Here is a 144179-nt window from a genome sequence, read left to right as displayed (position 1 = left end):
TGCATTTACTTGATCGAAATACAGTAAAAACAGTAATGTTGTGAGAAATGACTGTTCCCTTTCAGTCGGTCACTATGACGTATGTTGTGACCGACCAATAGGAATCTTGCTAGAGAGGCCAATCTACTTCAAGTGAAACTAAACAAGCCAATGCACATTGGTGTGCAATCACTTGCATCAGCTCCGCAGCCATGCAGAGCAGGTATTTAAAGCTATGGTATACGATGTTAAAAATCGGTCGAGACGGAAGGGAAGTTTTAAAAAACTCATTCCGCCCCTCCACACACACCCCCCTCCCCTCTGTGCTACCTGATCCCTGACGTATGTCACGTTTGAGTTCACGTCAACGCAAGATTAGCAACACATGAAATGTTCTAAACTCCCCACCACCATTATAACACTAATAGTATTGCTAAGGTTTTCAGTAATTGTTATTGCAGCACGCAGCGCATCTTGTTCAAATTCCGATCGGCTCGAACAGAAACCTTGAACAAGAAATATAATTACTTTGACCCGTGACAGGCGATGCTAAACGGCTAACGTTCCAATGCCGACCAGCAGCATGAGCAAGTTGTCAAACTGATAAAAAGCCATGTAACACGTCACACCATAAAAGAATAAATAAATGTTTACCTGCTCAACAAAAAGTCATCCGTGTCAGCGTCGTTTTCAGTCCCAGATCTCCCTGAAGCTTTCTCCAACGGTCAATGAAGGACGCTATATTTATCCTACTTAGAGTCCGGCATTCTTCACATTTCTTTTTAATCTCTGATCTTTCCTCCACAGACTTTCTCTTTCGTCCAAACTTTACAGTAGGGGCAAGCAGGGGCCGCTTGCTGTTGTCGTTTATATTTGTATCCATTGCTTTATCCATTGCTGATCTGACGATACTAGCTAGCTACCATAGACAGTCTGTCAGCTGTTTGCTTGCGCACGGAGGGGGGCGGGGGCGGTTGCGGGTGCGGTTGGGTTGGAGACGCGAGCGCCAGGCGGAGTTTCAATTGGAACTGGTGATTGGATGAGAACAGTTGACCAATATAAGCTGTGCGGCCGCACAGCTTACATTGGTCAACTTTTCTGCGGCTGTACCAACACAGTCTCATGAAGATGCGTATCTATACCACGAGTGTCATTTCTCGTGGCATTTATACGCCAAAAGTGTTTTTTTCGTGTATATGGTACGCACTAAAAAACCCTGGGTTAGGTTTAGGGGGGAGGGGGGTGGGGAGTTCGTGCGTATTATACGCAAAAAGCTGCGTATCATATGTACGCGAAAATCACGTGCCAAATACACGCAAAAACTGTTTTTGGCGTATAAATGCCACGAGAAATGACATTCGTGCCATAGACACGAACTTTCATGAGATCGGGCTGGCTGTACAGCCAATAGAGTGAATGGATTTTTTTTCGTTCTTTTTTCTATTCATATTTGTAGGATTGTACTATACAGTATAACCATAACCAGCATCTAAACAAGGATATTAATAATGAACAATCTTTGAAATCGTATACTCTAGCTTTAACCCAGCTGGTGATGATTGCACTCTAGCTTTTTGCTTCGGAGCCAAGCACTTCGTATGCTGACTACACAGAGAGAATCTGCTAGCCTCTCCTGGACCTCCCCCCTTTGGTGCGGGTGTGACAACACAGCAGAGCGAGCGGTCTTCTCTTCTCTTTCTCTCCTTTGTTTTCTGTTTTTTATTTTTAAAATGAGCAAAACAAAAAAGCTGTTTTCACAGCTGGTAAGGTGCGCAGTGAGAGCGCTCAACAGCCGTTTTCACTGCTGGTAAGACCCGCGAGAGAGAACAGCGCACAGACAGGTGCATTCCTGACTGTTCCCCTGCATGCTTCAGCATCAAGGAGATCAGTCCCTAAAAGAGCTTACACGTAGTCTTCGTCTTTTTCAAGATGACGTTCTATCTGTGTGTTTCTGGATGTGGTCGTTGCCTAGGGTCACAGGATGGTCACAATCGCGTTTGTGGATGAGTCATGTGCCCAATCCTCCTCAGAGGGTTGCTTCGGGCAGTGGCATGGGAGAACTGAGGATTACGATGAGCGAGCTTCCTTCGGGGAACCAACCTCCTACACTGTAAAAACTAAAGGTGCCTCAAATATCCTGTCGGATACTCAAGGAACCTAAAAACACAATTTAAGTGCCTCAAAGCTCTTTCTCATAGAGTTGGGGTTACTGGAGGAGCATTGACAATCTTAGCGGTTCTTGCTGGAACTTATGGGATCCTTGAAGCACTTTGTATTAATTTCAGAGGTTCTGGAGGTACCTTTTCACTACCATGAGACCTCGAAGTGCTTTGGGGGAAATTAGAGGAACTTGCTATAAAAGGGTTATTGTAAGATCTTTTAACATTTAAATGGTTCCTGGAAGATCTCTTATGTTAAAGTCAGCATCTGGAGGAACCTAATGGTTCTGTGAGTCCAGAATACCTATTATAATACTATTATTAAAATAATTAAATAATACTATTATTATTATCCTATTGTTATACTTAAGTATTGTTATACCTAATATATATATATATATATATATATATATATATATATATATATATATATATATAATTATTATATATATATATAATTATTATAATTATAATATAATTTTCGATATATATATATATATATATATATATATATATATATATATATATTTCGAAAATTATATTTCTGATGCAGCTAGTATACTTACATTTAATTAGTATTGGCCTATTTTATTGATTCATTTAAAACTTAAACAACGACAAAAAATAGTAAGTAGGCTATGTCTAATAATAATTATAATGATAATATGATCATATGAATATGAGAAGAAGAAGAAGAAGAAGAAGAAGAAGAAGAAGAAGAAGAAGAAGAAGAAGAAGAAGAAGAAGAAGAAGAAGAAGGAAGAGAACAGTTTTATTCTGTAACGAAACTGCTGCTATTCATCTGCTGTTATCGCTTCAGTGAACCTCGCGCTGCTCGCGCGTCGCGCGCAACACAGATCAGCTGATCGTCGTCGGATTTGAAAGTAACGGCTCCTCTCATCAAAGCTTCAGCTGTTTGTTCGGCTCTCCGTTACAAGGTTTGTAAACTCGCCAAAGAAATATAAATACTGAGTCTATTCACTATATATTCAAACACATACAAACTAAAACACGCGTTCTTACAGAGTTTACCACTCGTTTATTGCACATAGGCTACATATGTGGTATGAAGGTTTGAGCCGTGACGCTAACTAATCTAACGTTAAAGAATTAATGAAAATCATTGACTTATTGTCTTAGATTGTTTTAGTCATTCACTTAAATGTATTCTGTACAACTGTGTCTTCAAATTGCTGATATAACGTATTAATAGCTAATTCCTGCTGTCGACTGTCGTCATTTGCGTGAATAACAAGTGGATAGGCGTTAGTTTGGTCAGGTCTGTTTTTGTTAATTTAGCTGCTAGCCTACTACAGGTGCCCTGATTCTTTCAAAAACCATTTTAAAGCCTTTTACTGGCCAATAATTATTATGTTGTGAATGGATATAATCAACTTTGTTCTTTTGTTTCCTCAGAAGAACCACTGCATTTCTAAAATCATCTGGACATTTCAGAGGCTACATTGAATTACAGGAGGAAGTTACCGGCACCACACTACAAGTACTTTATTACTATGAACTTTTCTGTGTGAATTTGTTTTGTTTGACTGTGTACTTGTGTTTTTTAATCAGTTATTCTATGAAAATATTCCTTCAGGCTCTTAAATCTCATTCATGTCACTCGGAAAAATTACATCACCGATTTGGCACCAATAATTCTATATACATTTTTTCTTATACAGTTCCTTAAAGGGGAAATGAAGCAGTGAATCAAGTTTACATGATATACAAGATGGATTTCCAATATAATCAACAATTATATAAGAAACATTACAAATGTAAACATTTAGAAGAAAAAAAGAAAAAACTTTGCATCTTTCGCCGCCAGGGCGCCGCCATTGTGCAGTTGACGTCACGGAGTTGGTTGGCTCAAGTTTAACAGGCTTTGGGCATTGAAAATCGCAACATCAAACTGTGTTTACACCAGTGTTTTGACCACGAACGACTAATGTTAGGTACAGTCATTAGACAAAAAGACGACGTCTAATGTTATATGTTGACAAACTGCACATAGAAACATTGTTCGCGATGTCTGCCGTCATATTCCCGTCTCGTCATCACCATGTAACGTTAAGTTACGTTGCTATGTAGAACAGCCGGTGGTGGTTTGGGGCGAAGAGCGGGTTTGCAACGCTAACTTACCAGGTGTCAGTGTGGCTGTTGTAGCGTTACTTCGATGCCCTCCGTGTCAGAGTCCATCTGTTGTCAAGAGGTTGATCTTGAGCATGTATTGCGTGGTCAATTCTGCATCACCGGCGCGCACGTTTACCATGCTGTGCCGGGAGGTAGACGTGTGGAAGCGGCGATGCTTTCCCTGAAGGATGTCAGAGCGGAGACACTTTTTCCTAGTATGTAGGCTGTAGCTACTAGCACTACCACTGCGAAAATATGGACGTTACATGCTAACTTACATGTTGACGAGACGGGAATATCTGACGGCAAACATCGCGAACAATGTTTCTATGTGCAGTTTGTCAACATACAACATGAGAAGTCGTCTTTTTGTCTAATGACTGTACCTAACATTAGTCGTTCGTGGTCAAAACACTGGTGTAAACACAGTTTGATGTCGCGATTTTCAGTGCCCAGAGCCTGTTAAACTTGAGCCAACCAACCCCGTGACGTCAACTGCACAATGGCGGCACCCTGGTGGCGAAAGATACAAAGTTTTTTCCTTTTTTTTCTAAATGTTTACATTTGTAATGTTTCTTATATAATTGTTGATTATATTGGAAATCCATCTTGTAAATCATGTAAACTTGATTCACTGCTTCATTTCCCCTTTAATCATTAGCATTTGAATATAAAAAAAATCGAACTGTAGTCTTTTTAGACAAAAAACAAAGGCTATTATATGGCTTCAGAAGACTTGCAACACAACTCATAACACATGAGTTGTGGACCAATTTTTCAATTTAATTTTTCATATTTTTATGATCTTTTCTGTGACATTTTTGGAGATTAACACAACATTTAACCATTTTTACATAAATTGTTGCATTGAATTGAACTAAACAAGTGTACATAAGAATGGTTTCATGAATGATTTACACAGTTTTGTTCTGCTTGTCTCCTGCAGTGTAACTGAATGATGACTGGGGTTGCATTACGCCTGAGATCTGCTTTTGGGTTCCACAGACAGAAAGTCAAACAGGTTCGGAATGTCACAAGGAAATTATTTTCAGTTCACAACTATCACTTTAATAACACTGCTGACAGTAATTTTGGTTCTTTGCAGGCACCTCGGTAAGCTGAAATACAAGTTTGAACAAGAAAAATGATCCTCCTGTAGACCTGAAAATCATTGAAGTGCCTGGACCATCCACCAGTAAAGAGGAAAAACAAACGGAAAATTCGTTAACCTCACATGTCCCTTGTTAAGATTTTATTAATGATTGCATTTTATGTTTCAGCAAGTAAAGGTGCGGTCAAATTTGTGAAATTACACAGGCAAAAAAAGTCCATTGACACAACTTAACTTAATTGTTTTTTTTTTATTATTAATGTGATGTGTTTCCATGCATTTTGTTGAGATGTATACCCTTTTCTTGTATACCCTATTGTATATACTGTACATTGTTGATTATTCATGTTGCTTACAGTATGTATTATACTATTTGTTTGTGTATTCTATTCATTGATATTAATCTATTACTAGCTTCTTTTTCCCGAGTGCATGGAAGTGTATGTATTAAAATGGATCTAAAATTTAATAAACAATTCTTACCTTGTATTTGGTTCAGTTTGTTTATAATAATAGAAGTTAATGCTAACCATAGTAACAACATGAAATAATAATAAATAAATAAATAAAAAATGGTTCCTGGAAGCACCCAAAGCGGTTCCATGCTGTGCCTAATATAAGAGTTCCTCAGGAAACCTGGGTGGTTCCTCAGAGAACTGGCCCTTTTTTAAAGGGTTCCTAGAGGATCTACAGACGGTTCCGCCGGCGTGGCAAAGTGAAGAACCCCAAAAGGTTCCTCCAGGCACCTTTTCTTTTTACAGTGTAGGAACCCTCACCCACTCACGCTCCGCAGCCAGTTGAGTCACCAAAGGAACGCGCTGGATGTCCCGGGGCACCAATAGGATCGGGCTCGAGTGGAACCCTCCACCGTGTCCCGAGCCCTTGAGGCTGGACGATTGGTATCTCAGGGTGGTGCGCGTTGGTTCTCAGCAACCCACCCCAGTACCTTTCTTCCCAGAGATGCATGAGGAGCTCACAGGAACATGGACATCACCTTTTACTGCCATAAACTGTCTCAGTGGCTCCTCCTCCCTCACCACCCTTGATGGCGGGGTAGCTAAGGGATATCTACTGACTCAGATTTGTCAACATTAGAATCTCATGCTAGCTATCCTATTATTATTGTATTCATTTTGCTTGATTGTTTTTAATTGATCAAAACTGGTTAAATAGCTTTTTATGGTATTGTGTAATTGTTAAAGTTTCTAATATGTATTCTTAATAATTTTTTTTTCTTTAGGTTGACTTGTAACATCTTGTCCAGGGACTACGGATGAAAAATAGCCTTTGGCTAATTCTGGTACATTTACAGGAATGTTTATTAATGTACAATGTCCCTGTCAAACTAAATAAAAAATAAATAAAATAAATAAATACACGTGGGTCCCGCCAGTGGAGCGGGCCGCTGCAATGCAGCTGTGCCCTAACTCCACTTGGCACGGAGAACCGTGTCTTTTTCCCGGGCCTGTAGGTACTCAGACCCATGCGACGAGGCTTTCGGGGAAACTGCCTCTACCATGCATGCCATTGCTGCAGGTTCATCAGGCCAAGGCACTGAAGGACCTGCATGAGGGTGGTCATGATCCACAAGTTCTCCAAGAACTTGGTGCCCCAACAAACCTCAATTCATGCGACGAAGTTCATCGCACAGTCAGTGGGTCGTGCCATGTCCATCTTGGTGGTCCAGGAACGCCATCTCTGGCTGTGTCTGACCGACATGAGGGAGACTGACAAGCTCCAGTTCCTTAACTCCCCTGTGTCCCAGATCAGTCTCTTCAGCGACGAGGTTGAGATCTTCGCCCAGCAGTTCTCGGCTGTACAAAAGCAGACAGATGCTATCAAATACATACTGTCGTGGCGGTCAGCTGCTGTCTCTACCTCACTGCCTGTGGCTCCTCAGTCTGCTCGTCGCCGGGGGCATCCTCCTGCATCTGCCTCTGCTCCCGCGCCACAGCAGCAGCCTCCACCTAAACGCGCCTTGGAGCCAGTCGCAGGCAGGCCACCCAGCCCATCCAGGCCCCCGCCAGAGGTAAGCGGCCCCAGGACAGGGACGGCCCCAGGACGCACCGCTCCTCTCCCCTGTGTTCCCTGTGTTCCACCTCGCTTCCCCACACTGAGTATGCCTACAGTCCCTTTGGTCCTGCTTGTACGGCCTCTGCGAGCCTGGTAAGAGCTCCTTAGTCCATCTCACTGGCTCATTTGGACCATCAGGCTCGGCTATGCGCTTCAGTTCGCCTGGCGTCCCCCCAAGTTTCGAGCCTTGTCTTGCGAGTGGAGATAGCAGTCCTACTGGCGAAAGACGCAATAGAGCTGGTCCCTCCAGCCGATATGAGGTCAGAGCACAACAGTCCCTACTTCATTGCATCCAAGAAAGGAGGTGGGTTACGACCAATCTTCGAGTTTTGAATCGGAGCCTCCACAATCTACCATTCAAAATGCTCACGCAGAGACGCATTTATCAAATGCATCTGTCCCTGAGATTGGTCTGCAGCGATTGACCCGAAGGCTGCATACTTTCATGCCTCAATTCTCCCTTGACACAGGCCGTTTCTGCGCTTTGCGTTCAAGGGTCCTGCCATGCACCCCAACCCGCCCCCCAAGCATGCTGCACAAGCCCTGAAAAGTGAAGCCAAAACGTCTCGATCGCCCCCAGGTGGCTGCTCCTAGTATAGGTCATAAACACCGCCTCCCCATGTTATTCAACGTGTGCGAGACCAACTAAACAATTAAATTACGCTTCAAATTAGGGCCGGCCCGAGGCATAAGTGAACTAAGCGGCCGCTTGGGGCCGAGGTTATTTTAATCGAGGTTAAATAACCTAATCGAGGTTATTTTTTAGGCATCTATTTTTTTTTATTTTTTAGAGTATTAATTTTATAGTAATAGCCTACATAACCTGAGTGTATTAATGTTTATAAAACGGTTAGTTCCAATCCTTGATTGTGATTGGTCAAGAGCTGTGCTTTATTCACGATAAAACATGGCTATGACCGCTTCACACAACGGTTCTATTTATCACTGCGCCCTTAGCAACACCCTTAGCAACCACACATATCAACATAGGCTAAACATAGAAAAAAAAACATTCAGAATTTAAAAGGCTAAAATGTTTAAAGTAAATTTCGATTTACTAGGTGGCATGACGATTGATAAGTGTTTGAGGAACGATTTGGAAAGACTTCTACAAATACGAAACGTCATGTTGAAGTGCTGAAATGTAACATTGACACATTCGAGAAGACTCGTAATGAAAAAAATATTGTGCAGCAAACCCAATGGGCAGTGAAATGTTTCGGTGACTGGTGTAGTGAACAGGGTTGCAGCATAGATTTTAAACAAATCACCAAGACGGAACTCAACGCACTTTAATATCCGTGACTTCTAACTGTCAGAAGCTCCACAGGAGAAAAATATGGGATCAGTAGCTATGTAGTGTTACGTGCGGGTCTGAACAGATTCCTGAATGATCCACCTTTGAGTTTGTCCTGGTTTCTGATGAGAGACAGCGAATTCACCTCATCCAATAATGTTTTCGTTGGAGTCGTAAAGACAATGAGAAGAGAGGGTCGTGATAAAACGGAGCATCACACACCGATTTAAAGATTTCAGCACCATAAAACGGTCCGATGCGCTTAATCCCAACACACCTGTCACTACACCAGTCACCGAAGCATTTCACTGCCCATTGGGTTTGCTGCACGGTATTTTTTTTTTCATTACGAGTCTTCTCGAATTTATTACATTTCAGCACTTCATCATGACGGTTCGTATTTGTAGAAGTCTCTCCAAATTGTTCATCAAACCACTTCGTCATGCCACCTAGTATAAATCGAAATTTACTTTAAACATTTTAGCCTTTTTAAATTATGTCTGTGACTGGACATAATAGTGTAAAAGTAAAGAGCACTGGAGTGACATTCTTGCTGCAACAGAAAACACCGCTGACAGCGCTGAGCCCCAACTAAAGAGGAGGTTATCACCACAGTGGAGCCGATTGAAATGAGTCAAATATTTAATGCGTGCACAATAAACGGAGATGTTCAAATAAATTTAAATAAACAACAATAAATAAAGTATCTCTTGTTAGGCAGCATTTTAGCAACTAAATTAATAACTAGATTAAAGACCTAACTGTTAGGCCTATCTATCAAAATATGTGCCCTTGTGTTTTTTTTAATTTTTTTATTTGTTAGTTTGCTGACAGATAAGCTATGCCTATTTGTGTGAGGAAATTTCACAAATTTTGTGTTGTAAAAAAATAAAAAGAATGAGACAAAGTTTGAGAATGGTTTGTTGTTTTTATTTGAGCTTTCCTGCATATTACACATTGGAAAGTTGTTGTTCACAGTCAGGGACTATAGCTTATTTTTCTAGCGGAAGGAATGTTTTTATTGATTAAAATACATGAAAGTTGCACTAATACATTGTTTTTTATTTTAATATTGTGTGGCAACCGTTTTATAAAAGCAATTGGTAATCGAGGCAAGTGCTGTATCGTGAATAAGTAACGGCTGAAGGGGTTCCAGGGACTCCGCTTCGCGTCATGCCTAACAACGCCCTTCAGCCGTTACTTATTCACGATACAGCACAGCCTCTCGTACCTTATTGCTTACATAATGTATCATAATTGCGTGACATTTGTGTCAATAATCGTCAAGCACAGGTGACTCCTGTCATGAGAGGGGCCCCCAAATCAAATTCTGCTTAGGGCCCCCAAAAGGCTTGGCTTTTGTCATTTACATGATGTAATTGTAAAAGTGTTTGTTTTTAGTTAGTTATTTGATGTGATGGTGTGACTATCTCGCGACCAATTCACGAATTCATACGAATTGGCCAATTCGTAAAATATGTACGATTTAGCAAAATTCGTACGAGTGAGGTCGTATGAATTCGGACGAATTAGCCCCTTTTTAATCATTCGTCTCGAATTCGTACGACTTGGTCGTGAGATCGGGTTGGGTGTGACGCAGTGGCGGATCTAGAAAATTTTACATGGTGGGGCAAAGGGGTGGCAAGAGGTTTTGGCAGGGTGGCAGGGGTAGACGGTATGGCAATCCCTGTATGTGAATTGCTTTAACAAAACAAACATAAAAACACTTTTAAAGTATATTAGATATATTGTTTAATCGTGTCCTTACACACTACAAAGGTTTTAAATTCACAACAGGAATAAGCCCAGTGCAGTGTTCAAACAAAATTGTGCATTTAAAAAAAAGTAAAAGTATAAAAAGCTAAATGAAAATTTATTTTAAAAAGTACAATATTTGAACTGCTTAGCTACCTTTTTTGACCAAAGAGACATTTTTTATTATTATTTAATGTATTTTTTCAAAAGTGCCTCAGTAAAAGATATACACTACTGGTCAAAAGTTTTAGATCAGTAAGATTTTTTTTATGTTTTTAAATGAAGTTTCTTCTGCTCACCAAGGCTGCTTTATTTGATGAAAAAAAAAAAGACAAACAGTAATATTGTGCAATATTATGACAATTTAAAATATCTGTTTTCTATTTTAATATATTTTAAAATGTAATTTGAAAGTTGAATTTTTAACATCATTACTGTTGCTGATTACACATCAGTTTTCAGTGTCACATGATCCTTCAGAAATTATTCTAATATGCTGATTTTATGCTCAAGAAAAAGTATTTTCTAATTTCTTTCCCCAAAAAATAAAAAATAAATTCTTACTGACCCCAAACTTTTGAATGGTAGTGATTACAAAAGCTTTCCATTCCAGATCAATTCTGTTCTTTTGAACTTTCTATTCATCAAAGAATCCTGAAATAAAATGTAAAAAACTGTTTTCAACATGGATAATAATCATAAATGTTTCTTGAGCATCATATTATAATAATTTCTGTATATCATGTGACACTGAAGACTGAGTAATGATGCTGTAAATTCAGCTTTGATCACAGGAATAAATTACACTTCACTATTCACACAGAAAACTGCTGTTTTAAATTGTAATAATATTTCACAATATTACTGTTTTTTTTGTAGGCTATTTTTTATCAAATAATTGCAGCCTTGGTGAGCCCAAGAGACTTCTTTTAAAAACATAAAAAATCTTAGTATAATAATATTATTAAAGACGTGCTTTTTTCAATGAAATTTCAACAGTATTAGGCTAATTATTAGGTCCATAGACAACTAAAAACAAACAAATATTTAGCAAACAAAGTTTCAATATTAATTGTGAAGGGCTTTCACAATGAGGTGAGTTATCAACTGAACATAGTTTCTCATACTTACAGTACTTACAGTAACACAGTAGCTAGGCCTACTTCTACTGTGTTCACATGAATACTCGACTTGGCATTTTGATATATTTATGTATTTATTTGGCCATTTAGGCGCGCAACCGAAAAGCGAATCAAATGACCGTTCTCCTAACTGGCGTTGTGTGTTCCCAGCAAGCAATTTTGCGTCTAAAAGACGTCTAATAGCCGTCAAAACATAGCCCAGACGTCTAGGCTAAATCAAGGCAAAATTTGGGCTGTCAGTGAAAATCTAATAGACGTCTAACCATAGCCCAAGAAGACGTCTAACCATAGCCCAAGAATGGACTATAGTCAACAATTAGACGGCTATTGAACGACTACATTTATACGTCTAATAGACAGTGCATATGGGTCTAGGCTAAAACAAGGCTACATTTGGGCTGTCAGTGAAAATCTAATAGACGTCTAAATGTAGACTAGTCATCACTTAGACAACTATTAAACGACTACATATACATACAATAGACAACAAAATGGCTAAAAGATTCTTTTCACTCAAATATAACAGGTTCTCATAAATGACAAGCCATCCAATATATATATATATATATATATATATATATATATATATATATATATATATATATATAAAAGGCTTTATTTAGCAAAAGAACAACATTATGTAACTTCAAAACATAAAAATTACCAAACCAAATATTAAAATTAAAAATATAAAATTATTTTAACATGAACAACTTAAGATAATAAAATAGAAAACTCTGTTGCTGCTGGGAAGTTGGTCATCACAGCATCTGCCAAATAAGAATAAAATAATTAGCACAAGAAAAGCATTGTTGAAAGTACCTGTACGTTGTGTGTGTGTGTGTGTGTGTGTGTGTGTGTGTGTGTGTGTGTGTGTGTGTGTGTGTGTGTGTGTGTGTGTGTGTGTGTGTGTGTGTGTGTGTGTGTTCTGTTTAGGTTTTAATGCACATCGGGGGTGTATTCCAGAAAGCAGGTTATGTGACTTACCCGGGTAAGTTTAGGAGTAAGTAAGCGGATAACCTCTGCTTTCGGTTCCAAAAGCGAGAGTAACTTTCGGGTTATGTAAGTAACCATAGCAACTGACTCTCTGAAGATAACCTGCTCCGGAGTAGGTTATGTTGCAGGGTTAGTTTGTTGTGATCCTCAACTCTTGAAAGGTAGTGTAGGCCTTTGTATGCATTATACTTTTGTATATATTGTCTTTTAAAATTGCACCAGAGCATTTAGACTCTTTAAAACAGGGTTCCCCAAACTCGGTCCGGGAGGGCCATTGTCCCTGCAGAGTTTAGCTCCAACCCTGATCAAACAACCTTGATTAGCTTGCTCAGGTGTGTTTGATCAGGGTTGAAGCTAAACTCTGCAAGGGACAATGGCCCTCCAGGACCGAGTTTGGAGAACCCTGCTTTAAAATTCTCTCTTTTTATTTATTTATGATTTTGTGTCTGTTTCTGTTGGGTAGCCTAGCTATTCATTTTGCAGTAGAGCTGTGTCTAAAAAAGTTTAATTTGACCGTGGCTCCATCTAGTGGAAAATTTTATATTGCCCTAATAATTTTGTGCATTAATTATTATGCGAGTCATTATTGATGAATGCACGCGAGCGTGCCGTTCATTATTATATGACTCACACCAAATATATTATTTCTGATGGCAGCGGAAAATTATAACTCTGCGCCCCTTTCTCTTACTTTTAATAATTTATTACTTTAGTAATGAGTCATGACTTTATTCTTTTTCTGCATCGAATGATCTGGTATTTCCTTCAGGAAATACAATCTAACCTAGTCAGGTGTAATTCAAGAGAAAGTCCACTGACTGTGGTTAAAGGAACACTCCGACTTTTTGGGACTTTAGCCTATTCACCTTACCCCCCAGAGTTAGATAAGTCCATACATACCTTTTTCATCTCCGTCCTATCATTGTGGTATCATTTTAAAGAAGACCCATGGCAGATTATTGCTGAAGTAAACTAAAGCTTAATTAAAATAATAAGTAGTAAATCAAAAAAAAGTTATATAGGTATAAGTTTATGAAAATTATTTATAAAAAAATATGATTTAAAAAATATATATATTTTATAAATCAGGTTGAACTCAAAAACTGCAAGAAAATCAAAGCCATGAATCTGAATAGGTTGTGTTCCAAATTTGAGTTGGATAGGCCTATCTAAAAAAAAAAGAGCTTTCGGTAAGAGTTTGTTTGGGTGCAGTAACTGATTTTCCCCATTGGGTGCCAGCAAAACTCCACTGGTGCACACAGTGATTGGATTTTAGATTTGCAAATGAGTTTTTCTCCCTCAAATATTACAAGCACACAAACACATACACACACACACACACACACACACACACACACACACACACAAATGTATTACACACATACAAACCACACTCTGACATCCACCCTCACAATTATCGTTAATAAGCAGAAAACAGGAACAAAGCAAATTTGTTTTCATAGGCCAAACCTGGACAACTGGCACCATCTGATAAAAAAAAAAAAAAAAAATAGTAAAAATAAAATTTTTGGAGCCTTGCCAACAGAATAAAAGCCTCTTAACAAAGATTGCATCATACTGTGGTCATAATATGCAGCACTAACGTTATACCAGAGTAACGTCAGAAGAAGAAAAATCAATGAATAAATAGAAACCTGGACCGGAATAAATATGTTAGCAACAGTAGTTTATTACAGCTATTTAATATCATGCCTATACAGCCATCACTAGTCACGTTTAATGAGCGCATTGTTTGGCTCAATACAGTTGGTAATATAGGTTAACCTAAGAACTTGTGCAGAGTTGTTACTGTAGCGCTACTACATTATATAATTAAATTTATATTTAAGCACCCGCTTCGAATGTTATCACTCGATTGAATGGGCGTTATCAGTGGTTAGAGGCTGTAACCAAAATAACATTCAGGGGAATAAATCCATGAGTGATTACACTTGATCTCCTCAGCCCATGCAGAGTATGTGGTTACATTCTTGTAAAATAAATGTTTTTCATTTACATTGCATGAAATTGTTACAATTTTTATTCCTTGCCTCTCTTTTTTTCTCCGTTCTAGTTTTTTGCATTCCGAGTTACGATGGTAGTGCTTTCTTCAGTTACAAATCCTGGCACAGAGGAGATGAATAAAATGTGATGGGTAGATTGTTTTAATCACATTTAAAAAACATGGCTCATCCTTATATTGTTCAGGAATTGACTAAAATTGAAAAATATTTTATATTGATGATTGTCTTTTTTTATTAAATTAAGACTTTAACCTTTTGCTCTGTATGTAGGCCTATTTGCAATCAAAATCCAAATACACAGATTTGTCTAATGCACAATAGATGTTTTGATATCTTTTTTTTTTTTATAATTTATAAGGATATTACTGTATATTTAATTAACTTTATTGAATAGAGTAAAATCATATGGCTTATGTTTGTGAATGAATAGACATTAGACTGGTTTCACAAACAGGGCTTTATTAAACCAGCATTATTAGGCTTTACGCCTTAGTTAAAAACATTTAAGTAGCTTTTATAAATGTGCCTTAGAAAAAAAAATTATTAGGCTACTGATGTGCAACTTTAGACAAAACAATGGCAGTGACACATTTTAAGATATGCCAGTGCAATTTGCTTTCAGTTAAAACAGCTCAAACATGCATTTTAGTCTGAGATTGGCTTAAGCAGTGTCTGTGAAACTGGGGGTTAATATTTTACCTGTCACTGGCCACTCAGCATTTAGCCTAACTGATTTCCCCAAATATTTTCCTTTTCCAGTTTTCCAAACTAAGCTGTTGTCATTTGTCATTTGAAACAGGATCTAAGTAATACTTAACTTTTGTATCTTCAAATGTCAAAAGGAAGAAAAGGAAGTTCACAAAAGTGAATACAGCCCACCACCACACAAACTATTCACAAGAAAAGGAATGTGATATACTTAGTTATTGAGCTTATAGTAGGCTACGTCATTACTGTGTTCCAATGAATTGTGTTTCATGCTCTCAGATATTACGACCATGAATGCCTTGTGAATCATGACGTGAAATTGAGCAACATGGTTTAACCGCGTCAGATGCTGTTTCCTGGCCAGACAACAGCGCTTTGTTCGTTTAAAGTGTATACATCAATCAACGAACGATGATGGAGATTTTATTTTTGGACTACTTACTATCAAAACAAGGAATTCTGAAGATAGCTCAGCTCGTAAGTATTCCAAAACGACACCCGGCCGTAACATGACATTAATCCAAACACACTGTGTCAAGTAAAGTTTCATTTTTGTGAATTATAGTCTGACAATTATAATGTCAATTTACTCGTGGCTCTGAATCTTTAGAGTGCGAGAAGAAACAGTATTTCATGTGTGTTCATGTTCAGGTGATTCTCCTGGTAGCGTTCGCTTGCGTTCGCTCGACGTGGTACAACAGCATTTACGCGTACGGTTTCTATGAAGGGGTCACGCTGGGTTACTCCGTCACAATTGTCCTTTACCTGTTACTGACTGTCTTTGGGCTTCAAAAAAAGGCATCATTTGTGAACTGGCTCATAGCCGTGAGTATTGCTCCACATAATATGTGCTGCGACTCTATTTCAACCTAAAGCGCATCTCACATCAATAGTGAATTCTCATACTTCACACATAACGTCTAGTTGAGCATGTGTATATAAAGGAAAAAGTAAAAAAAAAAAATGTTAACTCCTTTTTTGTCATAATAACCTGTTATATTATGTGTTGTCGACCAACCTATTGTCAGATAATAAAACTTTGAAGTGTAATAAGTATACTAGAATATAATCAATCATCAAAAGTGCTGTTTAAAATGATTAATATGGAGTATGGCATGTGAAACTGGTATACATACAGTGAGGAAAGTATTTGAACACCCTGCTATTTTGCAAGTTCTCCCACATGGAGGGGTCTGAAATTGTCATAGTAGGTGCATGTCCACTGTGAGAGACATAATCTAAAAAAATAAATCCAGAAATCTCATTTGATTTTTAATCTATTTCTTTGTATGATACAGCTGCAGATAAGTATTTGAACACCTGAGAAAATCAATGTTAATATTTGGTACAGCAGCCTTTGTTTGCAATTACAGAGGTCAAAAACGTTTCCTGTAGTTTTTCACCAGGTTTGCACACACTGCAGGAGGGATTTTGGCCCACTCCTCCACACAGATCTTCTCTAGGTCAGTCAGGTTTCTGAGCTGCTAAGAAACACAGAGTTTGAGCTCCCTCCAAAGGTTCTTTATTGGGTTTATCTCTGGAGACTGGCTGGGCCACACTTTCACCAAGCTGCTTGGCAATTTCCCTGTAGCCCTTTCCAGCCTTGTGGAGGTGTACAATTTTGTCTCTAGTGTCTTTGGACAGCTATTTGGTCTTGGCCATGTTAGTAGTTGGATTCTTACTGATTGTATGGAGTGGACAGGTGTCTTTATGCAGGTAACAACCTCAAACCATGGCGACGGCGTTTTTGAGACAAAGAACTTTAGACAAACAATGGCAGTGACACATTTTAAGATATGCCAGTGCAATTTGCTTTCAGTTAAAACAGCTCAAACATGCATTTTAGTCTGAGACTAATATCCTTTAGCGTGAATATGACACGCACACCCTACCCCACACCTAAACTTAGCCCTCACAGCACGTGTTATATTAACGATAACGGGTGCCATGTGCGTAGTATAGCGCCATTTTGTCATATAGCGTTCTATATGACGTTAAAGGATGAGAATGCGTTGAGCCACCTGAAGTGCATACTACATTGAATTTCACACACTTTTGGGTCACCATTTGCACGCAGATTTCCCACACAAAACGCTCGTCTAAAAGCAAAATAAAAAGTGATGACGCAACGCCACTTTTGCGTTTTCTCTTCAGAATCATTTCTGTGTAAACATAGCCTAAGAGATCTTTGAGGGTGAGAATTCTAGTTGATAGATAGGTGTTCAAATACTTATTTGCAGATGTATTATACAAATAAATAGTTGAAAATCATATATTGTGATTTCTGGATTTTTTTTTTCTTAGATTATGTCTCTCACAGTGGACATGCACCTACGATGACAATTTCATGATTTCTAAGTGGGAGAACTTGCAAAATAGCAGGGTGTTCAAATACTTAATTGTCCTCACTGTATCAGTTTTCCATAGTCCTTCCCACATTTTCATGTCAAGTGCTACCAACATTATAATCATATTAGTAAGTATACAACTGTATAAGATTATGGTTGTTCTGATGAAGAATGTTTTTCCATTTTGTTCTTCAAGGAGTTTGTGCTCGATACACTGGGATTCATCTTCATCTCCACTGGATCCATTATAGCTGCTTTGAAGTCTTTTGAAGTCCCCGTTCTGATTGCCGCCTCAGTAAGGGTTTCATCACAATGCATGTTCATCAGTTTTATTACATCCCATCAATCAAACTTCTGATAAAGTAAACCCAGACAGCAACATGGTGCCGGCCCATATTCGGCCCACGTCTGTTATGCATTTATTACGCGGCCGACACTTTGTTACTCTCTGGGAAAGTCCTTCTTTTATGAAATAAAAATGTATGTAAAAGACAGTTGTCGCCCGGATCTGGGCCGACACTTTGTTGCTCTCTGGGAAAGTCCTTCTTTTATGAAATAAAAATGTATGTAAAAGACAGTTGTCTGCAGGTTTGGTGGTGTTCTCATTTTCATTTCCATAACTGCTCACCTCCCTATAAAATATTTGTAGTTCTGTCCGACTGATAATATTGTAAGCTTTTCTGATGTTTGTTTTTCAGGTATGTGGTCTTCTGGCCTCATATCTTTTAGTTGGTAGTGTGATACTGTCATTTGTTGCCACTCAACGCCCACAACCTGCGGGTAAGTTGTGCGCATTTTCAGCTCTTTCTGTATTTCAGCATAATAAGATAAACTGAACATAGCTGGATCTGTAAATTGTTCATGCGCTTCTGGATCCTGACCTCATTATCTAAAATAATGCATTTCCATTCCAGATCCATCAGTATAAAAACCGTGTTTGATATTTGTAGTGCTCCTTGTGAAATATCAATACTCGTCTCAACACTTGACAGCATGGATGGGGAATTGATATGAATGGGATATGATATGGGTATGGTTGTTTCAGTAAATTTACATGGAATATAAAAGACTATCACAATATCACTTTTTGCACTCATTTTTTGTTTGTTTGTGTGTGGCCAGGACAACACTATCTCACGACCAATTCGTACAAATTTGACGCATGATTAAAAAGTGTCTAATTCGTACTAATTCGTACGACCTCACTCGTACTAATTCGTACGATTTGTCTAAACCCACGTGATGGTTAGGTTTAGGGGCGGGGTAAGGGGTAGGTCATTCGTACGAATTCATACGAATTGGCCAATTCGTAAAATATGTACGATTTAGCAAAATCGTATTAATTCGTACGAGTGAGGTCGTATGAATTGTTACGAATTAGCCACTTTTTAATCATTCGTCGAATTCGTACGACTTGGTCGTGAGATCGGGTTGGGCCAGATGATTAAGGGCCAAGCACTGAAGGTAATCGTTGCCGTTACTTCTTCCACTCTGATAGTGAATAGCAGCCCATAGAACCGCTTGCAAGAAAGTTATGAAATTTGGCATATAGATAGAGCACAGTCGGATCTATCACCATAGCAAATTTGGAGTCTCTAACTCAATCCCTCTAGCCACCAACTATCCAAAATTTCACTTACATTTATGCTAATAACTTTATAACTGTAAGGGCTAGAAACAAAATTCGCAAGATGATATGATTTTCTGTCATGGACATTTTTCCACCATTTCAAATTTTCAGAAAAAAATACTTTTCTCTTAGGCCGTTGGTCTGATTTTCACAAAAAATTAACTTCAGATCCTGTCGACAAAAAGTTAAGGAATCGATTAGTTCTCGAATAATGCACAAACAAATTTGACGAAGAGCAAGCCAAAATGAACGTAAGGCTATATCTCCGCAACGCTTCACGTATTCTGACCAAACATGGTGTATATAGAGTGCCGAAGTGATGACGTCACTTTGTAGGACAACTCGGAAGCTAGCGGCGCATGGGTTCCCTTGGTCGAAAAGCAATGCATTTTCCCCATAGACTTTTGGAAAATCGCAAAAAATAAGATCTGTGTTCAACAAAGAGTTGTGACCCTTACACGTTTTGTCTAGCAAGATAATCTTTACAAGTTAATCCAAAATGTATACATTTTGAAGCCTATATAAAGATTTTTAAAAATACAGACACAATAAAGTTTAAAAAACCACAAGCAGGTTATAACTGTGTGTTCTATGTCATAGATCAAAACGTGAAAATATTTAGAGGCTTTGTTCACCACAGACCTTTTTTCAGGCAATTTAGCAAAAACCCATTCAAAAATCCCATAGGGCTTTAGAGCGAGGGAACTGTAGTGCTAAAATGCTAACTCACTTCCGCGTTTTGGCCTACAGAGTGAAGTATTAACTTCAGCACTCTATTATGACAACCATTTGTGACATCCACCTTCCTCTGGTCACACCACATCCGTTTTGTAGCAGGATTAGTTGACTAGCTGAGTTAACTAATAGCACCTATTAGTTGAAAGTGATAAATCGTTAAATCACATTACACATACTTTCAGGCATTTTGCCTGAAAACATCTTAATATGCTTTTAATCGCTCATTGTTGCAGTTGGTCTAATACTCATGATGCATTTAATAGTTAAATAATTTAATATTATAAAAAACTGGTATAATGCCCTGCTAATAATTTACAATAATTTAATAAAGCGTTATAATTTTAATCTTAAAAAGGGCCCTTTATTTTGATCAAATTAAGTCTCAACATTGTTTTGTTAATCACTTCTTTACTAATTTATTAGTCATTTTTTTTTCCTGAGCACTTGTTTATTTTTGTTGGTTTGGGGACAAATCTAGGGTTGTCAAATGTTTTTCTTTTTTTGTTTTTTTTGTTTTTTTTTTGAAAAAAACAACAACAACAACAAACTTGTAAATACGTTGATCTCATTTTATCATTGAGTAAATTGAGTTTTTTTTTTTTTTTGCTGAGATCACAGACTTCCTGTTTTGCAATGTAGTTTCCTAACTCTCTCCACCCACACAAAAGAACAAAGACAGCAACCCAATAAATACAACTTTAATTGAATGATTACAGACCTGATCCAGAAAAACATCACTACATCTTGTGAAATTACAGGACCATAATAGCATATGTTTATCCACCCCACCCCACCCCCTCCCCTCCCCCTTGTAAGAAGTTTGGTTGATGACTGTACATGCAGGTGAGCGTATTCTGAGATCTCACCTGCCCTGCCACCTCTGCCTCACCCCCTCCTTTGCCTTCCCACAACTAATTTCTAGCTGTTAAAGTCTCTAAACAGACAAATCTGGCTGAATTTTGTTCAACTCCCGCACACACACTCAGACACATACCAATGTAAAGACAGTAATACTGATATTGTTTGCATGATCTCTAATGCATCCATTAATAAACAGTGTCATAACTGGCTGTAGTTGAGAGATGAACACAGACATACAAAGAAATATACTATTTTTAAGCTCTTAAGAACATAGAAAACAAACAATTTTTTTTACACTGGACATAGTTGTCAGTCCCATCAACAGTCTTGCTCAGCAGTTACACAGACGACTTCATAAACCATGTCTAAGCTAAAAACTCTCTCGCTCTCCAGTTAAGTGTACTATTTTGCTACAATCAGCATTGTAAATGATTATTTTCAGTGTCATAGCCTAATATTGTGTAATAGTGCAATATTTAGAAACGTATTGTATGCAACAGTTTACAGGTGACGAATCAGACTTGGTGACTCTGTTGACAGTTTCTCAACAGCAAAAAAAAAAGTTATGAATATTCTAAAGCATTAAAATCATGTCAGTATGTTTGTTCTGGTCCTGTGATCGATACACTTAAGAATAGGGCAGGTATTAAGAGTGCTAAAGATGACCATTTAATGAAAACACCAACACAAGGTGACCATATCTAATGAATCATTTAATTGTATTGTCACTTACTGAAATGTGCTGCTTCCCTTTATCTTTATTAAAAAAAATTGTTCGGATTAGACAAGTAAAAACGTGTGTTTTTTTGTTTTTTTTTTAACAGAAGCTTATTTTTACTCTAGATGAACAGGATCCTTCATATAAGTTAATTCACTACCAAAAGTCAAAGAAAAGTCTAACTTGCATACAGATACACCTAAGTTCACAAAGCCCCTTCATTTTCTAATGCAGACTTGGCTCTACATCTCCATTACCTCTCTAAACCTCTCCTTTAGTGTCCAACCCTGATCTAGTGTCCTTTTTATGACAACCCTGCTTCTGTGGTTATTTACGGACCTGTCCGCTGTATATATGTGCGTGTGTGTGGAGACAGACATAGCAATCGCAATTTGTCCGACATGCAGTCACTGGCCTTACAAGTAATAAACAGGAACAAATCCCCCTTCTGAACAAGATCAAGAGAAAGAGTGAGGGAGAGGAAGGGAGGAGAGGTGGCAGAAGAGAGGCAGGTTCAGGGGGGGCACAGATAGCAGTGTAGAGGGGGAGGGGCTTGTCAGTGAGTAATCCCCGCCTCTCGTTCAGGATTCATCATTTTCGGCAGGGGGTGTGGTGGCATTAGGGGCTGAGGAGTCCAGGTCAGATTTATTGGAGATTCGGTCCAACTCAGCCTGGACATCTGTCAACCCCAACTTGGAGCCTGTGAAAAAACAAGATAAAATCGGATGGAATTAATAAGAGTACGCCGAACACATTTCATTTCATTTCATTATTTGGAAACAGTATTAACCAAAGCTTTAAAAGAAGATTCTGGGTTCATTACAAGTTAAGCTCAATCTGCAGCATCTGTGGCATAATGTTAATTACAACAAAAAATAAACGCACAAATATATATTTTGCAATTTAATACCTTAAAAATATATGATTAAGGATCTTATAATGGAAGTAAACGGGGCTAATTCTTGCAGAATTTGATGATTATAAAAACACATTTATTCTTCTGTTTAACCTTTTGTTTACAGAGCTGTTTAAATAAATTGTATGGTTTTAGACATTACATTGTTTTGAAAAAAAGATCCCCCCCCCCCATGCTTTAATGTAAATATACATATTGTTTAAGTCTTTTGATTATTCTACACATTTACCCCATTAACTTCCATTGCAAGTGCCTCAGTGGATCCCAGATTTTGGCTTGAAGAGGGGGAATTTTTTGTGTGTAAATAAACACCATGCCACAGGTGCTGTCAATTGAGATTAACTTGTATTGTACCCAGAATATTCCCAAATCAGTGACAAGGGATGGCAATACACTTAAAACCATAGCGTGTCAGTGTTTATGAGTCTGTGAGCCATTGCTTTCCAATTGATCAATGTTAAGCAGAAAGATCAGAAATAACGTTTTTGGAGCTTGAAAAAGAAAAGTAAATGCATAAAGATTGAATGAATGGAGATGAAAGACTGCCAATGAACCTTCACACACAGACTCACAACGCATTCAGCCTGAAAGCTGAAAAGAAAAAAAAAGAAAAAAATGAAGGAACATTCAGCCAACACAATAACTTTTAAGCATGCAATGAAAACTTTTACAAACAAACTTATTTTGAATAGAAATTGAGCTGTGAATGAGAACCATCAGTGTATCTAGGGCTTTAAAAGGTACAATTCACAATGCTGAGATTATGTTGATTTAGAAAGTATCCCTGAAGCCAAATACAAAAAGATATGATCTTCATTCATTATCACAGTTTGACGGCCTATTGTATCTTAAGCCCAAAGTATACACTCACCGGCCACTTTATTAGGTACACCTGTCCAACTGCTCGTGAACACTTAATTTCTAAGCAGCCAATCACATGGCGGCAACTCAGTGCATTTAGGCATGTAGACATGGTCAAGACAATCTCCTGCAGTTCAAACCGAGCATCAGTATGGGGAAGAAAGGTGATTTGAGTGACTTTGAACGTGGCATGATTGTTGGTGCCAGAAGGGCTGGTCTGAGTATTTCAGAAACTGCTAATCTACTGGGATTTTCACGCACAACCATCTCTAGGGTTTACAGAGAATGGTCCGAAAAAGAAGAAACATCCAGTGAGCGGCAGTTCTGTGGGCGGAAATGCCTTGTTGATGCCAGAGGTCAGAGGAGAATGGCCAGACTGGTTCGAGCTGATAGAAGGGCAACAGTGACTCAAATAACCACCCGTTACAACCAAGGTGGGCAGAAGAGCATCTCTGAACGCACAGTACGTCGAACTTTGAGGCAGATGGGCTACAGCAGCAGAAGACCACACCGGGTGCCACTCCTTTCAGCTAAGAACAGGAAACTGAGGCTACAATTTGCACAAGCTCATCGAAATTGGACAATAGAAGATTGGAAAAACGTTGCCTGGTCTGATGAGTCTCGATTTCTGCTGCGACATTCGGATGGTAGGGTCAGAATTTGGCGTCTACAACATGAAAGCATGGATCCATCCTGCCTTGTATCAACGGTTCAGGCTGGTGGTGGTGGTGTCATGGTGTGGGGAATATTTTCTTGGCACTCTTTGGGCCCCTTGGTACCAATTGAGCATCGTTGCAACGCCACAGCCTACCTGAGTATTGTTGCTGACCATGTCCATCCCTTTATGACCACAATGTACCCAACTTCTGATGGCTACTTTCAGCAGGATAATGCGCCATGTCATAAAGCTGGAATCATCTCAGACTGGTTTCTTGAACATGACAATGAGTTCGCTGTACTCAAATGGCCTCCACAGTCACCAGATCTCAATCCAATAGAGCATCTTTGGGATGTGGTGGAACGGGAAATTCGCATCATGGATGTGCAGCCAACAAATCTGCGGCAACTGTGTGATGCCATCATGTCAATATGGACCAAACTCCCTGAGGAAAGCTTCCAGCACCTTGTTGAATCTATGCCACGAAGAATTGAGGCAGTTCTGAAGGCAAAAGGGGGTCCAACCCGTTACTAGCATGGGGTACCTAATAAAGTGGCCGGTGACTGTACATCGGCCTTTATACATACACAAGGGTCTGCATACAGAGTGCGTGATGCATATTTCGTCACCAGAATAATATGCACGAAACCCAATTTTAATAACTGTGCGTACTTCCGCACATTCCGAATTCGTTTTGCACTAATTAGTTGTTCCACATGGTGGTAAAACTGATCCGGGCCACAGTGTTGCCCAATAGGACAGGTTCCTGCCCGATTGGGTTGGACCCGAGAAATAGACATTGGGCGGGTGGACAAAATTTGGGCTGTTTTTTTTAAATAAAAACCAACCTGAGCAGCTGCGTTTTTTAATTTATTTATTTTTTAAATTGCATTTTATGTTTAGTCATTTTATTTAATACGTCTGAACACGTGTGAAAAATAATCCATAGTGCAGTCATCATCAACACACACAACCAATAAGGTTCAGTTGAACCAATCAGGGCCAGGTAAGGGAGACCAGTCAATCAATTTAGTCTTATGTTGGTGAGATGTGATGATGCGTTTTTGGCGCAACAAGGGACCAGATTTTGAAGGTGTAGCTGTATATTCAAGCAATCGCAATGAAATTTAAAACCGTCCAGGCTATACTCGTATAGGGCAAAGTTCTCCATTAAATATCTCTACATTATTTACTTCACGTACATTGACGTACTGTAGTTCTGTCTGAACACAAAGATAAGCGCATTCTTGTCGTTGTTCATTTTTTGTTGTCGGAATTTCTTGGAGCGGGTGGATTTTGGTAATCTTTTTGGCTGGAAATCATTGACTCAATCTGGCCAGGCCATTGTTTCAAGTACAAATCGAAACTAAAAGAGACAGAACAACAACAGATGCCCACACTGACAGGCGCTTGTGTGAGGGAGTTATGAGATAGCCACAACTTTATATTTTTAGCAGTCATAACTTCAGTATGAACAGTAGTGTTATTGCATACAATTTACGTGGTAACACTTTACAATGGGTTCTTTAGTTAACATCAGTTATTGTATTAATTAATTAACTAACCATAAGCAATTTGTTACTGTATTTGTTAATCTTTGTTAATGTTAGTACAATAGTTCATTGTTTGTTCATTTTAGTTCACAGTGCATTAACTAATGTAAATAATTGTTGAATTTGAAATTATGTTGAAATTAACATTAACTAAAATTAATAAATGCTGTAGAAGTGCAGTTCATTATTAGTTCATGTTAACTAATGTAGTTAACTAATAAAACCTTATTGTAAAGTGTTACCATTTACTTGTCATTTAGATACACAGAGTGTAGTAGTAGCAGAAAATGCGAGGACCTTGTAATCAGTACCTAGAAAAACATGCGAAATTTAAAGATAAACTATGGAATTAATGAAGCTTCATGCAGTGATTATTATTAGGAGGCCTTACATTGTGTAATTTGAAACTAAGTGTTAATAACAAAGCAATAAGACGGGGGGCCCGAAACGAGAAGGACAGTGATGTATAACACATGCCAAGTTAAACATGCACAAGTGTGTGTAAAAGTGCTAAAAGAAATTCATAGCGGTTATAAAAAGGGAGATTGCAGCACTGGTTAAAGCAAAAGGAAGTGAGGGAAAGTAGCCTAACACACCTTAGCGTGGCCAACATCCCCTGGCTAACACACATGATGAAAGACAGTTTGAAGGGGTTAAATATCATGACTGGTGATTGACAGTGCACACGAATGTTGTTGCTCACTCATTCATACATAAGAACGAAAAGGAAAAAAGGGTAAAAAAAACTATAGACTTACACATAGTAACAAAAAGAAAATCAGGGCAGAGGATGATGATTGGGAGAGGCACTGTCACTAAAGACGTACTTTACCTTTACTACACTGCCATAAAACCAAGCGGCATTATGGGTTCAAAAACAAACCAAGATGCAGAAGCAAAATATGAAAGAACACAATAGTCTATGCCGTAAAATGACTGTGTTAGCTGTGTTAGTTTTAAAGCTTGAAAGTTGAAAGCTAAATTTGTACAAACCCTTAGTGAGCATGTTAAACATATGCATTTACTGTCAATAATTCAGCCCAAGCTATTGTTGTTTAATTTTTTACTCCTATTACTTATTAAAGGGTTAGTTCACCCAAAAATGAAAATTCTGTCAGTAATTACCCTCATGTTGTTCCAACCCCACAAGACTTTCATTCATCATTCGGAACAAAAATATATTAGATATTTTTTTATTAAATCTGAGAGCTGGATCACTCCTCCATAGGCTTCTATTGTATTTGAAACTTGTCGGCCCAGAAAGTAAATAAAAACATTGTTAAAATAGTCCAAATGACTACAGTGTGAGCAACCTTAAGTTTATCAAGCAACAAGAATACCTTTTGTGCACAAAAACAAAACAAAAATAACGACTTTATTAGACTATTCTGGGGGTTTTTTTTCCACCAAGAAAAAGAACTGGTTCGGAAATGGTGCTGGTTCAAAGTTGGTTCGGAGTTGGTTCAACTTGCGAACCGCTTCAGAACCTATTTGTTTTTCCACTGACTACTAGAGCGCCCAGGGAACGACGTCGTTACGTCACTGTGTACGTCTCCATACGTCTTAGGTAGAAACGCTTGCAAGTACAAATTACTTTGGGATTATCTCTAACTCGTGTACCAAGAAGGCTTTAAAAACAATTGAAATATGTAAGTCATTTAATATTTTCATTTGATATGTAATCTTGTCTGATAAGTTATGTACCCCTGTCTTGTGTCTTTTTTTCTTTACATTTATTTGTTCTATATTGTGACTGTTTTCTTCTTTGCTTATAATGTCTTAAATAAAATAAATACAAAAATAGAAACGCTTGCGTTAACTTCAAGCATAACAATTACAAAGGCGGACTCCATCGTGTTTGTGCAAATGTTTCTCTTGGCTTTGCGATCCTTTATTATGGCCAGAAAAGATGTTTAGAACACATCTAAACCCGCCCCAGAACGGTTCTAGTCCAGCAAAGAGTTGGTGCCGCTTTGGAACCAGTTCTCCTGGCCGAGAACCGGTTCTTTGGCTGTTGAAACACAAAGAACTGGTTCACGCGCAGGCACCGGCTCCAAACCGGCTCTCAAAATGCTTTGGTGGAAAAGGGGCTAGAGTGAGTTCCCATAGTGAAACAGATGTTTCAACAATGTTTTTATTTACTTTCTGGGCCAGCAAGTTTCAATTACATAGAAGCCTATGGAGGAGTGAGCCAGCTCTCAGATTTCATCAAAAATATCTTAATTTGTGTTCTGAAGATGAATGAAAGTCTTACGGGGGTTGGAACAACATGAGGGTGAGTAATTACTGAAACTTTTGGGTGAAATAACCCTTTAAGCTCTTGTTCCATTTTAATGTTCAAAGCGATAATTCATATAAAAATGTTGTTCTTCCTTGGGACACAAAATAAGATGTTTTTGAAGAGTGTTTTAGCTGCTTTTGTTCATATGAAAGCCCTTAACAACTATGAACCCCCTTAACTTTAATTGTATGGACAAAAAAAAAATGTTCCACAACAGAAAGTATATCATAGAGGTTTGGAACAACATGAGGGTGAGTAGGAGATGACAATTCCATCCATTTAAGGAGGTTGCATGTGCTAATTTGCTCTGTTGCGTTTTGGGATAGATTACTGGGTTATTAGTTATCTGATGACATTTTAGCTTGAATGATAAGCTGGGATTTTAGCTGCACATGCAGAGAAGATTTTATCAAATATATTTATTTTACCGTTGCTGATGTCAGAGATCTGGGATGGGAGGATAAATGTACAGGAGAGGAGGGTTATGAGGACAAAATAATGACAAACAAACAAAAAGGGAGAATGGGACAAACTTAAGTGGAATCACACATGTACAACATGAACAAGACAAGATTTGAAGTGTTTTGTAACTTCAAGATTCTATCATCTACTGTGTCAACATAAGTCTTTCTGAGGACTGTATGTCATATGAGGAGGGTCTTTAGAGAGATATTTCTCATTTTGAAACCATGACTTGCAATTTTAAAAGACTAAGATAAAAAAATAAATAAATAAATAAAAAAAAACTCCCAAGGCTCTTAGTCCATAGAAACCGTAAATCTGTAAGTTGACATGGTCACAATACTGCTTTTATAAAATTAATGTTGAAAAAGAGAAGGAAACAGGCCAAAGTACAATTTGTAATTTTGTATCATCTATTGGAGTGAAATTGGTATGAAAAATGTATGTGATTGGATTGTCTCCACTGAGGGATTGTTGAATGTCTCAACACCTGCACAACGATAACCACTATTGCTTCAGCTGAATCCTTGAATTATGGGGATTTCTGTATTCACCGTATTCTATGTTGCATGCAAGTTAAAGTTAACAAGAAAAACAGGACTAACGAAAAAAACTAAATTGTATTCTCCCATATAATATATTATTTATGTTCCCCTCCATGTTCCAATGTTCATGACCATATTCAGTCTAATTGTACATGTTTACACACATTTACTGTTGTTTTGTGATTTTTTTGTTAACAAAATCCAGACATTTCCATAAAAAAACAAAAAATCTGGAATTGCGAGAGCACGAAAAACTTCCCCATGCAGATTTACTATCAGTTTCATAGTAAATCTGCATGGTATATAGCATTAAAAAACGCCGGATGGAAATAATAATTGAATCAGTTGTTGTTCTTTTTTTATCTGATAAATTAAACTACGATGGAAACACATTTACCAAATAAATCCCTCAATACGAAACCAAAAAAAAACAAAAAACTCTGGTGACTTTTCCTCAGAGGATGTGAATAAATAACTGGACTAACCAGTGGATTAGTTTCATTGCACAGAATCTCAAATGTTGTAATAAATAATTTGAAATGCCTGAGCCAAAATCTGCCATCAAAATGATTTGGTTTCATCTGCACATTCTGAGGTGCAAGTCATTTATGATGTAGGACATCAAGAGACAACTTTGGATGGAAACATACCATTGTTGGTCCCACTTTATATTAAGTGGCTTTAAGAACTATGCAATTACGTTGAAATGTACTTATATTTTAGAAATACCAGCATGTAATTACGGCTGTAGTTAATTTATGTAATTACATTTGTAATTATACTGTTAACCTTCCCCTTACACCTTAACCCACCCCTTAAACCTACCCATACCACCACACCTGTCCCTAAAGCCTGTTTTATGCTTCTGCGTCGAATCGACGGCGTACCCCTGCAGACCCCTCTGCGTCGACGCGAACCCTTCTCCGACCCCTCCGCCGTAGCTCGACATGCACCTCAAAAATTTGTAACTACGCATCAAGGCGACGCAGACAGCGAGGGCTGTGATTGGTCAGATTATACATCATTTCAGGAGTGTAGCTTTTCCAGTTTCCCCCTCCTGCTATAGCGCCATTTTTAACATTTGCACCCTCGTACTGATAATTATAATACACGTATAAAGAAAGTAAATAAAGAATTAAACTAAAAATAAACTGTTGTTTTTTATTTCATTGTTAATATATATGTCTATATTCCTTTCAATAATAAGCAATCAGTTTGTTGTTTATTTACAATACAACGTTCACGGTTACATCATTGATAATACAGTAACTAACTAAGTCTGCCACAGGACACTACATTATCCTGCAATAGCACAGTTCAGTTCCATGTGGAGACTGAAAAAAAGCCGTCAAGTCATTCCGAACTGCTATGGCAGCCCGGGTGTAACGGGCCCTGGACATCCGTGTTGGTTCTATGGGGACAAAGTTTGTGTCGTCTATTAGCTCCAGCTGCAACAACATTCACTCTCTTTCGCTTGCCATTGTCGGAAGTGAAAGAGCGGAACCAAAACAAACTAGCAAAGAGATTCGCGAACCACACACCTCCTTAGCATTCTGGCAGTGAAATGCAACGCAACCTGACGCAGAAGCATAAAACGGCCAAGATGCCGTAGGAGTGACGACGTAGCTACGCCGAGTTGACGCAGAAGCATAATGAGGCCTTAAACTCACCCATATCACATCTCAATAGCAGCAAAAGTGTTTTACAATACAACATGAACACAATAAGTACATTGTACTTATTTTTCGATGTAAGCCACTTAATATAAAGTGGGACCCAATTGACCCTTCGCTAAGCCACGCCCGAAAACCGCCACTGGCCAATCATGTCTTAGCAACCGTAACTATGCGCGGGAGGTCTGTCAAGCTTTCGAACGAGTGAAACATGCTGAGGCATTGTGCGTATGGGTTGTGCAAATCTGATACCGGTATACTAAAAGTTTGGACGGGGGAGAGGAATTGTTTTCCTTCCAGAAAATCTAAAAGCCAAGGGGAAAAATGATTGGCGTGATCTAGCATCTATGTGCGAGACCCATTCACAACTAACTACTGGTAAATGTCGCCATGCTTAACATTGCTTGGAAATATTGACGGTTCTTTGGTCATAATGATAACGTAAAATAAGACGATTAAAGAGACAAGACAAAGGCTCACTGACACTTTAAAATATATTTCAGCATTTTGTTAATCGACGTCCTACTAACGTTACCCCTTAACTTGACCCAATCCGATCGCGGCTCTCCTGGTATTAGTGTTATTCCACAAGATTTATTGATAAGCTGTTTGATTTATAATTATTACGATTATTTTCACATACCCTGCTGCTGTGTATAAACAGCTGTTACTCAATTTGTGTTTCCCATTTGAACGGTCAACGTATGAGGCGCTGCTGCTTGCGCTGGGACTATAACGTTAGACTTTAACTTCAATTTTTAAGAAATTATTCTCTTTTTTTTTTTTTTTTTATTGCAGGTTAACAAAACAGTAACACATACCAGGTAAGATTCAGTGAGACACATCTACAATACAGAAGTAGGAAAGGGGAAACAAAAAAACAAAAAACAAAAAAAACAAAACAACAGAGAACAGAAAAACTCACAACAGCCCCACACAGTTATCGACAAAGTGGTATATGTAGGCACACGAGATCCTTTCTGTGATGCAATTCGGTAGTATCTGAATAGTTGTAGAGGATATGATAGAGACTTTGACAAACACAAAGAAATATAAGAAATTATTCTCTAATCGGTTGCATATAATGTCGTGAATATATCCCTCGAATGCATACTGTAGTCCCTTTTGTCTTGCTCTCTCAGATATTTCACTTGTTCGCCGAAAATTACTAATTATCTCATTGAAATGTCTGATACCGGGTGCATCCACACTATAATAGATGGGCGAGCCGCGAAAACTTGACAGGCGTAGCAACAGTAACTAGGGAGGGCGGGGCTTAGCGAAGGGTCAATTGGTTAATCAAGCATGGTGGTAACGCTAGGAGTCATGCACAACAACACTTCCATTGCGTAACGTGTAAAACGGGTTTTTTACAGAATTTTCTGTTGTTGATATACAAAAAGTCAAAACACTTCACATATAATAGCATGATAGTGGACATTTATATGAATGTGTGAGTGATATAGTGTCAAGGAGGATCCCTCACCTGACTTGCGGACTGTTCCTGGCGTGTTGCTCCCTCCTCCTGTAGGTTGGCCGCCTGGGCCGGGGGAGCCTGCTTTCTTAGTCAATAGACTGTTGAAGAAGTTAGCCAGCACGCCCTCACTTGTCTGACCTCCTGCCATGAGAAATGACAATAATTAGCACAATCATACAAGCTGAAACTAGCTTAAACTAATTTCAGATCAGTGCAAAACAGTACCAGACCCTAAGCTGGAATTAAAAATGTGTTTAAAGGATGTGAGGTCAAAATGAAAGTCTTAGAGAAATTCAGCAAGGAAACAAGCTTTAATCCCAACAAGCTTTTCTAATCCTCTCCAAACATGGCAGCAATGTTCCTATGATCTAAAACCAAGAGAGTAGAGTCCTCCTTATCTGCATTCAGGAAGAGATCCTGAAACACAAACTCTGGAGACATTGAAAGTGTATTCATGATCACTGTAGCCCAAAACAAACTGAAGTTTTCCCACAAAGCTAAATAAATAAGCTTTGCCACAAAAAAGAGGATAAGATCTCTTGTTGAAGGTCAAATGTTAGTTTTTTTTTTTTTTCCCAAAATGAGAGGATGGTGAAAACCAGGAAACCAGATCCAAGGACTTGAAAAAATAAATGCCCAGGAAGTAGAAAGGTGTGACTCCAAAAGCTCTTGCTCCCAAAGTTGGAAAGATGTAGCCGAGGAGAGTAAATAGAGAGCAGGATACAGAGAGAAACTTGGTGGAGAGAAGATGGAGGCATGCATCCTGAATACAGCGTTCTTATACACACCTTTCATGTTGGGATCAATCTTCTTGGTACCTGATTGCATGGGCATGACGTTTGCCACATTAGCCGCCGCAGAACGGTTGGTCGTCCTTGGTGAGCCGGTGGGAGCTCTGTTTGTTGGGTCCTATTACACACACATACAGAAATGTTTTAGGATTATGAAAACTTTATAATAGGAAAGATTAACTAAAGGAGTAAATCTGTAGTCACATGTAAGTCACATGTAAACATTGTGCAATATTTAGTATTGATCTTTACTTAAATTGCTTTGGATTAAAGTGTCTGCAAATTTCTAAAGGTCTCCACCCAAAGCATGATTCAACGTTGAGTAACACTGTGGGCTGAAATGTAAATGGAGCACATGTAAAACACTCACCACGGGTCTTCCTGCACTGACTGGAGGCTGTTTAGATAACAGAGACTGAGAACAGAAGAAAGACAGTAAAATCATTCAGAGATTATTTCATATTTCGGTCCTGTTTGGTAATGATTTGTTTGACAAAAAAGTTTTGTGTATCACTAACAAAACTTCTCAGGTTCACTAGACTTATAAATAGTGAGTTACAGTCTCACTGAATCTCACTTTATGCCACAGACAGGAAAATTAAATATTTGGATAATGTTTCTGTCTGTGTGTGTACCTACTTAACTATATTTTGTGGACAAATGTGTATCCAGAAGTGACCAAAACCTGACAAAATCTCCAAAAAATCTCCCTTTAGTTACGTCCTCATTTGTAAATCTGGTATAAAAATAATAATTAAAAATATAAAAAGTTATTAAAGTTTTTTGTTTTGTTTTTTAAATGTAAAAATGCAGAAAGTTTTGTGTGATGGGAACAATTAAGTCTAGGGAATGTCCCCATTTTGATACCCAAGTAAACGTGTGTGTGTGTGTGTGTGAGAGAGAGGGAGTATATATATATTTTACTTTATATTCATCTTTGTATACATTCAGCTTTGCCATCACATTAGTAAACTATATTATATATACTATATATATATTTTTTTAAATACATTAAAAGTTATTTTAAAATGAAAACATACTTCACAATATTATTATTAAAAAAATCCCAAAACTTGAACGGTAATCTATGTATACAATTACAAGTTTAAGAATAAAACATCACACCACCCAGGCACTTTGGAGAATAAATTAAGATTTTTTTTTAATGATGATGATATTATAAAATATTTAGAAATTACCTGCAACTTTAGTAGAAAAACCTGGTCATCTTCAGCTTGAACTTCCTTCTCATGTACAAACTAGAAAGACATGTCAGAAATGAGCAGTCGCTAAGAAAGAGAGACTCTAAAGATCTAATGAGGGCTGAGCCTTTACCTTTCTTATGGGAGGTTTCACTATTATATCTTCAAAGTTGTCGTCTGCTTTTACTGACTGGAAATTTTCATGCAGAATTGCGATCTTTTTTTCATTGTCCCATCCTGACGGACTGAAAGTGAGACACAGATGATATGAATACATTTACCATTTAAAGAAACATTTGAATGACATACACTTTTACACAAATATGATAAATTCTAGGTGAATTAAAATATATATTAATAAAATTAAAATAATAAAAAAATGTATTATTTTTTACAAAAAATTATAAACATTGATTTTGATTCCATGTGCCGACTTTAGTAGTAAACTAAAAATCAACATTTTTCTTGACATCAAACTACTTACATAAACACAGAGTCTTTCTCTACCACCTGAGCTGGGATGTTGAAGGGAAAGCCGTATAACCTGTGAACGAGGTATTTATATAACAAATCTAGATTTTTGTTCTCCTTCATAGATGTGTAGAGTAGTGCTGCCCCATCTGAAAGGTCACTTGTGAAGGAGAAAAACAAGACGAGGTTACATTTAAGCAGACACATTTTCCCAGATTTTTGGGAAAGCAGCCATTATGGTAGGTCAGCTGATCATGTTACCATCCTCTACTGTAAAAAAGACATTAAAGTCAACGGAAGTTGCATACTCTGTTCTTCCCTATTGTGACGTATATCCAGATCTGAATGTCAGTTTTCAGTCAGTTGTGGAGAATATATAGACGTTTTTTCATTAAAGATTACAAAGGCATATGTGCATGGATAAATCATTTATAATAATTACAAAAAAAATGCAAATATTGATTTTACGGCGAATTTAAGATGCAGCACATCTAAAGAACATTGTTGTATTCAGATGCACACAAATGTACACTTCTGACGAGCCATGCTTAATTGTGGGAAAAAATCATAACATTAAGTAGTTTTGGTCAATATTAAAATCAATTTTTTCATTAAATATAAAAATTATTTAACACAATCATTGGCGGGCAATATGATTCAAGTCTTATTATACAATATCAGTCATTTCATATATCAGTGAAATTTCAAAATGATCGGCAAAAATAATCCTAGCCCTCAAAATAATTACATAAGACAAGTAAACAGTCAGTAATTCAATAAGAACAAAAACCAATTCCAAGCAAAACAGACTAATAATCATAACATTAAGTAGTTTTGGTCAATATTAAAATCAATTTTTTCCGTAAATATAAAAATTATTTAACACAATCATTGGCGGGCAATATGATTCAAGTCTTATTGTACAATATCAGTCATTTCATGTATCAGTGAAATTTCAAAATGATCGGCAAAAAATAATCCTAGCCCTCAAAATAATTACATAAGACAACTAAACAGTCAGTAATACAATAAGAAAAAAAACTAATTCCAAGCAAAACAGACTAATAAATACAATAGAACAAAAATACAAATTAAATAAACAGTGTTTTTTTAAGTTTTTCAGGAAAATCTAACAGTACTCAGATAATAGCGTAACAAAAAATGTAATAACCAAATGTAAAGTTACACTGTTTAGTCTTACTGTACACATTAAATGCAGATTAATCCTTATACTTAAGTTATTCGGTCAAGATTAGCGAGTGATTTTCCTTTGTCATTTGTTGTTTGCTTATTAATGACATACTGCGGTAGGTATTTCAGGGCTGCTGTCACTTTAAGAGCTAATACATGGATCCAAAATACTCTTACACGTGCGTTTTCTTTCTCAACTGTGTACGTTTACTAGTCAAGACATTATCCACTGTTATGTGTTTACGTGAATACTTTCCAAAAAGCCCTTTTGCTTATCTGTGTTCGGCAGAAAGCTGTCTGTGCACCAGTCTCTCTTTTTGCTTTTAATAACACGGTTTAATATCAAACAGTAGACTGCATTTTACAATGCTAACTTATTTGGCTGCTTTGGCATGAAGAGCGCACTACTGTGAAGGAAAGGAAGGTGCGTTGGATGGAATGTGCAACAAAATAGTTTTACGATTAATCACACTGCCCTACTCTTGACAAAACTGAACATGGAAATAGCCTGGCCATCAGCTGATTATGATGTGCAGAGTGAAATATAATTTTCATTACATCTTTGGTTTAGATGTGCTGATGTGTAAGGATACACTGCAAGCAGAAACGTCGAATGTGAGACTGGATGAAGTCTAAGTGCTCGTCTTTATAATCGTGCTCCTTCTCCAAAGTGCTGATCGCATCACACTACAGACAAAGAAAGAGAGAGAGAGAGAGAATTATGAAAGGGATTCTCCATTAATATTTTAGTCCATCCTTGTTTTGTAACTTGATATATTTGGGGCTTATAGTAAAAGCAAAATCATCTTGGTAAACAACAGACAGAAATGGCAAGATGATCATATTCTTTGAAATACGTGTGGTCCAATAGTCTGAGAGCACATTGGCGAAATCCAATGCAATAAACTAAAGGCTTTAAGATTCCGAAATTTTTTTTTAAATAATGAAAAAGTAAAAGAATTAGAAATAAATTCTGCACCCTTTCTAGTTTACCAATGACATTTGTGACATTGAAGATGTAAACTACTATGTACAAAAGGTAAAATGTAAACTTTTCACTCAAAGTGTCATTCAAACTGCTAATAACATAAATACAATAATGTTCAAACATTTGGGGTCAGTTTTTTTATTTTAAAGAAATTCATATTTTTATTCAGCAAAGATGCATTAAATTCACAAGGTTGTTATAAATTCTGTTCTTTTAACATGTATATTAATTAAACTGTTTCTTGAGCACCGAATCAAATCAGCATATTAGAATGATTTCCGATGACAATGAAGACTAGAGTAAAGCTTTCTGAAAATTCAGCTTTGCCATCACAGTTTAAAATATATATTCAAATATAACATTTTAAATGCAAATAATAGTTCACAATATTACATTTTTCTTTTCTGTATTTTAATCAAATAATCATAAGAGGCTTCTTTCAAAAACATTAAATTTTGAATGATAGTGTATAAATGCATCTGATGTTATAGTTGCTCTTTTAAATACAATTTATTTCATGTCAGGAGTAGTTTGAGGCAGCAGGTGTACCTTAGTGCAGACCACCACTATAGGCAGGCCCAGGTTGTGTGTGAGTGTGTTATCTCCCAGCGGTAGCAGGACACTGTCTTCCTCTGACTCAGGATTCCTTCTCTGGGGCACAGCCTCCAGGTCACTTCCTGGTTCCATATACTCCTGGAACTGCTTTGTCACTGCATGCACACACAGTCACATTCTAACTGCATTTACTATTGGTTATTTACAAACTCATTCATGCAAGTATAAGAAATGCCTGCAGCGATCTATAAGGACCATCACAGATCAAAATGCATCACCACACTAGATCATTCTCACAGGGTACTTGGCATGCGAACGCGCTCACAATCTCAACGCACACACAAAGGAGCTACTCACATCTGAGCTCCAGCTCTCTCATGGTTTCAGGGGGAACTCTGAGCTTGTCCACAAAATCCCTCACCACGCTGCCCCATTTCTGCAGCGAATCGATGGCCAGCCAGGGCCGGGACAGATCCACCACAAACATAACCAGCGAGTCCTCCAGATTCTCCGTCGATACGGCGAACTTCTGCAGGCCTTTGTGGTACAGGTCCCCATCCAGCACCCATGCATTACACCGTGCATGATCTGCAAAAAAGAGTTCTGTTAGCTTTAGCATGCCTGTTTTGAATTTCCTAAAGTTGGCGATTAGGGTGCCTCTATACTCACAGATAACAGATAATGTCTTGCTTAATTAAGTTGGCAAAACAGTAACGGTATTTATACTTTAGATTAGAGCCAGACCGATATATCGGCAGACCGATATTATCGGCCGATATTAGGCATTTTCCAAACTATCGGTATGGGCAATTATAATGGCCGATAAATGAATATTTCAAAAATAAAATAAAAATGGACGAAACACGCTTGAACCATGTCATGAGTGTTGCAGTTGTATAGTTTAGTGGTAGAGGGCACTCTACACCGTTCCTGTTGGCAACACTCACTGAGTTGGTCACGAGACATACATTGCTTGAATAACAATTAAAAGAACATCCCCATCAGTTCTCTTAACTCAGATAAGCATGACAAAATTTGTGACTATCATGTCCAGTTTAAAAAATAATAAATAAATAAATAAAATATAGGCTGATATATCGGAATATCGAATTTTAAAACCCCAATATTTGTATCGGTATCGGCCTTCAAAATCCTTTATCGGTCGGGCTCTAACCATGCATAGTGGTGCATCAAAATTAATTAATTTGAGATCTCAGAGGTCAATTAGGGCATTTATTATTGTTTACAACCAACACTGTCCCAAATGTCCCATTTCAACAGAGGGCATGACTAACTACTGGTTACTAACCACTAAAACATTTGGTTCAAAACACTGCAGTGTTAAAAGCTATTGATTGTTTGAAGTGGATCACAATCAGCCTATTTTGATTCAGTGTCATTTAAGGTTAGACATCAAAAACTGTCTATATTTGGTCAAACTGTAGACTGTCTAATCCTTACCATCAATATCATCATCGTGAACATTGAAATACAGGTACTCTAAGCCACGTCCCTTCATATACTCTTCTACACCTTGTAGTTTGGCAACCAGGGTGGTCTTACCGGACCCCACCTCACCTGTAAAACAAGTCAGATTAACACACAGGCAATTATATTAAATATTTAGGTGCTTGGATACTTTTGGATTCTGAAAAACATATATAAGCATGCTGCATTAGTCTTACCTGATGTTATAACAACACGCAGAGAAAGTGAATTCAAAGTTGTATAAATGGCTGTAGTGCTTTTATAATGGCTGATTTAATTTTATAGCTTTTGCAACAAAGTCAAAACAGAGACATGTAACTCTTGATAGCTAATCATTTTTTTAACAGACATTTACTCCTTAAGTGAATAATAAAAAAAACATACAACAAGGGTCTGGAATTAACCAGGGATTGGGGCAAAAATGCAACTGAAAGTGAAAAATGTGTAATGCATAATGATTTACATTTTTTTAGTATTTGTAACAGGTGGTACTATATTTCTTAAATAAATGTATTTTTTCATTATATTTAGATGGATAATTTATGGAATAATGCTACAATTTTCTATATGTCAATCATTTGTTAGCAAATATGTATTCATTACTTTAATGAGCATTTTTTTTTACCTTAAATTAATTAATTGCTTAAATTAATACATTTTTAGCTAACTGTGTGATTTGTATATGTACATTTCTGAAATACATAACTTATAAAGGTTACCACTGATAACAGATCACTCTAAATTGTAATGTGGACAGCATTTTCTGTAAAGCTGCTTTGAAACGATGTGTATTGTGAAAAGCGCAATACAAATAAATGTGAATTTAATTGAATGTGAATTTGGGTATTTGTCAAAGACAACAAAATGTGATTATATATGGTGAGAAAAACAAAAAAGGTTTGCTCTCCGCACACTAAAATTACAACTCCAGAAAGTTCACAAATAAAGCATTATTACCTTAAGATGGTAAGAAAGAAAAACATGCACAGAGCATAGTTAAAAGTAACAGTCCTTAAAATAATAATTAATTATACTAGTAAAAATATATTTTTTAAAGATATTCATCAGAGATGACAGCATCATGTCTGTCGCCCTATGAGTAAGAGCACCCACTGAGGCAGCATTTATGAGCCATTCACTGGCTGCGTCTCAAAAACTAGTGAGCTAGCTGCCTACCTAGACATCATTTTCAGTCACCATAGACGCCTAGATAGCACTTTCTATGCATCATATGCACACATACAGCCTTTTTAGTATCCCATACGGTTCGAGTGCAGCATTTTGTTCATCGGAACACACCTACGATTCTGTCTAGGTAGGCTGCACGGTAGGGTTTGAGACACAGCCCGTGACTGAGAGTGCGGATTATCTCTATTCAACAAAACCGACAGTCATATAGTAAATAGTTGAGACGAAATAGATGTCTGTTTATTTATATAAAATTCACGCGAGAGACACTATTGTCTTTTGTGTGCGCCGTGTCTGACAGCGATGACTGGAGTGGAGACAATGACGTGCACTCATTAACAATAACAGCACACTTGCAATAACAGTGCGTTTAGAGCGATCGGCAGCGTCAAGTCAGTCAGCATTGTATGCGTTTTAATAATAATGAATGAGCCATTGGATGCAGGTCAATGGGATGCACAGCAGACATGAAACAGCATTTATTTGTGACAGAAGAAGAAAAATACACCCACCCATAACCACCACATTCTTTCCTGACGGCAATTTTGATCGAGAGCGCGTCGACACCTCACTCAATATCGATGACCTGAACGCAAAGGAACACAGAGTGGCGTTAGCTTTTAAATCACGTTGCTTTATTCATTGTGCATCCCTGCGATCATTGATTCAGACTGGCCTGTGTGTACCTGCCCGGCTGGGGTAATTTGCAAGTTAGCGGCTAACAACTGTCACATGCGGCTCTGGGCCACCTAAAGCCGCGTTCTGCACATAACATCCGAGATTGAATGGGGGATAAAAGAACTGGCTGGGCCTACCATAAATTCTGTCCGTCATCCTCCTCGGGGTTTTGGCTTTCGGATATGCTGTTATTTACATTTGAGCTAACCGATAGGAGTGTATTTCTGCCTGTCGTCGCCATCTTCGCAGGCTTGAGTGACACCCCTGAATGAGCCCCGGATGTGTCGCGCAGAGCCGAGCTTGCTTTTCTGCTGGGCGTGGACCACTGTGTGAGCCGCAATCACAGACCCAAACTCAGATACATAGAGTACAATCAAATCTTTTCTAAAAAAGATACTTTATTAGCAGCTATGGCTACATAGAGAACATTTACCATCCATGGATCATTTTAGTTGCACAAAATCCTATTAATAGTGGGGGAAAAAAGGTTCTTTAGATAATAAAAAATATTCTTCATAAGGCTCTTAAGGTTCTTAGGGGTACCCAAAAGGATTCTTCTATGGCATGCTTTAGAATCTTTATTTTGAAGAGTGTTGAATAGAATAGAATAGAATAATTATATTGTTATTATAGGCTATATAGTATTTAGAATACAATTCATTGGATGTGGTTATTAAATAGAACAAAAAAGAAAATAATGAGATACAATAAAGTTTTTGATAAATTATTATAAGCCTCACAGTTCATTTCATTTCAAACAATGCATGGGGTAAATAGAACCAACAAACTCAGAATATTTTTATTTATTTATTTTTTTTGTGCAAGGAAATGAGAGGACATTAAATAGCCTAAAGGAAAGAAAGCGGTAACATTTTACAATAAGGTCTCATTTAATCAACTAACAATTAACAATATATTCTTACAGCATTTAGCCTTTGTTAATGCATTTTGCTATTTAAATGTTCATGTTAGTTCACAGTGAATTAACTAATATTAACAAATGCAACTTTTTATCTTAATCGTGTATTATTAAACGTTAAAATTAACATTTACTAAGATTAATAAATGCTTGCGTGGATTTAGTTAATGTTAACTAGTAGTTAACTATTATTGACAAATTAAACCTTAAAGCAAAACAGAAAGGAGTGTGGACCACTGAGCATCAATCGCCTGAATCAAAGCTCAAATTCAATCACCTGAATCAAAGACTAGAACATATATATATATATATATATATATATATATATATATATATATATATATATATATATAAAGCCAGTGAAGAGAATATGAATCTCGATTAAAAAGTTTAAATAACTCAGAATAAAGAAATAAACTCAGAATAGAATTGCATTGAATGGATGAACAGAGGACACATAAAAATCTCAAAACATCACAACGAGCCTCGATTCAAGACAGGATATAGAATAGAATAGAATAGAATAGAATAGAATAGAATAGAATAGAATAGAATAGAATAGAATAGTCAGGCATTGTGCAGGATGGAACTCAAAGGAACTCAATGTAGATGCTTTATTTACATGTAACTTACAGTGATGAAGGGAAACATTCCAGGACTTCAGTTCACACAACTATACATCATGACGAGAAAACAGGTGGCTAATGAGGAAGTGCATGTTCAGGTGAGAAGACAAGCAGGATCCATGGAAGTGTAGCGATGACAAAGACAGACTGGCACAGACGATGACTGTGACAAGAATAGAGTAGAATAGAATAGAATAGAATAGAATAGAATAGAATAGAATAGAATAGAATAGAATAGAATAGAATAGATGCCTATTTTTATGTTAATCTCATCGTGGACTGTATCTAAGCCCCTTCACTCTGGATCCCTTATCTTTTATTTTAATATATTTTACACAGGAAAACAGACTGATATTTCTCTGAAAAAAGTTGAAAAGGAAATGAATCGTGTAGTGGGCAGACATGTTAAGACATCAGACATGGGACTTAGGCCCCAAATCATTCCAACATTTTACTGCATTGATTAGCTTAGGCCCTGCTTGTATTCATCAAGATACTGTAGCTACTTTTCACAAGATCTCACACCAATTGTAATTGACTGAAGTAGCCGCCAGAGTGCAGGATTTCACTGTTCGCTCCCTGCACTTCCTCTCCAGCTCTCATGCTGGAGGATTAAACAGTGAAGTTAACTGGAGTGCGCGCGCCTGCCCTGCTCTTATGTTGAGAGAGGAGACTGCGGGTCGGACTATCCATCACCTTTTTTTTAACGCTCAAGCCGATGGAGCTGCTTTTATCACCGTAGACAATCTGGACATGGAATCGAATGGAAAATGATTCCAGTGCGCTAATTGCACTCAGACCGATCTTAATACTGAGGAACTTTTTCTGGCATCGCTTGGAATTTGTTCTTATACTTAAACAGTGGGTAAGTTTTATCAATTTTCTATCAAGAATTTGATGATGTTTTACGCATTGATGGAATAACACAGTTTAATGCATATGGCCAAATATATTCATGTATGTAGCTTCATAGCCTACATAAGAAATATTAGTCTGTCAGCAGTGATTTGAAAAAAAAAAAAATGCAGTTCAGAATCCACTTGCGCATAGTTCGTAGTAGATAAATGTTACTATTCTTTTCAGGAGATCGATTACAAGATCGTTGGTGATCAATTTAACATTTGATATATTTGATTTGAGTAAATGGGTCATTAAAATAAGAAAATATCTAACAACCCTATTTCTGAATTAAAAATAGTAATTCTGATATTTTTTGTAAAGCTAAAAGTCAAACATTTCTACAAGGCGCACTTAAATCCTGAAATTCTTGAAAAAATGAAATGTTTCTAACACCTTATTATTATTATTATTAGCTATTATTTTTTTAAAAGATAATGGGGAAATCTGTTTTTAAAATTGCACTAATGGGAAACCTTTGCCTGCCAAATCAAAAATTTGGTGTAAAATATATAGGCTATATACTGTATTTATATATTTATGTACTGTATAGATACATAACACAAACACACACACACACACACACACACACACACAATTTATTCCTAATCCACATAGAAACAGAGCACTTGGAGGCTTTGTCTGTTTATTTTGATCTCTACATTTTAGTAGTTGCACAAGTTTTCCTCTGTCACCGCAGACAGAGATTAATCGATTCTAACAAATCTACAGCTGTTGTTCATGCACCGTCACAAATTTACACCTTGAAAGCCAGACCACTGGTGCACAAGGCTGTCCAGCAGTACAGCTGAGTGCTTGATTATTCATCATATTTCAGGAAACCCCATGCTTTCCTGGATTATTTCAATACATGCAATGCAAACAGGGTACACAGGATCATAACAGCGCCCGAACACCTGCACGGGGGCTATTCACACGCGGTCACCTCAATTCATCTGGCCAGATGCATTCAAATACTGCATCAAAGTGGGACACGCTTAGGATTGCTTACTGTAAGAACTGCTAGAGGTTGCAATGGTTTTGTCCATTTTGCAGGGCTAGAAGTCTCAGGAGGATTTCAGCAGCCCGTAAAGGCATGTCGGCCTCTTTTATCTAAAAATAACAATAATGATAACAAAAATGTTTCTCTCAAAGGAAGCAGAGGGGATGAATAATTAAGTAACACACAGAGATACACGTTCTCTGTGGTATGGTCTCAGAGTATTGGGGTCAGCTCCTCACTCTGTGTTCCAGGGATTCTCTCCACACGATGCCTGACTGAAGAACAATTTCCTTAAAGCAGAATTATCGGAGTCTCTGACTTAGCAAGTCACCCGTTTCCTGTTTTAATCAAAACAGTTATCGTGCTCGAACTTGTCCATTCAAAAGTGTAACATGATTAATTCAAATTATTTCAAAGAATGCCTTCCTCTAGAGACTACAGAGTAGCTAAAAATGTTTTGTCAGCTAACCTAAAAAACGTGCTTCATATTTTATCTGAGTTCAAAACGTCTCGGTTATGGATGTAACCCTCGTTCCCTGAGTAGGGATCGGAGACGTTACTTCGGAATGACGGAGAATTGGGGTTTCGCATATAGAAAGCCAATCCTCTTAGAGTATTTAAAAACGAGCCAATGGCATGAAAATGCCTTGGGTCTGCGGAATTTTCATAGCGTATCTCTGCCCTACCCCGTGGGTATAAAAAGAGGAAGTGAACGCAACCGCAGTATGTCTTCGCTGAGGAGCCGAGACTGAACTCAGGCGTCTACCCAGCGGTACAGCGGAAGTGGCAGGGAGACGTAACGTCTCCGTTCCCTACTCAGGGAACGAGGTTTACATCCGTAACCGAGACGTTCCCTTTTGTAGTCACTCCGAGTTACGTCGGAATGACGGAGAATGGGGGTCCGTGCCATCACGCCACCTTCACAGCTGTCTTCCAGTGCCCTGTGAAAGTCTGGACTCCTAACAACTTAGCTTATAACCAGGAGTCCTACTTTAACACAGGAACACCAAGGTACACTGGGAAGCATCTTGCGAATGTGTTCGATGTCGCCCAGCCTGCAGCTCTGCATATGTCTGTTAGCGAGGCGCCATGCGCTAAAGCCCAAGAGGAAGCCACACTCCGAGTGGAGTTGGCCGTCACACCAAGGGGGCACGGACGACCTTGCTGCTGGTAAGCCAAAGCGATGGCGTCCACTATCCAGTGAGATAGCCGTTGCTTTGAGAGAGCCCTTCCCTTCTGGCTCCCCCCATAACAGACAAAGAGCTGGTCTGAGGTCCTGAAACACCGCGTTCTGTCAACGTAGGCGCAGAGCTCACGTACCGGACAGAGCAGTGCCAAGGCTGGGTCTGCCTCCTCCAGGGGCAGCGCTTGCAGGTTCACCACCTGGTCCCGGAAGGGAGTGGTAGGAACCTTGGGCACATATCCAGGTCGGGGTCTCAAGATCACGTGAGAGTAAGCCGGCCCGAATTCCAGGCACGCTTCGTCAACGGAGAATGCGTGCAGGTCCCCTACCCTCTTGATGGAGGCCAATGCAACCAGGAGTGCTGTCTTCATGGACAGAAACTTAATCTCTACCGATTGCAAGGGCTCAAAGGGAGGCCTCTGCAGAGCACTTAAAACTACTGAGAGGTCCCAAGAGGGCACGAGGGGAGGGCAAGGAGGATTCAGTCTCCTCGCTCCCCTCAGGAACCTGATGACCAGGTTGTGCTTTCCCAAAGACTTACCTTCAACTGCTCCATGAGACGCGGCAATGGCCGCGACGTAAACTTTAAGGGTGGAGGGCGACAGCCTACACTCCAGCATTTCCTGCAGGAAGGAAAGCATGACACCGATCGGACACCGACCCAACACGTCTTGGTGGGTCAATAGGGGGCTACCAACAAGACCTGCTCCTCGTCCTCCTTGATCTTGCACAAAATCCGTGCAAGAAGGCTCACTGCGGGAAATGCATACTTGCGTGGGCCTCGCGGCCAGCTGTGCGCCAGGGCGTCTGTGCCGAGCCTCGGACAGGGAGTAAAACAGGGCGCAGTGGGATTAGTCCCGGGAGGTGAACAGGTCTATCTGTGCCTCCCCGAACTGGTCAAATCAGCTGGACCGTCTGGGGATGGAGTTGCCATTCGCCGGAGATTGGTTGGATTGACAGCTCGTCGGCTGTCAGGTTCCGGTCTCCTGGAATGTAAACGGCACGAAGGGACCTCAGGTGCTTCTGACTCCATAATAGGAGGTGGCGTGCGAGCTGCGACATCCGACGTGAGCGTAGACCACCCTGGTGGTTGATATACGCTACCGTAGCGGTATTGTCCGAACGGACAAGTACGTGTTGACCCCTGAGCAGTGCTCGAAAGCGGTGCAGGGCCAGGCGTACTGCCAGCAGCTCGAGGCAATTGATGTGCATGAGACGCTGGGGTCCTGTCCAGGAACCTGCGGCTGCATCCCCATTGCACATGGCTCCCCAACCCGTGGTAGAGGCATCCATGGAGACAACGACATGCCTGGAACCTCGCAAAGAGGGACCCCGGCCCGTAAAAAGCTGAGGTTCGACCACGGGAAGGTCTGACGGCAGTTCGGAGTCACTGGGACTCTGAGCGAGTCGCGATGCCATGCCCACCTCGGGACTCGATCGCGAAGCCACAGCTGAAGCGGTCTCATATGAAGCAATCCTAGCGGCGTCGCCGCAGCTGTGGATGCCATATGAAAGCCTCTGAAAGAGTTTCAGATGGACCGCGCTCTTGCCCTTAAACTGTTGAAGACAAGTCAGCAGTGAGTGCGCGCGCTCGCTCGTGAGCTGCGCGGATATGGTGACCGAATCTATCTCCATTCCGAGAAAAGAGATCCTCTGCATGGGGCAAAATTAGCTCTTCTCCCGATTGACCCGAAGGCCCAGACGGCCTAGGTGCTGTAGCACAAGTTCTCTGTGTTCGCAAACCTGCTCTCGAGATTGTGCTAGGATAAGCCAATCGTCGAGGTAGTTCAGGATGCGAACCCCGTGTTCGCGAAGGGAAAACAAGGGCTGCCTCGACAGTCTTCGTAAAGACGCGAGGAGACAGAGCTAAGCCGAATGGGAGAACTGTGTACTGATATGCCTCTCCCTCAAACGCAACCGAAGAAACGGTCTGTGTCGAGGTAAGATGGAGAGTCTCCATTGGAGACATCCTTCAGGTCCATCGCTGCAAACCAATCCTAAGGCCAAACGCACTCGAAAATGCGTTTGGCCGTGAGCATTTTGACCGGCACAGCATGGTTCAAAACGCAAAGATCTAGGATCGGTCGTAACCCACCGGTCTTCTTGGGGACAATGAAGTAAACCCAGACCTCATCTCGGCTGGAGGGACAGTCTCGATTGCACCCTTCGCCAGCAGGGCGGCAATCTCCGCTCATGATCGGGGCATAGCCACCGACCATCATAAGTGAACTCCCCGGAATGGGGAGGAGATCGTGCGAACTGAGTCGCATAGCCGAGTCTGATCATTCGGGCGACCCAGTGGGACAGGCCGGGGAGCTCTAACCAAGCTCCCAGAACCGATCCAGTGGGATACCCGAGCTACAGACGTCCCCCCGGATGGGCAGCGGGGCGGAGAGACCAGCAAACGTGGAGGTGCTACCCCCTCGCGGGTGCACGGTGGAGCTCCGTGCCCCGACAGAGGAGACCAGGGAAGGACCAGCTTTCCACGGGCATCTGCTCTGCCAGGTGCTTGGCGATAGAGGGGGATGGGAGCAGCGTGGTCCAGGGACGACACACACTCCCATCCGCACCCTCAGAGACAGAGGAGAATGAGAGTGGTGAGGCACGGGGCCGTTACACACTTTCACATTGCTCTGTGTGCTCGGAGATGGAATGCAGCTCTTTGAAGAAAAGATTCTTCCCCAGCCCTCCACCGGGGGAAGGAGTGGGCCTGCGACCACTCCCTGAAGAACTGCATACCATACCCGAGCTGCCCGCAATGGGAGCGACGCAGCGGGGCTGCGGGGCTGGTACGGGCAGGGGCGCCTCCCTACGACCACCTCCACGGCACGGCCCGGTGCTGCTGGGACCGGACGGGAGGGGGCGGAAGTCGCAGGAGGGCGCATTCGGCGGCAAGGGGATTGAAGCATCTGAGCCGGCGGCTAGTAGCAGCAGAAACCGCAGAGTCAGATAAGCCACAGTCCGCTTCTGGGCGGCCGAGAACTGTTGGGCAGCGTTCTCGACCGCGCCGCCGAAGAGGCCAGCCTGGGAAATGGGAAATTTGAGGAACTGGTTCACTCAGCCTCACGCACATTGACCAAATTAAGCCAAAAATGTCTGACCACACGCGTGGACATCACCTGACTCAGGGAGCATGCGGTCACCTTCGTCGCTCGTCGAGCAAGATCGGTGACGGCAGGCAGCTCAAGGATGAGCCCTGAATCAGCCCTACCCTCGTGCATGTCATTGAACACCCATGAGAATGAAAATAACATACAGTGAGGTGGCAGCCTGCCCCGCAGCTCTATAGGTCCCCGCCACCGGAGTAGACAAGAACCTACAGGCATTGGAGGGGTGCCTAGGGCTGCCACACCGGGTGGAGGTGCTGTGGGGACACAAAAGTGTTGCCACAGAACACTCCACAGGGGGGAAACTCCAGTGCACCCTAGACTGCGGCCTCCACGAGGGCAGAGAAGGCGGAAGAGGCCGCTGAGTGATCGTGATTAGTCAAAGGAGACTTCCACGATCTCACGGCCTCTTCATGCACATCCGGGAAGAAAGGATCTGGGTTCGCCACCCCCAAAAACCAATCATTAGCCTTAAGTGCTCGGGATATGGCAGAATTTTTCACACAAACCCGATACTTGTGGCAGCCCGGGAAGCATAGCTGTGAGCCCTGAATCAAACTCGCTATGCAAGCACATCCGAGGACAGCAGCACAGACGAGCGATCTTCAGAGGACTCCAGCTCACCTTGTGGGTACTGGGTACCGCCGTCACACCAACACCAGAGAGTTCGCTCGTCTCGAAGAGGTGAGTCACCGTAGTAAACTCAGATTGTGTGGCTTGTGGAGTGAAGAAGTTCTCTTGGCTCCGAAGCGAAAACATACTGCGGTTGCGTTCACTTCCTCCTTTTATACCCACGGGGTGGGGCGGAGATACGCTATGCAAATTCCGCAGACCCAAGGCATTTTCATGCCATTGGCTCGTTTTTAAATACTCGAAGAGGATTGCCTTTCTATGCGAAACCCCCATTCTCCGTCATAATTCCGTAATTCAGAGTGACTACAAAAGGGAACTTTTATTTCATGTGACTGAATCAACCTGACTACATGAGGTTACACCAATGAAAGTATTTTTGGGTCAGGTAGATATAGCTTCTTAAGGTAAGTGTAAGGTGAATGAATGAAAAGTGGGGCAGTTTTGGTAGATTCAAAATAGTGCACTGATAAACAAGTTAAAAAAAAGCAGTCTTGCCCTCAGTTTTTTACAGATTCAACCATCTTAATAAATGTAAATATATCAAAAGTGTTATAATAATATTAAAATAATATTTCATGTAATTCCTATTTGGTAATAGACTTTTGAACACTGCATTTTTTTCAAGTTTCCCTTTTTTTTAAAATGAAGTTTGCTGCAATTTAAGAGAAAATATTCTGCTCTAAAAGCATGTCACCTTCTCTTAATGTGGTCAATGTTGCTTTTTGAAATTTGTTGCTGTTTGTTTTGATCAAAGTGCAAGGTCAGTTTCATCACTATGATGATATTATTTTGTTCTAGCTAGAAACTGTATAAAACAACTATAAAGTTTGGGATCGGTAAGATTTATTTTATTTTTTTAAATTGAAAGATGTCTCATGCTCATCAAAACTGCATTTATTTGATCAAAAATACAGTAAAAACAATAATATTTTGAACAATTATCCTGATTTGAAACAATAGTTTCTATTTTATATAAGTCATAATTCATTCCTGTGATGGAAAAGCTGAATTACTCTTTTGTCATAACACTGAACACTTCATTTTAATATGCTGATTTGCTGCTCAGATTTCTTAATATTATTAATGTTAAAAACAGTTGTGCTGCTTAACCCTTGTGCTGCATTAGATTTTTAACACCGTTGAGTGCATTAAGGACCAAAAATGGCCACATATTAAACATTGCCTAAAATCTTATATATTATTATTATTTTCCACTTTTACCAAGTTAAATCTTTTAACCAGCATCAGTCCTCATCATAACTACCAAAAATGTATTCAATTTCAGGATTTTAACCCTTTAATTACCAGTTTTGTTTGCGAAACCATCGATTTGTGTAAGAGGAAAAAACACAAAAATTCAATTATTTTCAATAAACTATGCAAAGAGAAAACTCTAGATTTGGATTATCACAGTCCCACTTTGCAAAAAATCCCACTTAGCGCATTAGAGACCAAAAATGGCCACCTATTAAACATTGCCTATTGCCTAAAATAAGGTGCATTTGCACCCATAGGGAATAAATATGTAGTGACGTCATCTGGTAGAATACACCATATAATGCAAATATAATGCTTTTGCTTCAAAATGAAAGGATGTTTGTGCAAAAATCATGTTTCATGTATTACTGACAGCCTCAGATTTAAACAACGTTTTAATGGGTTTCAATGGGCCATTTTTGGTCTTTATGGTGCTGAGTGTTACTATTTGATCTACACAGTGTGTGTTATACATATTTTGCAAAATGGGATCACATTTTTTACATGTATCCAAAAAGTCACAATTTTGCCAAATTTCATACCATTTGCATTAAAACAGCCAAAATGGTCAAAGAAATTAAACTGCAAAAGACCAAAAATGTCCCTAATGCAGCATAAGGGTTAATATTTGTATAAAACCATGAGTCAAATGTTTTGGATTATTTGATGAATAGAAAGCAAAAAAAAACAGTATTCATTTAAAATTGATCAGTTTAATCAATTTGATTTTTGATCAATTTAATGCATCCTTGCTGAATAAAAGTATGAATTTGTATTAAAGAAAATGCTAATGGAGTCAGATTTTTTAAGGTGGTGTATCTGTGCTATCTCTCATGAGGAAATATCCAGGCTCCAGCTGTTTTATGGCATGCTGGCTCATAATTGAAGGATGATTAATGATCATAATCCTATAAAGTGTCCCACTTTATCAGATGTTTTAACCTCTTAAAGGAGAACTCTGGCGCAAAATGTACCTTTGGTCTAATTACACATTGTTACCTAGTCAACCGTTAAATGAGATTTGTTTTTATGATTCGTCCCCTTGGAATTATAAGGTTCTATCTGCGTTCTGAACAGTTTTGAGATATTGAGCTTCAAAGTTTTTGCATTCCATATAGGAAAATGTGTATGGGAACAAGTTTCTTTCAAACATAAAAATAACAGGGACCCTAAATGTACAAAACACATCACATAATGTAAAAAAATTGTCACAGAATAAGAATATGTGAATAACTCAATTTTGACAAAAATGTCAGATAGAACCTTATAATTCCAAGGGGACGGACTGCCGAATGTAAATAGTTTTATCTCTAAAAACAGTTTAGCCTATAACGCTAGTATAACGCTAGTATATAGGGCATAGAGTAATGACAAATAAAAATCGCTTGTTATCACCACTAACAAGGCTCAAAATAGCCCCACACTTACACAGTAGAATAATAAGGGTCTATACATTCAAACCAAAGCATTGATAACTTTGTCAGTGTCCATACAGTTTAATAAGAAGTTCTTTTATACACACAGTCAACTTCGCGAATACAGGAAGAAGCCATCTCTGAAAAATAGTCTCTACCAGTCGATCTACGAACACCGATCTAAGTGCGCTAAACTGTGCAGAATCTCATATGATCCGTTGTTTCCGGAAAAAACACAAACACGAACCGTTTTCTTCACCTTATCACCTTATTCACATCTCACCAGCGCACTTGGATCGGCGTTCATAGATCGACTGGTAGAGACTATTTTTCAAAGATGGCTTCTTCCTGTATTCGCGAAGTTGACTGTGTGTATAAAATATCTTCTTATTAAACTGTATGGACACTGACAAAGTTATCAATGCTTCGGTTTGGATGTAGGGACCCTTATTATGCTACCGCGTAAGTGTGGGGCTATTTTGAGCCTGGTTAGTGGTAATAACAAGCGATTTTTATTTTTCATTACTCTATGCCCCATATACAAGCGTTATACTAGCGTTATAGGCTAAACTGTTTTTAGAGATAAAACTATTTACATTCGGCAATCATGAAAACAAATCTCAGATAACGGTTGACTAGGTAACAATGTTTAATTAGACCAAAGGTATATTTTGCGCCGGAGTTCTCCTTTAAGTGTCGCAACCCCCCCTTTTTTTTAATAAACATGAAAATTCACAATCCGAACTTAAATGTTTGTAATTCAAGAATGCTTTGGAATATAGATGTATGAATATACTTATATTCTAATAATATAGAATATAATTTGGTTTAAAGAAGACATTTGGCAGATTTTTGTAGAAGTTAAATAAATTAAGAACATGAAACAGAAAAAAAAACAATGAAAATTTAAAAATGTAATTATTCATATTTTATTTTTTATTTTTTCAAAACCTGGTGGACTCTAAAACTCTGAGCTTTACCAAACTTTTTCACTAGGTAACAACCAGACTCCATTACTGCCCATATAAAAGCGCCTCCATTTCCATAGGCGATGTATTCAGACTCCGAGTGATTATCTGAACCTTTATTTCCACAATTTTCATACAATTTATGAAGTAGTCATCATATTCAGAAGTAGTAAGGGACATTTGGCAGATTTTGATATGAATTCCTCCTCAATAATTACATAAAAAGAACACACATGTGCGTTATAGCTAGCATGTTCATGCCACGATACGAATACAAAAAGTGGAGAGGAGGACTCAAGTGCAGGGAATGGAAATTTATTAATAAATGAAAACAAAACACAAAGCAAAAACCCACAAGGGGGGAAACATAATAAATTAAAGCTGCAAGCAGCGATGGGCGGGCCCTCGCACCTGTAGCGCGTTGGGGTGTGAGGCGGCCGCGTTGCATATTCTGCGGCTCAGCCGGTGCGCCTGTGAATTTGGTTCGCTGCTTCGTTAAAGGTCACTTTCTGTTCCCAGCAGGTGGCGCTATGACTTAGGGTGAATGCGGGCATGTAGATTTGTTCAGGGCGGAACTCTTGTCAAATGTGTCAAATTTCATTCAGATCTGGGTATTTACAGCCAAGTTACTACAACTTCCTGTTTCATGGCGAATCATCGACGCCACTGACATGCCCATCGATGAAAACGCGCAGAGAGCACAACTTTACATCGTCAATGCCTTTAGAGGGCACAGCATAAATTTGAAGTCGATCCGACTAAATCCCTAGGAGGAGTTCGTTAAAGTACGGAGTGTGTAAATCGTCCCAAAATGGGCGCCAAATTCAAAATGGCGGACTTCCTGTTGAGTTTAGGGTATGGGTTCTAGAGGCTTTTTTGTACGTCTGGTCATGGTAGATGTACCACAGAAATTTCGTACATGTCGGTCAAACATGCAACGGGGGCTGCTTCGTTAAAAGTCACTTCCTCTTGCCACTAGGTGGCGCTATGAATGTGGGTGAATGTCGGCATATAGATTTGTTCAGGGCGGGACTCTTGTCAAATGTGTAAAATTTGGTGCAAATCTGGGCATTTACAGCCAAGTTACTACAACTTCCTGTTTCATGGCGAATCATCGACGCCACGGACACGCCCATCGACGAAAACGCGCAGATAGCACAACTTTACATCGTCAATGCCTTTAGAAGGTACAGCAGAAATTTGAAGTTGATCCGACTAAATCCCTAGGAGGAGTTCGTTAAAGTACGGAGTGTGTAAATCGTCCCAAATCGGTCGCCAAATTCAAAATGGCGGACTTCCTGTCGAGTTTAGGGTATGGGTTCTTCAGGCTTTTTTGTGCGTCTGGTCATGGTAGATGTAGCACAGAAATTTCGTACATGTCGGTCAAACAAGCGGCGGGGGCTGCTTCGTTAAAGGTCACTTCCTGTTGCCAGCAGGTGGCGCTATGACTGTGGGTGAATGTCGGCATGTAGATTTGTTCAGGGCGTGACTCTTGTCAAATGTGTAAAATTTCGTGCAGATCTGGGCATTTACAGCCAAGTTAGTACAACTTCCTGTTTCATGGCGAATCTTCGACGCCACGGACACGCCCATCGACGAAAACGCGCAGATAGCACAACTTTACATCGTCAATGCCTTTAGAAGGCACAGCAGAAATTTTAAGTCGATCCGACTAAATCCCTAGGAGGAGTTCGTTAAAGTACGGAGTCTGTAAATCGTCCAAAAATGGCCGCCAAATTCAAAATGGCGGACCTCCTGTCGAGTTTAGGGTATGGGTTCTTGAGGCTTTTTTGTGCGTCTTGATATGATACACGTCCCCACCAAATTTCGTGCATGTAGGTTGAACGTGGACGAGGGGCTAATTTTTTCCAATTTTCTAGGTGGCGCTAGCGTGCCATTTTGCCCCGCCCATCTGCGAAACCCACAAAATACGAAATTTTTCACCAGTCCTGACATGCGTGCCAAATTTGGTGAGTTTTTGAGCATGTTGCGGCCCCGAAAATGGCACTTACTTTGCAGAAAAAAGAAAGAAAAAAAAAAAAAAAAAATTAAAGCTGCAAGCAGCGATGGGCGGGCCCTCGCACCTGTAGCATGTCGGGGTGTGAGGCGGCCGCGTTTCATTTTCTGCAGCTCAGCCAGTGCGGCTGTGCATTTGCCACACTGCTTCGTTAAAGGCCACTTCCTGTTGCCAGCAGGTGGCGCTATGACTGTGGGTGAATGTCGGCATGTAGATTTGATCAGGGCGGGACTCTTGTCAAATGTGTTAAATTTCGTGCAGATCTGGGCATTTACAGCCAAGTTACTACAACTTCCTGTTTCATGGCGAATCATCGACGCCACGGACACGCCCATCGACGAAAACGCGCAGATAGCACAACTTTTCATCGTCAATGCCTTTAGAAGGCACAGCAGAAATTTGAAGGCGATCCGACTAAAGCCCTAGGAGGAGTTAGTTAAAGTACGTAATGAGTAAATCATCCAAAAATGGCGGTAAAATTAGAAATGGCCGACTTCCTGTTGAGTTTAGGGCATCGCTCCAAGAGACTTTTCTGTGCGTCTGGACATGGTAGATGTACCACAGAAATTTCGTACATGTCGGTCAAACATGCGACGGGGGCTGCTTCGTTAAATGTCACTTCCTCTTGCCACTAGGTGGCGCTATGAATGTGGGTGAATGTCGGCATGTAGATTTGTTCAGGACGGGACTCTTGTCAAATGTGTAAAATTTCGTGTAGATCTGGGCATTTACAGCCAAGTTACTACAACTTCCTGTTTCATGGCGAATCATCGACGCCACGGACACGCCCATCGACGAAAACGCGCAGATAGCACAACTTTACATCGTCAATGCCTTTAGAAGGTACAGCATAAATTTGAAGTTGATCTGACTAATTCCCTAGGAGGAGTTCGTTAAAGTACGGAGTGTGTAAATCGTCCCAAATCGGTCGCCGAATTCAAAATGGCGGACTTCCTGTCGAGTTTAGGGTATGGGTTCTTGAGGCTTTTTTGTGCGTCTGGTCATGGTAGATGTACCACAGAAATTTCGTACATGTTGGTCAAACAAGCAGCGGGGGCTGCTTCGTTAAAGGTCACTTCCTGTTGCCAGCAGGTGGCGCTATGACTGTGGGTGAATGTCGGCATGTAGATTTGTTCAGGGCGTGACTCTTGTCAAATGTGTAAAATTTCGTGCAGATCTGGGCATTTACAGCCAAGTTAGTACAACTTCCTGTTTCATGGCGAATCTTCGACGCCACGGACACGCCCATCGACGAAAACGCGCAGATAGCACAACTTTACATCGTCAATGCCTTTAGAAGGCACAGCAGAAATTTTAAGTCGATCCGACTAAATCCCTAGGAGGAGTTCGTTAAAGTACGGAGTCTGTAAATCGTCCAAAAATGGCCGCCAAATTCAAAATGGCGGACCTCCTGTCGAGTTTATGGTATGGGTTCTTGAGGCTTTTTTGTGCGTCTTGATATGATACACGTCCCCACCAAATTTCGTGCATGTAGGTTGAACGTGGACGAGGGGCTAATTTTTTCCAATTTTCTAGGTGGCGCTAGCGTGCCATTTTGCCCTGCCCATCTGCGAAACCCACAAAATACGAAATTTTTCACCAGTCCTGACATGCGTGCCAAATTTGGTGAGTTTTTGAGCATGTTGCGGCCCCGAAAATGGCGCTTACTTTGCAGAAAAAAGAAAAAAAAAAAAAAAAAAAAAAAAAAAATAACCCTAACAGTTTCAATAGGGTCCTCGCACTGTTAGTGCTCGGGCCCTAATGAAACATAAAACAGAACTGAACTAGCATACCAAACACTGACTAAGAACATGAAGAAAACCACAAGGAACAGGGGCAACATAAGACAAAGCTCCGACAAAGACAGCAAACAAGAGGAGACTTAAATTGGGAACAAATCAAGAGGGAACAGGTGGAAGAACTCAAACACTAATCAGGTAACGAGGGGGAGGGATCAAACAATGACAAGAGCACATGGCCCAACATAACAAAGACACCCATGTGCTATACAAGACAGGACAGACACGTGACAGTTCATCAGTATTTCAAAATAAAAGTCTTAACACGCCTTATAGGAGTATGAAAATATTCTTGTTGCAAATTGATAGATTACAGCTCTTCTCTAATTTATTTAGAACATCAATCACAAAATATGAAAACTACAGATTGTAAGCTTTCAAATGATATATAGTTTGTCAATATTAGTTTAGGTTTAGTATATTAGGCTACTGTTTTAAATATGTAATGCTATGGTGCAACTTAAGTGGTTAAGGAAGTCAAAAAATCAGACCCTCACAAAAAACAAAACAAAAAAAAAACACTAAAACATACAGGTGATTATTATTATTATTATTATTATATTATATTTTTTTTTCACAGCTTGAAAAGAAGGAACGGAAAATGAGTAACATCTATGAGTCCGCTGCCACCACGCTAGGCCTCTTCAACAGCCCATGTCTGACAAAAGTGGAGCTCCGTGTGGCTTGTAAAGGAATATCTGACCGGGATGCTCTATCCAAGCCTGACCCCTGCGTCGTCCTCAAGATGCAGTCCCACGGACAGTGGTTTGAGGTGTGTCCTTTTTTTAAGTTTTGTATGCTCTAGCACAAATCACATCAGCAGAGGTCAAAATCTTAACATCAAATTGACGTCAAACTTTCATTTTTGACCTATTTCGTGACGTAATTTTGACATCAATGTTTGATGTCATATTGATGTTAAATTGACATCAAATGCCCACTGGGAACAGTATGCTGTTTTTCATGAAGGAACATCTCATTTTCACCTACACAAAAACACAATCTAGAGTGTGATTGTCATATGTGTGTTTGAATACCTTTTTTAACAGTTTACAACGACTTTTTTCATACATCATTTCAAAGAAACAACTGTTTGTGTGTCAGGCAATCACACACTCCCTTTCTTCACATTGAAACTGTGTGGTGAATATTTCAGAACACTTCTGGTGTTATCGTGAAAGTTGCATAGCCTACTTCAGTTACAGTCCTTTCACAAACACTAATCTGGACTGAACAGAAACTATTTACACAGTGCATGAGAACCAGCTCTTTATGGAACCGTATGCACTTATGCATGTGTGTATGACTGTTAAATGCTGATTAGTGTTCTGAGGCTGTGGTCTATGCTGTGATGTGAAAGTAATTTTAAACAGCGCCGTTAGATCACAGAAAGCGTTCTAACTGTCACGCTGTCTTTGGCCTCGCTAACAAAAACCAAAGGCGAGGTTGTACACTTCTGCAGTAACTCAAGTGAATCGGCATGTTATTTTTTGCTAGGTATCTGCGAAAGGTTTCAGTTGCAGCACAAAACAGGTGTTTCTGACACACGGTGGTTTTGCTTGGCACAGTTAAGGTGGGTATGATCCATAATTAATAAGGGAAAGCCATTTGAACTCCTGCTGTGAGCAGTGAAGTTAAAAACAAAGTGATGTGATTGAAAATATTTTTTAAGGCACAGTCTGGAGAATCTCATGCAACCTGTCAACAAAATATTCGACTCATTCATAATCTAGTTTTTAGGACCATTACGGTTGTTTTCATTGTGATGTTACTTTCCGGGACAATAGAGCCCTGCATTCTGCCCTGCATTCAATCCTGTGAAGCTGTCAGAGTTATATTCTATTTTGGACATGTTTCTTTGCGTTTTTGGTTCTGTCATGTTTGCCTGCGTGCCCGTTCATTTGATACGGTTTCCTAGTGTGTCTAATTGTATTCAATTCATTTGTTGTCTAATCTTCATTATCTCATATCATTAGTTCCTATACTCCTTGCATTCCTGCAGTCTTTGTCCTGTCTTTTTTGTCCTGTCTCCTTTTCTCTGAGTGATTGTCTTTAAGGACTGTTCGTTGATGCCTTCATCTTTGTGCGCTACTTGTGTACAATAAACCATGACAGAAGCAACAATTAATCTTGTTTTTTTTATATTTTCATAGCCATAATGTAACTAAAAATATATATTATTTAAAGAGAAAAATGAAAATTTTGTCATTTACTCACCCTCATGTCAATCCAAACATGCATATGGCTCTTTCTTCTGTAGAACAAAAGGAGATATTTTGAGGAATGTATTTGAGTAATTTTTTTGCCCATAAAATGAACGTCAGTATATAGTAGCCCAAACTGTTCTGCTAAAAACATTGTTGAAAATATCTTCTTTTGTGTTCCAAAGAAGAAAGAAAGTCTTACGGGTATAGAACAACATGAAGGGTTTTTTTTTTTTTTTTTTTGGGTGGGTGTGAAGTGTTCTTTGAAATTATACTTCCCTTAAAATTGAAATATGCATATATCATGGTAGTGGGACACATATCCAAAGATTCCACTTCTATTTCTTAAAACATTCTTTATTAGTTTATAGGTGGAAATAAATACAAACTTTTATAAAATCACAACTGTTTAAGTCCCACAGACCTTGTTAATATTGCATCAGTGTTAATATTGCATCATTTAGTCTAATACTAGTAATATTTCTAGGCTTTACTAAAAACCAACACGTGTAATCAATTGGTCTAATAACAAACAAGTTAATCAGTTCATTTGGAAAGCAGTCTAAAACAGTTCTGTATAATCCATTTTATATATTTTTTTGCTTTTAACCAAAGCAAAGACCAGTTACAGGAAACAATAAGTTGGAAAGTGGTAATAATAAGTTAAAGGGGACATATTATGCCCCTTTTAACAAGATGTAAAAGAAGTCTCTGATGTCCCCAGAGTCAGAGTGTGTAGGTGAGGTTTTAGCTCAAAATACCCCACATATAATTTTTTATTGCATGTTAGAATTGCCACTTTTGTGGGTGAGCAAAAACGCGCAGATTTAGTGTATGTACCTTAAATGCAAATGAGCTTGTGCTCCCAGGCCCTTTTCAAGAAGCTTCAAAAGCTCATGCAACAACATAAAGGATCATTTCACACACTCAAAAAATGTCAGAAACTGTCAGTAGTGGTGTTCAGCCTTATATGTTTGAACTGGAGTCGGAAAATGGTGCCTACAGAGCCAGAAAAAAAATGCTAAAAATGGCAGAAAAAAGATTGAACAGGAATAATTTAGTTTTATTATGGTTATCATCTTACTGTAAAAAAATGTGTTCAATTTACGGTAAAATACCGGCAGCTGTGGTTGCCAGAAATTTACCGTATAAAATACGGTAGCAAGAATTTACGGTATAAGGTTTTACATGCTTAACTTAAAATTTACGGAAATAAACCGTATTTAATTATCTGATATACTGTTAAATTATCGATCATTTGAAGTGTTAATATCCGTTTTATACCATTGTAATATACTGACATCTATCAATCACAGCAGTAATGGAAACTCATCACATGTAGCTCTTTCACAAAAAACTGAATATCAACATAGAAGCGGCACAGTGTCATTCACTCAAACATTAAACACCATCATGGTAACACTTAAGTTCTTTAAAAAGGCAATAAATATTAATTTAACAACATTAAATGTCACATAAAACCCTAATGTACCTAAAAGACTAAGCAAACTATGAAGAAACAAGTTATTTCAACAAAAATACATCAAGTGTGGAGTGTCACACAGGGAATTGTGGGAATGTCAATTTACGTTTTTTCACTGTAAATTATACGATGAGTTGTTCATTTTCACTTTAAAATTTGTAAATTTAACAGTATTTTACAGTAAAATTACATGAAATTTACCATAAGATCTATCACAGTTATTTACAGTATATAGTAGCCTAAGGAAAGGTTCTGTTAACCAATTAACAGTTTTCACTGTAGCATTTTTACAGTCTTTTACTGTTAAAATCACAATCATTTAGCAGACCCCATTCAAAATGATGGCCAAAACTTTGCTGATTAGTTTTATGAAGTTTATTGCACATCACACAAAATATAAAAAGTCTGTTTTCACTCCAGAATAGGACTGTAAGAGCTGAGTAAAACACAGTACAAGAGGTCCACATTAAAGTCTTATCATAAACTCTCTTTCTCCCTTGTATTATCATCAACATACAAAGGGAATTCAACCCGATCTCACGACCAAGTCGTACGAATTCGACGAATGATTAAAAAGTGGCTAATTCGTAACAATTCATACGACCTCACTCGTACGAATTAATACGATTTTGCTAAATCGTACATATTTTACGAATTGGCCAATTCGTATGAATTCGTACGAATGACCTACCCCTTACCCCGCCCCTAAACTTAACCATCACGTGGGTTTAGACAAATCGTATGAATTAGTACGAGTGAGGTCGTACGAACTAGTACGAATTAGACACTTTTTAATCATGCGTCGAATTCGTACTAATGCCGAGTTCAGTCACGCAGTGTGAATGAACAAAGTGTGAATGAACAAAGACGCGAACTGAGAGAATCACCGACGAGTCGCCGACGCCCGTGAGATATTTGGCATGCTAAATATCTGGACCTGTCGGCGATTCAAAATCCTGCTGTGTGAAAAGTGTTTTGACTGAAAACTACATCGGCGATCACCGGCAGCCAGTGAGAGAGCAAGATACAGAGCAGCAGGGAGTTCGGGGAGGAGTTATAGATCACATATCAACATGATATGGCATTGTTTCAACAAAAAAAGCTTCTTCTCGGTCTATTTGGACACAATAAATGGAAGAAAAATTAGTAGAAATTTGGCAGGAGCACTCGTGTCTGTTTCACCAGCTGTACCACAACCGGGTCGAAAAAAAAAAGTCTCACGTGAGAACTCCGGTCTTGCACGTGTTGTGTCGCGCGTTGTTTCCTTTTCATATCTCACGCGTGTTTGTTGTGAAATGTAGTTTGCGTGCAGCGTGCTAGACAGAGTCTGTCGGCGATTTTTCTAAAGTCATGCAGTGTGAAACCTTCTGTCGCCGATCCATCATCCAGTGTGAACACAGCAGCGACTGAAAGCGGGCCAAGATAGTCATGCAGTGTGAAAAGAGCAGCGACCTGACTACTTTGAAAATCGTGCAGTCTGAAAGAGCCATAATTGGTCGTGAGATAGTGTTGAGGGAATTACAGAAAAACAACTTGTAACAACTAACAGGAAACAAATATTCACCAAAAAAGTATGCCTTTTCGTGGGGTGCTTAATAAACTGGTAAACTGCAAAGTCTGTAAGCTGGATCACGAACAGTTGCCACTGATCCATCCTTGAGTAACCACTTTTAGCAAAACCAGTCTTTTGTATTGTCCCTTTGTATGACCGTGGTTCACAAAGCAGTCTGGTATCAAATAATTTGTGCAGACGTAAACGGATTTAGGTTTATGGGGCCGCATTCCCTTCAAAAATGTTTTATATTAATATAAAATTCCCTTCAAAGTGACGTCGTTTTGCCCAGAATTGAAATCGCCCAGAATCCAGAATCGTTTTGTAAAATCGAAATGGACAGATGCATTACAGTACTGAGAACTGATAGATTGAAAGATGTGCTTATTTGTGCTGTAAATAATATCACAATGCAACAACAACCAAAACTTAATGTATTTTTTTTGTCTTTTTCTGAGTTTGTTTTATTCATGTTTGTATTCTGTTTGATTTAGTTATTCTGTTCAGTTCTTGTTTTGTTGTCATTGCTAATTAATTCTGTTCCCTTCTGATCTGTTCCTTTGGTTACACATTGATTGCAGTACTCTGTTCAGGTATTTATATCCTCTGTAGTTTACCCCTTGTATAGTGTTAGTCAGATTTAAACTTTAAGATTTAAAACCAAACTTTTGATGTCACGGGTGCTGTGTATATTATCCACAACTCTAAATTAAGTCACCAAGTCTAAATGACCATGGTGGAGCCAGAGGGACAAGGGAGCCCGGCGGAGCCTGAGAGATGACAGACTATTGTGTAGCCGAGGGAGAGTTGATCCAAGTTTGAGCCAATGGGTCAAAAGCCCCTTGCAGATCCTTAGCAGCTGGGCGGAATCTCTGGAGGTGCCGAGGGGCTAAAGTGGGACGGTGGAGATGAGGCTGAGGAACTGGATGCTTTTGGCAGAGGAGAAGGGAGACACAGGCTGGGATCTGGGCTAAACCAGCAGAGATGAAGACATCTTGGAACTGGACTAAACCAGTGGCAAGAAAAACACTTTGGAACTGGGTTGAACCAGCAGAGATGAAGGTGACTTGGGACTAGACAGAACCAGCAGAGACAAAGATGACTAGGGACTGGACTGAACCACTAGATATTAAGACGACTTGGAATTGGCCTGAACCAGAGAAAACAAAGACGTCTTGCCTTGGAACTGGATGGAAACAGTGGAGAAGGTAGACCAGGATACACTATATCATCCATCTCCTTAAATAATTTTTCCTCAGCGACCTAGCTTATAGCATGCAGCAACAGGAGTGTGTACGGGGCTTCAATTCAGTCCAACAATATATGCCCTCGACGACAGATGCTGCTTCTGGCTCATACACCTGGACAGACTCCGCAGTGGGCTCTGGCTCTGGGATAAAAGTAGTCTCTGGCGTTCGCTCTGGCTCTTGCTTTGTGGTGGGCTCGGGCTCTGAGTCTGCAGTGGGCTCTCATTTATGCTCCGTCCTGGGCATGGCTGAAGGCTGGCTGGGCTCTGAGTCCATGGAACCACAATTTACCAGTACCCACTCCACAAATTACTAAACTTCCTTGAGGACCTTCCATGGGCAGACGTGACTTTAAATGTTCGTGGAGACCGGTGTTATAGAATAACACCTATACAGCGAGCGGTCAGGATAGTAGATGAGTTGTGCCAGATCTAGAAAGTTCCTTGTGTGATCCTTGAGGGAGCGATCCCCCTGTCCAACAGCAGGAGGTGAACAGCAGTTATATCCAGTTTGAAATCCTTTTGCAGTTATAATCTAAAATGTGATCTTGGATTCTGTCTGTGGTGCTGTAAATAATCCACAAAGAGAATGTATGATGCAGAATGAATGACAAACTTTTAAACAACACCAACAACTGGAATACAACACAACAAACCATTAACGTTAACGCAAGACAATGAACAAAAAACAAACAAACAAAAAAAAACCGAGGGCTTAAATACACAGAGGAAGATCATTAACGAAACAGGTGAGAACTAATTAGAAACCGTGACAACAAATGAAACAAAAACAATGACAAGGAAAATACTAAAGGACTAAAAAGTAAACTAAACAGGACAATGAAAATATAAAGGAAAAAAAAAACTTTATTGATGGCACATGGGATTAAGTATAATTTTTTCTGTTATCTATTTTAAGCAGTTTGTTATAGTCTTAATGCCACCTGTCATATTAACTTGTAACAAATTCAATTTGGACTTTAAGTACAACAACCTATTTTGCACTTTAAAGGACAACTCCGGCGCAAAATGAACCTTTGGTCTAATTACACATTGCTACCTAGTCAACCGTTATCTGAGATTTGTTTTCATGATTGCCGAATGTAAATAGTTTTATCTCTAAAAACAGTTTAGCCTATAATGCTAGTATATAGGGCATAGAGTAATGACAAATAAAAATCGCTTGTTATTACCACTAACAAGGCTCAAAATAGCCCCACACCAAAACGACACCATAACAAGGGTCCCTACATTCAAACCGAAGCGTTGAGAACTTTGTCAGTGTCCACACAGTTTAATAAGAAGATATTTTATACACACAGTAAATTTCGCGAATACAGGAAGAAGCCATCTTTGAAAAATAGTCTCTACCAGTCGATCTACGAACGCCGATCCAAGTGCGCTGAACTGTGCAGAATCTCATATGATCCGTTGTTTCCAGAAGAAACACAAACACACACCGCTTGGATCGGCGTTCGTAGATCGACTGGTAGAGACTATTTTTCCAAGATGGCTTCTTCCTGAATTCGCGAAATTTACTGTGTAAAACATCTGCTTATTAAACTGTATGGACACTGACAAAGTTCTCAATGCTTCGGTTTGAATGTAGGGACTCTTTTTATGCTGTCGTGTTACTGTGGGGCTATTTTGAGCCTTTTTAGTGATAATAACAAGCGATTTTTATTTGTCATTACTCTATGCCCTATACTAGCATTATACTAGCGTTATAGGCTAAACTGTTTTTAGAGATAAAACTATTTACATTCGGCAATCATGAAAACAAATCTCAGATAACGGTTGACTAGGTAACAATGTGTAATTAGACTAAAGGTTCATTTTGCGCCGGAGTTGTCCTTTAAGTAGTAAGAATCGATTAAGGATATGAACGATGAAGGATATTGGATCCTTTTCATCATCCAAACATCCAAACAATCAGCCTGTATGATTTTTGTGTAAAAAGCTCTAAACTAAATGCCTGAAATTTGTATTAAATCAAAAGACCAAAGCTGGAGTGTGACATTTGCCATCTTCTGATTGGTTCCAGGTGGACCGGACAGAGATTATTCGCAGCAGCATCAGTCCGGTTTTCTCCAAAGTCTTCACAGTGGACTACTATTTTGAGGAAGTGCAGCGCCTCCGTTTTGAGCTCCATGACATCAGTAGCAACCATAATGGACTTAAAGAGGCTGACTTCCTGGGTGCCATGGAGTGTACGCTTGGACAGGTGAATGCATAAAGGAGCGGCAGAGTGCACACTTAACTGAAGCACAGTATAGGGAAGATGAAAGCTTGTGAATGGAACGAGTGCGTGAGAGAGAATGAGTACATGAGAGGGATTGTGTGGATTCAAAAGTGTAGCAGAGAGCTGACGAGCGCATGAAGGTGCCTGGTGGGCAGATGGATTATTACTCCAAAGTCTTTTTATCTAGTCTATAATAAAACAAGACAACAACCAGTGGTATATAAAGGAACATAAGAGGGTTAAGAGGACTTGAATAAAAAAAAGTTCACATGAGGACAAGAAACTACACGATTTTGTATGGTATTAGCAGACACTTCTTTTGTTTCTCGCTGTTAAAGTGATATTGTAAGTGATATCTCGCTATATATTGTAAAACAATTTTCTCATTTAGTTCTAACCACTTACATTGACAAGTATATATTAGATGGTTTAAAAATACTTTTTTGTGAGTTGAACATGCAAACAAGGTAAATTTTAGAAGAGTTTTTTCATTAAAGTAATACTTTAAAGTAAAGTGACGTAGTTCCAGTTACTACATGTACTTACTATAGTAACAAAATTATGCATAATTGCACGTAACTAACCTAAACCTAACCCTAACTGTAAATCTATGCTAAGTACATGTAATTTATTATTATTAATTGGTACTTTTCCTGAGTAAGTACAATTTAACTAAATCAACTTAAAATAAAGTGTAACCGAATTTTGTTTACAATACTTTTATTGGTTAAGTGGTTAAGTGCACATTCTTAATAAATTAGAGTTGTCCTGCCCACTAGGTTACTATACTTACATTACTATGTAATCTAAAGTATGTGGATAAGTAGCCTTCTTGTTGGTGATTGTGGTGTAAATGTGTAATTAAAAATACAGTTAAAGCTCCTATGAAAAATAAAAATGGAAAAATTTTGGCCCTTACTTTTACAGACATTTCTTTGAGTGAGTTCATAATTTGTTCGAGTTTACGGTCTGGTTTTCTGTATAACAGGCTTGTGCACAATTCAGAATTGAATTGAGAATGACTGCTAAATTCCAATTCAATTCTTGAATTTGAATTTAATTTGAATTGATGTCAAAAACAGGATCTAGAATTACAATTCAAATTTGAATTAAAGGAAGCAGAATTGCAATTCAATACAAATTCTAAGAAATTCATATAGATATTTTAAGTGAAGTGTTTAAAATGTAGCTTTACAGTATATATCATATGATTGCATTACATATTACATATTCGTTTTAACTACCAGCAATGTTTCCCCCAGCAATGAATGTTTAAAGCTCTAGTCACAGAACAAATAATTAAGTTTGATTTATTGTAATTGTAACGCCATTTCCCAGAATTACTTCAGTAAATTTTTAGGGGAAAAAAAATCTAATTAAAAGGAAATTGCATTACATTGATAAAGTAATCGAAATAAATTAATCTAAATCACATTTATAATGGGTAACTTTTAACAGAGAGCAATTACATTTCCAAAATAACCTTCCTGCTAAAAACGCTTTGGTGGACACACGGCCTAACACTGAATGAGCGCGGGGCTTGTGGTAACGCACTTGTTTTAAATACTTCCACACATGCCAGCATGACGACAATTGGTGTATTTACTAGCTGCCATTTAAACACCATAGAAAAAAATTGCGCCAAAATTCAGAAATCTTTGTAAGATATCATTGAACATTTATTTAACCATAGCAAAAGTACATTTCTTACTTAAGTTAATTTTTCGTCTCTATTTTTTGTGTTTAATTAAAATTAGACTAATCTGATATTTTTTAATCTCCAATCTGTTGTCTAACAGTTGAAATAGTTATTTAATGCTTTGCTAGCTAGCAGAAGACGCTAGCAGGGTTTAAACCCCAGTTGTTCAGATGGGGCATCACACTGTGTTACATTGTGCCCCTATTAGAAATATGCTATTATATTCTATACTTTTATGAATTATATTGAGAAAACATGAGAAATATGTAAAAAAAGACTGAGAGTCAATGTTCAGAAATGGTTAATTATTATTTTGTTTTGAACTATGCTGTATAGCTGTGTTTTCCAGTGTGTTTGTTGCCAAACTCCAAAATTAGTTTATTTGTAATTATTAAAAAATGCCATTATTTTATATGAAAAAGTTAATAATTGTATTTTGTATTTTATTAAGAAAAATATTTTGGTTTGACTTGTATATTTTTTGATTAGATAAGATAGCATTTTAAGCTGTCATATGGTGACAGTTTAAAATGTTACAATGTTCCCCTCACATGTTACAATGTACCCCATGGGGCATGTTGTTACATTTCAACATTTCTTTCAGGGTAAATCAAGAAAAAAGTATACACTGTATTAATAAAACAAAACCACATAATTTTAGGAGACATGTGGGAAATTAATGTGGGAATACATAAATACTCTAAATAGATTTGCCACAAACCACAAACAAGTCAAAAAGCGTTACGTTGTGCCCCGCTCTCCCCTATGTGAGATTCAACACATTCTTTCTGTTGTGTGACTGTGTGGAATTTCTTTGAATTGCCATGAATTTAATTCCACTTCCTGTCATTCCAATTCAACTTTCTGTGGGGCGGAGTCAATTCAATTCAAATTCCAATTCATGAATTGAATGGAGGCGAATTCTGAATTTTGCACAAGCCTGCTGTATAAGTGTATCTTCTTGCCTCATATCCTCTCATTTTCTTTCATAGATTGTATCACAGAGAAAGCTGTCCAAAGCTTTACTAAAGCAAGGAAACACATCTGGCAAATCATCTATTACAGTAAGAATAGACATTTCCCCTCAATTATTATACAATGAAAATTTGTGCTCTTTTTTCATAATCTGAACTATGACTTCTTTGAAATCACAGGTCACAGCTGAAGAGCTGTCTGGGAATGATGACTACGTGGAGCTCGCCTTCAGTGCCAAGAAACTGGATGACAAGGTGTGATCAACTGGCACAATGTTGAGAAACAATCAGATAATTTTAGTCTTCATATTGTCCCTTACGGTTTTACCCCAATTGAGCAATTCATCATCTGCTAATTTATTCAAATAAACTGTTCTTTTTAATGTGCCATTACAAAATAACGACAAGTATAAATAGATAGTGGACCATTCAAAAACAAGTATGTGCAATCTAATATAGACACTAAAAAGGAGAAAGTCAGGCTGAATAAATGTGCCTGGGATTGATGTAGGAATCAATCAAAAATTCATTAAGGCTCAAATGTAATTTCTGTGCTACTAGTGGCACCAAATAAAATTGAAAAAAAAAAAAAAAACCCGCAATTTTCAGAAAGGCTTCTAGAATGCTTATTTAATATTTGCATAGGCTATATGTTACATTAACCTTAAAGAGCCCCTATCGTAGCATTTGAAATGTTCCTATTTTTGTTTTAGGAGTTCCCAAAAACAGTTTAGCATGCATGCAAGGATAAAAAAAAACACTTTATTTGTCTTATAATATGCATTTATTTTTAACTGATTGGCTCACCGACTCCCAAATGATTCGTACAACTCATTTTTCCAAACCACTCCTTTGCGTGACGCTAATTGGCGGTGATTGGTCTGATGACAGAACCAGCCAGTTATTGTTTGTTAGCATAACCGTAACGCATAAACATATTGATAAAGCACTGCAGTACTACAAGACGCTCTATTCTTTATGACAACTCCAATAACGGCGACAAAAATTTCACATATTTAAAAAAAAATGACATTGGAGACCTAGAAGCTGCGCTGAGCGTAACTCACACACGCACACACACACATATATGCGCACACACATACTGCCTCGCGCCCCGACGCAACAAAACCGTTCAAAACCCATAAAAGCAACAATAGCCGCGTTTCCACTGCCGGGCTAGGGCTGGGCCAGAGCTAACAGCGAGCCGAGCTGAGCTAGTGGCCTCGGGCCTCAAGCACCGGGCTTGCGTTTCCACTGCCGGGCCAGTAGCCCCACAGCGCTGCCCCAAACCCCACCCCTAACACGCCTTTCTGGATCAGACGTCATAAAACCCAACCCATTTCAGCGGGTATTATGAATTAATTTATTTTTTAAATTAGGAAGATAGCATGTATATTAACTCACCTGCCGTAGTGGCTGCAATAGTGTCCCGAGACCAGTACAGGCGATTCTCCATTTCAAGCAGCGATTTTTTGCGCGATATAACAAGTAGGGCTGCGGGCACGTTTTCAAGTTATTCATTAATCGTTAACCAAGGCCCATCGGTTAATACTCGGTGCATAGTGTGCGCGCCGCAACCTCGAGATACAGAGTACATTTTTAACACCTTTAATAACTGATTGGACCCCATTTGAAACGAAATTAATTTATAGAAATAAAACGCAGCAAGTACGGACCAGTTAAAGCCCCATTTCCATCACCCTTCAAACTGAAATTGCCAATTGAAAATAAGCAAAACGTCCATTTCACAAAAACTCCGTGTCTGCAAATAATAATAATAATATAATAACCATCATCATTATTGTAACATTTTATTAGGCTGCATATGTAGAAGACGCCTTTATCCAAAAAAGATAGAGCACAAATAAACACAATATTTTTGACGCATAGTGTGTGTGGAGCACGCACTGATGGCTGCGAGACGCCCATGTGAATACTTGCAGTTTCATTGCATTTCTTTCAGTGGAAACAACTTAAAATACTCTTTCATTTCTGGTCATACAGAAAATAATAATACATTATTCGCAAATACATTTATTTGCGTAAACTCACAATAACAAGAAAACGTTGTGTTCCCTTTCGAAGGGAACTCAACAATACGTCGAATGACGCAATGGGGAACGCCTCAGGCGTGACAGGTGTCTGAAATCAAATATCAACTCACAGTAATCAGGTTGACCGGCGACAGCCCGTGCATCATCAGCTTGAATGATGAGCGCGTCAATCTGGATGTATAAGAAGGGCGCCTTGAAACCGTGACAACATCTTTTCGTCTTCAGGGACTGTTTGTCTGTTTGATAGTATCAACGATTAAGCGCGCAGAGACGTGGAGAAACACTTTGCGCGAGTGTGCCGACTTGTGTCCAGATATTTGACACTGGAGGATTCACACGATCTGTGCGTGTTCTGCCTGAGAGAAGAGCATTCGCGGGAAGCTCTCGAGGGAGTTTTTTGCGCGAACTGAGAGTTTTCCTTTCAGAACTCTCTGCTCTCGTCTGACCCACTTCTCGAGGGAAGTGGGCGCAGCATCTGAACCCCGCGGTTCCGGTTCCCGCTCGGGCTGAGGCTCAGTGGTGGTTGAGCTCGTGGAGCTTTCAGACGGAGCTGGCAGATTATCGGGAGAGGGGCGTTAACCTCGCGGATGATCTACCAGCTGACGAGGGTAAGTTACAGATTAATGTTGAACACCTAAGAAGAGAGAAAATGAGCGCTCTCTCTCTTTGGTGAATCTGTAACTGTTCTCTTCGGGCAGGGCAGGAGTTGGCTGTAATATATATATATATATATATATATATATATATATATATAGAAAAGGATGTCAGTTTGGTTGAGACCGAACCATTTCAGCCCTCCTGTCCAGTGTACGCTGAGCTGGTTGACATTATGGGGCGCGCCACAGACAGATTGCAGTTGCAGTGGAGGCGTGTCTGGGAGGAACCCGCTCATGGTATTTTGGATGGCTGGTTCCTCCCCACCCATAAGCCACCAGCCCGGATGAGCCTTCCATTCCTTTCTGATCTCCACGCTGGGATTGAGAGGGTATGGAAGAATCCGTTCTCCTCACGTCTCTATCTGCATCAGCGGGCTAGTTTCGCTGCTGTGGAGGGAGCCGTGGAGCACGGATATGTGTCGATGCCGCCAGTGGACGAGACGTTGGCTAACTATCTCGTCTCTGGTTGGTCCTCTTCACTAAGAGCTCTGACCCTGTCATCCAAGCTGCTCAAGACATCTTCATGCTTGAATGACAGAGCGTACACGGCAGCAGGTCAGGCAGGTGCGGTTCTGCACGCCCTTGTGGTCCTCAGGCCTACCAGACTGATCTGCTGCGGGACTCCGGGCCACCAAGCAATCTGCTGTTCCGACAGTGCTATGGTGGCCACGGAGAGACATCTGTGGGAGCTCCCACATACTGTGGTTGCCGGGTTACAGGCCTCACTAGGCCTTCCTGGTTATGAGCTCCCACTGATTGTGGTCGCCAGGTTACAGGCCTCACCAGGCCTTCCTGGTTATGAGCTCCCACATGCTGTGGTCGCTGGGTTACAGGCTTCACCAGGCCTTCCTGGTTATGAGCTCCCACATACTGTGGTCGCCAGGTTAAAGGCCTCACCAGGCCTTCCTGGTTATGAGCTCCCACACATTGTGGTCGCCAGGTTACAGGCCTCACCAGGCCTTCCTGGTTATGAGCTCCCACGTACTGTGGTCGCCAGGTTACAGGCCTCACCAGGCCTTCCTGGTTATGAGCTCCCACATGCTGTGGTCGCTGGGTTACAGGCTTCACCAGGCCTTCCTGGTTATGAGCTCCCATATACTGTGGTCGCCAGGTTACAAGCCTCACCAGGCCTTCCTAGTTATGAGCTCCCACATACTGTGGTCGCCAGGTTACAGGCCTCAATAGGCCTTCCTGGTTATGAGCTCCCACACATTGTGGTCGCTACGTTACAGGCCTCAAAGGGGCCTTCCTGGTTATAGTTCCCACATACTGTGGTTGCCGGGTTACAGGCCTCACCAGGCCTTCCTGGTTATGAGCTCCCACTTATTGTGGTCGCCAGGTTACAGGCCTCACCAGGCCTTCCTGGTTATGAGCTCCCACTTATTGTGGTCGCCAGGTTACAGGCCTCACCAGGCCTTCCTGGTTGTGAGCTCCCACATGCTGTGGTCGCTGGGTTACAGGCTTCACCAGGCCTTCCTGGTTATGAGCTCCCACATACTGTGGTCACCAGGATACGAGCTCTCACATACTGTGGTCGCCAGGTTAAAGGCCTCACCAGGCCTTCCTGATTATGAGCTCCCACACATTGTGGTCGCCAGGTTACAGGCCTCACCAGGCCTTCCTGGTTATGAGCTCCCACATACTGTGGTCGCCAGGTTACAGGCCTCACCAGGCCTTCCTGGTTATGAGCTCCCACACATTGTGGTCGCCAGGTTACAGGCTTCACCAGGCCTTCCTGGTTATGAGTTCCCACATACTGTGGTAGTCAGTTTACAGGCCTCACCCAGCCTTCCTGAATGTGGGCTCCCACATGCTGCGGTAGCCAGAATACAGCCTCACCACCTTTCCTGAGCACTTTTCTCCCACTCTGTGGTCACCAGGCTTCAGGCTTCATTGGCCTTCCTGGTTATGAGTTGTCACATATCAGGTTGCAGGCTTCACCAGGCCTTCCTGAACGTGAAACCCCCACTTTTCGTGGTCGCTAAGTTGTAGTGGTGAGTCTTCACATGTCAGGCTGCAGGCCTCAGCGGCCTTCCTGAATGTGAGCTCCCCATGCATTGGGACTATCGGGTGTTAGGCCTTGTCAGGCCTTCCTGATTATGGGTTTCCACTTGTTGTGGCTGCCAGGTTACAGGCCTCAAGTTCGGCCTTCCTGAATTCAGAGTGAAGTACACAAACCCATACTTCACCTATTATTGTGGTAAGTCACCCGACGAGATGTCTTGTGCACTTTTTAAAATCCATTCCTTATGGTGAGGGTCACGCGCGGTATGCTTCGGTCCCTTCTTATGTGGCTCAGACCCCGGTCTTTCCTCGGGTCCCACTTTAAGAGTTCTTAAGAGCTAACTTCTCGAAGTAGCTCCCACTTGGTGTGGTTTTTCAGGTACACCAGGCTGGGTCTCCCTGACCTTCCTGAGTACGAGCTGCCACCGGATGTGGTCGCCAGGTTACAGGCCTTACCAGGCCTTCCTGGTCACGAGCTCCCACACACTGTGGTCGTCAGGTTACAGGCCTCACTAGGCCTTCCTGGTTATGAGCTCCCACATACTGTGGTCGCCAGGTTACGAGCTCCCGCATACTGTGGTCGCCAGGTTACAGGCCTTACCAGGCCTTCCTGGCCATGAGCTCCCACACACTGTGGTCGCCAGGTTACAGGCCTCAACGGGCCTTCCTGAATTCAGAGTGAAGTACACAAACCCATACTTCACCTATTATTGTGCTAAGTCACCCGACGAGATGTCTTGTGCACTTTTTAAAATCCATTTCTTATGGTGAGGGTCACGCGCAGTATGCTTCGGTCCCTTCTTATGTGGTTCAGACTCCGGTTCTTCACTTTGGGTCCCACTCTAGATGTGTCTTTGTTGCAATACATTACGACAGGCACTTCCCTTGTTCAAGCTATCTCCCACAACTGGTGGTTTTAGGTCTCATTAGACCTGTTTCGAGGTAGCCCCATATTGTGGGTCTGTCAGGTTTCTAGCCTCTGGCTTTCCTGAAGGATGAGCTTCCACATGCTGTGGTCGTTGGGTTTCAGGCCGCACAGTGTACGGCCTTCCTGACATGAGCCCTCATGTTTCAGAGCTCCCCACACAGGGGGTCATCAGGTCTTAGGTCTCATTGACCTTCCTGATTTTGATCCCTCTCTTACTTCCTCAGTGCTCAAAGCGAGCACTGGGTGGAAACTCGTGGATTGAGTGTACGATTCCCGTTGTTTTGAGGTTGAGTCACACTCTCCGGAGGATCCCGTCTCTGTGATCCGAAACTTGATGGTTTCTGCCAGCTTCGCGGGCCTTCAGTTTTTGGATGCCTTTCCTAGGCAATTTCCAGAGGCTCTGTCTTGGACGGACAGGCTATGGCCAGACTGTGTGTCTTAGTACAGATCACCAGGCCAGCCTGGGGGCATTTCAGGAGGAGTGTTCTCCTGAATAGTGACTGGCTGGGGTCCCTTTGGCCCCCTAGCCACACTCCCTAGAAGGGACCCCTTCTATTTTGAAGTTGTGGTCCTAAAGCCTTTGAGCTGGCCCCGATTTACCCACGTTATTACGTTCTGGTTTTTCTTGGTTCATTAGCTTGGGCTATGACCGGTAGGGAGTGCTGTCACTGACAGCCCGATGTAACATAGGGTGAGTGGTTTCAGTGTTCCTTGGAATTACTGGTTCTGACAGTTGTCACTGCCTTTTCGGCATGCACTCCCCTCAGCATGGCGGAGTGGGTATTTCGTTCCCCATTGCGTCATTCGACGTATTGTTGAGTTCCCTTCGAAAGGGAACGTCTCAGGTTACGACTGTAACCTATGTTCCCTGAGAACAGGGAACGAGACAATACGTCTCGTTGCCATGCCTCGGGGCCTGCCTGCAACAGTCCCTTCAGACGATAGGATGTTGTCACGGTTTCAAGGCGCCCTTCTTATACATCCAGATTGACGCGCTCATCATTCAAGCTGATGATGCACGGGCTGTCGCCGGTCAACCTGATTACTGTGAGTTGATATTTGATTTCAGACACCTGTCACGCCTGAGGCGTTCCCCATTGCGTCATTCGACGTATTGTCTCGTTCCCTGTTCTCAGGGAACATAGGTTACAGTCGTAACCTGAGACGCTTTAACAATTAATCAAGGCGCGCTTCATGATCTCCGTGAACTGAAGCGCGAGACCTGAAACAGCCACCGCATTCGAATTTGTTCGTTTTAAATTGGACATTTAAATCTTTAGTCTACAGGGGTTATATCCTTTGTAGATTAAAGCTTTAAATGTCCAATTTAAAACGAACAAATTCGAATCGAAAGCCAATATCTTCTGACTATGTAATTATGTAGCTAATTAATTTCTCTCTAAATGTGCATCCGGAGATGGAGATTTTTAGCCGAAAATGATTTAGAAAACAATAGTTTATTAATAAACAATTAATGCCTCGTTATTTTATATTATTTTATTATCAGACACATTTATTATAGCCTATAAATCACCTTTCTGTAGGCTGTACGGCTCTTCTCATTCAGCACTGCGGGGAAAATATCATTTCCAGGTTCTAATTTGGCCTCAGAAAACCAGAAATATATATATATATATTTTCATATTAATTTGTCAAATATTTTAAATGTTTAGGGGGCAAAAATAATCAAACAAATATCTGAAAATTCGTCGATATGTAGCCTATATATAGCCTATATATTTTTGCACAGCATTTGGCATAGGCCTACAGTTCAAATTAAAATGTTATGCAATTTTAAACGGTTAATAGGTTAAACATGGACACCCCTATGTGCATCTTGCTTCAGATCATAACATTCCATAACACCGATAAACTCCGCCTTTTACCTTGAGCACGCCTCTAGCCCGAGCTGGCCCCCTCTGGCCCAAGGTATTCGACGGGCCAGAAATCCTGGCCGTTGGCCCTGAGGAAGCCCCGATCAAGCCCCGGAAGTGACAGTGGAAACGCGACTGGCCCTGGCACGCACTAGCACGGCCCGGCCCTGGCCCGGCAGTGGAAACGCGGCTAATTATTAATAATACTTACAGGTTGTGTTTCATAGGAGGAAGCTGATCCATATACACTGGGTAAGTAAGTTACTGAGGCCTCCTTCAGGAACAACCGCTTGTGAATCCACATTTGAATTAATTTATGTTTTTGAATGTTATTCGTCAATAAAATGATGAGAACAAAATTGGGCTTTAGTGTTGTGGTATCACTCCAACCACCGATTCTTCACATGCTCGTCCCTGGTTAATGAAAACAAAGTGGCTGAACTATCTTTGTATTGTAGAACACAGCGTCTTCTCGACATGTGTAGACTTCAAGTTTACACTTCCGTCTGCGCACGCAGTAACTGGGCGCGGCCAGTATGTATCTACGTCACTACAAACCAGCCAATGACTCGTTTCAAAAACAATTCATTTCATAGACTCAGAGTTGAGTCTCACTTTTGAAAGACAATAACTTTATATACGGTGCACTTTCAGATATAAATCTTTGCAGGATGTTTTCATTCCCTGGCTTAGAGCTATATTCCACACCATATGAACAGTCATTTTCAAAAATCCATGATAGGGGCTCTTTAGAAATAAGAATGAGTTGATTCTTTGTTTGTTTAGGACTTTTTTAGCAAGTCGGATCCATTTCTGGAAATCTTCAGAGTGAATGATGATGGAACAGCATCACTGGTGCACAGAACAGAAGTGAGATTGATAGAAAGACACATGCATCTTCAAACATGCATATTAAATACTTATTTAAGATAAATAGTGTACATGTATTAACTGATCTCTGTATTTTTCTATTCGCAGACCATTATGAACAATCTAAGTCCTGTCTGGAAATCATTCAAAGTTTCTTTAAACACACTCTGCAGTGGAGACCAAGAGCGGGAGTTAAAGGTAGGACAGCTATTTCAACTAGATCCACTAATAATTTATTTCATCATTATGCATAAACCTTAAGGTATGATAACCAGGCATGATATTTGAGATATATCTGACATAAATCAGTGAATCATCTCATCGAAAGAGAAACACACTCTATACAAGGCTTTTATGTCAGTGTAGTTTTAAAATTGTTACTTTTTTTTACTCTTTATTCTGGTCTCAGTGTGACCATTTGGTCACATTAGATTAGAATCATGTTGGCAGATTTATGTAATGGCAGTCCTATCCATTCTTCCTCACCATTGCAGCTGACATCTTTCATAGTGAGCAAATTACTGAGCGGGTAAATGGAGCCCGGCTGTTCAGAGGGTCCTGACAGTTGGCTGAGAGGAGCAGACATAGTGGAACCAGTGACAGAAATTGATGTTAATGCCCTTTAGTCCATTCAAGCCCATACTGTCCTTCTGGGTTTGAGAACTTTCTGTCCGTGGGACCAATTGGGAAAAAAAGAACACTTTAGGGCTCTATGGAGAGCAAGAAGCTGTGTTATTCACCAGACATGATTGATTTAGGATCAGAAAGTGAGATTAGACTCAAAGTCAGCCATGGCTCGTGAGGGCAGGTGCTGTGCCCTGCCAAAATATTAATCCAAAACATAGACCTCTAAATGTACTGAATCAATAATAAATTCTATACTGAGGGTTGCAGAGGGTGCCTGTGTCCACCCCAGCTCTACAGCGCCCCACAATTTTCCAATGTAAATCTGTGGTGAAAAATGAGAGCCATTTATTTTCACTTTACCTTACGTAAACCTTGCTCCAGATCAAGATGATATTAATCCGCTTCAGAAGTGTATATTAGTCTGCATCAAGTCAGTAACTAGTTGGTATGTCCGTTCTTCTTATCAAATTAATGAAAATTTAAACATGCTAATGTGAAAAACCTTTATATGGTTCGGTTGTGTTGGTTTTATCTTTGTTCTGAGCATATCTAAATTACTGGTAATATTTCTGTAAATTACAGGTACATGTTTTTATTGTTCAAAAGTTTGGAGTCATTTTTTTTTTTTTTTACTGAACGATCATGTGACCCAAAGGCTGGATTAATAGTTACTGAAAATCCAGCTTTGCCATCACAGGGATAAATTACATTTTAAAATATATTAAAAGAGAAAACATTTTTTTTAAATTATATCAATAGTTCACAATATTCATTTAATGTATTTTTTAGATGGTAGCTATCACCCTGTAGCCTAAGACAGGTTGCCTACAGAAGCTAAGCAGGGTTTAGCCTGGGGTGCGTTTCCCATACAACAATGTTACTCGCTTCACAACCATAGTACGATGCATCGTTATAGAAATCAACTAGCTAGTCACGACTGTACCGGTTGTACTGAATGTCAGCTTGCTTATTTTGCTCAAGATAAGAATTTATTACATCCAAATGTCACGCAATATAGAAACTATGCCTCTAACAACAGGTTGGGAGCTGTCGTTCAAACTACACAACTTTGCGATGCTGTTTGCGAATGTTCGTTGGAACAATTGTTTTGGGAAACACAGACTCGTTGAACTTGTCACGATACAATTTACAAAAGTGGAGAGGAGGACTGCAGTGAAGTGCAGTGAAGGGATGACTTATTAACAAAATAAAACAAAACACAAAGCAAAAACCCACAAGGGGGAAAACATAATGACTAACATGGCTACCATCACAGGGAAACTGGGGTAACAAAAGACAAAGATCCGACAAAGACAGCAAACAAGAGAAGACTTAAATAGGGAACAAATCAAGAGGGAACAGGTGGAAGAACTCAAACCCTAATCAGGTAACAAGTGGGAGGGATCAAACAATGACTGGGGCACATGGCCCAACATAACAAAACACCCATGTGCAACACAAGACAGGACAGACACGTGACATTACCGCTCCATCAGGCGGGATGGGAGGGACAGACCAGGGCGGGATGGGAGGGACAGACCAGGGTGGGACGGGAGGGACAGACCGCTTAGTCCTGGGTGGTCCGGGCAAAACAGATAGTCCATAGGGTGGCCAGAGCAAAGCACATAGTCCATCGGGTGGCCAGGGCGGCGAAGAGCCCTCGGGCGGCCAGGGCGGAGCAGACCTTTCCGGCGGCCAGGGTGGAGAAGACCCCTCGGGCGGCCAGGGCGGTGAAGACCCCTCGGGTGGCCAGGGCAAACACAGACACAAACACTGGGTCCGGAACCGACATGAGCTCCAGCTCTAGAATAGGCACTGGTTCTGCCTCCGGCTCAGGAACAGGCACTGGCTCTGCCTCCGGCTCAGCAACAGGCACTGGCTCTGCCTCCGGCTCAGCAACAGGCACTGGCTCTGCCTCTGGTTCAGGAACAGGCACTGGCTCTGCCTCCGGCTCTGGAACAGGCACTGGCTCAGGAACAGACACCTGCTCAGGAACAGACATTAAAACAGAAACAGTCACAAGGACAGACACAAACACAGACACAAACAGTGGGTCCGGAACCGACATGAGCTCCAGCTCTGGAACAGGCACTGGCTCTGCCTCCGGCTCTGGAACGGGCATAGGCTCTGCCTCCGGCTCTGGAACCGGCACTGGGTTCAGCTCCGAAACACCGGACACCGGCCTCTCCAATATCCAAGCCAGCCGCTCCGGATAGTCCCAGCTCAGGAAGGCAGACAGAATGTGAACAGTCTCTCGCTGGGCAGACGGGACGCGAGCAGCCTCTCGCTGGGCAGACGGGACGCGAGCAGTCTCTCGCTGGAGAGACGGGACGCGAGCAGTCTCTCGCTGGGCAGAAGGGGCGTGAGCAGTCTCTCGCTGGGCAGACGGGACGTGAGCAGTCTCTCGCTGGGCAGACGGGACGTGAACAGTCTCTTGCTGGGCAGACGGGCATTTCCTCCTCCTTCTCCGTCCATGACGGTGAGAAGTGGGTCCTGAGCTGTCCCTCAATGGCCCAGGATCAAAGGGGGGCCAGGATGGAGCATGGTGTTGAACCACTTCTCGACCCTCTTGTCCTCCCTTACAACCTCTCCGGGTCCCACGAAAAATGAGCAGGCGAGTCCCCCGAAAGTCTCTCCTCTCCTGCTCCGTGGCTGGGGAAGAGAACCTACTTGCTGACTAAGTAATGTGCATGGGTGTCGTTGCTTCAGAGCGTCACATGTTCTCCGTGGTTCTTCCGGTAGTACGGAGGCGCGGTGAATTTAAAGGGACACTATGCAGTTATTTTAGCTTAATTTAACAGCTTCGGAGTTATTGAAATGGTTGTATGACTTCTTTCGGGTTAAATGGTGGGCGTCTCGACCCCCCCTGGTGCCTGTGAGCGGAAAAATCACACTTGCAACTTCGGTGCGGCGAGCCGCCGGCCTCAGCGTCAGGAAGTATCGCGTGATATCAGCTCTCGCGATGTAACATATTCCTTCACAGGAAAGACTGAAATGTATTGTTTTTGAAATCAAGTGACCAAAGCGCTCGTTGCCGATCAGTTTCAGTGGATTCAGTGGTCTGTTGTGACGCGCACTGTCTTCAAATGGACTCTTTACGGTGAAATCACAAAACCCAATGCACAAAAAAACATGTCCCTGCTTGAAATACAGCCACTAATAAACAATCGCTTTTGATAAGGAAAATAATCTATACTATTAGTAGGGATTAGAAGAACCCAGAACCTGTGACACACATGGCAAAAGTTCTTCCTCTGGACCATTATAGTTCATAGGGATATGTATTTAATCACATGAAAATTCTCACCACTAACAACATTTATTAGATCTCATTAAACGACAAATTAAACACAATGTATTGTATACTATGTAACACGTCACGCTCTCCGTGAGTGGTATTTACGACAGTAACGTTAAAAACAAGTACTCCACAGTTACTCTAGGGGTCGCTGTTTGACAGAAACAACATTCCTGCCTGGTGTCTCTTTAAATGTCCCTTGAAGGGTCAAGAACTGGTTGTTAAGCAGTTCTCGAATCACCAGTACAGAACCGAGAACTGTTCCTTTCGGACACGTTCGATACAGAGAACCGATGAGCTGGAGATACTGAGCATGCGTGATAGCACCGTCTCTGAACCAAACTTTTTTTTGGCCATCTGCATGCTGTCCTGATACATGAGCATGGATGAAACGAGGGCTTAAATGAGGGGCCGAATTCGGTGAAATGGAAGTTTATTTAATAACAAATAAAATAAAATTGATGAAAACCAGTTTATTCACTTTAGATCTTTAAGACATGTGTAACGGAGACCAGCTAGTATTTGCTGTGAATTACACTTCAAATATAGTTTTTTTCCAAATATGGTTTCTGTCATTTACTGTAGTTTTTATCACGCTGATGTAAATTCAAGTGTTAGTTTTTAAAGGAGAACTCTGGCGGAAAATGAACCTTTGGTCTAATAATACATTGGTGCCTAGTTGACATTTCTCTGAGATTTGTTTTCATGATAATCAACTGTAAAGAGTTTTATCTCTAAAAACATTTTAGCGTATAACGCTAGTATATGGGGGCATTTAATAAGTAAAAAGAAATCGCTAGTTAGTACCACTTACAAGGCTCAAAATAGCCCCACACTAACACAGTAACATAATGAGGGTCCCTACATGCAAAACGAAGCATTAAGAACATTGTTAGTGTACAGACAGTTTAATAAGAAGATATTTTATAAAGACTGTACACTTTGTGTATCCTGGCAGGAGCCATCTTTGGAAAACAGTATTGACAAGTCGAACAAACACATGTCCGAATCCTGACACAAAACCAAAAGATAGATGTGACACCACATACCACCACATGTAACAAGGCACCTGACATCGACAGAGGAAATGTGTGAATTAGGTTAAACTGTGAAATGTATGATTAAAATTGCAAATACCTAGAAATATGTTACACCAGTTCATCTTTCGAGTACACTTGTAAAATCCGCAATGAAACTGAGGCTGAGCTCGAAATCTCAAATATCTTCCACAGCAAGCGACTATTTATTGTGCGAAATCGCTGTCAATCAAAAGAAGATGCAGTCCTCCGATCATCACACAGATGCATGCCCGGACTCCAGGTCAGCCCACTTCCCTATTCACCCCAGAGATGGCGAACGTCCGTGGGTGGGACATAATCGCAGCATTTATCCAATGACTGTCTAGTTTCGAAGCACTAAAAAACCTGTTCAAAGCAGCCCCATTGAAGTCAATGAATGCTGAGCTTCAACGGGGAAATGCCATAGGGAAATGCAATGTGACGCGTTACGGAAATGTATGAGAAGGAGATCGAGTCAGCCGACCTGGTATATGGAGCTGATTCTAATGTGGAACTCGTCTCCGAGATGACCGTGTTCTAACGCATTTTACGTCATTTAACATTTTAATAAAATGTTAACAGAAAAGTATACATTATTTAAACAATCATTTTTTGACATTATAGGGGAAGCTGAGCTTTCCTTGCAGTCTTAAAGAAATCGCCACTGTGGCATTACATGTATTTAGGGTTTCATTGTGGGGAACGCTCTGCGTGATTGCTTCTGAAGCATGGGTGTCAACAAGTCCAACGCAGAGACAGAATGTCACAGGTGGGTGACATCATGAGCAGGAAAGGATGAAAGCACATCTGGAATGACCTGCGCTAGCATCTGTGCCTCAGCAAGCGCTCTGTGTCGAACTGTGTGTTTTATTTATTGTTGTCTGTCTCGATTTAGTGAAGTACACACTTGTCTGCACAGACAACACATTGGTGGTCTCTTACATAAATCACTAGGGGGGTCTGCGTTCGTGTTCACTATGCAAACTGGCATACCATATCATCCTGTGGTCCCCAGGGAAGATGCTCCCCTTGAAGCAGTGTACATCATGGGTACCAAATACAGGAGCAGAAATCCTGTGAAGGCAGGGGCTGAGGCCAGGGGATGGAGACTTCACTCCGAGGTGGTAAAGCATATAGGAGTATTACAGCCAGGCAGAAGTGGATCTGTTTGTGTCTCAGGATAAGACGCACTGTCCATTTTGTTGTAGAGACTCAACTGAGGTTGTGGATATTTCCCTCCAGAACTCCGTCCATGGGGAAACTTTACACCCTGAAGTGGAAAGTTTTCACTTCTTGGTGTAGAATGCGAGAGTGGGATCCAGATTCAGATCTAGAGTTTCTACAAGATTGCTTTTTGGCAAGGCTATCCCCTTCCAATTTAAAGGTTTACTTGGTGGCCATAGCGGTTTACCATGTCCCTTTGGGTGGTGCATCTTTGGGGAGAAACCCTCCAATAACATGTTTCCTTTGTGCCACTCTAGGGCTGAGGCCTGCAATTTGTACCAGAGATCCTTCTTGGGACCTGGCTATTGTTTTAGAAGGTATATCTGCAGCTCCCTTCGAGCCCTTTGATACGGTTTCAGAAAGATGTCTGACTTTCAAAACAGTTTTTCTTCTAGCCATTTCTTCTCTTAAAAGAGTAGGAGATCTTCAGGCCTTATTGGTATCAACCACATTGATGCGTTGAGTTCGCACCACAGATGGTCAATGCATTCCTTTACCCTAAACCGGGCTGTGTCCCTAAGGTGCCGACCAACCTACCATGGCCTATTGTTTTGCAAGACTTCTACCCTCCTCCTTTCAGAGATCTGGACCAGGAAAACTGAAGCTTCTCTGTCCAGTAAGAGCACTGGATACATGTTGTGGCGAGGGGTGCGTGGTTCAGCGAAGTCTGTGGCGGGAGAACGGGGGCGGAGCCAGGCAGTGAGTAAGTGGGTCAAGTTCAAATGACGAACACCTGTCTGTGATTTCAGTAATTGGCGCGAGGAGACCGCATATAAGCGGCCCATGCTGACAACGAGTTGAGAGAGAGACTGGGAGCTCGTGCACGGACCGGCAAGACGTTGCATCATTGAGTGTACCTGATGCGAGAAGCTGTAGCCAGCGGGAAGAGTGTGCAGAGACCAAGCACGTGAAGCTGTAGCCAGCTTCACTCATTCTGAGTGAATCTATTTTGAGCGCAGAGAGCGCTGTGGGGAGAGTCTAAAGTTCAAATAACAGTGGACAAGCCCCAGTTATCGCCGACCCCATGTCTCCTTCCATCACCCACACATCTCAGAGAACCTTCTTTTCATCACACTGGTGCCGAAACCCGGGATGGAAGGAGAGGCCGCCGCCAGAACGTCCCTGTCATCACCATTTGCGGACATAATCGATGGGCTCGCGGGCCTCCACCGACAACATCAGGAGGTTTTGCTCAAGATGGAGGAGCAGCAACAGCGACGGTTCGAGGCGCTCCTCCAGGGCCAGCATGAGGACCGCGAGCAGTTCCGGAGCTGGATGGACCAGGAAGTTCGAGCTTCGACATCGCCGGCCGCAGCCATGCCTCTCCACAAGATGGCTCCTCGGGATGACCAGGAGGTATTCCTGGACGTCTTCGAGAGATCGGCTGCGGCCTGCAAATGGCCGGCAGCGGACTGGCCTATGTTGTTGATCCCTCTGCTATCCGGAGAAGCCCAGATAGTCGCTCAACAACTGCAAGTCCAGAACCTCCTGGTCTACAAAGATCTGAAGCTCGCCATCCTCCAGCGGGTCGGTCGGACTGGGCCCAGTGGGTCCAGTGCCACCGCCCGACGTCGCTGGACCAGGCCATCCAGTTGGCAGAGGACCAGATAGTGGCGTGCCCGGGGGTCGGCGAACCCTCCTCCTCATCATCTCTCTCTCTCTCCCTCTCCCCCTCTCTCGTCCTGTCCCTGCTCCCAGGTCCCGAGGCGGAGTCCCACGGAGACCTGCTCCGAGATGGAGAACTGGAACGGGCCAGGACCAGAGCTTGACCACCCGTGCGCCACCTTGGGAAACCCCACCTTGGGAAACCCAGCACCTCCAGCACCCGTTGATTTTGGGCACTAATTGGCTGGGGTTTAAACCATTATTGGCCTATTTATGTAAGGGTGCTTCTGGGGCGTGTAAAAAGCAAGACAGGGGAGCGTCGGTGCAGGCTGGGGAGGCAGTCCCGGGGACCTCGGGTCCTGCTCCGGAGGAACGGAGCGCAGCTGAAAGCCATTTTTTTTCAGAGCGCAAAGATTTTCCTCTGGAGCAGTCTCAAGACGATACGCTACAAAATGTGTTTAACCAGGTCCAAATGATCGACGGACAGCCTGTCCATCCAAACCAGCTGCTTTCCTATCCATATTTTGCTGTGATAAAGGATAAGTTGTATCGGGTGACCCAGGACCCACATTCAAAACAAGATACAACTCAATTATTAGTTTCAAAGAGCCGCCGGGAAATGCTTTTTCAGGCGGCTCATTGTAATCTGATGGCTGGACATTTGGGGCAAGCAGCTACACTAAATCGCCTAATGACCCGATTTTTCTGGCCGGGCATACACGAGAATGTGCGCAGGTGGTGTGCGTCTTGTTGTGAATGTCAGTTGGTGAGTCCACCGGCCATCCGAAAAGCACTGTTGTGCCCCCTTCCGTTAGTAGAGGCCCCCTTCGAAAGAATTGGTATGGACCTCATCGGGCCATTAGAGCGATCAGCACGGGGGCATCGCTTTGCATTAATTCTGGTGGATTATGCAACGCGATACCCCAAAGCAGAGCGGGGGCGGAGCCAGGCGGTGAGTGAGTGGGTCAAGTTCAAATGACGAACACTTGTCTGTGATTTCAGTAATTGGCCTGAAGAGACCACATATAAGCGCCCCGTGCTGACAATGAGTTGAGAGAGAGACTGGGAGCTCGTGCACGGACCGGCAAGACGTTGCATCGTTGAGTGTACCTGACGCGAGAAGCTGTAGCCAGCGGGAAGAGTGTGCAGAGACCAAGCACGTGAAGCTGTAGCCAGCGGGAAGAGATTTATTGTGAATGTTTGTTTTCTTTTGTTCTATTCTGAGTGAATCTATTTTGAGTGCATAGAGTCTGAAGTTCAAATAAAAGTGCACGAGCCCCAGTTATCGCCGACCCTGTGTCTCCTTCCATCAGCCACACATCTCAGAGAACCTTCTTATCATCACACATATGTCCACAGAGCTTCCCTGTGGAAGAAATCTGATCAGCTGTTTGTCTGTTTTGGATTGCCTAAAAAAGATCTTTAGGCAGACATTCAGCAAACTGATAGTCAAGGCTATCTCTGAGTTGTCACGGTTCATGAAATCACTGACTCTTTCTCACACTGTGTGTTTGGGTGTGTGTGGGCGGAGCCGCTGATGAGCCGCAGATTTATCAGTGCTAGCTGTTACTGATCAACAGCTTCTATTTAAGCTCATAGTCTTTCGTCTTGTGTTTGTCAGATCGTTGTTAGATGTTCACTTGTGCAGTGTCTGATCCTTCCTCGTGTTCCTGTGGTTTCGTCTGTTCCGGTTCTGGATAATCACTGTTCCTGTTTGCCGTCATCTCCCAAGAGTTCCAGCCGCATCGATCACTTCACTACGTTTCCTAAATATTATTATTTTTCTCTTCCATCATCACTGGAGGATCGGGTTATCCACCTGCCTGCCTGCCTGCCTGCGCTACTACTGAGGCTTCCCAGTGTCTTCCCAGTGTCTCATCCACTACTCTCCTGAGACCTTCTATCCTTTTCCTGTACTCTGCTGAGACCGTTCCTGAGACTTTCTATCCACCTCCTGTTTATTGACTCAATAAACCAGTTTTACTTGCTAGTGTCTTTTCTGTCCTCATTCCGTGACATGAGGTCTCTGGTTAGCCTTCACATTTGGCTATCACAACTCTACCAGAAAGTATGGCGGCCCACAAGGCCTCAATTTCAGGTGCATCCCTTCAAGAGTTTTGAGTTGCGGCTGGTTGATCTTCCCCACTCACATTCGTAAGATTCTATAGCCTGGACTTGAAAGCTGCCCCAGGTTCTCTGGTGCTTATGTCTTAGTTGTGCCACAGTTTCACATAGACAGGCACTTGTAAGTACAACGTTTGGGCATTAATGTTCCCAAAGCACCATGACGTTTCCTCTCTCCATTGAACCAGTTGACACATGTGCTTCAGATGCAATCATGCAGAGATGTTCCCAAATCAGCATCGACACAGCGTCTTATTTCCTTCTCTGGGAACTATGGTTACAGTCTGATACCTGATACGTTTTGTTTGCTTATCAACTCATGAATGCTCCAAACTGGGGAGTTTTCATAACTAAATAAGCGAACATTCCCTCTCTCCTCTTTTTCTCTCTCTGTCACATACACTTATTCAGACCTCAGAGTCAGCACTGCAGGTGTAAGATACTCATTGGTATGCCGATGCAGAAGTGGGGTTAGGAGAACTGTATTGTAATAATCTGGCTCTAAAGATAGTTCTATTTGTATTCTCATAACGGAGTTTAGTCTGCCACACCACACTGAGATTTTGCACAAAATAAGCTGTTTAGCTTTCTAAAATGGTCACAGACTAGAGGAGACATTTTAGTGAAAGTAAAAGACACAGGACAAGAAAAAGACAGAGAGAGCAAAATTAAGAGCTGATGTCTCAAATTTGGGAACTGAATCGCTTGATCAGCTCCACGTTGGCACTTTAACTTGCGGTTCTCAGCTTTACATTAAAAAATAACCACCACTTACAGCAAATTAACTAATACGTTAAATGCTTGGAAACAATTCACTTTGAATTAAGTCAAAGTAATTATATCAAGTGGCTGAATGGGCAGTTGCGCAACATGTTCACTTAAAGGGTTAGTTCACCCAAAAATGAAAATTAAGTCATTAATTACTCACCCCCATGCTGTACCAACCCCATAAGACCTTCGTTCGTCTTCGGAGCACCAAACGAAGATATTTTTTATTAAATTTGAGAGCAGAATCACTTTCTCATAGGCTCAAGCGACGAGAATACTTTTTGTGCGAAAAAACAAACAAAAATAACGACTTTATTCGACTATTCCTTTTCTTCCTTGTTGGCATGAAACGAGACTTCAAGAGATTTCCACGACGCATGCGCGAGAACTGAACTGAAGTAGTTGAAGGAGATCGCAATTCTCTTCGTGGAAATCTCTTGAAGTCTCGTTTCAGGCCAACAAGGAAGAAAAGGAATAGTCGAATAAAGTCGTTATTTTTGTTTGTTTTTTCGCACAAAAAGTATTCTCGTCGCTTGATAAACTTATAGTTGAGCCACTGTAGTCACATGGAATATTTAAACATTTTCTTCATTGACTTTCTGGGCCGTCAAGTGTCATTCTGTTAGGAGCCTATGTGGCAGTGATTCAGCTCTCAAATTTAATAAAAATATCTTCATTTGTGCTCCGAAGAAGAACGAAGGTCTTACGGGGTTGGTACAGCATGGGGGTGAGTAATTAATGACTTAATTTTCGTTTTTGGGTGAACTAACCCTTTAAAGTTGGTTAAAATAAATAGTCAATCTAATACTCAAACATTGTTGATTTGAGTCCAAAAATTTGTATGTGATATTAAACAGTCAAGGACATGTATTCAGACAGATGGCAAAACAGTTATTTTAAGTGACATGTCCCTGAATAAACAATAACTGGTTTGTTTAATATTCATGACTTCTTTGCACTCAACGCACCACAGACAGCAATGCCTCTGCAGTGAAAACACATTTTGAATTCAGATTCACTGACTTACAAAGCCACTGCAGTTACGGTTTATTCATGTTATATCAATAGATTTATAAGACAGAGCAGTTAATAAACTAGTGTAACCCAGGTGGTTTATTAATCCTTATAAGGTTATTAATATCTTATTTCTGAGATTATTACAGAAATAGTTCTGAGTAAGTAGGGAATTATTGATTAAACAATAGTATCAGTCATTAAGAGAAGTTCATTTGTAGGATTTATAAGTGATATAAAGGGTTTCACTTGAATAAGTTCATAACGGGGATGTGTTGCTTTAAGAATAATGAGGGAGATTAAAGTTTGTCTGTAATGCACTAGGGGAAAATGTGCTTTTGCCTAGCATTATTGTATTATTTTATTTTCATTGGATGTTGGGTGTTTTATCCCGCCCTCTTTATTCAGAGGGTGTTTTTTGGTTTGATGAGGGGGAGAGATTCTGAGAGAGAGGAGAGAGAAGCGGGTGTTGTAAAAGGCGAGGAGAAAAAATGTAATCTAAGTGCTGTAGTGCTAAGTGCTAAGTATTTAATTTGTGCATTTATTCAGTTCGGACTTTTCTACAACACAGAAATATTTGTGAAAGAGTTACTCCAAACAGGAGTTCGTCTAGCTCTTTATTTTCATAGTGTGGAAAAATACACTGACGGAAACGCGGTAGAATCACGGACATTTATATGCGGACTGCGCGTTGATTATCGTATCCGTGTGAAGGCCAATTTATACTTCTGTGTAGGGTGCGCGCAGTAGGTACGGCGTAGCATATGCACAGACGCGTCCCATACCGCGTACCCTTCGCCGTCGCCTGACGCGCACCTCCTCAAAAATGTAACTACACGTCACGACGACGCGGACGGCAAGATCGGTGATTGGTCGGCTTGGTAGCATCACATTTCCTCCTACGCATTTCCGCACGTACCTTCTCACGCATTTCCACCACTGTCTATGATTTCCACACGTACCATCTCCTCCGACATCTTCTCTCATTTCTGCCTTTCAGTTTTAGTAATTTCACTAAAGTGAACTGTTTTTCCACCTCAATAAGCTCCAACTCCAACATGATCAGCTCTCTTTCAGTCACTATTGCTTGTAGTAACCTAGCCGTGAGGAATCTAAACACAGTGGAACATTAAAACCCTCCGCCGCCAACTAGCGTTTCGGAGCAGTACTGCAGAGCAACCAAGACCTGAACGCAGAAGTATAAATGCTCACAACGGCGTCGCCTATGTGCGTAGCCAACGCCGTACACTACGGCGTACCCTCGACGCAGAAGTATAAATTGGCCTCGAAGAGGACAACTGTTCGCTGGACTTTGATCAGAGCGGGTCTAGATCGGATGAGCTCTGGGGTTCGTTTGCTGCTGTCGGGGAAGAAGATGGTGAGCCGATGGGTCCAGTAACTCCAGTGTGTGCAGGTGCTCGTGGTGGATGAAGAGTTGCTGAGAGTCGTTTGCTGACGGAGGAATTCAGGTGATCTGGTTTTGTTTTGTTTGCTCGACACAGTGAAGAGGCCATTTGTTGTTTCTAGGCCACAGCGAACTCTAGCAAGGATACATGCCTGCAACGGGGGTTGGGTGGTAACTTTTACAATGGGCTATATGCACGCATAAGTTCCGCATTTGAAGCAAGGATGCTCGTCCATTTCCGGTTGTGGGGATTTAAGCGGAGGAGAACCGAGGAAAACGGGATTATGGCAGAGTCTTCAAAATTTACTGTCCTCTCGTCATTGAAACGAAACGTACATACGTTTAGATGTAATTTTATATATAGTTATGTTTACTTAATATAATTTTTAAAAGAAGCATAAACACAATGAGGGGTGTCTGTTTTATCTGTTTTTGTGACTAACGTTTCGTTAGTATAACCATGGAGTATAAAATTCAATATAAATTCTCGGTATTGCATTGGACTCTACGATCGGCGGAAGTTATCGAGCATCCCTAATGCTTCACCGGAAATACCGCCGTGCATAGAGCCCATTGTGTGTGTGTGAGTGTGCGCGCGCATAAACGAGTGATCACTGAAAAGGTACGGTACAGTGTTTACATTTCACAAAAGATAACAAAAGTGTTCAAAAGCGTTATTTGAGATTTATGTGATATAATTGAAAAGGTTATTCCTAACTTTGTTTTTATTCTAGTGAAATAAGTTAAAGTGAGTTAGTTTATCTTAAAGTCACAGAGTGAAAGTGAATTGAGTTTATTTTTGTGAAAGAGAAAATAAGAGACAAGGGTTGATTTACATTTGAAGTTTATTGGTTTATTTAGACTCAATACAAGGGGTTTTTTGTTTGTTTATATTTATTTTATTGTGTGTGAATAAATGTTATTATTTGTTTATACTTACCAAATGGTGTTGCTTGCAGTTAATTAGTAGACAGTTAATTGAGATATTAGATCTCAAGGAAGGGAAAGAATAACAATATTGCATAGTTGCAAGTCGAGAGACACATTTAAAGAATCCGAAGCGTCACTTGGGTTACACTCAGAGCATAGGGGGCGCTACACAAACAAACAGGCAATGACTCAGAGAGTGACCACTCCTCAAGCCTGGGAGAAGACCCTAGATGATATGGAGGGTCAGACCAGCGAAGGAGATCCAAGCCAGGTCGAGAATGCTGCTGTAGGCCTGGGTAGGCTAACTAGTGTTGCAAAAGAAGACTCTCATGTGAAGTGGAGTGACATGGTAGCTACTCCACCCTGGAACTTGGTCCAGGGCAAGAGGAACAACAACCGCAGGAAACAGGTCCATGCTTCAGTAAAGCCCAAACTTCGCCTGAATCCTTATAAAGGGAAGAAAACTGATGGCATTGTCGGAACTGGAACGGGTGGAGACATCCAAGTCATAAAATCCAAAATGGTGAGTGTATTTGCAACAAAATTGTCACCTGATTTGGACTCTGAGACTTTGACTAAATATATGGAAAATAAACTTGGGCGTAATGTTACCTGCCAGAAGATAGAATCTGTGCAAAGTCGGTTCAGTTCTTTTAAAATAACCGCAGAGTGTAAAGAAGTGGATGAAATATATAATCCAGAGCTGTGGTCGGAAGGTACCTTCGTGCGGTGATTCTATGAGGCACGTAAACCTAGCTGTGCCAATATCAGTGTTGAACGTGTCTGGAATGGGATCTGAGGGACCTGATGTCTAGTACTAGAAACAGGGATGGACCTCAGAGTGGTGACATACAATTCATGAGGTTTGCTTCTAGGGCAGAGTGCCGGAGATAGAGCAAATCGAATTGTGGTTGATCAGTTACTGGAGACCACAGACATTATCTGCCTGCAAGAGACATTTTTAGCCAAACAGGATCTTGAGAAACTCAACTCTGTCCACAGTGATTTTCATGAAGCAGGAGAATCTACAACAGATTTAAGAACCAAATGGGCTTTATGCCCAGCTGCACTACTTCCTGAACTTCAGCCAGCTCCTTGTTTCCTGTCTGCCATTATTGGTCAAATTGATTAATTCAGGTGTACCTGACCTCAGTAGTCATGGCAACAATAATTAGACACACCTGAATTAATCAATTTGGCCAATAATGGCAGACAGGAAACAAGGAGCTGGCTGAAGTTCAGGAAGTAGTGAAGCTGGGCATAAAGCCAATTGTTGCGTGGTAGAATATCTGGAGGTGTGGCCATTTTGTGGCACAAGAAATAGGATCCAATGATCAGTATTATCAGATTAGAGGTGGACTGGTGCATTGCAATTAAAGTTGTGCATTCTATGAATGTTTTTATTATTTTAAATGTTTATACGGCCTTTTTGAACTATTATATTAAGGAGTGTACATATGCAAATATATTTGTGATGGGTGATTTGAAAGCAGACATTTCTGATGATAAATCTTGCTTTGGTCAGCACTTGTTACAGTTTTATCAGGATAGTAAACTGGTCCTTTCCAGTATGAAATTCCTACCTGCCGGTAGTTATACTTATGTTAGTGAAGCATGGAACACGACATCTTGGCTGGATCATGTAATCTGTACAGCCGATGCTCATGAAAGTCTGGAAAAAGTTGAAATTCTGTATGACTTGACTACAACATATAATCTACCTGTCTCTATGATTATAAATGTAGATAACTTACCTGACCATATTAGTTTGACAGAAGAGGGGGCCGATATGGTCAAAGTGGATTCGGATAAACTAAGTAGAGAGGATGTATTGTACTATTGCGGGAGGTCGGATGCTCTTCTAAGGGAAGTACAGCTACCCATGGGTGCTATTTTATGTTCAAATATTAATTGTGATGATGTCACTCACTGTAATGACTTATGTGAAATGTACAATGGTATAGTGAGGGCTATAGATGTTAGAGTTAGAACACAAAAAACTAACCAGGGCTAGATATAAATATGCAGTGCGCTTTGTTGGAAAGCATGAGGAATCCTTAAGAGCTCACTCTATGGCTGGAAATTTGATTGGCAACAATGTCACTGAGTTCTGGAAGGAGGTGAAAGTTACAAATAGGGCCAAGAGAATTGCCTTGCCATATTGAAGGGGTATCTGGTGCAGAAAATATAGCAGATCTGTGGAGGCAGCACAATGCAACTCTGTTCAATTGCATTAAAAGTAAGCCCTATTGTGTTGGAGAGTTGAAGGAGGATGTTATCCACTTTACTCCCAATGAGGTTTATAATGCTATAGAGCAATTAGCTTATAACAAAGCTAGTGGGAAAGATAACATCACTGCGGAGAATCCCAAGTTAGCCAGCCCCAGAGTGACGGCCCTTCTATCTATTTGCCTGACAGGGCTGCTGACTCATGGTGTACTGTACTGCCAGACACCATGTTGACCGTCACATTAGTGCCCGTCATTAAGAACAAGGCGGGGAAAATAGGGAGTTTGGATAACTATAGACCCATCGCTCTAGCTAGCATTCTTTCAAAGGTGTTTGAAAAGATGCAACTAGATAGAATTAGTGGGCTCATTTACACCACGGAAAATCAATTTGGCTTTAAGTCTCAACACAGTACTGATCAATGTATCTATGCATTGAAAGAAGCTGTTGAATCTTATAGAAGGCAGGGCTCTACAATGTTTATTGGGTTTATTGATGCGTCCAAGGCATTTGACAGAGTAAATAATCAGAAGCTTTCCACTAAACTTATGCTTAGGGGTGTGCCAGGATGCATCATACGTATACTGGCTTACTGGTATGCAAAACAAAGCATGCAGGTTAAATGGGTAAATAGCTTATCGTCACCATTCAATGTAAGTAATGGAGTACGGCGGGGGGGCTATTGTCTCCGGCACTGTTTAACTTATATATGGATAACCTCTCAAAGCAGTTGGGGATATGTAAGACGGGATGTGTAATAGGGAACACTCTTTTAAACCACCTGATGTACGCTGATGATCTAGTTGTTATGTCCCCCAGTACTGTTGGGTTCCAGCAGTTGTTGGACATATGCTCCAAGTATGGGGTTGAGTTTGATATACAGTACAATGCAAAGAAGAGTGTTGTTTTCATTTGTAGGACTAAGGAAGATCAGAAGCTGCACTTTCCTATGTTTTACCTGTCTGGGAACTGAATCTGTGTATCTAACTGTACAAAATATCTTGGGCATATCATTACTGACAAGATGGAAGATGATGCTGACATGAATAGGCAAAGATGAATGTTGTATGTGCAAGCGAACATGTTAGTTAGGAAATTTCAATACTGCTCTGATGATGTGAAAGTGCACTTGTTTCGCGCTTACTGTACCCCTATGTATGTAGCCCCACTATGGGTCAACTACAGAAAGGAGACCATGCGCAAACTGCAGGTAGCATATAATGATTGTCTGAGGATATTGCTGAAGAAGCCCAGGAGCAGCAGTGCAAGTAAGCTTTTTTGTGACTCGAGGGTAAGCTGTTTACAGGCCCTCTTGAGGAACCTAATGTTTAAGTTTATGGGTCGACTTGATGAGTAAAATTTATTTATACAGCGCCTTTCACAGACTTAGTCACAAGGCGCTTTACAATATACAAAAATTTTGATAGAAAATAAAATAAAACAGATTGATATAAAATAAAATAAAACAGATGATTCACGAAACTATATTATAGTAAGGCTCACAAGTCCCAGGTGTAGCTCGGTCCGATACCAATCACACCTATGGAAGCATTGGTATGAGTGCCTTTTAAGATCTTTGTGAAAAAAGGTTGTATTGTATATGTTTATGTAATTTTTTTTTCTTCCTTATTTTTTGTGTGGTGTATGTACTGTTGTTGGGCCTAGAGCCTGTAATAAAGTTTATATAATGTGTCATGTTATGTTGAAACAAGCTCACAATCACTCTGCTGTTGGTCCTTTTTTGTGCAGATTTTGACACATTTATCATTAAGCACTTTATTAAGTCTTTGACAAATATTGATGTAACGGCCCAAAAGCAACAACATTTTTCAATAATAATTTAAAATCCAGTCTGTACAGTATACTTTTTCCTCACTGGAAACTTAAACTTTAGTTTAGTTTAGTTTAGTTTCCCTTTCAAGGGAACTTCAAGCTGCGTTGTCAAACGTAATGGGAACGCTCTGCGTGATTGCGTCGTGAAGCGTCTGTACAATCAGTCCAATGAGAGAGTAAGACGTCAGATGGCGTCATTGACCAGGAAATTATAAAGCACTCTTGAGATCAGACCGCAACAGGTTCTGTTGCCTTCAGCAAGCGATCTCTGTACTCTGCTCTCTGTCTATTTATTGTTGTTTGTCAAGCACACTATATTGCACACATATACATTGGCGAATCAAGAGTTTAAGCGTTGTGTTGTTCCTTGCCCTCGTTTCATCACGGGTGGGGACACACATCAGCTTTGTGTGGCTTGTTTGGGAGTGGAGCATGCCCAGTCAGTTCTCGAGGGAGCTGACTGCGAGCATTGTGTGAAGCTTTCGATGAGAACGCTCCGCTCCCGCCGGGCGTTCTTTGAGAAGGATGGTTCGGTTCGCGTTCCCCGAGGCGCGGGTCCCGCTGTCGCCGAGGTACAGCGTCGACTTGCATCTTGGGGATCGCAAATGGATCTGGTAGCGGGGTTTGAGACTGGTCCCACCCTATCTCAGCCTCTACCTCCTGGATCTAGTGCCTCTGCCCAGGGAGGAGCCGCTCTGCGGATTCTCCTTCCAGGGCTGAGGCACCAATGCTGACGCTGTCCAGTTCCGAGGAATTGGATGTCGTCAGCATTGACGCGGAGGATTGTGATGTTTCGCCAGCTCATACCTCCGGTGATGAGGAGCTTTTGGAGGTTTTGTCACGAGCTGTAGCTAGATTAAATATTGACTGGCCAGCTGATGAAAGTGAAAGTGTTTCAAAGAAAAGTATACTTGATGAGAGATTTTTGTTATCTAAAACACTGCCTCCACGTCGGGGTTTACCATTCTGTCCCGATCTCCACACTGAGGTGGCGAGATCGTGGAATAAACCTGTTTCATCCAGAGTGTTTAACCCGCAGACATCTAATTATAGTAGCATAATAGGTGCTGCTGATCACGGTTATGCGGCGATGCCTCGGGCTAAAGAGACGCTTGCGAGCTATCTCTCCCCCGAGTCATCGTCATCATTAAAAGCCCCGACGTTACCCACCAGACCATTAAAATCCACATCCTCTCTGGTGGGTAAAGCATACTCGGCAGCGGGTAAAGCTGCGTCATGATTGCACACAATGACAATAATGCAGGCATACCAGGCTGATCTGCTTAGGGAAATTGATGAACGCGAAGAGGTGAGCGCTCGCGCGACAGATCTAGCGCTCCGTGCCACTAAGGAGACGGCCAAATCAGTGGGCCGGTCTATGGCAGCCCTGGTGGCCACGGAGCGCCACCTATGGTTGAATTTATCTGAAATTATAGAAAAAGATGGACCTGTTCTGCTAGATGCACCGATGTCACCATCAAGTCTGTTCGGCGACGCTATTAATTGTGTCATCGATCGATTTCAAGAAACAAAAAAGCAGTCAGCTGCGTTTCAGAAAATCCTTCCTCGCCGTTTTGATGTTCCCGAGGCTGCTGGTCGTAGAACTTTTATTAAATCTGAGCAGCCTCAGCCGAGTACTAGCTCCTCACACAGAGCACGCCAAAGGCAAAGCGTGGCCGCCCAGGCTCCTCCACAATCTTCGGAGCCTCAGTGGCGGTCACAATCCAGGTCAGTTAGGGGTAGGCAAGATCTGAGGACTGTCATCTCTAAAAAGGCCTGGAATAAGAAGAAGTCCTGACTCGCAGGGGGTCAGACTTCTGAGGGTGGTCCCCTCTGGGGAGGGATGGTTTCGAGGAATCATTCCTCCTCGGCGCCCTCTGGGGGGCGATGCTCCGAAGAGTATCGCAGCGCTGCCACATCGGTTGTTCCCTGTCGGTTTGCCGTTTCAGGGTACCGACGTGTCAGCGTCCCCGTACGGTCCTCCGAGGAGGGTCGTAGAACGGTCAGTCCGGTTGTTCCCTGTTGGTTCGCCGTTTCAGGGCACCGAAGTGTCCGTTCAACAAAATCCCGAGGCCAGTCTCGAGAGACTGGTCCCCTTAGTGGAATTCATGCCACCGTGGAAACTACTGCCAGATATTTCTCAATGGGTCCTGCATGTGATAGAAAAGGGATACAGAATTCAGTTCGGTTCTCGTCCACCCAGATTTTTAGGTGTCCTTCCCACAGTGGTGGTCCCCGAGCAGGCTCGGGTTATGGAACAGGAAGTAATGACGCTTTTGCAAAAAGGGGCTATAGAAAGGGTTCCTCCTACCAGCAGAGAGTCAGGGTTTTACAGCCGATACTTCATCGTTCCCAAGAAAGATGGTGGGTTATGTCCTATTCTTGATCTGTGTCAGCTAAACAGCAGAGTTCAAAAGCTCAAGTTCAGGATGCTTACACTCAAACAGATCGTGTCACAGATTCAGTCCGAGGACTGGTTTGTCACAATAGACTTAAAGGACGCTTATTTTTTTACATATCCATCCATCCTCATCACAGGAGGTTCCTGAGGTTTGCTTGCGGGGGCGAAGCTTACCAGTATCGGGTCCTTCCGTTCAGCCTAGGTCTATCACCCCGTACTTTTACGAAATGCGTGGATGCAGCACTGGCTCCTTTCAGATCCCAGGGCATTCGCGTATTAAATTATATCGACGATTGGTTGATCCTAGCTCAGTCAGAGCAGTTGGCGGTTCAACATCGAGATGTTGTTCTGTCACACATGAAAAGGTTGGGGTTACGGCTAAATACCAAGAAAAGTGTGCTCCTTCCAGCACAGAGGACCACTTATCTGGAGGTAGTGTGGGATTCAACAATGATGCAAGTAAGATTGTCTTCAGCACGTATAACTGCGATCCTTACAGCCATAAAGAATGTGAAATTAGGCCGGTCACTCACTGTGAAACAATTTCAGAAACTGTTGGGGCTCATAGCAGCGGCGTCCAACGTGATTACTTTTGGCCTTCTGTACATGAGACCCTTGCAGTGGTGTCTCAGAACCAAGGGGTTTTCTCCGAGGGGAAATCCGTTTCGTATGATCAAGGTCACGCGGCAATGCTTACGGGCCTTGGTCATGTGGAAGAAACCTTGGTTCCTCGCCCAGGGCCCAGTTTTGGGGGTTCCTTGTCGACGCGTCACGTTATCGACGGATGCTTCCCTGACAGGCTGGGGGGCGGTCATGAGTGGTCGCTCGGCGACAGGTCTATGGCAGGACCATCAGCAGTCTTGGCATATAAACCGACTAGAAATGATGGCAGTATTTCGGGCTCTCAAATACTTCTTGCCAGACCTGAGGGGCCATCATGTGCTTGTCCGCACGGACAACACTACGGTGGTCTCCTACATCAACCATCAGGGGGGTCTGAGGTCCAGAGCTTTATACAAGTTGGCTCTGCAGATCCTCCTATGGACCCAGGGGAAATTGTTGTCACTGAGGGCAATATATATTCCAGGGTATCTGAATGTGGGGGCCGATATTCTGTCGAGGCGGGGGCTGAGGCCTGGGGAGTGGAGACTCCACCCCGAGGTGGTGGAGGTCCTATGGGAGAACTTTGGTCAGGCTCAGGTCGATCTATTTGCAACTCAGGAGACTACTCACTGTCGGTTTTGGTTTTCTCTCACGCAGTCAGCTCCTCTCGGACTGGATGCGATGGTGCAGGTGTGGCCGAGGCTACACCTGTATGCATTTCCCCCGATATCAATGCTCCCAGGAGTTCTGCAAAGAGTTCGCCAGGAAGGGGCTCATCTGTTGTTAGTAGCCCCGCACTGGCCGACCAGAATATGGTTTGCGGACCTAGTGTCCCTCTTGGACGGCTCTCCGATGGAGATTCCGGTCAGGAGGGACCTGCTTTCACAGGCGGGGGGCACAATATTTCACCCTTGACCCGAGTTGTGGAAACTATGGACTTGGCCTCTGAGGGGGCCCAGTTCATAAATGCTGGTCTCTCGACTGAGGTCGTGGAGACCATTCTTCAATCCAGAGCTCCCTCCACGAGAAAACTTTATTATTTCAAATGGAAATTGTTCTCTACATGGTGCAGAGAACGTGCTTTTAATCCTGTTGACTGCCCGGTTGGTACAGTTCTCGATTTCCTGCAAGACTGTTTCTCTGCTGGATTAACTCCCTCCACCTTGAAGGTGTATGTTGCGGCTATATCTGCCTTTTGATCCCCTGCGGGGGCTTCTTCTCTGGGGAGAGATCCTCTAATAACGATCGTTTTCTCCGTGGAACATTGAGGCTGAGGCCTGCCTTGCACTCCAGAGCACCGGCTTGGGACCTGGCCATTGTACTCGAGGGTCTGGCTTTGGCTCCCTTCGAGCCCATCGAAGAGATTTCAGAGAAATTCCTCACTTTAAAAGCTTTGTTTCTTCTCGCTATTTCTTCTATTAAGAGAATTGGAGATCTGCAAGCTCTTTCGGTTGCTCCTTCATGTTTGGAATTCGCACCTATGGTTAAAGCATTTCTATACCCTAGGACGGGTTATATTCCTAAGGTCCCTACTAATGTGATGGGTCCTATTGTGCTGCATGCCTTCTGTCCTCCACCCTTCAATACCCCAGATCAGGAAAGTCTCAATCTGTTATGTCCAGTTCGGGCATTGGATGCCTACGTTCACAGAGCTGCCCTGTGGCGTAAGTCAGAGCAATTATTTGTCTGCTTTGGTTCGACTAAGAAAGGTTGCCCGGCATCGAGACAAGTAATGAGCAAGTGGATAGTTGAGGCTATCTCCATTGCTTATAATGCGGTTGGACGTCCCTCACCTATGGAGGTCCGCGCCCATTCTACAAGGAGTATGGCTGCCTCTAAGGCTTTAATTTCGGGTGTTTCCCTTCACAGGCTGATCTCATGAAGTAGCGTGTGTATGACACGCCAATTCGTATTTCCATTTTTGGCGTGCTATCAAGACGCATAATCGCCTTTCAGCGTGTTTATGAACGCCGTTGACTTAACGTTATATAAATATATAACTTACCTCAACCCCGTCCCTAAACCTAACCGTCACTGGGGTTAATAGCATTTATGACTGTTCCCTTACCATCCTAGGTAAAAAATAGATATGACTTACCTCAACCCCATCCCTAAACTTAACCGTCACTGGGGTTAATGGCATTATGACTGGAGATTTGACTGCGTGTACGGACACGCGGAATGACGCGGACGTTAATGGCGTAGACATATACGCATACACGCGGATAGCTCAAAATGCGTAGAGATAACACGCCACCAGACTCGAAAGTGGCGTATATGTTTACGCAAAAGTCATGATGTCATGTTGCCCTTCATGACATTTGTAATGCGGCAGGGTGGTCCTCACCGCATACATTTGTCAGGTTTTATGACCTAGACCTCTCCACTCCCGGGGCTAGGCTGCTTGCTTCTTAGTGTGCGCATTTGACTTCACACAGAACGGGCATTTCTTTAATGGTATAGTGGGTATGGGGTTCCCATCGCGTTTGACAACGCAGCTCGAAGTTCCCTTGAAAGGGAACGTCTCAGGTTACGTATGTAACCCTGGTTCCCTGAGAGGGAACGAGAGCTGCGTTCGCCTGCCATACTTCCTGCATGCCCTGATCGACTTGCTTCAGGCCTTTTACAGAATTGTCGCGGTCTGATCTCAAGGGTGCTTTATAGTTTCCTGGTCAATGACGTCACCTGACGTCCTACTCTCTCATTGGACTGATTGTACAGACGCTTCACGATGTAATCATCGCGTTTGACAATGCAGCTCTCGTTCCCTCTCAGGGAACCAGGGTTACATACGTAACCTGAGACGTTAGTTTAGTTTAGTTTAGTTTAGTTTAGTTTAGTTTAGTTTAGTCTGGAGCCCAGGGTAAATGAAACATATCCTCGCTTCATCTGTCTTTTGGGGATGTTTTCAAACTTTTTATTGAGAAGAGGTGCAGGTATGAGTTTTGAATATTGAATTATTGCTGGTTCTCGCTTCTTCAGCTGAAAAGTCAACCACAGCATCTCTGTATTAATATTTTAAATGGCCTTCAAATTTTGATTACCACCCGCTTATGTCCCGGCATCAATGATTCATTAACAGCAATGCTACAGTGGGCTGTCTTTCTGCCACACACAAACACTCACAATGACACATATACACAGCGTACAGGCATGGCTGTTATGCTGTATATTTAAACCAACAACATGGCAAAGAATATTAAAATTCAAGAAGTCTTATGATAACAAGATGACGTGTTGCAGTTTTCAGTACATCTGTCTGTACACTTTCGCAATCTTTTTTATAAATCTCGAAACTTGAGTCTTCAGCTTGTTCCAGGTTCAGCATCGACTAGATAGAATATCTTATAAATTAACTGTGACATTTCAGTCTCACTATAGCGAGAAAAGCTGATGCTGTTTTCATTTTGGCTGCTTTTGTGATGTTATTAATTATCTCAGCGTTTAATTCGTGGACACACTGTTTACTTTGTGTGCATTTTTTTTTTACACTCACTACAATCTATCATTTCTGATACACTACTATTTTTTCTCCTTGAAGCAACTTTAGAAATAAAACAAATGTTTGCAAATTAATGCATATGAGAAGGTTTGTGGGGGTTAGAAGCTGAAATTCTCATAGTTTGTATTGTTTATCTGAACTGTGCTTTACTTTTATTCCTTCACAATCTTAATAGATTAGATCTTCAGATATAATTTAACTCTTGTGCATCTGATGACTTTCCATATCCCCATAATGTCTAATATTTTATTCTCAGACACTACACAACAATTTCCACCCCAGTATTTTTTTCAATAAAATATCTATAAATAAAAATATTGGATAGTAAGACTTAATAATTATTAGTTATAATAAAAAATGTTCTTATCCAATTGGCAAGGTATGTTTTCCCCTTCTATCAATCTCACTACATTTAGCTTTAAACAAGAAAAAAATGCCAGTTGGATAAGAAGAATAAGCACAAACGTATAGGGCTAATACATTATTTAAATTTTCAATACTGCAGGTGCATCATAAGAAGAATATTGCATACGTTTTTGTGCGTGTGTGCGTGTGTGTGCATACAGTACGTGCGTGCTCATGTGTGCATTTGTGACCTTTAGTACTGTTATAGGAAACTACTCAACACAGGATATTTATCACAGTTCTCTAGGGACTGACGTTGCACACGTTCATGCACAAAATTCAAATTATTCATATATTTATTTACCCCAATCTTGTGGATCAGCATCTTATAAATGTAGGATAATGGTGGTTTCTGTATTTCAAAAAGCAGTTATATTGAAATCAATTCAGCTCAGCTGTATCATAAACATCATGTTTATCAAAAACATGATGTAAAGTGTCAATTCTATGTGATTTTTTTTTATGCCTTTTTTCTTGTTTTAGTGTACAGTATGGGACTGGGATTCTAATGGCAAACATGACTTCATAGGAGAATTTCAAACCACCTTCAAGGAGATGAAGTCAGCCATGGATGGGAAGCAGGTAGCTATAATAAACATGCACACACACAGTCACATAACAATCCTTCTTCCAAAAATTTCTGATCAACATAATAGTTCAATTATTCAACCCAATACAATTAATTGTTCAACATGTACAAATAACATGACTTTTTCATATGTTTCATAGAATTATTTAGAATTATGCCTGTTTATAGGAGTATCCCCATTGCATTAGCAAGGAAACACTAGGATTCAAGACACTTGGAGGGAGGAGGGGGGTGGGGGGCATGGATATAATAACATTTTTAAAGCACTGAATATACCCTGAAGAACATGAAACTGTATAAGAGAAAGAACATTCTTCATAACTCCAGCTTATGGATATGTGCAAAGAAAAAAACCTTCATTAATAAAAACTTATATCACATCAAGACTGGAGCTTGTCTATGGGCATGTGAAAGGCTTTAGAGATTCAAAGAACCAGACCAGATTCTGGGGTCTGATGAAGCCTAAATTGAACATTTGAGCCTCAATTCTAAGCACCCTTGAACACAGTAGCAACTGCTTATCTAAAAGCCTTAGCAAAACATTGACAACCACTTCTAATACCCTCTGAACACCTTAACAACCACATAGCAACACTCTGGCAACCAGTGAAAACTTAGCAAGTGTAAAGCAATGGACTAACATCTACTCTGAACACCATAGCAACCACATAGCAACACTCTAGCAACCAATCAGAACACACTAGCAACATTTAGTATCACTGTAATGATCCTGGATGTTAGGTTGGTTATTGTGCACAAGAGCATAATCTATTTAAGTCCACATGCCATTTAACAAGAAACTGTGCTTCTAACCACAGCTTGAGAGTGTGTACAGTTCCAACCACGTAAGTTTGCAATCCTGTTTGCAAATATTCGTTGGAACTATGATTTCAGGAAACGCCAGATTGTTGAACTATGTAACAGTGGAACCTGCGACCATATGCTTTTGGGAAACACCCCCAGAACAACTTAGCAACTGCATAGCAGTGGGCTAACAGAAACACACTGGCAACCAACCATAACACCCTAGTAACTGCATAGCAACAGACAACATCTTAGCAACACCCTGGCATGACAGCAAGCTTTGCACAGGCAAGCACCACTCACATTTGTTTGACATTTTTTTTTTTTTGAGAAAAAAAAAATGTTTTTGTTTTCAATTAGAATATTTAAGCAAAATATCAGTTTCCCCCTGTTTGACTCAACCTTGGTGAGCATAAGAGACTTCTTTCAAAAGTTTTTCTTTTTTATGTTTTTAGACATTTTAACAGATACTATATAGGCTTTATAATTAAATACAACCACCATAACTAGTGGAGTCAATCCAATATAGCACCACCTGATATAAAACACACACACACACACACACACACACACACACACACACACACACACGCTTACTCTGCTCCATCGCTTCACTTATTTGAAATCTATTACCGGCTGTGCTGATTAGTAGTTAATGTGTGGCTTTAAATTCCATTAACTTCATATTCACAGTCATCTCCTTGAATGCTCAGAGGAGCAAAGTCGACAGGCTTCAAAATACGGTTCTTGTTGCATTTGTTAATCAGTGGAATACCTCTTCCGCCAGTGTGCTGATTGCACTGCTAGCGGGGTTCACAAACAGGTGCTTCGTTTACAGCGTTTAAAGCTCTGATACTTTCAGGGGTGAAAGAAAACGTCTCGCATGCTCTTCAGTGAGAAGACCTGATTTGAGATGTTTAGAACAGGCTGAGATAATTGTGCTTGGATCGATCATTTTAAATAACTCATGGATTTGAGAGAGAGATCTTTGGATTGTTTGTTTCTCTGAGCTATTGTATTCACACTAGAAATGTCAATTAAATGAAGTTTGGCTGGGATAGAAATATCTCTCTTTTTTGTCCTGTCAGGCATCATCACAAGAGAAACTACCAACTGATCTTGGCCAAAAGGTGACTTATTAACACCGACATGCTTGTGAAAGTCTTGCCAGCACTGCTAGCTTACAGCCAATCACTCTCATATTTTCTGAAAGCTCAACTGCAGGCACTATGTTATACATCTGTTATACATCTGCTATACAATCTGTCAATTTGTCTCTCAGGCTTTGGGTATCTTCCTCTCATACAGATATATCACAAACTTCAGATGGAGTTCACTGCAGAGATGAATGAGTTGAATGAGTGGCATAGTGCTGTAGTGTTGTTTTACTTTAACATGTTTCTGACAGATCCAGTGGGAATGTATTAATCCTAAGTATCAAGTGAAGAAGAAGAACTACAGAAATTCTGGAATGGTAATTCTTACCCTTTGCAAGGTGAGTAATTTTCACACTCTTTTTCTAGCAGTAGGCCTAAATAAATAAACAAATAAAGGATTTTAGATCTGGGTTAAATAGGAAGTTTAAATCCATCCCTCTGTACCACCATTATGACTGTCCTTGTAATTGTAACTGTAAGTAATTTTGGGTAGAAAATATGCTGTTTTTTTTACCATTTTTATTATAATATCTGGTCCATTCAATTGGTTGTAAATGCTTTGTACTGTATTTTGATCTGTGTTGAACACATTGCATAGATCAAATACCACAAAGGTTTTTTCATTACCATTTTCGTTTTTATTTAGCAATTGTCACAGTCTTTCGTCTGCACCAGTCTGTCTTGTCATCAGCACTACATTTCCCAGGATCCTCTTGTCTCCACTCCTGAACTCACTCCTTCATCAGCCACCTGTTCCTCGTCTTGATCATCTGTGTCACCTGTTTTCACATCGTTATGTCTGATTCCTGCTTGTATTTAGTTCTCTCTGTTCATTCAGTTATTGTCGGTCAATGTGAATGTTACACTGTGTTTGCGCCCGTCTACCTGTATCCTTGCCTGTTATCAAGGAACCTAAAAACACAATTTAAGTGTCTCAAAGCTCTTTCTCCAACAGTTGGGGTTACTGGAGAAGCATTGACAATATTTGCGGTTCTTGCTGGAACTTATGGGATCCTTGAAGCACTTTGTATTCATTTCAGAGGTTCTGGAGTCACCTTTTCACTACCATGAGACCTCGAAGTGCTTTGGGGGAATTAGAGGAACTTGAATGCTATAAAAGGGTTATTGTCTTTTCAAATTTAAGTGGTTCCTGGAAGATCTCTTATGTTAAAGTCAGCATCTGGAGGAACCTAATGGTTCAGTGAGGCCAGAATACAATTATTATTATTGTTATACTTTAGTTTTGTAAGAAAAAAAATATATATATTCATAAATATTTTTCATAAAATATACTTCTGATGCAGCTAGTAGTATACTTGAACTATTAGAAATATCATTTTTGATATCAATAATTGTATTGTTACTAGTAAAAATGTAAATTCCTGATATCAATAATTAAATTGTCACTAGTTGAAATGTCTATTCATCAACAATTCAATTGTTAGTTAAAATTACCATTTTTGATATCTGAAAATGTATTTCTGATATCAATATTATTTCAGATATCTAAAATGGCTTTTTTACTAGTAACAATCACATTCATGATATCAAAAATGAACATTTTTACTAGTAGCAATTTAATTGTGGATATCAAGAATAGACTAGAATAGACTATTTCAACTAGTAACAATTTAATTCTTGATATCAAATAAAGATTTTTACTAGTAATAATTGTATTTCTGATATGTGAAATTGGAATTTCAACTAGTAAGAAATCAATTCTTGATATCAACAATTGGTTTTGAATGGCAGCCTATGGGGACATTTCACTAGTGAAAATGGGGACATTTCACTAGAAAAATGTAATTGTTGATATCAAGAATTTAATTGTTTATCAATTATTTAATTGTTGAATTTAATTCTTGATATCAAAAATTGTAAGTGTTGATATCAAGAATGTAATTGTAAATTGTTTCTAAATTTCTCAAAAAAACATAAAATAACACTTAATTTTAACATTTATTCTCTCTTAATTCAACCATATGCAAAGTATGATGGGAACTAAAAGCACTGCTCAGTTTCAGTTAAGGCAACACAAATCAATGTAATCCAACACAAACGGATTAAGTAAACTTAAGTTGTTCGTAGATTTAAGCAGATTGAACACAATAAAATTAAGTTCGGGCAAAATGGCTATACTGCCACCCTATGGATGTACTCTTTTTTTACTTAACATAAATGGTTTGTGTTTAGACAACACATTAGGATTTTGTACTGTCAAATTGAAACACAATGACATAGAGCTAATAGAAAAAAACAAGTAAAGTCAAAAAACACAATTATTATAAGTAAACTATATATAAATATATTATGTAAAGTGCACAACCTCCCTAGTTATTTTTTTGAGTGCACAGACATCTGAAGTGCTCACCCAGAAAGCTGTCTCAGACAATGCACAAATTCACACAAAATAAAAATGTCCATCTGTATCCTAAACATGGATGGTTATGGTTTAAGAAAAATATGTGTGGATCCATGCATTTGGCCTTAAAGTGACAGCAGCCTACTATTTCTGCTACTGTCTGTATTTTTTATGTTAATCAAGCAACAAAGGAAAAAAAAAAATATTCTTTACTTTTGACTGAATAACTTTTATATCTTTAATAAGGATTTATCTGTTTAATTCATACAGTGAAGACTATCCAGTATTTTACTTTTGAATATTTTATTTTTTTCAATGTCTCTACCTGAAAACTACGGGTAGCTGTTACTTGTCTTTAATAATGTTTTAAATTTATACAAGTTAGGCTAGTAGTTTCTAGCCTGGCTGCGCCCTCCTACGCACTTCCGCTCAATTTCATTTTACTTCTGTGGAAATGAAATGAACTAGAGTCTGGTTGAACCAGGCTAAGTAGTTTCAGCTGTTGTATCAAAATAAATATTTTTTTGGTCCCTATGAGGAAAACAGCTTTTATTAAAGCACTCTGGGACCAGATCAGAAGCAGGCTTGCAACCCTTGAATGCACTTTAACTGAGGTAAATTCTGTTGGGCTACACTCTAAAAAATGCTGGGTTGTTTTAACCCAAATTTGGTTCAAATATGGACAAACCCAAATGTTGGGTTAATAATGTCGTTTAAAATTTTAACCCAACTTCAACTTTCACTTTCAACTGTGATTTTTTTTATTACATTTTTAACCCAACATTTGGGTTTGTCCATATTTGACCCAAATTTGGGTTAAAACAACCCAGCATTTTTTAGAGTGTACAGACAGGAGACGGCGAGGCTTGTTCTAGAGCTGAAGGACTCGTTATGTACAACTGGAATGATCTGTTAACCGATCAGAATCCAGGACCAGAACTATCAGTTTAATAATTATTATTTTATCTCTGTTTCAGATCATAAAGATGCACTCTTTCCTGGATTACATCATGGGAGGTTGTCAGATTCAGTTCACAGTAAGTGGTTTTGGATGGCTTTTGGAAGGATTTCCCCCCACTTTTTTTATCTTACTGTCATCTTAAACTCAAACCAAACTCCACTCATATATACAGCAAAAAATGCTTTTCTTATTTAGTATTTTTGTCTTGTTTCCAATCTAAATATCAAAAAATTCTTAAATCAATAAGCATTTATTAAAGTAGTAAAATGCCATAAGATATTAGGTCTTGTTTTCTGTTTTTGCTTTAAAAAAAAAGCAAAATTATCTACCAATATGGTAAGAAAAATAATCTTGTTTCTGTTTGAATTAGGATTATTTTTCTCACCCCATTAGCAACAACTCACTTAATTTTAATGAATTCCCCTGGAAAACAAGACATAATATCTTGTTATTTTTACTCTTCTAGTAAAAGCATCTTGATTTAAGAATTTTTAGATATTTGGATTGGAAACAAGACAAAAATACTAAGTAAGAAAAGTATTTTTGCAGTGTACTCGATATAGGTGTAAGGATCATTTTCATGTTTGTTTCATTCAGTTCACCTGTTGTTAATTAGTTATTTCATTTAGCTTCCTCATTTGTTCTAGTATACTCCCTGTCTCTTTCAGTTCTTTGTCCATCTTCTCTGTTTGTTTTACGTCAACATTAAAGGATTAGTTCACTTTTGAAAAAACTTTTGCTGATAATTTACTCACCCCCATGTCATCCAAGATGTCCATGTCTTTCTTTCCTCAGTCGAAAAGAAATTAAGGTTTTTGATGAAAACATTCCAGGATTTTTCTCCTTATAATGGACTTCCATGGGAACCAGGTCCAACCGAGGTCCAACCGACAGTTATAACAGTTACAGATGCAGCTTCAAATGTCTTTAAACGACACCAGACGATGAATAAGGGTCTTATCATGCGAAACGATCGGTTATTTCAAAGCTTATTCCAAAAATGTAACTTTTCTAAGGACAAATGCTAGCCTTTCTCCATTCTGTGAGGCGCGTTTGCAACGTCACGTAATACGTAATTACGTTCAAAAGTTCACGGGCGACGTAGCCAGAAGTACAGAGTCAGAGTGTTTACAAGTTGAACGCATAGGTTGAACGTGAAAACTAACTCAAACGCCGTTTACAAAAAAGGAATTAAAAGGTAAAACAACGATGTCGGACGATTTTGGTTCTGTACTTCCGGCTACGTCGCCCGTGACCTTTTGAACGTAATTACGTATTACGTGACGTTGCAAACGTGCCTCACAATATATTACAACGCTAGCATTTGTCCTTGGAAAAGTTACATTTTTGGAATAAGCTTTGAAATAATCGTTTCGCATGATAAGACCCTTATTCATCGTTTGGTGTCGTTTAAAGACATTTGAAGCTGCATCTGAAACTGTTATTAACTGTCGTTTGGACCTCGGTTGGACCTGGTTCCCATTGAAGTCCATTATGAATGTTTTCATCAAAAACCTTAATTTCTTTTCGACTGAGGAAAGAAAGACATGGACATCTTGGATGACATGGGGGTGAGTAAATTATCAGCAAAAGTTTTTTTCAAAAGTGAACTAATCCTTTAAGTTGATGTATTTGCCTCATTAAAGACTGTGATTCTGATTTCTCCTTCGTTGTGAGCTACTTACACTCATGTTATATGACCAGTGTTGGGAGTAACGCATTACAAAAGTAATACATTACAGTAACATATTACTTTTTGCTGTAACGCAGTAGTGTAAGGCATTACTAATCAATTTTCAGTAATATTTTACTCGTTACATGTTCAGTGAGGCTTGTATTACAGTTGTATTACAGTGTATTGTCTGCTTTTACTTCTTAAAGGCAACAGACTATGTGAAAGTTTTAAAGCAGTCTTTTAGTGCCAGTTCAGAGCGGTCGCGTCTGTAACATTGTTTTTTCATCATAAATGCGAACACGAAAACTAAAATAAAATGAATATTTTAAGTTCTATGGAGACTGGAGAGCCAACCCTTCCTCATCCGATTTGCGCAGTGTAATTAACAGAATTACAAAAAATATATTTTGCCTCCTATTTTTTTGTCATGCATGAATGTGTGTCTTTTCCCTAATATTAAAAATAAAACATAGACTGATATTTGTCTAATGTCTGGAGTCCTTTAAGGAAGTAGCCTATATACGTTTCAATACATGAATTTTCTGAGAATTTTTATTTCAAGTTTTGACTGCAAATGTCATCATGTCCATAATGCTGGACTTCCCCAATTTTAAATAATTTATCCTCAACTAGTTTTGTGGTGTAGGTCTACGTATTTTATAATGTTAACTTCAAATAATACTAATAGCCTAATTTAAAGATAAGGCAGCATTGGATCTGGACGGTAAGGAGAATAACGCTGGAGTTGGAAGAGGTGTGTCGCGATTCTGTAGGTTCGTGGATCTGAGTCGTGTGGCGAATCGCGATTTCGGTTTCATATTGCATATCGTTACAGCCCAAAAGTTAAGTTCTACTTAGTTATTTTGGTGAAAGTAACTCAAAAGTAATACATGAGTAATGTAACGCATTACAATTCTGGGACAGTAATATTGTAGGGTAATGAATTACTTTTAAATAACAGTAACAAGTAATACCTAATGTATTACAGTTTGGAAGTAACTTGCACAACACTGTATATGACAATAGGCTGGATCTTGTAATGTAAATCGTTGACTCTATTGTTGTCACAATTTTCCATGACTAGATGCAATATCCGATTCATGAACAAATTCTTTTGATTTCAATTAATTGTTGTCAGTTTACAAAACCATTCTGAATGATTTGTTCACAAATCTGACTTGTTTGGTTCTTGAGTTCAAATGAAAGTTCTGTCAGTGAATAATTCAATTTCAGTCTATTCATTACACAAAGCTATCGTATGACTTGACATATAGTGCACAGGTCATATATACACAATTTATTTATTGTGTTTATGCATCTATTTTTGAGGCTTTGGTTTGTGTAATTGGATTGAAAAAAGCAACCAGTAGAGTTACAAATTATCTTTTTGTATTTCACTGAAGAAAGAATGACCGCATTTTCATTTCTGGTGAACTATCCCTTTAAGTGTTGTTTAAGTGTTGTTGTTCTGCAGGTGGCGATTGATTTCACCGCCTCAAATGGCGACCCTCGAAACAGCTGCTCCCTCCACTACATTCACCCTTATCAGCCCAATGAGTACCTCAAAGCGCTGATCGCTGTTGGGGAGATCTGCCAGGACTATGATAGGTAACCCTCCACTCAATCCCTCAATCAGTCAGTCAGTCAGTCAACCAACAAATCAGCTAATCAATCATGCAACCAGTCGGGCAAACAGCCAATCCTTGAATTTTACCAAATTAAATTGAACAGACTCTACTATTACTCTACTCTCTTTTGAAATGTTTACATCAGTTATTTTCTCAGTACAGGCCATTAACCAAACCTTCAAACAATTAATCAATCAATTATACATTACATCAATCAATCAAGCATTTAGTATTATGACTGCCAGTGCCTGTAGTATGCAGACCTGTCATGTCAAGGATTGTGTTTCTACACTTCAATCACTCTCTCACCCAAGATGTCACTTAAGCTTGGAGTCAATTATATTTGACCCCTCACAATGTCACATTCTTGCTCACCTCATTGCTCATCTCTGGGGCTCAATGCACACTCATTAACCCTTTCTCTTTCTGATCTGTTTCCAGCGACAAAATGTTTCCTGCTTTTGGGTTTGGAGCCCAAATCCCACCAGACTTCAAAGTAAGTTCGTTATTTTTATGTGTAAAAAAAAGAAAAGAAAAATAAATAAATAAGATAGTTTTTTATGCTTTAAAGGGATAGGCTACTTCTAAAATAAAAATTCTGTTATGTTTTCATCCCCCTTTAAGTTGTCCCAACCCTGTATTAATTTCTTTCTTCTGCTGAACACAAAACAAGGTATTTTGAAGAATATGGGTAACCAAACAGTTGATAAGCCCCTTTGACTTCCAATCCGCTATAGAAGTTAATGGGGTCCATCAACTGTTTGGTTACCAACGTTCTTCAAAATGTCATCTTTTGTGTTCAGCAGAAGAGAGAAATTCAGACAGGTTTGGGACAACTTGAGGGTGAGTAAATGATGACAGAATAAAAAATAAGATCAAATTATATTTAGTTTAGTAATCCCCTGCAAGAAGTATTTGATCTGTGTCATTTTAATAACAAATTTCATTCATTTGATGGACTCAGGTGAAATTGAATAGACTGAATTTGTAGTCTGATTTTAAGACTGCAAGGAGATTCCCATACAATACAATAAATCGTTGGGGAAACCAGTGCTTTAAATCCCTTGCTGTTACCTCAGGAGATTTCTGAATAATTCATGAACTGCTGATGCCCTTTTACAATAATCATTCCTGCTAATCTATGCCAATCACTCAAAATCAGGTCATCTGATTGGTTGCCATATGTTACAATCAGAGGTCATGGCCGCAGGTTGGATGTGACTCTAAGAATGCATTTTTTTTCTCCCCGCAGTTTCAGCCACAGGGAAGCTCCATGTTTTATGCATGATCTTATCCCATTTTTTGGTTGTAATGACTCTGAATATGAATTAACCTTGAAAACTTATGAATAAAGAAATTAAATGTTGTAGTTCTTCCAGTACATCATATGGACTCTACTATCATAATCTAATATGGGTCCGATTGAGTCTTTTTCTCCAAGCCTTTTGAACGAAGCCTTTTGTTTCTGAAAGCAGTAACTCTGCCATCACTGTTACTGATCATTGAGGTTTTGTCAATAGGTTTACTTTTTCTACTTTCTTTAGGTTTCTCATGATTTTGCTGTGAATTTTGATGAAGATAACCCAGAATGTGCCGGTGAGTAATTAAGTGTAAACAATATAATTTCATGCCTATACAAACATGTTTTTATTTTTCAAAAACAAAGTTCAGTGAACTCCAATGCTTTCTTAATGTATGAGTCAAAATCTCCCACACACACTCAATGGCAAAGAGAATATGTCAGGTTTTTTATGGATAAACCATTAACTCTTTTACTGCATACTCTAGCATTTACAGTTTTTCTAATTCACTTTGGCACATTTTTTGAAAATGTATTAACATGCTCAAAACCGCTAGTTCTCTTATGAGAGGTTCTCTCGTACTGCGTAATACGCTAGGAGAAAACCTTTTTTCCACAAGAAATTGAACCCAAAAATGATCCTTGAGTGGGCGGCGCCCAACTGGTTGGATGTTTTCTGCAAAGGGGCAATCCTCCACCATCTTCCAGGCCATTTTCTTCCTGAACCTTATGAAGAAGTTGCAAAGTCTTGGAACGCCCCCTTCTCAGTCAGAGTGTGTTCCTCTGACCCACTAGCATTCTCTGTGGTGGATGGTGCTAAAGACAGAGGATACCAATCTCTTCCTCCAGTAGAAGAAGCAGTAGCTGCCCATCTTTGCCCGCTCTCTGCTGGACGGCGAGCTAAGGCGGCGTTACCTTCTAAAGCTTGCAGCACTACTTCCACTATGCACAGCTGCGCTTATACTGCCGCTGGGCAGGCTGTATCGGCAGTACACTCGATGGCCGTACTGCAGATCTCCCAAGCCGAGCTTCTCCGAAAACTGGATGAGGAAGGACCGAAAGCTATTAGCGTGCCAGATTTGAGGAGCGCTATGGACCTGGCTCTTCGTACCGCAAAATCTGCTGCACAGGCCATTGGGCGGAACATGGCTTCTCTCATCATTGCTGAGAGACACCTATGGCTGACGTTATCTGAGATGCCGGACTCGGAGCGCTGGAATCCGCTCGAGTCTTCCTCGACGCGCCCATCTCCCCAGCTGGCCTCTTTGGATCATCCGTCAAAAATTTTGCAGATAGATTCGCTGAGGTTCAGAAGATGTCACGGGCTATGAAGCACTTCTCACCAAAGCGCTCTAGCTTCACAGCAGATCGCCCAAAACAGCGGTCTGCTCGAAGCTCCCAGCCACAGCCTCTGCCCGCCGCCGCTTCACAGCGCCGTCAAGCCCGGGACCAGAGATCACACTCTCGCTCTGCCGGCCGCTGCCCCCCTCCATGTGGGCCCCAGCAAAAGAGATAAAGTCTGAGGCCTCAAAGTCTTCCTAGCCCTTCTAGGTAAACAACAGTGTTTAATTCTCACCACGGCCAGACTTCCACCGAAAATTTTCGCTCATTCATTTCCAGAAAATGCAACTGTTACAGTGTATTTTGCCGTAAACAAGCCCACTTGTACCACATAAACAGTGTAATTTCTAGTATTCCGGCCATGGCTGATGGTGTAAAGAGTGTAATAAAAATGCCCAAGACCCAGTGTTTATTCGTACACACAAGCACAGGCCACCACAGTACAGGGCTCGCACAAATAAAATGGCAAGCATAGGCAAGAAGCCATTCTCAGCTCTGGTCTCAGACCCGCCTGTCAGACTGGGTGGCGAAGGCGAGAGATGGGTTGTGGGGCTGGTGATTGCATATCTGTACATATATCTAAGAGTTTGTGTGTGTGTAGGTCTGGAGAGTCGCTATGCCTGGCATCACAATCTAGGTGCCTCAGTCTGCAGGATTGTCATAGCGATACACAGCAAGTTGCCATGGAGAAAACCTTGATCAGGTCCCAGACAGAGTCAACAATCACCAGGAGTCTGGGGCGTCGGGGAAGGAACGCAAGAGCGGCTCACTCCAGTGCTCTTCCGGGGGAGTTGTTGTTCCAACAGCGGCCTTTGCCAAGGCCAGTGCTGGTTGAGGGCGGCTGGAAACAGATAGATTTGAGATTGTTTGGTCTTCGGGTGAGTAGCCGTATTCAATTTACGGCTATTCTCATGGTCCATTTTGGTCTCCAAAACGATCCATTTGCCTTTGCAAAGCTGTGAGCTTCTCCATGATGTTATCCATATTCTGGTTCATAGACACAGTCTCAGTGCTGACAGCTCTGCCCACCGCTTCAATCATGACGGGCAGCCTTGTGAGGCTTTGGACAGCTGTCACCTTCTTTTTAATTCCTCGATAAACCAGGGCAATGCCTAATCCAATCAGCTGAAGACCTGTTATCATGGTTCCGAATAGGTAGATATCTTCAACATCCTCTACGGAAAGAGCCGCCAGACACACGACCCGCCACTGTCCCAGGTGTCCATCGTGTAGCCAGCTTCGAACTTTCCGGCAGGGCAGTCAGGTTTCCCCGAAACACTGCAAGCACAGTGTTTACGTTACAGCATGCCAAAGCTCTCTGGTCGTCACTATGTTGTGACCAGAACCCAGATCTCATTCTACCCCTAGCTATTTATGCAAATGCGTGGACAAATCTTCCGTAGAGTACCAGCTGAACATTATAAAAAGAGGCTATTCACTGCAGTTCCCTTGACATCTCTGCTGCTACACGGCACAGGTCGAAACTACGGTAAAAACCAAAGTAGCTCATCTACTTCGAGCCAAAAAATGAAACTATTGAACAAAGGGGCCATAGAGCCTTTATTTCAAGCTCAGAGCTAAGGGGGTCTATACAGCAGATATTTTCTGGTACCGAAAAAAGATGGGGTCTCAGACCCATTCTAGATCTAAGACAGCTGAACAAAGTGCTTGTGAAATGCCAATTCAGAATGCTCAAAACCAGGAAAATCATTGCGTAGATTTGCCAAGAGGACTGGTTTATGTCAATAGAACTGAAGGACGCATATTTCCAAATACAAATAGCATCAAGTCACAGGCGATTTTTGAGATTCGCCTTCGAGGACCAGGCATATCAATACAAAGTCCTACCGTTCGGCCTGTCCCTAGCACTCCGTACATTTACAATGTGGCTCTCGTAGAACATAGAACACAGGACCATATAACTCGAACATCTCGAGAATCTAGGTCTCAAAGTCAATTGGACGAAAAGTTTGCTCTCAGACTGAACATTTAGCACATCACGAAATCCTTCCTCTGCAGCACTACAGTCCCGCTCAAAAGGTTCAGAAAATACTGGGTCTCATGGCCTCAGCATCATCAGCACTCCAGTTGGGTCTGCTTCGCATGCGCCCGCTGCAGTTATGGCTAAAAGCGCGAGTGCCACCTCGAGCATGAGCCTCCGGTCTGTTTCGCCTCAAGGTCGATCAGAAATGTGTCACAGCTCTGAAACCTTGGAGAGCAGTCGACTGGTACCATTCAGGTGTAAACCTGGGGACTCGCTGCACCCGCAGACGGTCGTCCTGCTGTGGGAGTCATTTGGCAGAGAGCGCAGGTAGACCTGTTTGCATCCCAAGAAAACGCTCACTGTTCGTTTTTCTCCAAGAGCAGGGATGCGCTGGCCCACATCTGGCCCCGCTGCCCACTCTATGCTTTTTCTCCCGTCTCACTCCTACCTCAGGTAACGAATCAGGGGAAAAGGATGCTCAGTGCTACTTGTGGCTCCGCTCTGGAAAAACCAGGCTTGGTTCCTAGTTCTGATGCAGCTGACAAGTACTGCCCCATGGCCAATACTGATGAGGAAAGACCTCTCTCAGGCCAAGGGCTCGATTTGGCAACCTCACCCAGAGCTGTGGTCCCACGTATGGGCCATCAACGGGTACCCACAAACCTCCTGGAGGGAGTTTTAAACACGATTATGCAGGCTGGAGTGCCATCTTCTAGACAAATCTATTCCTCAAAATAGTGTGTGTTTTCTGGCTGGTGCAAAGCTTGAGGCTTTCCACCCCTAGACTGTGTGGTTATGAAAGTTCTCTCCTTCCTTCAAAAGCAATTGGATAAGGGCAGAACCCCATCTACGCTCAAAGTTTATGTGGAAGCCATAGCAGCGTTTACAAAACCCACGACTGGCCAGTCACTGAGGAAGAAGGATTTGGTCATCATGTACCTTAGGGAGCTAAGAGGCTGAATCCTCCCAGACCCCCCTCAGTCCCCATGTGGGACCTTTCCACAGTTTTGGAAGGTGCCCCGTTCGAGCCAATCCATTTGTCAGACATGAAACATCTGACATTCAAGACAGTTTTTCTTTTGGCTCTTGCTTCAGTGAAGCATATAGGGGATTTACAAGCGCTCTCAGAAAGCACGACATGTATGGAATTTTGGCCAAATTACTCGAAAGTCTAACTCAAACCAAGACACGGATACGTGCCTAAATCCCTCAACACACTTTTCGGGGGCTCAGATTATTTCCCTTTCAGACAGACTGAGCAGCTCTTCGTTTCATTCAGCGCACTTGCTAAGGGACTAGCCACATTGAAACAGAGCCTATCCAGATGGATAGTTGATGCCATAGCAATGGCATACACGTCTAAAGGCTTGAAGTGTCCTTTAGGTGTTAGAGGGCACCCCACAAGAGGCATGGCCTCGTCGTGGGCTTGGTGTAGCGGGATTACCTTGCAGGATATCTGTATGGTGGCAGGCTGGGCCTCCCCGTCTACATTTATAAGGTTTTATAACCTATAGGTTCCCGCCTTACAGGCTAAACTACTTTCAGTCTAAAAATCAGTATTGTCTGCCCCGTTGCTTCGGCTCAGAATACTATAACCACTTGAGCACCGCTTGCTGATCGTTAAAATAACTCCATGGGCAAAAGTAAGACCCATACCGTTACCCAGTTCAGGCCAAACATTTTCACCCTGACTGTGTACAACACTGTTGATGTGATTAGCTCCCTTAGGGTGCTAACTTATTGCGAATGACGCTTCTTGCCTCTCTTCTCAGACTCTTTGTGAGTCCCTGGTGATTATGGACTATATGAGCCCCGGGCACCAGCCCTTGGGAATACAACCTCAACTAGCTCCTCAAAAGCATTTGACACATTCCAGTCGGGCGTTAGGACCTGTCACAGCACAGAATCTGCACTGCTTAAGGTCATTAATATTAGAATAATCAATTATCAATAATAATCAATTATCGTTGGACTCAGGATCACATGTTGTTCTAGTTTTATTAGATCTAAGCGCTGCCTTCAATACGACTGACCATTAGATTCTTCTGAACTGTCTGAAGTGTAGGGTTGGTGTCCAGGGTATAGTACTTCAGTGTTTGCCTCATATTAAAAAGACAAGACAGTTGCTGTGAATCTGGGAGACCTTTCTTCCACATTGGCCCCTTTAGTTCATGGTGTTCCTCCAACACAGTCTCATGAAGATGCGTATCTATACCACGAGTGTCATTTCTCGTGGCATTTATACGCCAAAAGTGTTTTTTTTTCGTGTATATGGTACGCACTAAAAAACCCTGGGTTAGGTTTAGGGGGGAGGGGGGTGGGGAGTTCGTGTGTATTATACGGAAAAAAAGTGCGTATAATATGTACGCGAAAATCGCGTGCCAAATACACGCAAAAACTGCTTTTGGCGTATAAATGCCACGAGAAATGACATTCGTGCCATAGATACGAACTTTCATGAGATCGGGCTGGTTCCTCAGGGGTCGATTTTGGGACCATTGCTGTTCTCTTTGTATATGCTTCCTCTAAGCACTATTTTTCGGAATTATAGTATTTCATACCACTGTTATGCCAACAATCTCCAGTTTTGCTTTCCTGTGATATTAGATAAAACCTGTTTGCTGGAAAAAGCACAAGAATGTGACGGTGATTTTAAACTTTGGCTTACTAGCAACTTTCGCTAAATGAGAGTAAAACTGAGGTTTTGATTGTAGGCTCTCACATCTCACCTACATTTCCTGACCATTTAGGTTCCTTGTCCCTAAAGATTGAAGATCATGTAAAGAGTTTAGGGGTAAAGAGTTTTGGTCTCCCCCATTCTATGCTAGTCCGCCTAAAGTTAATGCAATATGCAGCGGCAAGGATTTTAACGTGGTGAGAAAGAGAGACCATATTACTCTTATGCTAAAATCCTTACATTGGCTTCCGGGTAAATTCAGAATAGATTTTAAAGTCTCTACAAGGCCCTAATAGGCCTTGCCCCCAGTACATCAGTGATCCTATTATTCCCTACTCTCCTTCTAGAGTTCTCAGTTTCTCCGATCAACGGCTTTTAAAGGTCCCTCTTTGTCATTTACAGTTTTTCTCGATTGTTTACACACATTTTCTGGTACTTGAGACACAATGACCACAACAACTCATTCACCAACCCCCTGAACCAATTCTACTGAACTACAAGCACAATTCCTGCTTTACACTCAAATTGCAGTTCTAAAACACACTTTTTTCAAAACACTAAACACAATTCTCTGCATTTGGCACTTTCATGCAGAAAATCTCTTGTTTTCATGAGGAACACACTGCTATTCAAATATTCACACAAACACATTTCACACAGTTTTACAATTAGCGATCAGAGTTTTGGCATAAAATACCAAAACCAAAGAGAGGATGCAGCATACTGTAGATTTTTTTTTATTTCTTTCTTTTTTTTTACTGTAACAGCATAAGAAATTCTGTTGTTTTGTATGTAGACCACTGTATGTGCAACTTTGTGTTGGTTGGGGTGTACAAAATGTGGGATCTATCTCCCATTGATTTTGTGGGAAAAATAAAATATATTTGTTACCGTGTATTTGTGTATTCTGTGTATAAAAAACAATATTCTCAAATATTTTACAACACAGTTATGTATGTAATATCTGTAGTAAGTGTAACACTGAACAAAAAAGGCCTAAGTCATTATGATGAATGGAGAAGAAGTGTTTTCCATTGATCATAGTGTTTTCCATTGAGCACATCAGTGTTTAACTGGTTCTTATAAATGTCTATTCATATGATGGTTTGTGTGTGTCATTTGAAAACAAAATACCATTTTGAGAAGAAATAACATTGTTTTGAATGTAAAGTTTCATTTTGCAGGAGAATTGAGGGGTTTTGCCAATTGTGTGAGTGTTTTTAGATTTGTGTGTAGAGTTCTGAGAATATGAGGCATTCTTTCAGAAAATGTGTGTAAACAATCGAGAAAAACTGTAAAATCAAAAGGAGAGCTTTTTCTTTGATAGGTCCCAAATTCTTTTCTTTGAAAAGTCTCCCATTCCACATGAGGTCAGCTCCATCAATTGACACTTTTAAGTCTTATTTAATAACGTATTTATTTTCTTTAGCTTTTGAATGAGTTATGTTTGTTTTGTTCTATGCTTTTAATGTTATCATTTTTGCAAAGCACTTTGGTGCAATGTCTGTTGTTTGAAAATTTGCTATATAAATAAAGTCGCTTGTTTGCTTCCTTGCTTGACATCTAGTTCTTCAGAACTAGATAGCTGCAGTGTCAGTGCCTGCAGTGTCAGTGATTCCTTGCTTGACAACATCTAGTTCTTCAGAACTAGATAGCTGCAGTGTCAGTGCCGGAAGTAGATTCAGGGCGGAAGTAACTGCAGCGCGTGATTCCAAACCCTGAGAGAAGGCACTAGATCTCTCAGGTGAAGGCAGAGATAAGACTGGGCCCATCTTTAACCCTGTTGATAGATCCATTTGCAAACCCCAGGACTGAAGTTGACTCTGCAGCAGCAGGACCAGAGCCCTGGGGAGCCATGGGGAACGCGAGCCTGAGCGTCCTCGCAAAAGAACGCCAGGCAGCATCGGAGCATCCACATAGGAAGCACATCACAGTGCTCTCTAGTGCTGACTGTGAATGCTCCTCACCCAAATAAGCAACACAAAGGTCATGTGTGTCCCTACTCATTAAATACCGTGTGCATGGGTGCACACACACTCTAAACTGCTGCTTGCTCACCATAGTCTTTAACATAAAAAAGTGGATATATAGACAATTCAACAACAAATTGACAGAGATGGAAGACACAGAAGCAAGAGACTTCAAGACGTCGCATTCCCTCAGTGTCAGTTGACGCAACACAAGTTTTGTCTGTGTAACACACTGAGATTTTTGGAAAAAGATTTCAACTGTAGCTAAAATATAGTGGGAAAAGTCAATACTATTGCACATTGTACAGAAAAAAAGTAAAATAACCTTTTTTTATACAGTACATTTATTTTTATAAAAACGTATTACATTTAAACGGAAAATTCTCAGTTGCTTGTTAATTCTTGTACTCACTCTATCATGTCTTCCCCTAACACTACCACCACCACACATTCTTAAAAATATCTTCCTACTGCAACTGTGAATCTTCAGTTTTATACATACCACATTTCTATAAAATTAACGTACTGTATAAATACACATGTATTTATAGTACTACTGTAGTACTAATGTGCTATTGAGCTGGGCAGTCCATATATTTGCTTCCAAATTTGAATGGTAAGATAGTGATTCCTCTTTCATTACCAATTTGGCAAACATTACAAACTGTGACGATCTGCGGCTGGAGTGCCCGCTTGCGCCTCTCGGGGCACTCCTTCCTAGTTTATTGTTTCATTCATGTTTTACCCTGGATTATTATGGTTTATTGGTTGCACCTGTTTTAGATTAAGCCTGAGTTTTCCCTTTGTTCGGGGCTCAGTATTGTGTTGGTGTATGACTGCTTCGAGGGTTTTCCTGGTTTTCTTGTTTCCTAGTGTTTTCGAGTTTCACGGTTCCTGGACTCCCTGCCTGTTTCTGGTCTTCCTGTTTGCCTATTCCCTGCATTGTGTGTTTGCTGAGCTGGACTGCTAACCTGGTTTTGACCCCTGCATGTTTCTCTGTATCTCTCTCTGGATTCTCCTCTTAATAAAGCCTGCGTTTGGATCACCTCTGTCCATGTTCCATGTGCAGTTTCATGACAGAATACTGAGCCACTACTGATCCAGCGGCTGAGAGGAACACGGACCTCGTAATGGATCCAACAGCACAGATCGTAAGCCTCCGCCAAGGAGAACGTCCTCTTAAGGTTTTTGTGATGGATTTTTTTGAAGCTCTCTCGTCAGTCCTACTTGGATGATTTTTGTTTAATGATGTTCTTTCGGGGAGGACTGTCTGAACTGCTCGGCTCTGCTATACCGTTTCCGAGTCCAAGCTGGACTCTTTCCCAATATATTGATCTGGCCTTTTCCATGAGCGGTTCGCTTTTTACTGTGGATTTTTTTGGAACTTTCACTTCACAGAGGACCCAACCCAGACAGTGGAACCCAACGTGGAAACGACGTCTCTCATGACCTTGAAACAACGTTGATTTTGCTCATCGAATTAACGTTGAACCAACGTCAGACGCGGCATTCATCAAAGCTAAATGAAAATCGAAAATTGGTTTGCTTTCATAACGTTGAAACAACGCGTTGATTTTAAGTTGATTTTCCGTTAGTTTTGAAAGAATGACGCGTCTGACGTTGGTTCAACGTTAATTCGATGAGCAAAACAATGTCAGATCAACGTTGTTTCGATGTCATATTTCCACGTTGATTCAATGTCAGTTTGCTATCTGGGAATGATTCGGCATTTTACAAGGTACCCACTGAATCCATGCATCTAGAGTCTCCCAGTGAACCAGCGCTTCACACGTTCTCCGCCGAGTTAGCGCTACATGAAAGCCCAGTTGAACCAGCACTTTGTGAAGAGTCCCCCAAATCCACGCAACATGTGAATCCTGTTGTTCTAACACTTCACGTGAGCTCCGTTGCATTCCTGCCTCAAGAGTTTTCTACTGAGTCTGAGTGCGTGCCAGCCGAGTCAAGTGAGTCAAGTGCCGAACCTAATGAGTCAAGTACCGAATCAAGTGAGTCAAGTTCCAAGTCAAGTGTGTCTAGTGCCGAGTCAAGTGAGTCAAGTACCGAGTCCAGTGTGTCAAGTGCTGAATCAAGTGAGTCAAGTAAGCCAAGTGAGTCAAGTGCCGAGCCAAGTGAGTCCTGTGTTGAATCAAGTCAAGTGAGTGAATCAATTAAATCCAGTGTTGAATCTAGTCAGTCCAGTGTTGCTTCAAGTCAAGTGAATGAATCAAGCCCAGCGAGTGAGTCAAGCCAAGTGAGACGCCGCCGCAGGAGGAGAAGGAGGATTCGTTTAGACTCCTCGCCCTGCCGGCCCCACCTCTGTGCCTCGCCCTGTCGGCCCCGCCTCTGCGTCTCGCCCTGCCTTTCAGATATTTATGGAACATGCATATCTGGCAGATCGTAATTGTGCAAATTGTAGGGAATTTTACTTAATCTTTTGCACATAAGTCTGAGGTGAAAGGTTATTTACATTTACATTTTTTCATTTAGCTGATGCTTTTATACAAAGCGACTCAATTGCTATATATGTCAAAGGTCGCACACCTTTGGACCAACTAGGGGTTAAGTGTCTTGCTCAGGGACACATTGGTGTCTCACAGTGGATTCGACACGGGTCTCTCACACCAAAGGCATGTGTCTTATCCACTGCGCCATCACAACCCCCATGGTTATGTTGGGTTTTTTTTTTTTTTCATATAGTCAGTATATTTTCATATAGTCAGAAATGAGCAGCAATATGACATCCATTCAGTGATAGTTTTTTTCTTATACCATTGAAAATTTTATAAATTTGTCATAAATTGGCATAAAAAATAATAACACAATTTAGTGAGTTTTATGCTTAATTCAAAATATTTAACAATAAGTGTGTGTATTTTTGGAGATGACCTGACTGGTTATGTGTGTTTTACAGGTATTCAAGGTGTTGTTGAGGCTTATCAGAACTGCCTCCCAAAAATCCAGTTGTATGGTCCCACTAATATCGCTCCCATCATCCAGAAAGTTGCTGACTCAGCCTCCGAGGAGATGCATACCAAAGAGGCCATGGTGAGAGAGAGAGAGAAATCTATTTACAAAAAGTTAAAAAAAAAAAATGAGATGCATTGATTTACTCCCCATTTGTATTTAAAAATGTCCATTTCATTGACCAGTTTGTAATGTTAACTCCATTTTAATAAGATTTTAATGATCCCTGTCGAATAGACACAATTTTAATATAAGATTTTAATGATCCCTTTCAAATAGACACATTGATTTCTTTCAAATAGACACAAATAGCCCTTTCAAATAGACACCACATCAATTGACACATCACACATTTTTTCGTGACAACCATAGCCAGTTTTGCCTGTCCAAATGAAAAGTTAATTAAAACATAAGCTTCCCTTCTACTTCTACTGTATTTTGGCCCATACATTAAATTAACTGGTGTAAACCCTTCCCCCAGTCTTTTACCTCTCTTCTGAGAGAGAGAGATTTTTTATTTTATTTTTAAATTACCCTTTTTATTACAATTATTCCCATGTCACAAATCAAAACAAAAATAATAAATTAAATAAATACAACACTGAAAAAAAAGAACATGTTAGGTAAAAAGGAAAATATAACTCTTCTTCAACAAATTCACAAATGACCCCGTTTAAACACCAAATTGCTTCAAAAGTTAAGAGATCGCGCATTAATCTGTAGTAATGATAGTCAATTAAAACTCTTGATTTAACTAAAGTAAAAAAAAAACAGCTTCTATACTACTACAAACATTCTGCTCCACCTTCTCCTTCATTTTAGCTTGAGGAAATTTTAGCCCAACAGGAAATTTAACAGTTGAGATTTCTGCGTGTGTTTTTTAACATATTTAACACCACAAATAAACACTTTCATTGAAAAAGTTACATTCAAAGAAATAAAAAAACATATCCAAGATATTAAAAAGAGGTTGTAACCGGTCACAATGCAAATACGCATGAAAAATCTTTTTGTGAACAAAATGGACAAGCTTCAGTAACATCATCATTAATCAAAGAAATAGAAGCATTAACAGGAATAGCACCATGTAACAGTCTCCACTTGTAAGTCTCCAGTTTTCTTGACCAATGGTGATTTGTATAATACTCTCTATTCAGGTTTTTCATTAACATCAAGATTAAGAACCTTACGCCATGGAGTGTCACATTTGTTATTTAAAAAAGTTTTGTTAAAAGCCTTCACACAACATTTATACATGTCTTTACCCAGTGCAGAGTTTGGACCCACAACTATGAGCTCCTCACACTCTAATAGTACACCACTGCACTCCCCTAAACTGGGTAACAGTCTCAGAACGGGAAAAGAATCTTTACATTCAGGATGAATAGATCCCTTCGAGTATAAATCCAATAGTTCTGTTTCCTCTCCAGTGAGGGCTGATCTCCATTTCTCAACTGCTTTTGTTATGGCCAATTTATACTTCTGCGTAGGGTGCGCGCGGTAGGTACGCCGTAGCATACGCACAGACGCGTCCCATATCGCGTACCCTTCGCCGTAGCCTGACGCGCACCTCTTCAAAAATGCAACTACACGTCGCAACGACGCAGACCGCAAGATCGGTGATTGGTCGGCTTGGTAGCATCACATTTCCTCCTACGCATTTCTGCACGTACCTCACGCATTTCCACACGTACCATCTCCTCCGACGTCTTCTCTCATTTCTGCCTTTCAGTTTTTGTAATTTCACTAAAATTAACTGTTTTTCCACCTCAATAAGCTCCAACTCCAACATGATTAGCTCTCTTTCAGTCGCTATTGCTTGTAGTAACCTAGCTACGAGGAATCTCAACACAGTGGAACATTAAAACCCTCCGCCGCCAACTAGCGTTTCGGAGCAGTAATGCAGAGCAACCAAGACCTGAACGCAGAAGTACTGTATAAATGCTCACAACGGCGTCGTTTTTGGGAGCAGAAACCTCCACTTATCTAGTCGCCCTTTGACTTTTTCAATGATACCTTCAAAATTCCTTTTTACATAGTTGTCATCACCCAAACAAACTCCTAAATATTTAAAACCATTTCTGGTCCAATTCAATCCATCAGGAAGCCTTGGCTCAGACTCCGACCATTTTCCAACTAAAATGGCTTCACTTTTTCCCCAATTCACCTCTGTTAGACCTAGGTGTCAGGTTGCACTCAAACGGGTCCCATACACAACTGGCTCTTGGAGAAGCCAATACAGTGAAGTGTGATGTTCTGTCCTCTCAGTTTTAAACAGATTCCAGACTTTCAACAGTCCACGGTAGAAACTTGGCAATCCACTGGTGTTGAGCTGCTTTAAATCCATCAGAAACAAAGTTCTGTTTAGGCCAAGTCCACCTAGCTGGTTCAGAATAGTGCATGCCAATGGTCTCCACACCAGGTCTGTGGGACCACAGAGAAACCTCTGCACAAACTGAAAGCGGAAAGTCGCCCCTCTACTATTCAGATGAATTAACCCTTGTCCTCCTTCATCCTTCGGCAAAAATAACACACTTTGAGGTGTCCAATGCAGACTATCCCAAAAGAAATCAACCAGAAGTGCCTGAATCTTTGGCAGCAAATCTGGAGGAGGGTCAACACATGCTAGACGATGCCATAGAGTGGATGAAATCAAGTTATTAATAACAAGAACTCGACCTCGATATGATATTTTTTGTAAAATCCACTTCCATCTGACAAAACAACCTTTAGTCCTTTCAAGAACATTATCCCAGTTTTTAAGGACAAAAGTTTCTTCACCCAAAAAAAAACACCCAAGTACTTTAAACCACCCCCCCCCCCCCTCTCTGTCTTCCAATTTAAACCCACTGGCAATTGAATATTTCTTTCCATCACTCCTATCCTGAGAGCTTCACTTTTGCTCCAGTTTACTCTGGCTGAAGAAATCAAGCCAAATTGAACTAAAACATTTGCCAGCATATCAATATCTTGTTGATTATCCACCATGATGACCAAATCATCTGCATATGCAGATAATTTCAATGGTATATTGCACCCTGGTAAAATAACACCTTGTAAAACAGATCTAAGTCTAAGTAATAAGGGTTCAAAAGCCAAGGAGTATAACATGCCAGATAGCGGACAGCCCTGTCTGATTCCCCGTTGGACCTGAAAAGGAGCGCTCAAAACACCATTGATTTTTTAACACACTCAGGGCATCACCATACAAAGTCTTAATCTTACTGATAAAACCAGAAGTAAAACCAAAAGCACACATTGTTTGCCATAAATATGTGTGTTCAACACCGTCGAAGGCTTTCTCCTGGTCAATTGAAACAATCCCCATTTTGAGACCAAAAAGCTTGGAAATTTCGAATGAGAACGATGTTATCATAGATCAGCCTACCCGGGATGCAGTAAGTTTGATCAGGCCAAACAACTTGTGCCATCACCTTACCAAGTCTACTTGCCAAGACTTTGGAGAGTAATCGGTACAAAGAAGGGACACTGGTCTCCAGTCCTTTATGAGCTGCAGGTCACCTTTCTTTGGCATCAGGGTAAGAACTGCCCTACTGCAGCTTAGAGGCAGACGTCCAGTGGCTAAGCTATCCTTAAGTACTGCAAGAAGATCTTCTCCAATTACAAACCAAAAAAACTTAAGACCATCTATTCCAGGAGTTTTCCTACTCTGCATACTCTGCAAGGCTATACAGTTCACCCAGGGAAATATCCGCTTCCAGCATTTCATTATCTTCTTGATTAACCTGGGGAAGACTAGAATAAAAAACTCTGAGCCAACATTTGCTCCTCTTGGTGTTCACATTTATACAAATCAGAGTAAAAACTGACAGCATGCTTATGAATAGCGGCATGATCAGACAGCACAAGTCCAGAGTCAGACCTCAAACTATGTATAAATCTCTTTTGACCATTTTTTCGCTCAAGGCCAAAAAAAAAAAAAAGTGTGATGGAACATCCATTTCCGCCACATTTTTAAATCGGGACCTAATAAAAGCCCCTTGTGCTGACACCCCAAGCATGTTCACTAACACAGACTTCTTAACCTCAAGAGCATCAACATGACATGGATCTTTAGTGGCTTCAGCTAAAAGCTGGAGCTCTTCTATTTCTGACTCCAGAGCTTTCACTGATTTCAATAGGACTTTGGTAACATTATGATTGTATTGCTGACACAGCTGTTTAGTTTGAACTTTTCCAAAGTCCCACCATTGTTGCAAAGAAATAAACTCATTTTTTTTTTTTTTTTGATGGTTTTTCCAAAAAATATACAAAAACTTCTTTAAAATTATGATCTTCTAGTAAAGCTGTATTAAAATGCCAATAGGCACTACTAGGCTTTACACACTTCAGAAAAAGACAAACCACACTGAGTGAGTGATCAGAAAAGCCAACAGGGCTAATAAAGCAGTTTTTTACAACATTTGAATGATGTTTAAAACAATAAAAACGATCAAGTCTGGCCATAGACAATAAATTGTCTTTACAATGAGTCCAGGTGTACTGACTTTGATTCTCATGTAACCCTTTCTACACATCATGTAACTCATGAGTCTCGACCAGTTGGATCAGGCGGGCACGAGAAGCAGAGTGAGGCTCTACATGATTTCTGTCACGTCTACTCTCTGTACAGTTCCAGTCTTCGCCCACAAATAAAAACTCTTTTTCATTGCAATCTCTAACAACATTGTTTACATTTTCCAAAAAAGTCAATCTCTCTTTACTAACAGCTGGAGCATATACAGTGATGAATACAAGTTGTACATTAATGCATTCTCATCCTTTAACGTCATATAGAACGCTATATGACAAAACGGCGCTATACTACGCACATGGCACCCGTTATCGTTAATATAACACGCGCTATGAGGGCTAAGTTTAGGTGTGGGATAGGGTGTGCGTGTCATATTCACGCTAAAGGATTTATAACGTCTTGGGTTCACGTGTTATATTAACGATAAAGGGTGCCATGTGCGTAGTATAGCGCCGTTTTGTCATATAGCGTTCTATATGACATTTTCATATATTACTCTCACTTTTAACAAACGACCTTTAATAATTTCTTCACACTCAACAGCTTGAGAATTAAAACTTTTTGAAAAAAGAACACCCACTCCACAACTATTACTGGTTTTGTGACTTAGAAAAACATCACCCTCCCATTCTCTCTTCCAATCAACTTCGTTATCAAAAGTACTATGTGTCTCTTGTACAAAGATAACATCCAATTTTTTGAGGGAGCACAATCTGAAAAATGGAGCTCTTTTTCTTTCGTCTCTTGCTCCATTCGAATTCAGACTGCCTATCTTTAACTCACTCATAAAAAAGGAAAAAAGAAAACCAAAAGAAAAACAAAGAAAAAACTAATTTGAAAAGCTAAACATATTCGTCATCTTCTAGCTGTCTTTTAGCTTTCAAAACAAGTTTCTTTAGGCGATAAAATTCTTGATCATTGAACACTTTCTCTCCAACACTTTCATTTTGATAATTCTTAACTGAATCAACAAAAAGTTGTAGATCAGGAAATGCACACTCAAGTTTAACATTTCTAGCCCCATTTCTAGAAAAGTTTAACATTTCTAGAAATAAAAAATTTCAAATTTTTTAATACTCAACATAGAGTATCCACTTCCTTCCAGGGGCAAGGACTGTGAGGAAACTATAGAGTCAGCATCAAAGCCTACCTCAGCATCACTATAAAAAGCCTGAGAACAACCATGAAGAGGCAATTTCCCCATTTTTCCAGAGATTTGAAACTCATCCCTAGCTTTCCTTTTCTTAACATTATCTTCAGATTTGTCATCAACTTGCATCTCACCTTCTTCAGCCAAAGGAAAAACTACTTCTTTCTGAGTGCGATTACTGGCCACCTCTTCCACAACATACTGCTGACTACTCTCAACTGGAGAGGGAACCTGAAATATCTCATCCTTTTTCTGTGTTGGCCCTTTATTTTGTTCAAGCTTCTGTACTTTATGTGACTTGTTCAATTTTATTCCTTCTGATTCAATCCTTTTTTGCCCCTGGGAACGTTTTAATCCAGTCAGTTTTTTTTCCCCTGAGTTTCATCTGATTGAGTCTTTGTTCCTGAATTTCATTTGCTTCACTCAGTTTTTGTCCCTGATTTTCATTTAATTTACATTGAGATTAATTTCCTCCATTCTGTTTTTGTCCTTGTAACTTGTTTGTTTTTGCTCAATTTTTGTCCCTGAAATTCATTTAATTCATTTTGTTTTTGTCTCTGAAATGTTCTTGACTCACCCACTATGGTCTTATTATTTATTTCAGCAGGGGATTTTTATGGACACGATCGTATGAGGTGACCCTCCATTCCACATCCAAAACATTTCATTTTCTCTGACGTCACATAAACATTGTAGTCGTAATCATCTACTCTGAACTTAAACACTAGATTTAATTCTTCATTGTTGTTTTTTAGAATCATAAAAACCTGCCTTCTAAAAGAAACAACATGTCTCAAATGCGGAGATTTATAGCCAAGTCCAATTGTTTTGATCGGTGACATCAGCTGCCCATGTCTCGACAGTTCCCTCTCTAACATTTCGTTACTAATGAACGGAGGGACTTGCGACAAAATGATCTTCTTTGCTGGATTAACGAGCGGCACCGCTTGAACCAATAGCTGTCTTTAACCGTTACACCTTGTTCAACAATTGTTGCTACTTTGTCAAAACTATCAACAAAAATCACAACTCCGTTGTTCATCCTAGACGCGGATTTAATGCTTTCATAACCAATAACTCCTCCGACTGCCAGGGCGCAATCCTCCACAGAACAGTCTACGGTTGGGCAAAGTTTAAAAGCATGTTGACGCGCGAGCGTTTCCAGCCCCAAAACTCCCACACCTCGAGCCGGCATGACTCCCGGTTTCACCGGTCGCCGCCGTCACCAACAAACTAACCCAAATAAAACACACCACTAACGACAACAAAACCTTAAACAAACTCAAAATAAAGAAAAAGAGAGAGAAAGACAGAAAAACACTCACGCAAAAAACAGGCACGCTCCAGTCTCGCATCCACTCAACTTCCGCTCAGAGAGAGAGAGAGAGAGAGAGAGAGAGAACACACTTTATTGGACTGAAGAGATTAATTTCTGCTCAGCACCGTATTGACACCATCTGCTTTACTGCTGTTGCCGCCTTGTAAAAACAACCAAAGTTGCTGATGTGTGTGTGTGTGTGTGTGTGAGCGTACTCTCACATGTACATAAAGCATCAACATTATCAGTTTATCAGAATTTTTGTCTCACTTTCTTGTAAAATTTTAAAACATCCTTGTTTTAAAAAACTATCCACAAGTTTCCTACGCCCCATCAGTGTTGTGCAAGTTACTTCCAAACTGTAATACATTAGGTATTACTTGTTACTGTTATTTAAAAGTAATTCATTACCTTACAATATTACTGTCTCAGAATTGTAATGCGTTACATTACATAATGCATGTATTACTTTTGAGTTACTTTCACCAAAATATGTAAGTAGAACTTAACTTTGGGGCTGTAACGATATGCAATATGAAACCGAAATCGCGATTCGCCACACGACTCAGATCAACGAACCTACAGAATCGCGACACACCTCTTCCAACTCCAGCGTTATTCTCCTTACCCTCCATATCCAATGCTGCCTTATCTTTAAATTAGGCTATTAGTATTATTTGAAGTTAACATTATAAAATACGTAGACCTACACCACAAAACTAGTTGAGGATAAATTATTTAATTGGGTCCAGCATTATGGACATGATGACATTTGCAGTCAAAACTTGAAATAAAAATTCTCAGAAAATACATGTATTGAAACGTATATAGGCTATTTCCTTAAAGGACTCCAGACATTAGACAAATATCAGTCTATGTTTTATTTTTAATATTAGGGAAAAGACACACATTCATGCGTGACAAAAAAATAGGAGGCAAAATATATTTTTTGTAATTCTGTTAATTACACTGCGCAAATCGGATGAGGAAGGGTTGGCTCTCCAGTCTCCATAGAACTTAAAATATTCATTTTATTTTAGTTTTCGTGTTCGCATTTATGAGGAAAAAACAATGTTACAGACGCGACCGCTCTGAACTGGCACTAAAAGACTGCTTTAAAACTTTCACATATCTCTGTTGCCTTTAAGAAGTAAAAGCAGACAATACACTGTAATACAAGCCTCACTGAACATGTAACGACTAAAATATTACTGAAAATTGATTAGTAATGCCTTACACTACTGTGTTACAGCAAAAAGTAATATGTTACTGTAATGTATTACTTTTGTAATGCGTTACTCCCAACACTGCGCCCCATGAGGCCTTGCGTGAAAAGTGGGCGCATCTTCCGGTTCGAAGTAAACAAAGCGCGACTTGACCATGGACTTGACATGCTTGACACTCGTTTATTCAACAGTTGACAGTCATTCAAGTTATAGCGATCCAAACTAGCTAACGATGTGGGAACACAACCTCAGCAAAATTAAAAAGGGTGAAATAACAGTACCTTTACCCTCCGCAGTAGTTGGTTGGGAGTATTATAATAACATATTATCAATACTTATCAAGGCATGGTGACAGACAGTCGTGTGAGCTGACAAACAATTAAAATAAAAAATACAAACTTAGTCATTGTGCTTTGGAGTTTATTCAAAATTATAAATGAATGTGCTACTTGAATACATTAACTGGCACATTTGGTATTGTCAACTCAGGCTTTGATCCTGAGTTTAGGTGTAACATCAGTAGCTAACAGCCAATCACATGCTAAGAGAGTTTATAGAATATTAAGAATTTAAACAAATGTACACAGGAAGATTCGTCGTCTTTTGGGAGGTGATGGAAACTACAGTCGTTGGTAGGATCACTGTGTGATCTCGTTTTCAGCTTATGTTCAAAACAATCACGTTTAAGCCACTGAATTAGTTTAGTCCGGTTATACGTACAACCGCGAACAGCACATGTTGTCCCTGAGCTCCGTAACGACATCTCTCATAAAGATTTGCGTCTTTAAATAGTAAAATAATTCTCAGAAAAACAGCTAGCCTCTTCGCTAACTAACACACAAAATACCCATAGACAGTAAAAGAAATGGATGGAGCCATCTCATTGGAATTCCATTGAGACGATTGAAGCCCGTTTTTGGCGATTTTTTTTTATTTTTTATTTTTAGCACTTCCGTCTCTGACGCGCAGACTCAAACAGAGCTTGACGACGTAGATGTGACTAGAGCAACCGTCTGTCTTCTAGTGCTGTGGCATGGGAAATCTGAATCATTCCCTTCCGAAAAATGCAGAGGCGGAGAGTGTGAGTAGGAGCTGTCCATGAGCGAGGAGCAGAAGACATTTTTGCTAGGTATTCTGATTAATTATTTTGTCATTTTGTCTCCACGTTTCCCCGATTGCGTGCAAGCTTCTCCTCCTGTCCATACGATAATCTCTCTACTGTGCAACAGAGAGTCGCGTGGGTATGATGCAATCGTTAGCCTACTTTCACTAAAACTGCTTCTAGGGGGCCATAACATAAGCTACAAGGTACTGGAGCCTTTTATACATTGTCGTGTTTCTTTAGAAATAAATAAAGGACAAATGGGGTCTTCAAACGTTCTCCTCCTGTCCATATGATAATCTCTCTACTGTGCGACAGAGCGTCGCATGGGTATGACGCAGTCGTTAGCCTACTTTCACTAAAACTGCTTCCTCGGGGCCATAACATAAGCTACAAGGTAATGGAGCCTTTTATACTGTACATTGTCGTGTTTCTTTAGAAATAAATAAAGGACAAATGGGGTCTTCAAACGCCTCAGATGTAAAGTTATTCGCTGTCAAAGTGACGCCAAAATGAATGGGAGTCAATGGGAATGCTAACACAAGTGAAGTTCTGCTACAAGATGGCAGCTCCCGCGAGGCTTCAACTTCCGGTCGATGGATTACCCCCCTGAAAATACCATTGGAATGCTACTTCTGCCGCCTTGCCGGAAGTTTCACCCACTTTATTTTTTACAGGAGCACCCCCCGGAAACTTGTGTATATACATTTTTTGAGAAGCAAACTGCCACTGCATTCGAAGTTAGGGCTTGTTCTCAGAAGATACTTTATAATTTCATTTTATTATTGATAAAATAATGCCCCATTGGCTAATTTAGTGCCGTATACAGTATGCTGAAAATTAGTTTAGAGTAATTTAATTTCTTAATTTCTAATTTGGCTTTGAGCGCAAGATAGACACACACCTGGTGATCATATTTGTGTCAATTTCTAAATGTTCTCTCACATTTTTATTCATCACTTTATTCATTTATTATATTCTCTGTTCATCAGGAATACTTTATACTGCTAATCCTGACGGATGGAGTAATCACAGACATGGCAGATACACGAGAGGCCATCGTTCACGCCTCCCACCTGCCCATGTCCGTCATCATCGTCGGCATAGGCAGTGCGGATTTCAGCGACATGCAGATGCTGGACGGTGATGATGGAATCCTCCGCTCTCCTAAAGGAGAACCCGTCCTGAGGGACATTGTGCAATTTGTGCCATTCCGCAACTTCAAACATGTGAGTATAAAACAGCAGTATCCAAAATGAATACTTCATTCAATAAATTCTGTCATTATTTACTCACACTCATGTTGGAATAACAGAATGTTTCTGCACAAATCTGTTTATGAATTGAAATCGCATTAAAAGAATCCTGTCAGGATATAGCCCAACCATATAGAAAGCAAAGCCTGAAGGTTTTACTGGATGCCTTGTAAATGTAAGCGTATGGACGGATGTGTCTAATGAAAACGTGATTCATGCCAGGTTTTCTTATTTAAAAAACTGTATGGTACCTCCGGTCAGGGCATAGTCAGGAAACCAAACTACAAGAGGATGCCGTACATCTGAAGGCATCCTGGTTTCTTTTCATCTCTCTCTTCTCTCAGGTCAGTGCGTTGCTCTCACAGCTGTCTGTCTGAGCTCCAATAACAAGCATCTCGACGCTGGAACACAGGGAAGGGAAACTTCAAAGCTCAATGATTTTGCCGCCCTGTTTAGCTTAATTAAGGAGTGAGAAATCGTTCATGTAGAACAGTCTTCATTATGAAAACTTTTCTTTAAGTGAAGTTAGGCGTATTCTTTGCTGCTTTTACTCAGCAATATCTTTGCCTCTGAAGTTTGGTTCATGCAACGTTCAGTTTTGTTTTTTTATGCCATTCAATATTTTTTTTATTTATTTATATAAAGCCTATGTGAATAAAAATTAGACAAATTGATCTCAAAAGTCTGGTATATCATTAATGAAGGTGTAATTTTATTTATTTATGTCATAAAGTTATTATTCAGTTGTTATATTTGATCCTAAAATGGATCGCATTGGCAATTCAGAATTCATTTTAATACAGTTACATTAGATTATTGCTTAAATAAACTAATAGCGCATAATTATACATGGCACACACAGATCATGCATTTTCACAACACTTACCTGCTTTTATTTATTATTGTTTGAATTGCTAAATTTCTCTCATATAGTCCATGCTTTTCGAGTTATTTGTTTTATTCTAAATTATTATTATTTTACATAATTATAAAATTTTTATACTGAAGATATATTCATGCGTTTATATTTTAGGGATTGTGGGTGTCTGTGGCATCAAAAAGTTGGTATTTTTCTCCAATATTTTGAGTTGTCCCTCCCACTGTTACATGTGTGTCCTGTGGTCCCCCATTCTTTGTGTATTTGGTTCAGTCCTGTTTCTATTTTCCCACTCCTCGTTTGTATTCAGTCCCTTCACTTGTGTTAGGTTAATTTGCCCCAGCTGTGCCTTGATCCCCTTGTCTGTTCTAGTGTATTTAATAATAATAATAATAATTCATTACATTTATATAGCGCTTTTCTCGGCACTCAAAGCGCTTTACATAGAGAGTGGAATCTCCTCAACCACCACCAGTGTGCAGCATCCACCTGGATGATGCGACGGCAGCCATAGTGCGACAGAACACTCACCACACACCAGCTTACTGGTGGAGAGGAGACAGTGATGAAGCCAATTGGTATAGATGGGGATGATTAGGAGGCCATGATGGACAGAGGCCACTGGGCAAATTTGGCCAGGATGCCGGGGTTACACCCCTACTCTTTCGAAAGACAACCTGGGATTTTTAATGCCCACAGAGAGTCAGGACCTTAACGTCTCATCCGAAGGACTGTGCTCTTTGACAGTATAGTATCCCCATTACTATACTGGGGCATTAGGACCCACACAGACCACAGGGTGAGCACCCCCTGCTGGCCTCACTAACACCTCTTCCAGCAGCAACCTGGCTTTCTCAGAAGGTCTCCCATCCAGGTACTAACCAGGCTCAGTCCTGCTTAGCTTTAGTGGGCAACCAGTCTTGGGCTACAGGGTGATATGGCTGCTGGCAATTTAAACCCTGTGTTCTCCTCACTCCTGGTCCGTTCTCGTTTATGTAAAGTGTGAGATTGTGGTACCTAAGTTTTGTTTATTAAAGATCCTTTTTCGTGTTATCCCTCGTCTCCTCGTGCTTCCAGTACCACACGACCGTAACAGAAGAACGGACCACAACCAACTACGGATGCCACAATGCAGCTGATTTTGCTGGAACAAGGCCAGCAATCTCTTGAGGCCCACACCGCGGCTTATCTCGACCTGGCGTGCCTTAGCTCTTTTCCAGATCGCTCAATGAATGTTTTCTTCCATTCTGGCCTCAATGCTGAGACAAAGGCATGCCTGCCCGGTGTGGGACCTCGAGAGAACTTTGAGACTTTTGTCGAGTGGGTGCTTCTCCATAATGGGTTGCCATTTACCGTTGGGCCCTGCGACACCCACGGAGAGGAAACCACCCACCCAGAGCCAGTGCACATCTCGCCCGCCCAGCCTGAGAACCTGAACGCCAGACTTGAGCCAACTGTCAGGTCAGACACCAGATCCGTTTATGGCCATCCAGGGCTGATTTCCAGCATGTCCAAAACCCTGCTGATGTCTATACGTGCTGCCAAGTGGGCCATCATTCCAGTGTCACGCCCCACCGTGACTGTACAGCCAGAGTCCCGTCCCATCGAGACCACTGTCCCTCCAAAGCCTCGTCCCATCGAGATCCCTCCAGAGCCTTCGCCGCTGGTCCCGCCCGTCAGCCCCGACGAGCCAGAGCTTCATGTCAGCCCCGGCGAGCCAGAGCTTTGCGTCAGCCACGACGAGCCAGAGACCGTCCAGCCAGAGTCTTGCCCCGCCGAGACAGCCCCGCCAGAGTCTCGTCCCGCCGAGACAGCCCCGCTAGAGACTGTTCATGCCCTGTCTGCTTTTTTTTTGGGGGGGGGGGGGAGGCAATGTCCCAGCCACGGCCGTCCGAGGGATCCTCTCTGCCACGGCCGCCCGAGGGGTCTTCACAGCCACGGCCGCCCCGAAGGGTCCTCACCGCCGTGGTCGCCTGAAGGGTCTTCACCGCCGTGGTCGCCTGAAGGGTCTTCACCATCCTGGTAAGGCCTCAGCCTGCTCCGCCGTGGCCGCCTGAAGGGTCTTCACCATCCTGGCAAGGCCTCAGCCTGCTCCTCCCTAGCCACGCCCTCAGCCTGCTCCACCATATCCACATCCTGCTCCGCCCTGGCCACATCCTGCTCCGCCCTGGTCACGCCCTCAGCCTGCTCTGCCACGCCCACGTCCTGCTCCGCCCTGGTCATGCCCTCAGCCTGCTCCGCCACGCCCTCATCCTGCTCCGCCCTGGTCACGCCCTCAGCGCTCTGGATAGGCCTCGCCCTGTTCAGCCTCCAGGGTGCCCACCCCATTGAAGTTCTATGGCACGAGGTCACGCCTTTTCGGGAGGGGGCGTAATGTTACATGTGTGTCCTGTGGTCCCCCATTCTTTGTGTATTTGGTTCAGTCCTGTTTCTATTTTCCCGCTCCTCATTTGTATTCAGTCCCTTCACCTGTGTTAGGTTAATTTGCCCCAGCTGTGCCTTGTTCCCCTTGTCTGTTCTAGTGTATTTAAACCCTTGCTGCATCCCAATTCGCATACTATCCGTCCTAAATAGTATTCGAAAACAGAATTAATACGTCCCAAATCGTAGTATGTTGAAATGAGTTTTTCAAAGATACCCGGATGGTGTACTATATCCGGTCAGAATCCAAAGTGTAGATTGATGCAACATCTAATGGCTGATATTGCCCACAAACCATTGCGCGGTGGACGAGGATTCGGTTAGAACTACAAACACAAGTAAAAAGTGTTTAAAAAAAACTACAGACGGAGGACGTGCGAATCCCGCACTGGTCCCGCGGCTGTATAGAGAGGTTTAGATAAAGAGCTTTGAGTGATTAATTATCAATCAACGTTTATTTCTATAGCGCTTTACACAACCGTCAGGAATCCAAAGTGCTTCACATCATAAAAGTAATAAAACATGATAAAACAGCCCAATACACAAGTATAGATACATATAACAACATAAACAAGAAAAAGACATTGTCCCACCACTACTGCGTATTAAAAGCCATTCTAAATAAGTGGGTTTTAAGTTTAGATCTAAAAGTAGTTTCATCCGTAATAGTGCGAATATCAGGGGGTAGCTTGTTCCAAAGTCTCGGTGCAGCAACAGCAAATGCCTGATCAACCCATCGCTTATACCTCGACCTTGGGACTTCCAGCACCAATTGGTTTGAAGACCTTAACAACCTGCTGTGCTCACGCAGGGTCAACATCTCGGATAAGTACTCCGGGGCCAAACCATTTAGGGCCTTGAAAACAAACAGCAAAATCTTGAAATTAATTCGATACTGTACTGGAAGCCAATGCAAATTATAAAGGACGGGAGTGATGTGAGTACGCTTAGATGTATTGGTTAAAAACCGAGCAGCAGCGTTTTGCACAAGTTGAAGTCGTGAGATGGAGCTTTGATTTAAACCAAGAGCATTGCAATAATCCAACCTCGAGCTAATAAAGGCATGAATCACTTTTTCCAGGTCATGCCTGTTAAGAAAAGGTTTAACTTTAGACAAAAGGCGAAGCTGGAAAAAACTCGTTTTGACAACATTACTGATTTGCATGTAAAATTTCATGTTGTGGTCAAAAGTAACCCCTAAATTTCTAACAGCGGGCTTAACATATGGAGTCAAAACCCCCAGATTCACAGCTGAACCATTTGGGTTACCAAAGATGATACAGTCAGTTTTTGCAGTGTTTAAATTAAGAAAGTAATAATAATTATCAGTTATAAAAATAATTATCAGTATCTAACCTGACAAATGAATTTATTCAATGTTGTCCACATTATATTGCATATGCAGAAGCATTGTGAACTTTTGTAAAGATACGTTTAGCCATTACTTTTTAAATGCATCATTATATTCAAATTGCAAACACGAGGAGAGTGTCCGCATGAAAGACACTACTGGCAGATGAACGTGCTCCGAAACGGTAGGAAATTAAATTAGATAGAATGGAGGATTTTAACTGTGACAAGATGATTGACAGGGCAGTTTACAGTGACAGGATGCACGCTGCACGCGACAGAGCTGTCCGTTAAAGATGACGTGATAGTATGTCCCAAAGCTTGCCTATACTGTTTTGCTACACACTCAAAAGTATGTACTTTTTATTCACAAAATGAGTAGATACTTTTGGCGTAGTATAAGTAAGCGAATTGGGACGCAGCACCTGTGTTCTCCTCACTCCTGTTCCGTTCTCGTTTATGTAAAGTGTGAGATTGTGGTACCTAAGTTTTGTTTATTGCAGATCCTTTTTCCTGTTATCCCTCATCTCCTTGTGCTTCCAGTACCACACGACCGTAACACCCACAACCTTGCAGTGTGGCCAATGGCAAGTTTTTGGCAAAAAACTCTTGTTCGATTCTTCAGATTATTTGATGATTATGCTGTATTTTTTTAGTTTTTATGTGTCTGGAGGTGTAGTTGTGTTTTTAAATCTTCAGGTAGGTTTTTCATTTGATTTGTTGAACCTTTGGTACAAGGCTTCTTGTGCACTAAACTCCAGAGAAGGGTTTTGTTTTGCTTTTCTCCGCAGTCAAGAGAACTGCTGTGAGGAAACTTGCTACCTCAGGTCAACTTCTGCAATATCACACAATTCATAAATATAGCGCAGCTCTGGAGGTGTGAAGTTGGCTGTCCGATACGAATGCTTCAGCGAGAAACAGTGTGTGTGTGTGTGCGCATTTATTTTTAGTTCTGTCCTGCTGTGTTTTCATCGGTCTGTCTCCACCTGTTTTGCAGACAGAGAGAAATAGGAGTGACACCTTTCCTGTATCACTTACTCAAGCACAAGAAAGTGTGAGATTTCATCTATATTTGTTTCTCTCATCCTTGCCAATTGTCTTTTGTTCCACACAGGCCTCTCCTGCAGCGCTGGCTAAAAGTGTGCTGGCTGAGGTTCCCAATCAAGTGGTGGATTACTACAATGGTAAAGGCATCAAGCCCAAATGCCTGTCGGACTATGAGTCTTCCAGGGCATTCAGTCCCTGAGCTACGCACAGCCATATGAGCAGCGACAGAGTCTCAGCTTCAAGATATCTACATTGATCATTTCAGAGCTTGCTGCATCAGTATAGGTATCCACAAGCAGGTCCATCTTTGTTGTTGTTGTTGTTGTTTATTTCACTCAGGTTTTCAATAGCATTGGGCAAAAATGTCCACTACTGTTCAGTTCTTCTTAGGCAGATGTTAGTGAAATTAAAGGTTCACTCAGTCTTTTTTTTTCTTTGGTTTGCCCGGCGAATATGGCAGTTGTCTAGGACTTCAAGTCACCATGAAATCAAAGTCGACAGTTCTTGTTTTGTTTTTTGTTATGGAACATTGTCATGTTTACTCCAAACGATTTATTTGTGCACATCATTTTTTTAATTCACGTGCCCTCTTAATTTCCCTTCCCTACCGCCAAAACATGTCTTCTCTGAATACCTCTCTTACAGCAAACTTTCACTCACATGTGATCACAGCAATTTGCAAACTCCATTGATCCAATCAATTCCCAATGAATAAAATTAATTCTGACCTACATGTTATTGAGGGGTTTTAAAGGGAGGGGTTTTAAAAAGTCTTATTTTTCATAAACTTCACCTTTATTGTAAGCCGTGCTCTCCTCTGTCCTCTGAACGACTGGTTGACTTCCTGAGTCTATGAAACCACTCCCTCAGAAACAGGCAGTGGGCTCAGATTGGTTAGTTTGGGCCGGTGTGTTGTGATTGGCTAAACTGTCGCTCACGTAGTCCGGAAGATTAACGCCCATTACCTTTACGGGCGAAAAGTGCATGCGCTGCAGTATCAGTTTGAGGCAGAATCAGACCTAGAAAAGCAGCGATGAAGAGAGTCAAGCAGAACCTCACCACACACGGCTCTTACTAAACGTTTCTGAATTATAATCTGCTACATTTTTTAACTTTATACACGTTTGTTTTACACAATAGCATCTGACTGGCAACAATGGCAACTGAATGGCTACTAATGTTATACTCAAACAGCGTTGGCATTAGTTTACGTTCTTGATCAAATCGAAAATAACGTCATAAAGCATATATTCATGAAAAATACATTTACAACATTAGTACTTATACAAAATTCAGGTCCATAGACACAAAATAGCATAATTAGTAGCCTAGTGGCTATAAAGCCAGCGCTGGCATTTGAAAAAAATAAAACACAAGGCTACGTCTGGAAATATACATGCAAATACATTTAAAATGATTAAGTCTTAGCCTACTTACACGTTGTGGCCCAACAACTGCTGCCTCAGGTTTTAAAGCTGGAACTGTTTCATGTTTTAGTAACAGTTTCTTGTTGAATCCGGTGTTGAATTCGTGGAGATTCTGGAAGCTGTCTCCCGTAAAATTTGCGCAGCACAGAGAGCTAAATTACGATCGTCCTTTTCAGGAACATAATCAAGCATAAATTGTGTTTAAATTTTTTTTTATTAAATTGTTGACGAAGTACAGCGTTCGTGGGAAGCTCAAACACAGAAGACCTGACAGCTGGGTGAAAACAACACACTCGACTAGCCGCAGAAATATGCTCATGCCCTTTTTTGCATATTCCGGAGGGAGGGGTTGATGTAAATGTGTGGGTTAGTGACATCTAAAACCCAACTGTAGTCCCAATCGAGTCGTTTTTGTAGATATTAAACTTTCTAATTTTTAAAAGATGATACCTCTGCTTACACTGAACTTTCAGCGCTGCAACTTTGCAGATACTGTTCATGCACCAACAGCAACATTACACACTATTTAAAATCAAAAAAGTGCAATCGCAATCAAACCCCCCTTTAAATTCCAGGTTTCTCAGAGTCGACTCTATTTATTTTCCACCAAAGCAGGGTCAGGAATAATCCAAGATTAAAGGTGTAATTACAAAAACAAAAATTCTCCCCTGACAAAAAAGCCCTATACTCCTATAACACACTTTTAGCCTGACTGTCCAAATTTGTCGAATTTAGCAATTACATAATCTTGAGTGTATAGCTATGAACATCACTACCTAGTTGTTGCCAATATTTATTTATTTATTTTTACAGAGGTAAAAGTTACAAGAAACAGTCGTTATCGATTTTTATGTTCAAATTAAATAAACAAGAAAGAGGGTTATGTATTTCAAAGCTGTTTGGGCGGAGATTTATGATAGCTACTGAAAATAATAAATATAATACATACACTAAATACAGTATACATTTGTTCAGGTGCTTTGATGTGAGTTTTTTATGATTTCTCGTTAGTTTAATGAATATGAACACAATTTAAGGTTAGCTGCAGTCGGCAAGTCTGGCAGATTGAGTGGACTTAGGCAACATTTTGAATGTTTACAACTCTCATGCCCCTCCCCACTATCAACGAATACCCTCCCAGGAGGCTCCCACAGAGTTCGTGCTCGCCCGTGAGTGTGCACAAGCTTTACTGCGAACGCGCCCGTCTCATCAGCATCCATCAACATTCTTCCAAAAAGCCGAACTTTATTCCTTCATCTGGACATGTTTATACACCTAACGTCACGTTCACATGGATTTCAGTGCAAACAAAGCTAACGAACTTGCAACCTCTGTATCCAGCTTGAACCCAAATAGATCACGTAAATCTCCACCTTTCAAAATGCAGATCCGACTGTAACTTGCGCGAGAGGTGGTGTGTGCATGACCTGTGATTGACAGTCAGATCTCACACCCCCCTGCGCTGATTGGACCTGTTGAACCGGGAGCGGTGGATTTTTGCAAAACAAATAACGCGCTCCAGGTGGAGTTAGAAAAAAAAAACTCCAAAAAACGCTCTGTTTTTTTTCTAAAACCACTTATGTTGTTCTGTCAGATTGTAGTGTCGATTTCACTGAATATGATCAAAAAAATGCTGCCGACAGCACGGCAGCTTTAGGAAACAAAATTTTTAATGTGTTTCTTTGCACTGCAGTCACTGATGCCGAAACAATCTATTTGCAGTCAGCCATGAATATTTTGTTCCATGAGTGAAAGTGTCTGATAACAGGGGAGTTACCAATATAAAATGAGAGGTCAGTTGGTCATGTGATCTCAACATGGCTGCACTCATGAGTCATGAAGCGACCCACTCTCCTGTGAGATGATTTTAAACATTTATAAATTACGATTAATGTTTTGTAAAACTTTTTAATGACCACTGAGTGCAGCTTTAACAGTGGAATAGATTGCTTTCACTGCAACCAAACCAATCTGCAAGCACCTTTTGGTCTGCTGTAACTCTGTAAATGGAAGAAAAGCCGAAAACTGTGGACGGTGTTCCTTTAGATTCAGATGCCAGACTGATTCCAACTTCGTTAATGGGTTTTTATTTTATTTATTTATTTATTTATTTATTGCTAGATATCATTACTTTATATTTGGTGGACCTGCTATATAAGGGCTATATAGTCCAAATAATATTCCTATGCGTAATAGTTTAGGAGGCAAGTGATTATCAGTTTTTGGCCAGACCAATGCTCAGTTAGTATAAACACTGTTAGTCCTCTATAATCCGGAGTGCAACTATTTAATTGCATTATTTCATTTACTTACAAAAAGTTTGGAGGCAGTAGATTTTAGGGGTTTTAATTAATTTATTTATTTATTTTTATAAATGTTATGTATTCCTGAGATAGCAAAGCTGAATTTTCTGCAGCAATTTCTTCAATCTTCAGTGTCTTATGATCTTTCCTTCAGAAATCATTCTAATATTCAGATTTGGTGAATAGAAATTTCAAAAGAGCAGTATTAAATTGAAATGGAAATCTTTTGTAATATTTTGAATGTCTATACTGTAACTTTGCTGAATAAAAGTAGAAAAATTAAATACAAATCTCACCGACCCCAAACTTTTGAACCGTAGTGTATTTATTTTTTAACTATTTTTGATGTGAGGCCTTTACGACTTACAAATGTTACATAATTAAGTGTATTGTATATAGCTCTATAAATGAAGGAATATTTATTGGAAAGCATGTGGAATGGACTCAATTCTGTGAATACAGTATTTAGGGATTATTTGTTTTTGCTATTTTCTACAGGTTTCTTGACATTGGTTCTGCAGAGTTTCTTAATCTATAATAATAAAGTCCCTTTCAGATGTGTGTACTTATGGTGTTGTATTAGACACATTTCTCTTTTCCTTTCACGCATTTCTTTCTTTTCTTCTTCCTTCTCTTCAGAGTATATGTGTGTGTGTGTGTATGCTTGCTTACTCCAGCAACAAGGACTGTATTTTGCATGTTCCCAATAAAAAATGTTTTTCCCACTTTTGTGTTTCAGCTTATTGTTTTGATACAGATATATGCACTTGCTCATCATCACATTAAACACACACATGACTCTCACATCCACTCATATTGATCTAGAGTTTTTCTTAAATGTTACATTACTGTAATTCACTAATTGCTAAATTTAGGGATGCTTGAATGTACAGGCACTTAAACAGGCATCAGAAAACCCCTGGAGCCCAGATGTGATCGACTCTTTATGAGTCAGACGAATCTTTGAAGTCTAAACACACAAACATGCACACACTCCTCTTCACACACAAATATTTTCAGCTCACTCCATGCATCATAATTAAACACTCAGATCACCAGCACAAGACTATTATAGGGGATCTCAGGGAAAAGAGAGGTCATCTTCTTTATTATATGCATTAATCAAGAGATTCAGATAATTATTTCTTGTTAGTGACATTGCAGATTCTTTTTTTTTTTTCAAAACAACTCTCAGCATTAACGACAGAGGTTGAATGGGCACAAGGGCACAGTTTTGCTGGAGGACCCCCATTAAATATAAATGTCATGAATATTCCCTGAGGTGATATCTATTAGATAATGAACATGAATATTTACTAAGATGAATATTCGCATGAATTTTTCTTTTCTTTGATTCACTAAGGATTGCTTCCAGGATTTAAACAAACAAACATTTGCTTAGAATGTTTAATATTTAAAAGAACATAACAACAAAACATAACGTGGCATTAATTGCATCTAACATAAATG

At 40.7% G+C, this 144179-nt stretch overlaps 3 protein-coding genes and 1 long non-coding RNA gene across 10 annotated transcripts; 3 read left to right on the top strand and 1 right to left on the bottom strand.

The window, feature by feature from the left end:
* Positions 1–3478: 3478 nt before the first annotated feature.
* Positions 3479–5977, top strand: LOC120487857 (uncharacterized). The gene is made up of 3 exons (XR_016147335.1): positions 3479–3639; positions 5218–5292; positions 5377–5977. It is a non-coding gene; the product is annotated as an uncharacterized LOC120487857 (long non-coding RNA).
* A 9676-nt stretch (positions 5978–15653) lies between these two features.
* Positions 15654–18870, top strand: LOC120483473 (CKLF-like MARVEL transmembrane domain-containing protein 7). The gene is made up of 5 exons (XM_039678524.2): positions 15654–15854; positions 16029–16202; positions 17922–18020; positions 18424–18505; positions 18640–18870. Exons 1-5 carry the CDS (start codon positions 15789–15791, stop codon positions 18651–18653), a joined length of 435 nt encoding a protein of 144 aa, XP_039534458.2. The 5' UTR covers positions 15654–15788; the 3' UTR covers positions 18654–18870.
* A 1905-nt stretch (positions 18871–20775) lies between these two features.
* On the bottom strand, positions 20776–40944 carry dync1li1 (dynein, cytoplasmic 1, light intermediate chain 1). 3 transcript variants are annotated; one of them, XM_039678900.2, is made up of 14 exons: positions 40788–40944; positions 40485–40558; positions 38758–38874; positions 37654–37884; positions 37291–37451; positions 36347–36440; positions 34576–34711; positions 34225–34336; positions 34089–34148; positions 33260–33304; positions 32887–33007; positions 32108–32239; positions 28370–28388; positions 20776–22372 (listed from the first exon to the last, which is right to left on the bottom strand). In XM_039678900.2, the coding sequence occupies exons 1-13, from the start codon at positions 40889–40891 to the stop codon at positions 28381–28383; spliced, it is 1395 nt and encodes a 464-aa protein (XP_039534834.1). In that variant the 5' UTR covers positions 40892–40944; the 3' UTR covers positions 20776–22372; positions 28370–28380. The 3 variants fall into 3 exon arrangements, with proteins under 3 accessions (XP_039534834.1, XP_039534832.2, XP_039534833.2); XM_039678898.2 differs by lacking the exon at positions 28370–28388; XM_039678899.2 differs by lacking the exon at positions 28370–28388 and having other exon boundaries at positions 32917–33007.
* A 1902-nt stretch (positions 40945–42846) lies between these two features.
* Positions 42847–143434, top strand: cpne4b (copine 4b). Of its 5 annotated transcripts, none has more exons than XM_089123223.1 (17): positions 42847–43060; positions 57055–57246; positions 65004–65183; positions 67893–67964; positions 68055–68129; positions 76177–76260; positions 76369–76458; positions 101770–101868; positions 103768–103809; positions 104088–104174; positions 107176–107235; positions 110309–110442; positions 110904–110958; positions 112007–112058; positions 122646–122779; positions 133021–133257; positions 133629–135830. In XM_089123223.1, exons 1-17 carry the CDS (start codon positions 42959–42961, stop codon positions 133659–133661), a joined length of 1728 nt encoding a protein of 575 aa, XP_088979349.1. In that variant the 5' UTR covers positions 42847–42958; the 3' UTR covers positions 133662–135830. The 5 variants fall into 5 exon arrangements, with proteins under 5 accessions (XP_088979349.1, XP_039534827.1, XP_088979348.1 ...); XM_039678893.2 differs by lacking the exon at positions 133629–135830 and adding an exon at positions 139047–143434 and having other exon boundaries at positions 42849–43060; XM_089123222.1 differs by lacking the exons at positions 103768–103809; positions 133629–135830 and adding an exon at positions 139047–143434 and having other exon boundaries at positions 42849–43060.
* The last annotated feature ends 745 nt before the right edge of the window (positions 143435–144179 follow it).

Source organism: Pimephales promelas, chromosome 18 (genome assembly GCF_988280905.1).
Source record: "Pimephales promelas chromosome 18, fPimPro1.hap1.1, whole genome shotgun sequence".
Lineage (NCBI taxonomy): Eukaryota > Metazoa > Chordata > Actinopteri > Cypriniformes > Leuciscidae > Pimephales > Pimephales promelas.
The sequence above is the reverse complement of the archived record's forward strand: the minus strand, read 5'-3'. Positions and strand labels throughout refer to the sequence as shown.

Excerpts from the sequence above, each read along its gene's own strand:
- dync1li1 (XM_039678898.2), bottom strand. The coding sequence starts at position 40,891 with ATGGCGACGACAGGCAGAAATACACTCCTATCGGTTAGCTCAAATGTA. Across the intron at positions 36,441-37,290 it reads TAGTGGTGGTCTGCACTAAG|TGTGATGCGATCAGCACTTT; the intron begins GTACACCTGCTG and ends CTTTGTCTGTAG. Across the intron at positions 33,008-33,259 it reads TCAGTGCAGGAAGACCCGTG|GACCCAACAAACAGAGCTCC; the intron begins GTGAGTGTTTTA and ends TGTGTGTAATAG.
- LOC120483473 (XM_039678524.2), top strand. The coding sequence starts at position 15,789 with ATGATGGAGATTTTATTTTTGGACTACTTACTATCAAAACAAGGAATT. Across the intron at positions 15,855-16,028 it reads TTCTGAAGATAGCTCAGCTC|GTGATTCTCCTGGTAGCGTT; the intron begins GTAAGTATTCCA and ends GTTCATGTTCAG. Across the intron at positions 16,203-17,921 it reads TTGTGAACTGGCTCATAGCC|GAGTTTGTGCTCGATACACT; the intron begins GTGAGTATTGCT and ends TTGTTCTTCAAG.
- cpne4b (XM_039678893.2), top strand. The coding sequence starts at position 42,959 with ATGGAAAATGATTCCAGTGCGCTAATTGCACTCAGACCGATCTTAATA. Across the intron at positions 43,061-57,054 it reads TTCTTATACTTAAACAGTGG|CTTGAAAAGAAGGAACGGAA; the intron begins GTAAGTTTTATC and ends TTTTTTTCACAG. Across the intron at positions 107,236-110,308 it reads GTTGTCAGATTCAGTTCACA|GTGGCGATTGATTTCACCGC; the intron begins GTAAGTGGTTTT and ends GTTGTTCTGCAG.